Genomic DNA, 144,179 nt, shown 5'->3' on the forward strand with positions numbered 1-144,179 from the left:
ACTCTATAAATAGACGCCAGTTGTTAAAACCAAATGACACTGTCTTGTTTCCAAAAACAACATTAAAACACAGCACTTCGCAGAATGAATAAATAACATAAGGGCCATCCAGAAAAGCAGAAACTATTTCGTCGAAATATTTAAGAAAATAAATTCCAAAAAATATTAACAAAAACGGTTGCAGCATAACGTCCACAGTTTTCTGTGCACCGAATGAAATTAACTCGCACGCGGAGTAAAATTTCTGGAAATATCTGGGTATATCCAGATATTTCCGCCTTACACCGGCCATAGCCGGTTGAAACCGACTCCAGTCGCACCTGAACGAAGCTCTAATTGAATCCGCAGAGAGACCGGGACTATTAAGTTTTCATTTACCGAACAGTTAACTTATATTTTCACTTAGAATATTTCATATCTTGGTTTGATAATAAGCTTCAAAAATTTCTGAAGGACGGAGAATTTTATGGTTTGGTTTTATTTCTCTATGAATACAATATTTTATTTTAACTCAAATATTCTATTTCGTATCCGATGCTTGTGGCAGGAATGTTTTACATGGTCATAAAATATTTTATCTAGTACGGTTGATCGTCAATCCGCGGGGAGCTGTAGTGGTGCCACTGTTTGTTCTTTCTTTGCATAACATACTTAGCCTTAGTAACAGTCCCGAGCTGGTATTCTGATTAAATCATATGTGATATAACAGTAAAATATGACAGTTACCACATACTTATAAGAATTTGTTTCTAATTCACAACAGTTCATCACACTTTTACTATAAATGCAAAAATATGTAAGTGTGTTTATGTGTATGTTTGTTATACCTTCGAGCACAAATCTTTTGACTGATTTCGATGCAATTTGATATAGAGGCAGCTCACACCTTGGATTAACACATAGACTACTATCAGAATTCATTATGGAAAGCTAAAGTTTTTGTAGCGATAACCGATATCCAGTCGGGCGAAACCGCGAGCATTAACTAGTGTTATAGCAAATAGGTTACAACAGACTGGAACAGAAATCGTACAAACAAGTACTAGTGCATAGTGTCCTCATAATCGCTGTAAGTTCTAGAAAATATCTAAGATACGTGATCTCCAGAGCAAACGTTACCAATTCACAAAGAACATGCTTGGAATATTTTGGACGAAGCCGGATGGAAAACGAGAAGTGCTTTCTTTCGATTAGTTCCATTTGATTGCCAATTCAGAATGTAATACGTTGACAGTAAGTGGACCTTGAAGGGTCAATTCGGGGAACGTTCTAAATAAGGTATTTTTATGCTGCTCTTGTGTTTAGGTTTTTAATTAAGAGCAAATTGTGATCAGTTCAATGATTGCCACATCTCTAATTAGGTTATGATACAGTCTCAAACAAAAAGCAAAAATAATAAACGCTTAAAACTAGATCTCATCTGAAATACGATTAAAGTAAGTTCCTCCAAATTAACTTTAAATGAAACGAAAACCTGACCGAAACACCTCCCAATCGTTCCACCAATTTCACTTTCAGAACCGTCCGCAGAATTAGAGGTCAGCAGGCGCACAAACATCACTATCAGGCACAACCTAACAAATTAGTACGTCCCAATCACAAAAGCGTTTAATCTGCTTAAAGACTCCGAACAGGTATTTACATTCATTGATTCAAAGTCGACCGATTGAAACGGTATCCAGCGATTGGATTATTTACCTCCGGATAAATAAGTCTGTAAGACCCCCAGGGTGCAATGTCGTGCTAATTGGATGGGGAGAACAAAATGTGTATTGGAAAATCTTTTTGAAGATAAAAGGGGATTTCTTGCATATTTTTTTGGAAGGAATTTTTGTCCAGTTCTTCTTTCATATGCTTTTTAATTGATGAGCTGTGTTGTTTTGGGTATTGATTTTTTTAATATCCTGCTATTCTTAATAACATATAATTACTGTAGCGTAGGTTTATATTCAATCAAATCACATGCATATGACATGCATTCATGATATAGATCATGAAGGCATCAAAAAAAAGAACAAAAATGTTTGATGCACTTGCAAAAGTTATTCTTATGAAAAGATTTGAGGTCGCAAACACTAAGCCTATAGCGGCCACTATAAACTGATTTTTCTTGCACTATTACAGAGTATGCGAGATTGTTTAATTTACATTTATGTAAAGATGGTCATGACAAACAAGTGCTTACATCATTTTAGTCCAAAGCACTACCTCTCAACATTCTAATATTCTCTTAAATAAAATCTCCGACTTAGATCCATCCACCCAGATGTACTATACCGTATCTTTATCCTTGTTTCAAAGGAAGCCAAACTTCCGACATCGCGATCCCTCGCGACTGGGACCCGATGAGGCATAAAATCATCCACATGGGATGTCGCACCTGAATGCTTACAAAAATGTTTTGCATGCGAACAACTTACTTCTACAATGGAGTAATGTTCCTGTTTTACTTTCCTGGGATCGAAACGTGATTTTTTTGCTAGCGCTGCGGATTTAGGTAAATCGTGTGGAACTTGTAAATGAGGCTTTATGAAAAATAATAAATATGATTTGGCTTTTTCGGATGTTTTATCTTTATTTCCTTTAATATTTTTTGCCTTGCTCTAGAATTTCTTGCAGTTTACGATGCATATTTACTGCGGTGAAACAGAACATTTCAGTGTTGGTTCTTTATTTTTGTGAATTTTATTACTGCTTTTAGGGTGAAGATAAAGGCAGTATTTGGACTGAGCTGTACAAACCTTATTTGACTAGCAATAATAAGTTAAGCAAAATTCCCGCTAAAAAAAAACAACCCATTATTAAAAAAATCTTCTTTTTTCAATCTTAATAACTTTTTCAGAGAATATTAACCTCCCCTTTCACGGTAATAAAAATCAAAACACTAAACTTGAGCCCCAAAAAATCGACGTCGAATTAAAAATTCATCCCCACCACGACGTCACGTGAACTTGACAAAAGATTTCGAAACTTGTTCAAGTCGAATCTCTCACCGCACTTAACGTTGAAACTTCGCACAGATATTTTTCAAGAGTTTGAAATTAAGCCCATTAAACGCAGAGCGGTGTATAATTCAGGGGGTCGGTCTACCGTGAACCTTTGATATGGGGTTTTAAATAAAATATTGGTCTTCCGCAATTGGACACTCGGTTTTCGTGTGTTGGATTTCAATGGTGAATAATGTTTGTCTGTTCGTGTAATGATTGGAATGCGGAGTTATTGTTCATTATGACTTCGTTTTAAAGTACCTTTTGATTGCTTTAATATGAGCAAAGGAATTCCAATCCATAATTTGTGACTTGATTTTCATTTTATGTTCATTAACTTAAAAATCAATGGACAAATAAAATTAATGATTTCCATAGTGGTTTCTTAGGTTTACGCGAATGTTAGACATTGAAATGAAACAACTTTTACGGATTTTATCGCGGTTTAATTTTTGATTTTAAAAGTAGTTTCATTTTAATGATTTCCTTTTATTTTTCCATAATTTCAAAGAGAAAATATTTTTATTAATTGATGTGCAGCCGAGATCAATATATTGGCAGTTTCAAGAAAACATATCCGTGAATGCTTTTTCCTAGTGACATGTTTTATGCAATGTATATGCAGATAATATATTATTGTACCGTTTACTGGAGGCCAGGCAATGTATTGATTCTATAGACTATAGTGAGTGGCAGTGGAGTTCCAGTAGTAATTTACCTGTTAAATTAAATATTAAATACATGGGTACTTCTTGAATTGTTTATTTTAATTTTGAAAAAACAAGTTCAAACATTCTTACGTTCAAACATTATAAATCTGCATAATCTAAAATTCAGTACAAATTACTTACGAATTTTGATTTAAAATCAAATGCATACAACGAGAGTAGCGTTCACGTAACAGCTGAAGTTCTCTTAAACTGTTCAGCCATAAGTACATGATAACAAACTTACCTAACTTAGATACTGAAAACTGTTGTTAAGGAGATAAAGTATTTATAGTTTCGTTAAAATTAAAAGCAGCTTCCTACGGTACTAAAATGCATGTTGAAATTGCTTATTACCTGCATTTTTATTCGAGATGTTTTGAAAAACATTGAATGATGTATTTTGCTTCAGTTTTGTAGCTTAGACTACAGTTATTGGGCATCGGAAAATTTCATTCAGTGATCACACAAAAGGCTTAAACACTACGGCATTTTATTTATTTTATCGCTGTAGAAAATTCCCTAAATCAAAATTCAATTTGTTGCAAAAATTATAACAAAATTACTTAAACCAGTATCTTCATAATTTACACGGAGTTGACAAACGTGTGCAGTGTTTCAACGTAATATACAACCGTAATAAGATTAACAAGACACGGTGTCTGTAAATGGAAAACGGGTACGTGCAAAAGGGTCTGGAGATAAGGACGCGACTCCAAGGCAAGCTCAAATTATGAGATACTTAAGTTTCTTGAGAGAGTTGAGATTTTTGTTTTTCTAATTAATTCTGCTTTAGTAAAAAGTGTTATACATTAAATTTGTTTGGACATTAAATAAAATAACTGTTTGTTTATCACATACTCATAAGATAAATATGGCTTCAAATGTTACCTTGTTGAAACAAAGCTCATTTATTTTTACTTTTTTTTCGTATTACGAGTATGTTGGATTTATAGAGAATGCGTAATTTATTAGAAATATATCAAGTTCATAAACTAAGAAGCAAAACTTTGTGTTCAAAAATATTTACCAATCAGGCACCATGAATGAAAACCAGTAAATCTACAAATAAATAAATAAAAAACATTTTTTTGGAATACCTATCAAATATACGCAAACAACTCTGAAAATATTTTCGATATAATTCCTTTTGCACATCGCTTCGCTACCACCGGACCGCAGACTCTCTCACCAGGGGAAAGATGAAATTTTAAGGTTGGATAATAGCCATGAATGCGTTGAACGAGCAAACTTGCATTGAATATATTTTAGGATTCCTTCATTTTACTACCGAGACTTTTTATAAACGTTTTATTTAAATTTTAAAGGGAAAGCGACTGTAAAACTATGAACTTTAACGACGGTCTGAATCGTTGTTTTAGTTTTCGGGAGTGGGATTTTTTAATGAAATTTGATAACGTTTTTTCAAAATGGGTTATATTATTTTAGGAACTTTATAAAGATAAGCGAATAAAGTGCACCTGATATTCCTCTACAATCATTCAGAACAACTAGATAAGTGGCATTTTACGAACATAGCAAATCGTTCAAATTTATGTACAAGAATGATACGTGATCCATCGGAAATGGTTGTCATTTCCGAATATTTTCATGATTTCCATTAACTATTGCGGTTGTAGAAATCCAATCAAAAAGAAAAATGTGAAATAAAAACCAAGTTCCATATTATGCCTTAATTGTTGAATTCAACGACAAATGAAGTGGTATCTAAATATGTGGTAACGACGAATGAGGGGGTAGCGGTGGGGCCAAATTCAATGGACAGTTACTTAAGTTTTTTTATAGCTACATAAAATGATAAATCGCTATCCCGTGTTTAGATGGTTCCCACGCGGGCCCACAACATCTTTACTTCCCCATCCATTTATTTTTAAAACAAAACAAATCAAACTAACGTACCGGCTAACACTGACAAACATTCAAGCAAGGGCACCGAATAGTTTACGTTCAACGTTACAGAAAACGGTCGGGTTATCCGGATATGAGATCCGGCTGGACATTGAGCGATGCCCGGACACACCCGAACACTACCCACGAGCTTTTCTGATGAAATTCTTATGTTAATATTAAGGGAGCCTTTTCACTTTATGTGTGTAGTGTGGACTTATTGTAAAGGCTTCGTTTCTCAAAGGAAAGAGATGTTATTTAAGACTAATCTCTTTTCAATGGGCCTTAGAATCGAATTTTGTTTGGCTGTAAATAAAGTATGGCTGATAATGTTTTGCCTGATCAGGTGACTGAATACTTTAAGGATAGTACTGCTGTTTGTTTCCAATAAAAGTCGGTTTGAGTATAGCTAGATTGTTTTTCAGAAATTTTAGGATGAACTAAATTCATCTTTGATTATAATTTCAGCCTAATTAAAAGCAATTGCAAAGGTTGTTTTTTTTAAGGTATAATAAAAGTAATATATTAAATACTTTCACAATTTAATCACTTTTTAAGGCTTCACAGAATTTCAGTTAATCGTATTGTAGTCAAAAGTTCAATAGCATTAATAGCAGTAAGCTTGGTATTGAGAGTAATATGAACATTGTTTCATTGTAATTAATGAAGTAATTAACTATTATAATTATTTCGATACATTATTAATACTCAATTATTATGTTCAGAAATACCTATCTTATTATACAGCTATTTAGAAAATAAAAATTGGCCTGTTAATGTTGCTTTTGTATAGTGTTGATTCTGAAAATTTACTTAGTATATTTTTCGGGTTTTGCACCCAAAAAGTAAAAAGGGAACACAGATGATTTACTTCTGTTTTCGCCTTAACAAGAAAATATTTAAAATACATATTATGGAAGTTAAGCAACGTCCGTTATAGGCAGAAACTTGGTCCATGGATAACTATTCTATTCTTGGTTATTGGGTAAAGCATGCAATCAACTTGAGGGTAAGCAGGTACCTACAACACTAGGTACTGTCATATCAACAGTTTAGTAACCGATACAGCCCATTTTAATGACGCAGCCACTTCCACCATCCCGAAATTGATTCCCAAGTAGTAAAGCTAGATAATGTTTTCCTTGCTAATAGAATGACAAACACCCCGCGGAGGGATTGCTCGTCATCTGTCAGAATCCCTTTTCACTCGCCCCAAGCCGGATATGGCGAAAACGAAAATGATATAAGAGAGGTTTTTCTAATTCTGACTTTCTTATTTGGTTAAGATGATGCTTGGAGTGGGAGTTTACTTGTTGGTGACTTGTTTTTTGAGGGTATGTAATTTGTAGTCGTAAATTCGGTTTATGATATTAAAGTTTTAAGACAGGCTCAATTTAAGGCTGGCAGGCTCAAATTTTTTGAGTTCAAACTATTACTATATTAGTCAAATATTTCATAATGCCAACCTATCGGTAATAGCCTAGCAAGGCTTGACCACTGTCTATGATGAGGAAAGTAGAATATCATCGGTTATCCGTGATTTAAAATATTGCTCGATGATTGAAATGAAACTACTTTTACGGGCAGTCTGCCCGTGACCATGATACTTGCAAAGGTTTCGAAACGTCGGGAACTGAAATCTAAAATTAAACCGCGATAAAATCCGTTTCATTTTAATGTCTAACATTCGCGTAAACCTAAGAAACCACTGTAGCTTGATGACTTAAATACTGTAATGATAACTCATTACAGTAAATAAAGGTGCCATAAAAAATCAGTTTCCAGACTTAGACCTCAGACCCTGTAACTATAGTCGCGATGTTTTCCAAACAATTTCTTGCGTCAGATAATGTCGTAATGAATTACGCGATACGGGATGGTTGGGGTTCGATCACGCGGGTAGCCTTTTATCCCCTCCGTCTTGAGGCGATAAGTTCATAATGTTAACGTTGTTTATATCTTATAAATGGATGTAGTTGTGGCCTTGTTTGTGACACGGGCACTGATATTGTGTTTAAAAATGGAGGGGAAAGTGATTTGGTAGGTATCTTTACTATTGGTAAAGTTGATGGAGGAATTAATGAAGTAAAAGTTAGGACAGTTTTGTTGAATGAAGAGTTAAAAAAAGATACTAAAGTAACCGTCCAGGCGATAGGTGAAAAATTAAGTAAAACGTTGATATTGTTATCCTCATTCTGGCATATTTTTATTCCTGTCACAGTCCATGAACAATAAGTTTAATTGGAGCTATGGATCAATAAATTAATAAATAACGTGTAGTAAATAACATTTATTTTTTATTTGTAGTGGCTCCCAGACTAGATACATCAGCTGATTAAAACGAAACAGGTGTACTTAATAAAACAACTATGCAAGTACGTCATCATACATCGCAGAAACCCCCTCAGATTCCTGATAACCAAACAGCAGATAACAACATTTCATAACACCAGTAATTAAATTCTTATTTAATAATTCTTGGTGTTATAATTATCTCGGTGTAAGTTAAAACAAATATTTAACCAACGAATCGTCATGGAAATCTTATCATCATAGCATTAACTTTGAATATTCTATTAATATGCCAAAGCAAATACTACAGGCCTCCGTTTTTGCGTCTATTTTGAGATGATTTGCAACTATGTTGCTACGGTTTCATAAGTTAACGTAGCAACCTACACGAACAGTGATTGTCAATTCAGTAGTTAGAAAAAATCTGAAATCCGACCACAGTGCAATGAAATTAAACGAAATCACCTAAAAAGTATTTTCAATATTATGTGGTTGAGTGTACGCACATAAATGACTGTACTACGCTCTTGATAATCTGATTCAAAAACATCAAAAATCTTAGAAATATGTGTAAATATTATGTCTTCATCGTCCGAATTTGAAATGACATTAAATAAAGAAAAGTTGATTTAATGTTCATTTAATTTAACCACCTATTGAATCTTCCGTCAGAATGATAATTAAACACATTCTTATCTAAAACTGAGTGTGAATAATCAACGATTGCTGAATGAAATGTTTAGGTAGCATCAGTTTGTGATGGTGTTTCAAGAATGGTAGACGTTAGGAACCTTTTCATGATTAATGCAGTGTTTGCACGCGACGTGTGTATTTGGGCTAGCGAACAAATTGACAGTGAAACTACTTGACAGGAGGTAAGTTACCCATTATTCTTATGAGCAACAAGAAATACCTAGCTCAATGTAACTTTTTTTTTGGTTTTGTTAAGGCTTTTCATCAAATTGGTACTATTGAAAGGACTAGTGAATGTTAATTTACTTCCAAAATATGATCTAAACTTACTTAAGATTAAGTTTCTCTTTTTCTTTTTTTTGTCCCAATGCAGGAGCGATTTTACGTTTTATTCAAAAAAATTATTTAATTTTCTTTCGGCCAGCATGATCAGGAAATAGTACCTGCGGTTCCATCTCTTTGTTCTCTTGCATTCAACACTAATTCTACCAGTGTTCCAGTTATCGGTTTTAAATAATATTAATTTACTTACGCTTGACTTGTCATTAAGCAAAATTTTGTATAAAATTTCAGTAAATTATATTATTTAAATAAATGGTACTTTGAATCTTTACTTTACTAATTTGTTTTGCTTAAATTGAAGGCACCAATACGCAGAAGTTTAAACTTGATACTGAAAGACTTTTTAGAACTTTTGATGTTATTTTTCAGTCGAAAGCAGACATGATGGAAAGTGACAAAGTTATATTTTCTAATGATTATTTCGATGAAAGTGAAGTTAATTCGCTGGCAGACGCAGCATTCTTGGAACCAGGCGTATATTATCCTAAACACAGTAAGTATTAATATTACACTCCAGATCGGCTCCTTGTTTAACGTCTTCCTTTTCTTTTATGATGTAAAATACCTATTGATGTTTCTTCTGATGTCAAGTAGTGTTTAAACTTTCTCGAGGGTAACGGGTCAAGTACCAACAACATTTCAACAAGTGCAACTGTTTATGTCCAACAAACTCCTTATCCTAATTATATCAGTTTCATTATCATCATCACTGGCCGCATCTCATCTTTAATAGATGGCTATTACAGCACCTGTAAATTTAATAATTGCAAAGTTTTTGATGACTATATTATATCAGTTTGAATGAACTAATAATGGTCCTGTACCTCCCTTTCATATACATTTGTCGCCATCAGTTTGACGATAGTAGTAGTAACAGTAGTATTTTCAGTATTTCCAGTAGATTTATGCCCCGAAACCTATCAGTTACCGACTCATTTCTTCACATTAATTTTCATCTTAACATTCTTTGAATCAATATTTACCCAATAAATAAGAACGTTATAGTTTTTATCTCTTGCGAGCAATATTTTGTGTCCGCTAATATTTACCTAAGAGTTTTGGAAATAAGTAAAGCAAATATAATTTAAGTTTCTCTGGCCATAGATACTGGTCTTTTCCAGATAATTTGTAATCGTTTTGCAGATGTTCTGATTGTTTTATTGCCTTTCAGAAGCATCTCATCACAAAAGGACTTCTCGGTCGCAAAACAAAAGATTCGTTTTTAAGAATGGAGAATTTAATATCGACAAAGGGCTGTCCAATCACCAGGGATTCTTCTCGCGGTGGTTCGTCACCATGGTCGAAGCACGTTGGAGGTGGACCCTGGTCCATTTCTTCCTCGCCTTTACTGGGGACTGGCTTTTCTTCGGACTTATTTACTGGATGATAGCCTTAACACATGGAGATTTAACTGAAGACCATCTACCTCATAACCAAAATAGCTCAAACTGGACCCCTTGTGTAGAAAACATTTACGGGTTCACCTCAACATTCCTATTCAGTGTCGAAGTTCATACCACCGTTGCTTACGGTAAAAGATCTATAACCTTAGAATGTCCACAGACAATTACTGCTATGTGCTTCCAATGTATTGTGTGTTCATTTTTCCAAGCGTTTATGATTGGGATTTTATTCGCGAAATTGACGAGACCAAAAGGAAGAACGCAAACAATTTTGTTTAGCAAGCGATCAGTGGTCACTTTAAGAGATGGAAAACTTTGTATGATTTTCAGAGTAGGAGATATGAGGAAGTCGAGAATACTGAATATCAAATCAACCGTCTTTGTATTAAAGTTAGGTGAAGATCATAACGAGGATTATGAGCAAAGAGAATTAGAAGTTGAAATGGATGGATGTGAATCTACATTTTTCCTTTGGCCAGTATCTGTGATACATGTAATTGATGAGAAGAGTCCATTCTACAATATTTCTGCTGCTGATTTGTTAGTTGGGAAATTTGAGATTTTGGCAATTTTCGAAGGAGTGATTGAATCTACTGGACAGTCAGTGCAAGCTAGAACAAGTTATACTGAAAATGACATTTTGTGGGGACACCGTTTCGTGAATATGGTGAACAGTGATAATGATAAAAATGTTTATGACGTAGATTTCTCTAAATTGTGTGAAACTGAACGAGTTGATACTCCTTTATGTTCGGCTAGTGAATTCAAATCTATGTTATCTTTATTTGATCTAGATACGTTAATTTAATTGTATGATGATTATTTTGAGAGGTTTTATTTTTAAGTAGGTATGAATTTAATTTACTTTGTTCAATATCATTTTGACATTATCTTTTTCATTTTTATTACGCAGTAGCGCTGGTAAAGAACTTGAAACCTCTGACAGGACTTGTACTAGCTAAGCCTAGGTCAGTGATCTCAGTAGCTTAGTTGGGTAAGTGACTGGCACGTACATCCAAAGTATGCATGATGGTCCTGTCGTAGGTTTGAACGTTTTATTTCTATTTAATTGCAAATTGTCAATGACCTCATCGTCTTTGATTTCTACGGATGGGTTTTCTTATCTTGTACCTACATAATCTTTTTTACATGATGTTGTATATGGTTTCGAATATTTAGTTCTAATTAAGAAGCAATTAGAAAATGTGTACAATATAAATATGCTGAGTATTTTATGAGTCTTGTGATCTATGCTAAATTGAAAAACAATGAAACAGAAATACAAAATACAAACATTTGTTTTCTTTGAACCTAATTGAATAGTCAAATTGTTTTCAGCGTTATTATTAAACTACGATTCAATTACAATATTAATTGTTATCTCTAACATTTGCATCGTTTTGTTCGTAGTTGGATTAAGTTAAACAATTAAGTTTTTCTTGAAATTAAGATTATATATTTCACTTTCATTAATATCATGACTTAGTCTCATTATTTACAGTATAGTACGATATCTATGAAATATTCTTGTTTAGATTGATCAAGCTTATTTTTTTCTGCCTAATTAAAGTAATGAGTAACATAGCGGGCGTGAAAGGGGGATGTCGCTCTACGTCATAATAATATTAATTTAACATGTGGTGGTAGACTCTCTGAGCTCACAGATCCAATATTTTTATAAACTAATAGATTAGTAGTCGAGGGGTCACCACGCCAGACCCACTGTACGCGTCGGGTCCTGTTTTTCATCCCCGCGTAAGACAAGCATTTATGTGATCCACGAATGTTTGTTTTGAGTCTGGGTGTCTTTGTGCACGTGATTTGTACGTTTGTGAAATCCCACGCGACACAAGGATTATAATATTCGTAATTTTTGGAGTCGCTATAAAAAAAAAAACCAAAAAACTCCCTACAGGATAAGAGGCGTGAATTTACATCAATTTCGAAGTTCCGCCTACGAAATAGATGGATAAGCATAACTCTGGTTTCACCTGTTTTAGACTTCACTAACTTCGGGAACTTGGCCTGAACGCTACGCTCTAACAACGCTCAAGATAAAGTACCACTAATTTATTAGGAAAACTTAAACTATGACAGTGTACAGTTGATAATACAGAAGTTTAAATTGTTTGTTTGCGAGTTTATGTTGCGCGGTGACAGATATTAAGTGTGTGAGAACTTTTAGTTCTGGGCGTTGGGTAAAAATTGTGTCTGCTGTGGAATATGCTGGCCTTATCGACGCTGAAGTTTGAATTAGTTTACAAAATCATGATTAAACTTACACAGATTATGTTTTTAATACAATCATCGTTTTAGTTCTCGTCGTTTCGTTAACTTATATTCAATTAGTGGTTGCTGAGTTTTTCATCGTTAAATCTCTGAAATCCAAAATGCCCAAAAGAAAAAATCCTTTTGGTTATAGAGAGTTTTCAAAAACAGTACGTTAGAAACGTTTAATGGTTCGTTAACAATTTTTTCAAAAATACTGTCTATATTACGTGCCCAATTACGTGTCTTCAAATTGATAAACGACATTAAAACTATAACTAGTTTTCATAATACAGATTTTAGACACATGTTTTCAAAAGGCTGTCCCAAATAAAAATTCTGTGTCTCATCTGCCGTCTGTTTAAACTATGTTCAAGGAACTAATTAATTGTTTAATGGAGCCTCAAATCTAAGCTGTGATGAAATTGAAGGCTCTTGTTATGATAGCTAATGAATGTTCCCTACGGTTTGTTTGGGCTGTCTCCACACTAATTATGGCGAGGGTAACGAAGATATTGAAGTATTTTTTAAGGAATTTAATTATGCATCGTTTGATTTTAATTTTGAGAAGTATAATTGTTTTGTGTTTTAAATTTTATGAATCATGAAAAGGTATGTTAAATGGGCATACGTTTTTTTTATGAAATATATTTTTTTTTTTTCTGTTTTGTATTCGCTCTGTCATAAGTGTAAGTATTTGTCTATCTCGTTAATGCTTCAATATAAGGTACTACACTTGCTATTGTTATGATATTTACTTAATATGTCCTAGTGTTGGAAATAATAAGCTTTTTCCACATAGACCATGAACAAATAATGATCACTAAAGTTTTTTGCTCCAAAATTTCATATGAAACCCACAGGATGAAAAACTTATAAAAATATCGTTAACGACAGTTAAAAGTTGAGTATTGGCATCTTGTCGAATATTTTGTTAAGAACTTAAATGACATTCAACAGTTAGGTTATGTAAATGTTATAACATGTATACACAGATTAATATGTGGGTAGGTATCTAAAGAGCAAACAAACAGATTATCATATTATAAAGTAAAGGTCTTGCTCTTTGTTAAGAAAGGCGAATATTAAGTACTCATTTGCATACAGAATTAACACTTTGAAAAATATATTATAAGAAACTACGAGCAATTCGATAATTAGGCTGTGTAATTTTACAATTGGATTTCCATATCCCATTTTCCCCACCACGATATTTATCACCAAGCTAAGAAGCCGCTTCATTAATTCATCAATATTCTATTTCAGCGCCGTTTCGTATGAGTCTCCACTCAAGTATATTTGCACAAATTCAGTTATACTTCCCCGATTTCACCCTCACAACTTATCAAACATAATCAAAGAACACTCGCTTATACCCTTTAAAAAAATGCTTTCGGGAGCTACGATGTGACAGATAGGCAGACTAACACGTGAAACTTATAACAACCCTCTTTTTACGTCAGGGGTTAAAAAAACCTCAAAAGATATTTGATATTTAAAGTTTTATCAATGAATCGCGCCCATCAAACTCAATGTAATTACCGAGCGATTTGATTTCACGAAAGATCATTAAACGCCTTACAAAATTCATTGAGCAAACTTTTAATTATGCAAATTATCGCCTTTAAAGAAGGCGCGTCGTACTCAATCGAAAATTAATTTCCTGATAAATATTACAATATTCAATAAACACAATACCTTTATTAAAATTTGTCTGTATATTAATTATTCACCGAACCCAAAATTATAATAATGTAATCAATTTATCTGCATCAAAGATAATTATTCTTTGTTATGATTATTTAAAAACACAGATTTTCACTGGATAATATTTATGAGAAATACATTTTATTTAACATTCTATTAAATATATTTATATGATAATACAAAACGAACCAGGTTTTAAGTTCACAATAATGCTACTGCATCTGTACAGTAGACTAACGCTTGAATCTTGAAAAATTTTTTGATCAATGCAACCTACACCTATGTTTTAGCCGTGAACTTGATACACACAATTTTAGATCGACGCTTTCAACTCCAAGAACGAAAATAAACTTATCCAACTATATGTAAAAAAAGATCAATAAGATTTATGCATTTAGGTAAATATAAATCAGTACACTTATAACAACCCAGCAACCACTGTCACCCAAATACTATATCCATACAAGTAATCCGCAACCTTTTAGCCACATTAAACTCATCCTCGGATCAGGTGGGATGACGTCACGCCGGCAATATAGTACGTGACTGTACCGCGAGATTTCCTTTGACTTTTATACGGCCCAGCTGTAGGACGCTCGCGTGCTAAAGTGTTTGGTGATTGGTTCAGAAAGGTTTATTATGGTGTTGACTGACGTGCAGTGGTGACAATGCTTTAAGTGTCATTATTATAATAGATTATGAGATGTTTAATTTTTTTAAAAGGTATTGAAAATACAAGGCTAGATACAGCTATCGTACCTACTAGTCTTCCGGTAGTTATGTTGTCTACTTGCAATCAGGAATCTAATCGATTTTGATAATATAAACTTATTAGATTTTTTTTTATTCTAACGATACTAAATCGAAAAGTTACATCATTGAATATAACTTGTTCTTATGGGGCAACTCGTTCCTTAACCAAAGGGTAAAAGCTGTTTATCCGTTTGTCTGTCTGTTACCAGGTTGTAGACTGCTAGTCTGTTTAAATTTTCAAAAATGAAGTATTTATGTTGTTGTTATTACAACAAATACGATCAAAGAATCGAAAGTAAGCACATTTGTGACGGTCGTGAATTTGGTGGTTAGTTCAAATTCGTTTTCTTCAGTCTATTATGGAACTCTATTTTCAGTTTATGTTTCACAAGGCAGTCAGGTTTTGTAATTTTAATCTTATTTAGACAAGTTTTGATAATATCTTGAACAGTTTTATCCGTTTAATACTTCAATTACCTATCATAATCGTGTTATGAGTTATTACTTTATTCGTGTAAATAAAACCTGAAAAGATCACCTTGCAACATTATTACATATTGTTTGTACAATTAAAATAATGCTCGCAACCAGTCTGAAAACTAATTTAATTTTAAATTTATTACACAATTTTGTACTAATTTATCCTGGTATTGTCGCCCCAGGGAAACTAGGATAAACGCGAGTACCCCAGGGAATCACTAATATGGAGTTAATTATTACAGTTGGATATTTAAAATTAAAAAACCTATTTAAAATTTAATTACGTAAACAATTATTTTTTAAGTTTTTAAAAGATCAAATTAACTGCTACTTAATTGCCGTGTTGTAGCGTCGATAATCTTTCACGATTCTCTTTCACTTGCTTGTTGATATTGCCAATACTTCCTTTTCCTTCTGCAGGTCTATGTTCTCCCTTTTAGGTCTTGGGCTTCTGTCTGCCCTTCTTTCCTTTTACACATAATAGATAGCGAATAAGGCGTAACAACTAATCATGATTCTTCCTTTTTCCCACGTTTCCTTACACTCAATTTCTTGTTTGTTGTTCCGGTTTGATTTTTTGCAAGTCAATTCTTAGGCATTTTCCGATAAACTAGCAGGCTGAAATTTTCGGGTTAACTTCAAATACAATGCAACTTATCTAAATAAAATTGGTCATTTAAAAACGTGGGATTTTTTCATATTTATAAAATCTATTTCTATATAATTTACAACCAAAATCCTTACATACCTGTTCCCTAACTTCGTGAAGACTTACAACCAATGATATCCCTTGTAATTCTCTATCTCGTAAACAAATGGCCGTTGTAATTGCAGTAGTATAGTGTTGGGCGTCGTATATAGAATGATCTCGCACACGCTGCGCCAACGTGTCCGCGCCGGATCGTAAACTGGACGCCTAATGCACCCGCCACGGAGGTACGAAGCTATGTGGACAGTATGGATGTGATGGAAGAAAATAGGTAAGTATATTGAAAACTTGTTAGAGTGTAGATGGAAATAATTATAGCATCTTCGTGCAGCCTTCGAAAAAAAAACTCTTTTCAGGTATTTAACGATTTTTTATTTAAAGTTGAGATAGTTAACTAGTTTTTTTATGTAAGTAATGTTTTTTGTCTTAATAAACTTTTTTTTAAATTAAATGTAGATGTTACAACATAGTAAAATTTAAAATACACCGTAACTATTAGAAAATCAACTTAATTATTTATTCATCTATACTTATACTAATATATAAAGCTGAAGAGTTTGTTTGTTTGTTTGAACGCGCTAATCTCAGGAACTACTGGTTCAAATTGAAAAATACCGCGACTTCGTCTGCGTGGGTAGAAGATATAAGTTATGATTTATAACTGCCCTGCTTTTCTTTCAAAGAGTTTGTTCAAACAAACAAACTTATCAGCTTTATATATTAGTATAGAGTATAGATTCTTAAAACTCGAATCTCATGACTGACTAATTTGTGTTTACAATTTTGCAAGGTAAACTCAAAGAGAGTTTATTAACACCTAAAGAAAATTGTAAAGTATAACAAGCATCAAGTAACAGACTACTCCATACATTAGTGGCTCCTCGTGCAGGGCGTTAGGTGGACCACGTAGGCCGTACGCAGCTTTGCACTCTCCCGGCTAAGGAGTACTCTGTTGTGAATTAAAATGCCATTCAGCCCTCAATTTATTTGCTTCTGTACGTTTTCTAACGAGTAGAACGTAAAAAATAGTAAATACTGACACGGAGAGACTAGACAGATTTATATATGAGAGTGTCTCTTGTCTTTCTATCTATGTTTAATTGTACCCCATATTCCTTCACGGTCAAACCAAATACATTTTTGGTGTACAGCGCGAATTAAATAAAGGATATCGGTGACGTATTCACATAACTAACATGAATAACTACATACCTATTAGGTACTAGCTGTTGCCCGCGACTTCGTCCACGTGGTTAGAAATTTCCCCGTTTTTTCCACATTTTCCATTCTATCTTTGCTCCTATTAGTCGCAGCGTGATGTTATATAGCTTATATATAGCCTTCCTTGATAAAAGGCCTATTCAACACACAAAGATTTTTTCAATTCGAACCAGTAGTTCCTGAGATTAGCGCGTTCAAACAAACAAACAAACTTTTCAGCTTTATATATTAGTATAGATATAGATGTGCCTTGTGGAGCTTTTACCGTAATAGGCCTAGTCCATTTTTTTAATATTTAAGTAGAAGACAAAACCTGTCAAATCCCGGGATACCCATGAATTTTTTGGGTCCAATCGAAATTACATATAATTCTGTTATCAAAATTGTTTCTGCCGTTTTAAATATAAGGCAATACAAATAAACATGGATCATATACCACCAAACCACTTAACAATAAACATTCATAAAATTTCAATCAAGCAGAAAAATGGAAGCCGCTAGGATCGTTCAGCAAATGTACCAGTTTACTGGCCCATCTCTTATGTAAGGGCTGGCAGTTACACCCCCGTAATATCTATGTTAGGCACCCCAATGGGCAGATGCTTTTACCTATCCGTGTATTCTCGTCGATATTTCCCCCAATAATTCACAATCGCATCTTCCTTACACAACAATTCCATCTATTGAAGATATATAGAACGTTACGGGATGTTTTGAAATTGAATTTTTTTGATACTTTCCGGAAATGCAGTTGCAGATCAGGTTATAAAATCGTGATTTTATCTTCAATACATGGAACGTCTTTGCACTCCAAAATGAAGGTATTTATAGATATCTTTTAAAATTATTTTTTTAATTAAATTTATGTATTTAAGATTGATTTACGAATAACACGAAAGAGCCAAAGAGGCTATAAAGAGGCCTTATTAACTAGGAGTTCAAAATTTGCTATAAATATTGACGTATTTTGTTGATTTTAGAGAACTTTATTTTACTTAACATTCTCATATTCGACTTTGTATTGACCTTATAAAAAAATCAACCAAAATTACTTGTACTGACCTATAAGCCTTCTATAACCAGCCATTAAAAGCCTTAAACCGTATCAATGAAGAATTCCCATTCAATTTCCCGTACAAAACAAATAGACAATCGCCATTTTCTTTATCGTTAACACTGTAATAGCATACGAATTGGATTAAAAGGCGATTGTATTGAACAGCATCTAGTCGAGCGCCTTCAAGAAATCGTTAATAAGTACGCCCCTTACTTAAACTTTTACGATAGATAAATAGCTGGAACAATTTCGCTTCCCGTTTATCTTGGTAGTTCCTTTGTAGGTTTACCGTAATATTTCCTAGGGAACACGATGAGCTTGGAGTTTTCAAGTCTTTGGATTACTACGGGGTATGAATAAGTGCTGACTATGTAGATTCTAACTTAGACATTTCACTAAATCTGTACAGACTATTAGTCGATTTACTTAAACATGTATGATTAACTTAAATTCTATTGAGTAAACATGTTAGTAGTGGTTCCATAAGACAAAGACCTGAATCTCAATTTATCTGCACAATTTTTTGTTTGGACAACATCACATACGTTGTTCTGAACCCAAAGTAAGTTGCTTAAGCACTTGTGTTTAGGAATTCAGAAACAACGAAGATACCAGTAAGAAAAATCAGAAGTCAAAAATCTCAAAGACATTTTTCAAAATTTTGAATTCAAATAATTCGAACTCCAACCCGGTATTATAACAAAACATCCGATTTCCCAAATCGCCGGCCACATTGTATGTAACTGTTCACATAGCGGTCTTTATTGCGTCTATATTTCAGTCGCTTCACGGTACGTCGCGTCTTCGTATTATTTATGGGTTTCGCTCTATGGAGCCCTAAGGCCGCCCGACAACGTCTTAACGTTTGTGATCGATGATTACCGTGTGTAATTCCTGTAAACAGAATGTAGTTTCGTTTTTGTTTTCTTTCTGGATGTCGATGAGATTTTTCTATCGAACTCTGATGGATTTTGGATGAAATCTATCGGGCGTACACATGGTGCTTTTAAATCTGTTTGGTTATAAGGATGTGGCTGGCTTTGCCTGAAAGTGGTTGTTATCGTTATAACATTACCAAATCACTACTTGTTGCAGATGTCTCGATTTAGTCTTCTGCAGTAATACATTTTAAAAATTTGTTTTCTAATAATAACCAAAGAACCAGTAAATTACCTGCCTTACCCTATGAAATTGCCCGCATTTGCAATTAAATATTTTGTCTAAATAAAACCAAATTTTCCTTCACAAACTAGGATACAATATCAATCTAAGGTAAACAAACCGTCCACCGTCCCAGAGCAAAACATATCTAACCCAACCTCACCCACATGACACACCTCCCCAAATTAATTTCAAATCTCTTTAGGAACAAATGGGGAACTTATAAATGCACGATTTGAAACTTCATTACCTTGCGATAAGCTTGCTTGATACAGTTTTGTAAAGGGTAAAGTTGTCGGTGCTCCACAAAGCAATGTTAATACGGCCTGAAGTGCAGCTTGTTTGAATTGACAGTGCCCAGGGGAGGCTGGCTGGACTCGGTGTAACCCAGATACAAAAGGTTATTACGATTTTTGAAACCTGGTGTTGTGGTAGAAGGGGAAAGTAGAGGAAAGGCGAAGTTAAAGAAATAAGCTAGAGAGTAAGTAGCTGAACATTTTGTCAGTAAAATCTGGTGAATATTTAAGTACGATGTGGAATAATAATATCCCTTTATAGGTAACTGGTCTTGTTAGACTTGTAACAAAAATGATGTCGCTTTAATTGTAAATGATTTTCATTTGTGGAATTAACGTCTGTGTTAGATTTTATTTGGATTGCAAATTCGGAATGTTTTTCGCTGTGGCAGAAATCCTGACTAGCAAGGATAAAATTTGTTCTTAAATACAGATGATGAAGGTGTTTTAGTTACCGGATGTGCTACAGTTTTGTTGAAATGCAGTTTCAGACGAAAATATTAGTAAAATACTCAAGTGGAGTATATTATGGTAGCAAACCATTTTACATATTATATATTTTGGAACCAGATTAACTAACTTCCTTGCGAAAATAATATGGCAAATTTTCTATCATTGAGCAAGCAAAATAAGCAATGCCCAACCTTTGACTTTCGTTATAGCAATTCGCATTTCTTTTGAAGCCAAGATGATACGCATCCACGTTCTTCCATTAACTATATCTTCATCAAATATTGATACAAGCACATAAACATGGCACTTACCGCGTTCGTAATAAAACCCATTTTTGCGTCTAACGACATTTTTGATGTCACCACGTCCTCATAATTTTTCGCTTCACAGAAGTTCCATTTGCCACTGCACCCTTGTTTACCTTAAACGTGATTGGACTTCTATTTATTTATTTTGGACCCCGACTTCGTCCACAAGAAAATTGGGATCCGAACCGCTTGTTTGGACGACATGTTTCGTAATGAATGTTTGTATTTGCCCCATTTCTGTTTTTATTTTGGAAATATTTTCAAATCGACGTATTATTTTTGACTAACTTTTTGGTTTGTTTGTATATTTGAATAGAAAGCTATCACATCTTGAAGTATATTTTAAGCTCATGTCTATTGACTCAAATTAAAACTTTGCCGAAGGCTTTATGTACCCAGTACGAAACAAGATAAATAATTCATGTTTGGAATAAAAAAACACAACACTTTGGATTAATACAACATTTCTGCTGAAAGTAATTTTGACTATTGCTCAAAGGAGCTAAGTTCAAGTGATAGAAGATAGTCCACTTACTACATTTCCTTTGTTAATATTTCATCAAAGCAATATTCAAAACAAGCCCTAAAAAGGACGAACTAGTTAAATAGGAATAATTATAATAAACGGTCCTGTCCAATCCTATCTAGTCTAACGATTGACGAAGGCCAAATAACCGACTCTATGATTAAACATTATTTATTTATCAGCTTATTTACTATTCGGGTAACAGGAAACACCAACAAAGATCCAATCAGTTTGAATCTAAGAGAACGGGTATTTTCTACTAAATTCGCTAGTCCACAATTCGGCTGAGCAAAACGTCAGGCGTCGGCTAACCGCGGTCGAAGCTTGCCCAGACTTGGCTCTGGATGTAAGATGACTTCTAGATGAGGAATCATATTATGATCCTCTTTGACTATTTAGCCGATCAATATATGATTGGTTATATATATACACAGGCGGTTAGATATATTAAAAGTTAATTCAGCAACTCAATATTTGATTATTACCAAAGTAGATACATCGTCGAGTACCAACATCATTATGAAGACAAATGCACAATCCTTCTTGGAGAAAAGAATTTTTTGCCCGGAAACGGGGCAGGAACAGGGTGTTTAATATTATTTTATTTAAGTCATGTCACCCTATATTAAGATACTTATTAAATAGTTTAATTTATCAAATTTGCCTAAGGTTAAATATAAATAAATAAGTAATTTTATAAATTTTAAATTAAATTAGATACGTGTGCAATGACGACGGAAAATACTATTGTAAAATTAATATACCTAGGCCACATCTTGTTTGCTTTGTATTTTATAGTCGTGTCTTCATGTTCATCAGTCTGCTTCAGTCGAAACAGAGCAATCTGTACTTAGATTGTAACTAGATACTGGGTTTTAAGCGGTCATAGCTGACGCCTAATGTTTAGTAGTATTGCAGAATTTACATAAAGCATATCTGGAGATACGAGTTTATGTAACGAGAATGGCATAAGCAATACAATCGTTGTCATCGATAAGACCTACATAGTTGATGTTTTAAAAGGTTTGAGAGATTTAAGACTATGTTTGAGATTGAAAAGATTCGTTACTTGGTTTAAGTTCTAGATTTTGTGATTTTCATAATTCTTAAAATTTCTGGTGTCCAGAAGCTTGTCAATGATTGCACGGACTTTGAATGGATAACTGATCGGTAAAGGTCACCACGCTAGATTCACTTTGCGCGATGTGTTGCAGGTTCTACTTCCGCTTAGGTTGCTTTTGTGCGATCCACGAATGTTTTGTGTAGTTCGAGTGTATTTTTGCATTTTACTTGAATTATTTTGAAATCTTCGTGCAGCAAAAAAATAATTCATAGTAAGGGAGTATTTTAATAAAGATCCCCCCATAATATAAGATTTTATTAAATCAACAAGAAGAACAAAGAAGCTTCTTTTTGTAAATGGTTAAAATTCCAAGAAAAGTGGAAACATTGGTTCAAAAAGCTTGCTTCATCACAAAGCAACATTATTTCTTTGACAAAGTGAATTTTAGCTTTAGAATATCTTGAATGAATTAATGCCCTCGATACCGCAACAAAATAAACATTTCCCTTCAGCCAGAAACATGGTGCAGGCGAATAAAAGCGTTTCACCGAACAGTAATACCATACAAATATTCCGTAAAGGAGTTTGAATAGAAATGGTTCCTCCTTTCTCCAACTAACATTGCCTTTTTGTCTGCGATCCTAGTTCTTTGTGGCCGGCATTATTGAAAATGGAGTACCTCAAGGAAATGCAACTGAAGTTTTAAATGAAATAAATATAGGCCGTGATATTAAATTGTTATTTATGTATATCTGTGTTTTTATAATACTTTTTGGCCAAATCAAATAAAGGTGGGTGAAACTGGGCACTGACCAATGTAACCTGACCTTCAAAAAGTGCTACTTAGTAGCCTAATTTAAATAAATTACTTTTGTTTTTGATTTTGATTTCAAGGACCTTAATAGGCTGAAATTGATTGATTGATATACTTTTTTAATCTACTTTTGTGTGGAAATAACTGAATTTTACGAGATTCATTGAAAATTCTAGGTAGTGACAAATTTTGGTATCACACCGATCTATGTCACCAAACTCTCACAATTTTGAAGTCACAAAGCTCAATGGGTTGTACATTTTAGTGGTTTCATAGTAAAATGAAGCAAGCCTATATTTTCTATTGTATTTGAGGAAAAAAGACAAATCCTACACGTCTATTCACGCATGTACCATAAAAGTAAAATAATACATATATCCCTACCCAGAAATCGAAATATTGACCTCCTGTGTAGGCTTGACTCTTTTAAACCAACTCTATTACATGAATTCTGCGATTTTTTTATATTAGGCTGTGGGAAACCCGTCATAGCAGCTAAGGAAGTAAAGATGATTAAAGAAAGTTTAAGACGAAAAACTTTTTAAGATATTACCTCATCAATATTCCTAAACGTCTAAACTTCTACATAACATTTAGCAAGTAAAACATCTATTACGCTATTAAAATGATATCTCTTTTGGTTCAGCAACGAAGTAATCAAGTGAAATGAGCTTATAAGATGAAATTTGGCTTCCGTCCAACCTTCCGCGGCCGGAGCCTCTCGAGCCCATGTTTTTATTTAACCCCCCTACGCCGTTGTACGTTTTACAGAATTCAGAGTGAATACTCGTAAATTTTGGAATTTGTTTCAATTTTTGTAGAAAGGAATTATTTTAAGTGGAAGTGCAGCGGGATGATAACTTTCGGGAAGGCTTTTGGTTGTGCTGTTATAATGCGGTGAAATATAAATGTACACTCTGTCTAACCTACTGGAGACTGTGAAGAGCTATTGTTTGAAATTCATTCTAACAATTTTTGGCAAACACTCCTCAAAAGTTCTAATACTGCAAAACATCTCATCGAACAAATGACAGAAACTTTAAATATAAGAATTTCTGAAAGTTCTTTAAAAATTATATCAGGACCGACTACTTTAAACAAGTAATCCAATCAATGGACGCACGATCAATTTGTAACGAGTTCCCCAAACAGTTCGCTTCACGTAAAATGATGGCAATGACTACAAACGGCCGACGTGGAACGATGTTAATTCGATATCTTCCTGAAGTACCTTCTTCTCAGCGGATTACCTCCCATTGTTACACGGGGATTAAAAAAGGCGCATTATATAATCCCCAAAAAGGGAGACATCCTAACTCTTATTAACTTTAGATTGCAATAAACTAAAGTGCGCTATACTTTTATAGCAGAATTAAGAGACGTTACGTAGTATCTGGATGCATTCTTAAAACTGAACTTCAAACAAGGAATAATGATCTTTATATCCTGAGGGCTAAGGATGAAGTTGACAGCAGAATATCTATCCGAGACTTCGTGTTTATGGAATGGTTTAGTAGGGAAATATCCCTTTTTTATGAGCTAAGAATGGTGAAGCTTATGTATGCTTATATTAATATTGTTTATTCAACCGTAAGCCCGGTTCCATCTCTGCTAGGGGAATAGTTACTTTGTATGTTAACAGCAAAGCCTATTCTGTGATGGTCTAGACTTGGGCATGATTCTTAAGTTGAAGAAATATTAGTCTAACTGCCGTTCGGGGGAGTTTTGTGGAAGACATAAAATATTAATATTATTTTTGGTCGCTCGTGTTGCCAAAAGAGATCGTAATTAATTTCTTTTGGACTGGAAATGTTGGGTGTAGTTTTTGTTTTATGGTTTTAAGATATTTTGTTCCTTTTTTAAGTGTGTTTGTAGCACGAATGTTCTTCCAATTAGTTAAAAAGCAAATGAGTTGTGTCCGGAATAGCACACTATTTTAATATAATCTTACGGTGTCATAAAGGACTAGAGACAACCTCATGAAATAGCATTCGGTCTCTATCTAAGCGCATAAATGTTTAGTTTACGGCTTGAACTAAGTCGTTCCTTAAATTGTTGCCTTTAGTTTATGGTATGTGTCACTATGCAAATATAACAGAAAGCCAGTAATTCAATACCTATAAAAAACTAACTTATGATATCCAATATTAAAATTTTGAATTTGAACGTCATAGTGTTTTCAGCTGTTCTACTTGAACTGGCATTACTGAAACTGGATTTCGTCGTGTAGAGTATAAAAAAATACGATTTTTCCTAGCAACAGCATGTCCATTGTTTTTCCTAACTATGTGACCCAAGACATAGGCTAAGTTACTCAGACATTGTAAGTACCTGTTGTTATCTAAGATTTTCGTTCAATTGATTTTCTGCCTGTTTTTCTATTGCGACCGGTGTTGTTGTAAAGTTCCCCTGTTACGTGGAAATGTCTGTATTACTTTAAACGCCCGGCTTAATGAGGACAACTGTGTATTAATTTTAGTGGGCTTTTCAGTTTACAGTTTCGAAGGCTGTTTTGAAGGTGGAGAAGTTTACTCGTACATTTTAGAATATTTTTTTTTATAAGAAACAAATAAATACATTAAATATCTTTAAAAGAAAAAATGCCTTGGAACGACTTTTTTCGCAACTCATTACAAGACAGCATTTCAAACCCGAAACAGTTGTGTAACATGTTTTTCTTACCCAATGCTTTTAGGATATGATGTATTTTTTAGTTTCTACTTTTTGGACTACTACTCTAGTGAGAAGAAACATTGTTAACAATGTATTGCCGTAGTCGGTACCAGTTAACCTGTGTTACTGTGAAGCTTTACGCGGTTAGGTACACGGGCATCTAAAGCAAAACTCTTGCCTATGTGAAAAAGGGACAACGCTCTATAAAGAGTATCTCTCCGTCTCGTTTCTACACCCCTTTCACTCGTATTTTAAGAGCTCATGGTACAGGTACGGAACCTCATATTGTGTCTTCGGTTTACGGCTTACGATCCCGCCGCCGTTATTGAAAAGTTTTCTAGTTTAGATCACTAGTATGTAGGTACTTGGGTTAAGATGGCGTCATATTTTGTAACCTTAAAAAAGTTTAGCTCTAATGGTACATGTTGCGGTTTTATGTTGATTTTGATGTTGAGTTGTTTAGTGCACCTAATATTTTGTATGTTTTGTCTAAGCAGCTACACATAACATGCGGTCCGGCTAAGGTATTTTTATTGGTTTACCTGAAGTTAGGAATTATTTTTTAAGAAATTTGATATCGCGTCACTACGTACCAATTTTATTTTTGGATTGCAGAAAATCGCAGAAGAACAATACTTTAGTTCACAATTTCTAGATACGCGTAATTATTAAAGCAACTACCAAAATACCTCATAGCGAAATTAAATCCTAAAAGCAATCAACGCTAAATTGCTAAATAATGTTAGTACTATCACTTAATATGCCCTAATTATCTCTAGTTTTAGTTTATAGCTACCATTATAGTAAACTGCTACGGTCATTTTCATGACACGACAGTAAATCTGGGTAGAATCGTTGCCAAGATCATACTCCGTATGTGTAATACTAGTTGTCACCCGCGACTTCGTTCGCGTTTAAAGGAATGGTGGTCTTGGATTTAAAAGCATTTTTTTTATATTTGGCAATCGTGAGTCAACTATTTGAAGGCAAAACAAAACTATATTCGCTAAAACAAGGAAAACAATTTTTTAAAACGTTTCAGTGACAAATAAGCGTTAAAACTCATTGTTTAGGCCTGATTCGCACTCTCTCTCTCTCTTAAACTCTATTTTAGTTTTTATTTATTTTTTGCTGGCTTGATCATAGACAGATGGATACACTGAGAGTAGTACCTTAATAAAATTGTCTCGTTTTTAGTTTAACGGTACAGAACCGTAAAAAAGGAACCCTATGAGGTTACAAGAAATAAGACAACAGTAAATGAACTTTACATTTCTTTATTTTTGTACAATGTAATACTAAAACGTATACATTTTGTTACTGCATTGGGGGGCCTACCACGAACTCGCAAACAGTATTATGTTAGATATTAGAACGAGATACCGCACTACGAGACGTAAAGATGCATCTCTTTTCAACAATAAATAGTCCTGTAATAACAAGTGGTATGCCCCCTGTAAAGTTGAACTGGATTAAAAATGATTTTCATAAAATAATGAAACTGAAATTATTGGTGCGTATAACCAATAATTTATTGTAATACAAATTTGAAATTTGAAGTATTTTTTACTTTTCCAGTGTAATTATTACGTTTATGTGATAACAAACATTCTTTGCAGATGTTCTTTGGTATTTATTATAAAATGTACTCTTAAAATTACAATTCCATAGTATTTAAAGAGAGCATGTTGAGACATTCATAGCAGTTTAACCATTATTTTCTAACCCTCACTATTATTTCCTCTTACAGTAAGCAGAAAAATAAACCTCTACAATTCAACTAACATCCACCGAATTTTATCCAGCAAATCTAAAACTTTATAAAAAGTTCCGCGTGTCAAACAAGGTTTTATTCTTTTACCTTTGTCACGGTTAAATAGAGCCGGTCAATCCCGTGTCAGTTAACAGGCGCACGGCTACTTTGTTTGCAAGGCAAATTGATACACTGGCAGTCGGTGCGACACTTTGATTCGTGTTTCGTGTTGTTCCCGACTAGCCTATAGCCTGCATGCACAGTACTTGAGTTTCGTGATCGATGGCTTTCTATAAAATGTTTGTGGTATTATTCCTACATATTACATCTGACGCATGGATGATAGGCTAAAGTTTGGACACACATTGGAAGCCAGCAGCTATTGCTATAGCTGGTGTCGTGTCGTGGGACGTAGAGGCTTGATGATTTGAAGGTATATCACGCGGGCTGGTTACTGGTGGTTGGAAAGGAAATAAAAGAAAGAGTCAAGACAAGTTTCACAGGTCACAAGTCAAACGAAAATAAAACTTGACCGATTGGGACAGCGAACAGTCATCGCACGAGTTGGGAGAAAAAAATAAAATATAGCTGCCTTCTAAAGCTATTTATGACAGAGAGGGAGGATTTTTTTGAAGAAATCTTCGCATTAAACACTGCCTTCGAAAATCAGTCTGAGTCATTTGAATCATTCTCATATAATCTAGAAATATGAATAAAAATTCTAGTAGAATAATCAATGAACGATTGCTAATTATATTTATCTCTTCATAAACGACATTTCTTAAGCTCTGAATATCAAAACATGCTCTCAGAAGTTTAACAAGCTGTATTAATATCGGTGAGATGTACCTACTGCTACATTATAATTATATATTTATGGAACAATACTAAGATATCTAAGTCTAAATACCCGTATTATTTAAATATGGCAGATAAATTAATTTAAATAAACATTTTTTTTATTTAATTTTTTGGTAGATCTCCGAACGTTAGCAATTTAATAAATAATGTTAATGTCGAGAGATTTTTTTTATTTGACACTCCCAGTGCATGAAAATTAAATACAAAAAATTAAAATATTTTAAATTAAATTTTATCAAGTGATTCTAAAGAGATTTTATTCGTGTTCCAAAAGAGTGCCAAATAATTTATTATAACTGAAACGTTTCATATTTTAACTTACTTTTTTTCTACAATTACAACAAAAGCAAAACATCATTCATCTTCATCAAATACAAATATTTTATATACACAATTCATACTTAAATATTTAACAGCTAAGAAAATAATACTGAGTCATGCATACACCGCATTAAATAAAAGAAAACTGAAATTTCACTTGAAAATGCAATTTTCATGAAGATTAAATATTTCCAAAGAAAGATTGTTATTTTAATTTTAATCTTCTAAGATTTACGAATCACATCACCTATTTTACGCTTAAATCCCTTTTAAAAGATAACTTTAAACTTTAAATCATTTATCATTCTTTATTATTATATCAAATTCTTTGCTACACTTTATATTAATGAAGAAAAAAATCTTTATGAAATTCAATAAGAGGCTAAAATCGCACTACATTTGTAAGGCTTAGTTCGCACTGATAAATGTAAGCGATTTATTATAGCGTATCTTGTGCGCTCACGTAGTGCAAATTTAGTTGCTGATTCCAAACATTTGGCACATACTTGGTACAGTCAGCAACAAAAGGCAATGAACAGTTCCATATTTACAAGACTCTTTAATACAATTGGATACAGTAATATAGGTATTGAAAAGAAAACAGTAGCATCAACTATATTGAAAAAATTGGTATTTCGTTTGTCGCAGTTTTGCTATCGACTTGTGTCGCTAACCATACTCTTGCTGATCGGCAAACGTTTCTAAGTCACAAAAATATTGCCTTCGTAAAGCATTATAATTTTATTCTATTAAGTAAAATATATGAAGAATATTCTCTAAGCTCCTGAGAAATTGCCATACGTGAGTCCTCATTGCATAATGCAGTAAATTTTATAGTATAATAAATTCCGAGCAATTTATCACAAGTGATATCTCAGTCATTATTTTACCAACTTATCGTGCGTATCTCTTAAATATAATTCGAAACTTTACATTTACATTAAGTCTACATTTTTACCTCATAATGTTCAATCTCTGTTTTTAATAAATTGCCAAAAAGTCTCGCGAATAAAATGAAACATTCATTTATGTAACTTCATGCTTTTATATGGCTCGATCAAGTTTATTTTAAGTTATATATCACTAAGTTTATTCAGCTTTATGATTGAGTAAAGGTTCATATTCTTGGTTTAAACCTAAAATAATATTGTTATTAAGTGTGTGGTTGAACATCGTTGCTCGTTAGTTCAGTTTCTTGGATATCGTCTTCGCTTCGACTTGAATCCGAGTCTGGAAATGTAAGAGCATTTTCATAAATATTACGTAAGTTTTAATAACGTAATTTCATACCGAACAAGATGTTCGGTATTTAAGAATTTTTATTATGTTTTCTGATTTTTGGTTGGTAGAATATTTGCTTCAACCGAAAGCCTCTCATCTATCATCATAATAATTTTATTTTGTTTTACTTCGTAAAGATCTGAAAAATTTGAGGGTGTTTCGCTCGCGACGCTCAGTAGACGAAACATTTCCTTATTACGTACCATGAGGCCTAGTATCCAACGCCAGTACAGCTAGAGGTGTATCATCGAGGACTCCAGACCACCTCGCAGCCAGGACCCTGGACCCTCTGTGACCCCTCACCACCACAGTGGGCACAACATTCGAGGATATAGTCGAACCACCATACATGGACACACCAACGTTACGTCTAAGTATAGTGCTGAAAACATAAAAGCAGTTAAAGCACATATCTTAGAGGTTAATTAAGTAATTATATGTTTAGGCTTTCTCTTTGGTCTAATTTGGGAACCTAAAAAACTACGTTTCAATGCTGATTGTGGAAAAAAAGATTATTTTTTAAATATGGTCAAACTTTCATCGATCTTTCAACAATCAGCTTCAAGATCTTCTATCGATAAAATCTCAATGTTAAAAATCTTTCTAAATTTAATCCTATTTTTCAAATTTAATAGAAATTTTAGTTTCTTCCTCATTTACCTTTGCTCTGGATCTCTAGGCCGGCTCTTCTTTTTACACATGACTATCATGGCTACGCATAACGTAGTCAGTATAGTTACTAAGACTAGAGACAAAGCAGCGCCAACTAGTAGAGCGACACTGTTGTCAGCTGCAGGAGCCTGCGGTGGCGGTGCTGGAGTCATCGTTTGAAGGGAACCTGGGTGCAAAGGAATTTGAGACCTTTCTTTAAAAAATTAGGAGATATTGTTGCTTGCGTCATCATTGTTTCGGTTGTGCATATCTGTTTTGAATATACTTGGATCATCTTTGACAAATTTACGAGTAAACAGATCAAACTTAGTAACAAAGCGATGACACCAAAAAAAACGAATATTTACTTGTGTCATAATAAGTTATCCTTACAATATTCACGTGCAATTTATTATAAGTATTTAAAAGCAGTAACGGACCTGATATTCAAAGCTTTTTTATTAGTGGTACCATAATGCAATCAGAAAATATAAAATTTTACTAACCAGGTCTATCCAAATCATCAGCAGTTCGTATCGAGACGCTGTGCAACGCTGCTGGTCTCTGGGATCTTCCTCGTGGTGTTTCAGCATACACCAGCAATGTATACCTCCCCGGATTCAAAGCATCCAATGCGAACTGAGGCTTGTCATTCCTGACTCTGTATACAGCTTCCGTCAATCCAACGGCCGAGAATCCCTGAGAATCGCAAAAAAGGATTTGGTCTTTCGGAAATATTAGTAAAAAGGTTTAAGTTTGAAATCCTCTCAGGAACATTTCCCTTCATAATTAAATTATTGCGTTACAAAGATGATGTCTGAGACTCTTAAGTATCTTTCCACTTGAACGAGCATTATAATACCAGAGAACAATGCTTCATCGAGGTAAGCACGTCGTTGTCTTGAGTACATAACACATTGTATAATTCCCAACAGTTGTTCATTTTCATTTTAATAGTACAAAATCAGTTATATCAGGTAAATAAATACGAAAGTTAGATACCGAACATGCAAATGATAAAGAAAATTTCATCATGATGAACAGTAAAAGTATTTCGTACTATTTCTGGACAAGCCTAACCGATTTTATATTGTCAATCTGAAGTCAAGATTAAGTCATTACGCCCACAGACAAACTGTGCAAACAGTTTTGTGGGGTTTATACAAAGTAAATAAGTATAATGTAAACAGTATATAAATAAACATTATACTTACGTACATAAATAAATAAATAAAATAAATCACTTAATCTTTATATCATACGAACACCATAAAACAGCTCAGTGGCTTTGGCTTCATAGAGTAAAATGTTTTCAATTTTTTTTGGGTACAAAGCAAATGAAATCACAATGGAATCTGGGAGAAAAGATGGATGGAGAACTATTGTTATACACACAGTTAAAACAAATACCTAGTTTCTTAGATTGGACCAAATAAGGTTCGAATTACAGAAAAAGTTACACAAAAAGAAGAGTTAAACGTTAATACATAAAGAGCCATCTCAGGGCTTAAAGATGATGGTTAGGATGCAAAAAATACCATCAGTATGTTAGCACGGCACCACAGCCACGCCGCGCTCACCTGGTCGTTCATAGTGGAGATTTCATTGTCTTCGTGCGCTGTTTCAGTGCGATGCCGTACCTCCAAGGCTTCGAGTAAGAACCGCTGTGGAAGACCACCGTCATGGCCGGGCTCGCAGTGGAGAAGGTCGTTTTCTATCTCGCAGTTACTGGGCGGTTCAGGGAGCGCTGTGGAAGAGGATTGTATGCATGCAGGTGATGTCGTGATTTTGTTATGTGATGACTGATAAGTTTTAGTTGTTAATACATTGGTCTAATTTAAGAGTATTTGAAACTAAAATAAAATAATTTTGCCATGTCGTTACGATACCACCAAAAGAATATTCGAAGAGTTATTTAAAATAGATAATTTTGTTAACTAATATTTTGTGTCATGTAACAGAATATGACACAATAGATTTTACTGTGGGTAGGCAAGGTGTTATAACATTTTTTTTAAACGTTTGAAATTCCCGATTTATATTTATATACATATAGTAAAGTCTGAGTTGGTTACCTTTTCTCCTAAAACATGCTAATAGCCCACCTACATCATTATATAAGTGTCTCATCTATGGATCCAAATAAACATGGAAGTACCTGCAGGTAATATCCTGAAGAGACACGGCTCCCGTTGATTGCCCACATCATTACTGGCCCAGCATGCTAGCCAGCCCAGATCCTCATCAGCTTCTGTTGGCAGGCCGTGGATCACAGTACTTGTGGAACCCATAACGGTAACGTTAGCTGCTGGTATCTGAGTGAAGAGTAAAAGGCATATCAATCAATCAGACTATAGTAATATGATATTAAAATTACCTAATTGATGAAACAGAAGTCGCGCTATAGATAATTTCGAAATAACTTCTGGAGACACTATCAAGCTACAAAATAGAGAGAGAAATTATAATAATGAAATGAGCTTGATCAATGAACAAATAATACATTATAAAAAAACCGTTTAAATAGGTATATTTTTTTGGAATATCTTACCGGTAGAACATCTTTAGTGCCGTTATAAGTCCAGTAGAACCTCAGCGGACCAGCATCACGACTCGCCGGTGCCGTGACAGAACACCTGGCCCTTACTTCACCACCAGGGGCACCAGCTAGCTGCTGGATAACATTACCAGCTGCACATTCTGGCCGAGCTGTGAGAGACAAAAACTATATCAGAACTTGTCCCCATTTAAAAAAGACAAATGTGCAAGTAGTACCACATCAAGTAGTGTTTATGCTAGCTTTGAAAAATGTCTGTATTTCAAAAACGTAAACCAAATTTAGGCTTTTCGAACTAATAAATCATAAATCCTAGTTTTGTGGAACTCCACAAAAATAGCCCACTATTTATGACAGCATAAAATGGGTCGACATATTCGGCCATCACTTTTGACCTACAAAGCGTAAAATTGCAGAGGTTGGAATGTTATGAATATCAACAGCCTTTAGAACAGCCAGAAATATAAATACTTACACAAGACGTTTAAGGTGAGAGGGTCACTCAATGCACTGCCTTCGGAGTTCCGTGCCCTGCATCTGTACACTGTTGAGTGATGTCTCCTTAGACCTCTGATGACCAACCGATTGCTTTCAATTGAAAGACCTCCTATCGGGTCATCTCTGATTAGGTGGACCTGGTTAAAAAATGTAAGGTAGAGCATCTTTTCCATATAATTTTATTTCATTTAGCGACAAGAAATTTTAGACATTTAGTTCTTAAAAATTGGAACATGATTGCAGTAACTGCCACTATCATACTTAAGTTTTTGCATCAGCTAATTAATGTCCATTAAAGATCTAATCAGCAGCTTAAAATCCAAAAGAAAAACTAATTATGACACCGTGCTACGAGCAGAACATTATTATGAAGTTATTATTTTCCAGTATAACAAATTGAATTTTCATGAAGCAACAATTAAATACTCATTATTGAATCACGCTAACACAGACTTAGGTACTTGAACATGCCAACTTGGTATTTACGGAAAACTTTGTTATTTCTTTATAATTCTAGGGCTTTCATTTTATAAATTCTTAAACGTATGAAGCGGTTGCGGTGTATCGTGAATGAAAATGGGCTAATTACTGGCGCTCGTAGAAAACTGTTGAAGATACAATGTTTTTATTATGATAGGTAATGGTAAATTGCATGTTACGAAAACATCGTGTAGTTTTTCTTTTATGGCAATAGACAAATTTATTGTACCGAAAATGTATTTTTATTATGTGTAACCTGACCAAAATCGCAAATGAATTGCTTTTAATTTCTTATTTAAAAGAATTTTTTGTTTGTATTCCACCCAAATTTGAGACAATAACCGTAATTGATTTTTACCCAGCTACAACAACAATTTACATAAATGTTCTTCAATAGATTAACACTCAACTTACCTCTGGCCCTTTATAAAAAGTGAAGTTGACGGCCGGCGGCGAGGCATCGGCGGAACACAGTAGAACAGCATTTTCGTCTTCTCGGAGAAGACGAGGCTCCTTCGGTTCTATTAGGGATATCTGGGTCACTGGTGGATCTGTAAACAATATAAAATATTAGCCATACAAAAGGTAATGTTGTTTTGTGTAGAAGATAATATTTTTAATTTGGTTATGACGTCAGTTTCTACCAAAGCCTTTGATTTTCCTTATTTTAATAGTTTGTATTGGTCTACTTCTTTTTCTTCACGTAATTCTTCAATTCTGTATATTGCTCGTCAGATTTGTTTTACTAAATCATGAAAGTCAATTTTTTTTTTGCCCAACACCACATGCATTGTTTTGAACACAAGTAAGTTGCTAAAGCACTTGTGTTATGGAATTCAGACACAACGAATTTGAACCACAAACACCCAGACCCGAGACAATGTAGAAATGTGATTTTTTACAATGTCCCGACCGGGGACAAAAGTTATGCATAATTTCTCGCTATTGCCTAGGTATTTCCTTAATATCTTTTTTCAATACGTTTTTTTGCCACCTTCCTTTATACGAGCAATTTACTAAACCTTATTGTAGTCATATCAGCCCACACGGAGAACATGTTTGATCATATAATGCGTCAATTCTTTAAGGTATTGTTTTATACTGACAGGTGTAAGCCGAAAACCTTTATAGACTAAGTTGTGTAGGCGGTAATGTGCGGTATTGCCCACGTGAATAACGTGAATATCATGTCGTTTTCAATTTGAGCTTGAATATACAAACAGAATGTGGAAGTAAATTCTAAAACAATTGTTTTACCGTAACGGTGTTCTCAAGTGTATTTATTGGGATCGTCCTACTACATTTGGACTTTGCCGAAGTGCTTGAACTGATAATAGTAGTTGGTCGCCCCGATACATACGTTGCTTTAAATAATAATTAATCCGCCTTACCAAGGTTTTACACCCAAAGAAATATTACGTTAAAAACAACTTAGAAAAACATTAGAGAGATAGGTAATTAAGCAGAGCTTTTCCGCCGAAAGGTAAAGAAGACTACAAGCTAACCTTTATGGAGAGTCTCTGCTAGAAGAATATTGAGCTACAAACTGTGTTCGATCTTATTTTTAATAACCTCTTTTGAATCTCTGCAAAGACAGAGACTGGTGTTAGAAAGGTAATGTGAAATGAGAAGCTTTTGTATACAAAATGCATAGTATAACTGGAGCTAGAAGTAAATAGAGAGCTATAACTACTTAGTAGTCGCAATATCGAGTGATGCTGACACAACAGACTATTGTTAGCAGCTAGGAGCTCTGCTGCCACGCTTAGTACAAAGAGCGTGAAGATAAGTGAATATTTCTATTGGGGCAGACAACGACAGAATTGTTTATTCAGAGCACGGATGCTCTGACAAAGTCGGACCTACATAATGCTTGGGCAAAGATTAGTTTATAGAGGGTGCATAATTATAAAATGTAGAGTCATTATTGTTTTAAATTCAAGCAGTTTAATTACTATGGATTCTAAAACTATCCTTGCTGCAATTTATTGCTATAAAATTGATAATTTTGCCGAAAGCAATAGTCTTTTTAAGGTCAATCGCGCAGTCATCAGTCAAGTAGATATGTACTTACAAACTATACTTCAGGCCTTATTATAATTGTAAATAATAGCAGCTTATCTTATTCATAATATATACCTCCACGGCTGGACCATCAACAGGCCTCTTCCCGTATGGGGGCGGTTTGAGCATTAATCACCACGCTGGCTCACTGCGGGTTGACTACTTCAGATTGTACTTTTTGGAATCCAGATTTCTTCACAGTGTTTTCCTAAACCGTTTGTCAGTGGTCTCTTAGAATATTAAGAAAGTACAGATCGGTTCGGATCGTATGCACGGGATTGAACCTACACCTCGTGCATTCAAATTTATGCAAAAGAAACGTGAGGCCACCACCGCACAAGACCTTATAGCATGTTATTGTTTTTCACACTGTGACCTATCTGCCCCAGTACACTCTTTGGCCCACTTTGAACCTGGGGAACGGGCAACAGTACAATTATTACGTTGTTTGTTTGTTTTGCAACTCGTATTACTGCATTTCGTACGTGCATAAAATAAGTTTTGAAAATAACGAATTTTATTTGTAATTTCCCGCGTGCAGTATAAAAACTTGTTTTTAGCGTTCCCCTGTTATGTTACGGAAATGCGGGACTGTTATAACAACAAAAAATACGGAACATCATATTTGAGTATAATTTTGTAACTAGATAAAATTATTGCTGTACACTTTTGACGTGTCAAAGGCTTTTTATAAATGCGTTGATAACAATTTTTTTCGAGCTTTTAATTATAAAAATTGTTACGATTGTAACATACTGTCTGTACACCAATATGATGTAAATAAGAACAGCAAATGAATATAAGTATATATTTTCATTTATTCCGAAAAATTACGCAACTAATGCACTAAAAACCATTTCAAAAATAATATTTTTAATAGACGCCTACCCCAATATTTTAAATTAGATAAAATTCTTTAACGACTCTATAAATTACTCAAAAAAATCTTAAACGTTATCTAAACTCAACACTTGACCAACTCTAAGTAGCTCTGCATCAAACTCAACCCTTGCACAAAGTGGCAAAGATAAAATTCTCCCCCGTATTCCGTCATTGTCAAAGTTAATCCGTCGTGTCGTCCCCGGGGTTCACACTCAACTGTTTATATCATAACCAAATTATTTAACATCCCCTACGCATGTAAGTTTACTAACAACTTCAAAAAGTTAAATAAGCTCGTTCTACGTGTTTGCGTGTTGGCGGCAAATGTTGGTGGGGTGAAAAGGTAAGAGGAATTTGTTAATCGTTTTCTTGAAATAAATTATGGTTTGACATAGAGGTTTAAAAGGATAAATTGAAACTGAAATATATGAAAAAAATTGACGAAAGAGTTGGAAAATTTACTTCACGTACATACAAATAGCATGGACATAAAAGTAATATCACAAGTAATTATAAAACTGTCTATAAAAGAACCTTAAACTTTTAAAATATTCAACTGAAATCCATAAAAACAGCTAAACAAATAATTTCGCAAAACAAAATGGCATCAACCAACGTTGCCCCAACATTGGCGCCAACATCACAGCTTAACACACGAGGCCACAAATACTAACCCACTCCTTGACAATAAGCGATAATGTTTTAACTTGACGAGATAAACTTGGCAGCGAAAGTTAGCCTGGCTTACGTTTTTGAAGTAATCGCGTTTACGCGTTCATGTTTAACTTAATGTCACGACTTTACGTTGTCACACTATTTCTGTTTAAATATAATGTGGGAGAAAGTTTGTTTTGCCTAACAGCAACGAATTTTGTTCACGTAGTTTTTGGTTTGTCATGATAGTTTGAAACTCGGTTCGCAGAATTTAACATGTACGGACATACAAATTGTTTTTCTGCCTGCGAATAGAATTTAGTGCTAGGCATTTAAAAAAAATATATTTTTATATAGAACGGAATTTCATTCTTTTTTTTATTAAAACCTTAAAAATATTTTTGGCCTAAATTCTTTGATAAAAACATAAACTCGATTAGAGCACGAATTTCCACTATAGAACTACAAAAAAACCGCTGAACCAATAAGGTCCTACTCCACTAAGACCAGAATATATTTCAATACCTACTCAAACCAGTTCTCCAAATCAAACTCAGTCTGACGTGAAGAAATCCGATTACACATCTATTGTGTCAATGCATCAATTATTAGCATCTAGCGGACGCTACACACTGACGTATCGTAGTGTGTGGAGAGCGTGCATTAGAGACTCGCAGCGAACGGTGCCAATTCACAGAGGACCGCTTAGTGCTTCATTTACCTCATTAGGCTTGAGTAAATTAGGTGTGTCAGCGTAATGAATGTAATAGCCGCAATATTAATGCATATTACACATAGGCCACGCTTCAGAAAGCTCTGTTTATTCCAAACCGCTAGTTATACTGCAAGGAGGTGATTGAAACGGCCACCCTCTGGCCTACATCTAGCAATTATAAAGCAATAACTTCAGAAATAGGTTGAGGCGGGTGGTTGAGGATCACATAATAACTAATAATACTGGACGTAATAGTTTTCATTTTTGATACGATCGCTAACTTGGAAGAACAGATGGAATGTAGTCGTATTGTGGGCACAAACGAGTATAATCGCTTGAAAATTGTGAGCTGCAAATCATCGTTATCATTTTTAAGCCAACAGAAATAGGCTACCTAAGTCGCAATTAGTTATTAAATGCAAACTAACTACTTCCACTATCTAATTTATGCTAACACCGAGCCATATTTCAGTTCCAACTGGCTATGTTTATAAACAATAGCGTAAATACTTCATAATAAACCCGTATTGCGACACTCCGTGTATCACGGCAGAACACGAACCCTCCAGCCCGCGATAATATTTAAACTTGGGGACAAAGTTGTTGGCACACGACTCGGGCCGCCGGCAAACACCGCCGGAACTCTACCGCTCCCGTATCTAGTGTGTGGTGTGCATTTGATATATCGTCCGTGGGTTTTCACTTGTTTTTGTTACTGGGTCAATTATTTTGTCCGCGGTTGTATTGTGTTTGTAAATCGAGTGTACAGGTTTGACTGTTATGGAATTTATGGTGTTTTGATGTTTGAGTGTAAATTTCGTTTTTGAAAAATATATAGTTGTAAACATTGATTTTTATTTTTCTAGACCGAGTACTTATAGCTATTTTTACATATCAGATAACATCTAGTACCATAAAACTAATTATATTACAGCAGTTAACCAATGCTTTATACCACTACGCAACCGGAAAAAAATTCCGTCTAGGAAATAACGTTATAAATTAAGTTCAGTTTACAACTGCAAATTCCATTATTTTCTGATATACTTCTAACTATATAAGAAAATAATGGAAAAAAACATCGTATTTTTTCTTTTAAGCCAATTCGAAGCATCACACATCACCAAAAATAGTTTAGTTTAGCTAATACATAATTATTTTGAGTAATTACAGAAAAGTTCACGAACTCACACATAACGTCCAAAGTGACGGAGTCTTCAAGCGTGTGCGCCGGGAACCACGGGTTGGACACGCGACACGACAGCTGTCTCCCGCTGTCCTCCCGACGCACGTGCCACGTCAGCACGCTTTTTGTTACTTCGCCGTCAACTTCCACCTAGGAAAATAATAATTTAAAATTATAGTAATTCACAATTACTGTTTTAAAGTTGATAAATTACATTCTGATCGGGAGTTTTAAGTGGTTATGGTCAAGCTGATGGACAAAAATCGTCAACCACTGAGGTCGTCCGCAGCGAAGGTGGTATAATGATCCTATGTATGACGATACAGGGCCTAGGAATCGATCGGCGTAATCCAGAATCGAATCAATTATTATTTTTCTATTTGTGCTATTATTTCACCAATATCAAAATAAAATTTATACGGAAAGATGTTATTTTAAGCATAAATAGCATATATATTTTATTATTTTTAGATATTCCTAAAATAAAAAATACCTGAGTCAATGTGGAGTCAACTAGTTGCGAATTGATGAACCACTCGATGTTGGGCGCCGGCTTCGACCCCCGCGTTGTGCACACGAACGACTTGTCCATACTGGCTCGCGTTGCGCCGTTACCGGTCACTCGAATGTATTGAGGTTTTACTGAGAAAAATAATAAAATTACAGAAAACAATTTGATAATAAGTGGTAAAGGAATAAACAGGCTACATAAGAAATAATTATAAGAATTATGGTGGTGGAAAAAGATGTACGCATCTAGCAATTACAAGATATTTGCTGAAACAGTTAGAATATAAAAGACATGGATAATTTGTTTTTAATAATATGATACAATATTAAAATATCTAGCAACCAAGTCACAACTTCTAAGTCAGCCTGGTAACTTCACCACTGCCCTATTTGAGCACTCTTTGCTTTTAAACATTATAAGCTCTAATAGGGTCATAAAATGAAACTATCCTTTCTAGCATTCTCTGAGATAAATGATAATCATTAACAAGATACTTATCTTCGCATTTATTTCCCCTGACGGCTTGGGCAGAAGTCCAAGAGCAAGCGTCGGATGCGTCGGACAAAATCTAAGTTACGCCGCAGTAAAGGGTTGAGTTTGTATTGAATTTATACTCATTGGGACAAGGGGCGGCAAGGGCAGAAAAAGAAGACTAACGCTGATAGATTTTGAGTTGTTATTCATGTGTGTAGCCATTTCCCAATCATGTCAGGGTTGAATTTCTATGTAGCCAAATGATACTTAGAGAACAAGTGTTTTCATGGACCAACTTCCAATTAATTTTCGCAATCCAGTAATCTGAGCAACACGATTCCCTTGGTTAGGACGATCGTCAGAATTGCTCGCTTCTAAGTACCCCTGTTCTTTTGGTTAGGCAGGGGAATCCGCATGGACACCCACCTCCTTGGTGAGTAGTGTCAGACTCTTACTGATTAAACATTGGCATTGTGTAGTAATTCATCACGCACCGCACGCATTCAGCTTAAAAAGGTAGCTGACACCCATATTATTATTTAAGCAAACTTTTTAAAACACATTCGTACTCACAATATAATCTAATAGTAACTTCTCGGAACTGTGGCTCTAACAGCGGAGGCTCGACTCTGCACTGCAACTTGGTACCAGTCATCTCCCGGGACAAGTTAGGTAGATGCAACTGGCAGACAGAGCCTTCTTTGGTGAATGCAAGACGCTCATCGCCCTTGTACCATGACACGTCTGGGGCTGGTTTACCTGGATAGATAAAAAAAGGTTAATTTTATTAACCTTTCTTTTTTAATCACTCGTTAAACACTCATAAGCCTATGTAAAATAGTTTGATAAAAATAATGTAATTCTCTAGTAATTTTATCTTACACAGTAATCTTTTACTAATATTTTTAAAGGGTTAAAATTTCGACTACTACTAAACTGTTTGAAGACGTTGCTTATGAGAATCAGGTAAAATTATTATTATTTTTCTAATAGATCAAACAAAAATCTTAAATCCTGATGTAGGTGTACAAAAATAAGGAACCCACGTAGCTTTCAATACCGGTTGTTAAAAGCACTTTGCTTTGTCATCTTAAAATTAATTATACAAATCAATATCTCACCTCCAGCGGCTTGGCAGGAGAGGAGGATATTTTGTCCCTCTCTGAAGGGCCCTGCGATAGACCCCAGGATTTCTGTTCCCTCGTAGTCGTATATCCGAGGGGCTTCTGGGGGTACTGTAATAGAAGTAATTTATTTAGGAGCAAATCAAGTTACTGTAAGAAATTCATAGATTTTATTGGCAGAATTATATTTATGTATGAATGTAGAGGGAGAAATTTCGTGGCGCAAGAAATTAAATCTTTGTTGACACATTGACTTTAAGCATTTGGATTTGACATACTCGTATTATACGTATGTTACATACATATATTAATACCACTGTTTTAAATTATCTTTGAAGTATTTACTTTTAAGGCTTGGAAATAATACCATCACTTTTATACGGCTTACATACCTATTACTGTTAAATTAACTCTATAATTTCTAGTCGGTGCATCGACGTAGTCTATCCGACATCTGTAGACCCCCTCATCCTGACGAGCCACCTTCTCCACGACAAGGTGAGCTGACGAAGGATCAGACTCGTTGAGGACAAAGTGTGTTCGGGTTCCAAACTCCCCCGCCACTGCCCAGTGAACTGGTGGCCCGTTTCTGAAGTCCACACTGCGAAGAAAAAGATATTTGTTAAATATAAAAAAAGAATGAAAAAAAGAATTTTTTAGAAAAGAGCCTTATTACATCGTATGTCCTTTACAATTTTATATCGCATTAGCAGATTGACAATTAGAAAGCTTTAAATCTATTGAATTGATAGTCAACGGTCGCATCTATGGAATTTTACCTTTAAAGCGATTATTACATCAACGTTGAATGCGTCATTCGTTCCAGTTCGAAACGATATTTAGAACAAAATAAATCTATTTTCATTACAAAAACGTGAGAACTTTAGGAGCAACACAATACAGCCTCATTTCCCATTCCCAGTCGATACTCTCCGTCTGCCAAATAGTAGCATTTTAAACGAGTGACCACGTCATAGGAAGGAAGCAATACAGTGGAAGAATCCGTCCGGCTTCCGCGTTGGAAGACTTCCAGCTTCGGGCGAATCAATGGGAAATATTTGTTAAGGGAACCCTCACACGGGGCGAGACTCTTCATGATCAATAACTTAAGAATGGAATATTATGTATCGTGTAATACGAATTGCCTAATTATACCTTTGAAACAAATATTTTTATGGGATGTATTTTTTTATAGTAGATTTATGTATTTCAAATTTCTTTAAACGATACAAACTCTATCTTCTGTTGAGTTATTTACGGCAACAATTAATTGACCGAGTTGAGAAACTAAAATTTGTCGGTTGAACTACTGGCCACAATGCACATTCATCTTGTCTGGGATTAAACTCGATGCAGACAGCCAAACAGTTCATACAATGATAATTAGAAAACATCAAACGATTTTATGAAATGCAATTACCCTGAGCTTCTTTTCTTGCTAAAACTACGGATCCATCCAATGGCTGTCTGGACGAAATTGCTTTTAGCGATAGTACCGCAAAATGTATCTGGATTCTTACGTTATCTGTATCGCTAAGTATTTATGTACAGAGAACAATGCTTTATCCCCACACTGTTATATCCACGCCTTTATATCTGCTACATAAAGACGTAAGCACTCTTATATTAAGGGAAATATTTGCTTAGATCTGGCAAGCACCGAGTGCTTCCCTCAAAGCAGAATAAATAGCTTGGCCGTATTCTTTCAGGGGAGTCTATATTAGGGGGTTGTTATTAAGAATCTTTGTTTTTCCCGGAGTGTGTTTTTGTGATACTAAGTGGATCTTTTTGTTATAGATCTTCCTTGTATTTGTCGGCTTGATTGAATTGAGGTTTTGTTCTGAGAATAATACGTCTAATGGTGATCATGATTTGGAGGTTCTCTTTAGTGTCATGGCAATGTGGTAGCGATATTAGTATTAAAGGGAGTGTCTTTGGGTTTGGGTAAAGCGTGATAAATATTGGAGGTACATCAAAATTTTTCTTTATCTATCTTCTTATTGACATTCTTACTTAAACTCTATGACCAAATAACTTGTCTTGCATTTTTATTAAGTTCTTAAAAAAAAAAATGGTCGTCAAAAGTAATTTCCTTCATTGAAACTTTTAAGCTTAATTTCACGCTTTCTCAACACTATAATAACCTAAAACGCAGTATCGGCTAATACCTTGACCGCTCGAGACAACTTGGACATTGGCCAAGTAAATGTACACATTGCGAGCGAGACAAACGAAGCTACTAAGATTTAGACATGCATAAAATACATTTTAAATTAGATACAACAAACATATTCGGTCTAGACACTATGAAAGTCTAGACTGAACGTGTTTACCTATGAATTTTTATGGCTGGTTATGATTTTATGTTTTGATTCGAGATTGAAGTGGTTTTGAACAGTTTAACGATTGTAAATCGTATTTACTGAGTGCTGTTTTAGGGATCGTCAGGATTAGATTGAAATCTAATGTTGAGAAAAGTGATCTGACATGGATTATAAAGTTGGCCAAATCAGTTGTTATTTTAAACTCAGCTTAATATTTGTCTTTAGACGCTTGTATAAAGAGGCGTAAAATAAAAAGAAAGTAAATTTATTCTACTACTTAAAAAAAGTAGAAAAAATATATTTCCGAAGCTAAAACCTTCCTGATCCGTTGCAACATGGTGTGTGGCAAGATTTGGCTGGCTGCCAGCGCTAGTGCCTAGGTTCGATGCCAGTTCAGTGCTCGGTAATGACCACCTGATCTTGTAAGTCAGCAGCCAAATTTGTTTTGAGATTCTCCGCAGCAATGTACTGGTTTCGTTAAAAATGTTTCAAACGAGAAAAATAAAGGTAATAAAACAATACGATTTTTGTTTTATCTAACCTATGGTAGGTATATTGTGATATAGAATACTTAATGGGATTGTAAATAACATTTAAAGAAACATTCTTTGATTTTGTTTAGGGATATTCAACTGGTCAAATCATCAATGTTTCCACAAAAATTAAACAACAGTTGATTTTGATTTTGATAAAACCATTAACTAAAAACAAACAAATTAAATCAAATTCTGAAAAGTTTTGACTAACTAGCTTCGATAATACCTTGTAAAATAAAACTATGTCACACAATGACGGCTTGTCATATTGCAACTTGATGTCAGCTTTGAAAATATAACCAAAAATGCAACGCAATTGTATAAATCGTATGATATTCAATTCAATGAGTGTTTTATTTCAGATACTACTCTAGTTTATTCTACGTGATAATTGGATCACTGGAAAAGCGTATACTGCTTTATCTGAACATCACACATATTGTGTTGTATTTATTATATTTTATTTGTTAATCAATTGATTTAATTACACATTTATTTTAATAAATCTAATAATAAAAATCTAATATTTTTGAAATCTGTGGGACTAAACAGTTTTTTTTTGTTAAATTCCCTGCTCTAATAACAAAATTCGCTGAAGGCGAATCACACAGATACCCTATGCATATGCCATACCTATGCCTATGCCCTACAATATGTAAACAATGTGCGCACTACAAAAATAACAAATATTGTCAACGTGAATATACACAAAAAGAAAAAAAAAGACCCGTCATATAAACGATTCTTAATACACAGCGCCAACCACCCAGAATCTTATAGAATCACAATTCACTAACGGCATCTCAGCATCTAATAAGTCAAGCAAATTGCAATTAAGTGCTCCCACGTTCAGTCTGTGTCAAAATTTAATTTAGAGCTCCCCCCTCCCCCCTTACCTCAGACCCCACCTCTGCGGGAGACGCGGAATGATGCTGCGATTAATTCAAAATTTCAAATTGAGTTATCCGTATAATGTAGATTTAGTTCAGCCAGAGTTGGCTGGTCGAGTGGCCCTACTTGAAACGAATTTTGACGACGACTTTTGAGTTCGAATGGAGTCTGTAGCAAAAAGCGTTTCGCGATTCTAATAGCGATGTAACCCCTATGTAGATCCATCATATCAAGGGGTACAATCTGCGGCGTCGATCAAAAACCAATCCGAAACCCGGATTTCATTGCATGTAGGCACTGGATGAAACTGTAAATAAACAAACCACTATCAAGATGAAATCCAAACGTATGTTTCGTCAAAACTCAATCACTTCTACGAGTGCCGTATATAACAAATTTCTCGACAGCCTAAAGTCCTAAATAAACTCAAGATTCTCGAACAATATCAACCAACATAAATTGACCTGTTACAATAACGCCAGCTTTCAAGTCAGTTACTACAGTTCTAATTATCAAAACTTAATAAATTATATAAGAAATATCAGTTAGGGTTATGTCATCTACTTGCACTCCTTACGTATTCTATATATTTGATCCAACACCTTTCGTGTGAATTTTCATCAGATTTACCTAAAGTACATCGATTTTTCAAGTCTTTTGCTGTATGTAATATAATAATAATAATTTTATTTATTAGAATATTGTTGTTACAAGGTCGTATACAATAAACATAGTGTCCATGAAACAGTAATTAATTTATTTGAAAGAAAACTATAGCAGTACTGTATCATTTGTATTCTCCAAAATACCTATAATTCGCCAAAATACCTATAATTCGCCAAAATCTAATATAGCGAACTTGAAGTTCATTTCTAACCCCAACTACCAAATTCAGTAAACATTTTATTCCACAAAAAATAACATTAAACGTTTTTTTATTAAAACCAATATTAAAATAAAACTAGGACAGAAGTTCTCAATAGAACACGACCGCTGATTGAAATAATATCGCCTGCAAGATCGTAAAGCGCTTTTGATCTAGGTAATACCAGTGCAGTAAACTTCGGGCTCCAGTTGATTGTGAAGATACTAAATAAATATCTAAAGGAAGAATATTAAGTGTTGAGGAAGTAGTAAAGACTATTCTTTGAAGAAAATGTTTTTCTTGTGATATAGGCAGGCTGGGATAATTATTGTCCATCCGGTTTACCAGACAAAACATTAGATGCATTCGATTTTATTTCTGTTCTCTTTTTAGAAACAAACTACCAATTTTTTACTCTAATTTGTTTTTTTTTGAAGAAAACTATATTTTTTTATTTAAACAAATAATATTCCAAACCTTGATTTTGTCAGTATATAAGTACCAATCAAAGTTACCAAAATATCAATTTCTAACCTTTGATAAACTAATTCAAACGAATCTCCTTTTAAGTGACCTCTATTTTGGTTTCTATTCAAACGCAGTTATAAAAGGTGTAGTTCAAGATGCACTGGTTTCACAGTTAGGATTCCTTCAGGTAAGTCTGAAGTAAAATACTGTTAGATGGAGATTTAAATCTAATGAGCAGTAACCACTTTTATTGGATCATATTACTTGTATTGTGCTTTCAGATCTAAAGGTGATTGGAAAAAGCTATTGGTTGTGTATCTACGTGAAGACGTAGTTTAGTTTACGTTTCTACTTAAACAATCATTTTCTACTAGCTGTTAACCGCGGGCCCGCCCGCTACAAATGCTTTTTTATTACCATTTCTGATGGTATGCATCCAGTTCGGTCCATCATCACCATCGAAAAAATACTTGGTTATAAAGTCTATGTAAACAAAGACTACAAATACATGCACAAAACTAATTTAAAACAACACCAATCCTATGAATCTAAAATCTCTATCTGAATCACAGAGCATCCTGCTTAATAATGTTTCCTTTAAACAAATAAAACAACGTAATACATTGCTGGCTGTGTATGCAGTGAGCTTGTAATTACTCAGTCAGTAGCGTCCACTAATGCGGTGTAACTTGTGAAATCCTTCAAACGTACGTTGCCATCGGCTAGACTATGTATTATGTATTTCTTGAATTCTACTGTGTCCTGGCCTTTTCTGGGCTTAATGCCAATTCCATTTTGCTTGGAAAAACATTTTAAAGTAACAAGGCGATGAGTTTTTTCTTCTTTTGGTGAGAGATGGTCAGTTATGGTGTCTGCAGGAGTATCATTGCACGGTGTTTAAAGTGTTTCTTTTGTCTTTTTTGCTCAGCTCATACGTGATAATAATAAAGGATACAAATACAAAGGTTAGATTAGTTTAAGTTATAATTTTTACAAGATATATTCATGAAAAACATTTATGTCTTATATGATTTTGCGTAATCGACTCGCGACCCCGCCGCGTTAGTTCATGATTAAGGACTCCGGTTGTTTCCGATACTAGTCGGACAATCCCGATAAATACACGTGAGTAAAGCGCTACATCATTTAATCATTTTGCATAATGATTATTATGCTGAATTTTGTTATGCCTATGACATTCTACGAATGTACCTGCTTAATGAAAAGCATAAAACATACTAGAAAACTTGGTAAACATGATAGTTGATGTGGAACTCCCCTGATACTTTAAAAACAACGAATACACTTTTTAGAAACAAAAATCTAAATCGGTTCATCCGTTCTAGAGGTACGATAGTGCAGACAAATCCAGAGACACATCAATCTTATAACAACTCCGTCGTTTTAGCACGGGGGTTTGATAAATATCACTAACTTTTGATTCTTCCCACTTATCCTTCACGCCAAATATTATGAGAGTACAACGACATAATTCTGCAAAACTTATAAACCATCATTAGTCAAGATTTACGCGTTTTTCAAACGAGTTCCCTTAGTTATGGGATCTAAACTGATTGGTGGCGGGGTTCGTTGGACCCCGGCCAAGTTTCCTTCTGCTACCCGTTACATAAATGTTAAAGAGTACTTGTCGGGTCCCGTAGAAAGGTTCAACGATTTGAGAACCATATTTCATATCGTTTTAAGTTGTAATCTTGTTGCGAGGAGACTGCGATCCTCTTTCTGTCACAAATCGTATTTGTTACGAACTTCTTACTTTTATTTTATCGCTCTACTAGAAAGAATTGAGAATTCTTCAGATCTATCCAATATATGAAAATTGACACATGTTTAGTATTCGATTCTGCTTATTCTGTGTTTTGAGAAGCACGTTAAAACTTTAATCTATGTCATTATAAACTCCACAAAAACATGAATCGAAATAGTAAGAAATAAATAACCACAACAGCTATGAACATCAACTTATATTGCGCTGCGGTTGGCTCGAGTGCGAACTGTCACAAGTTCAAACCCCGGCTTATGTTAAAGTGTTTTAACACGCAAGAGCTTCTTTAATGATGTTATTCTGTGAAGGGTCTGTCACCCTTTTTCACACTTACCCCTTTCTTTCAGCCTTTACCTCGTGACGAGTGATGTGATTTTCTTCAGATTTAATATAATCAAAGGGTAAAATGCTGCTTTAATGTTTTAGTTCACGTTTAAAAGAAAATCAGTTATGAGCTATATGAAATTTTGATTGCGATGGACTTCTTGAGAAAAAAAAAACGTTTTTTTTAACTCTCATGTTGATTATGATATCACTGTTTGAGCGAGATTTGATACACCAACACAGCAATCCATTACGACTTCGGTTATTTTTCGATGCCCTCCCAAATTTCTTTCCAAAATAAGAAACTTATGTTCCGTTTATATTAAATTTCCACCTGTAATAAAGCTCCGAAAAGGCCAGGCAATGTAAAATATTGCTTAAAGGTAATATTACTTCATTCGTAACGTCTGGGAAACGCATTAATGATAATGCGGGACCCCTTTATAACCCTTTACGTTTCGGGAAGAGAGCGTATTATTCAGGGCAAAATAGCCGCCTTACTCAATCAGAAATGTAATTTATAAGTTGGAATCCATCATATTCCCAACTTGTACAAATGAATTTTCATAGCAACCACTTTAATCTGTTCTTATACCATTAATAATTAACTCTGCGCTCACTCAAAACATTAATATTGGGCTAGCGAGTAAATGGGTCGCAAAATGCTTGTCTGTGCTTCCTCTGCCTAGAATAATTTGTTAGTGTCTTGAGCTACTATTGTATGTTAGATTAATTTGTTTTTGTGTCTAAAGCTATTGTTCTATGACTTTTTTACAGTAACGTGATTTTATAATGTTTGGCGAGTTCTATCAAGAAACGATGTTTGAGACTTTTGTAAATTTGAATATTTGATTTAGAACAAATGTTTGGATAAGTCCGTTACAAAATACTTTTTAAAGCAACAACCAAAGCAATTACTTTCCATATTCGGAATTCAAAAAATTATCTCACGAATTCTGATATAGATTTGGAGCATAAATCTTTTTCTCAAACCAACACCCCTCAGAATATTCTTTTCGGAGAATGACGTTTCAAGAATGTTGTATTTTCATATTTTTTTTTAACATCCACAACATACAAGCTAAATCAATGCAAAGAGTATCAACACAACTTAATCCAGACCATACTGCAACGATGAGTCCACATCGCAAAACCGAACGATTTTGTTCAACATTCTTCCACAAGACTGCCAATGTATTTTTAGTTCGTTCTCCCAAACACTTTACAAAACTTCCCTTATAATCCAGCACTTAGTAGATTAACAAACACTCTCGATGTATCGATGAATCTGAAATTCGGTTCACTTTGTTTCAGTTTTATTTTGCAGTTTACATGCTTTGCTCGGATTATGGTAGGGTTAGATTAGATTAGGGTTTTGCCCTGATTTAATGGCATCGGTATATCTAATGTTATAACCTCTTCATTTCGTTACCGTTTTATTAAATAATTTTCTTCTCTTATATTCTATGCAATTGAGGAGGCCTTTGTCCAGCAGTGGACGAATATGGGCTGATGATGATCTTTAAGTTTTTAGACAATTTATCCAATGACCTAGTCAAATCTCAGGAGAACTATTGGGTCTTATATCTATCACATCTTCTTAATGAATATTCGCCTGTAACTATACCTCCTGTTGAGAGGTCCAAATCGATAAAAAACTGGGAAATATTCTTTTTAAAATAGTTCATTACATACTTTTTTTTTGTAAGTATAATATATTTAATATATGTATAAATATAAACAGGTCTGCTATTCCAAAACATCGGGCTCTATCCACCAGGCGTTTTTTGTACCCCAATATGGATTTAAACCACAACATAGTTGATTAAGACTATTAACAAGATGATAATGATACACTGAATACATAGAAATGTTCATTTGCTAATAATTATGGATATGCATGGGAATCTGTGTATTAATATGAACAATTATTTCGTATCGAATAACCAATATAAGGTAATATGGATGATATAGTTAAGATAAATTGGGTTGTGTACTCAACCAGTTTATGATTGAACCGATTTCAATCGAATTTAGTATACACGTGGTACCTAGCTTTAATTAGAATTAATATAATTTAATTATTAATAGAATTAGTTCAACAGGTTGGTCTAGTGGGTAGTGGCCTAGACTGCTTTACTGGAGGCTGTAGGTTCGAATCCACCCAGGACATAATGTTTGTGTAATGAGCAAGTTCATTTGTTTTGTCATTTTACTACGCATTGAGAAATATAAGTATTTTTATTAGTGGTCTAGTACTCACAATACAAGCTTTGCTTAGTTTTAGACTAGTTGGCGTTGTGCAATATTACAATTATAGAATAAAAAAATACGATCCATATTTTTAAATACAATATACGAGTTAAGGGTTCAGAATGACTTTCTAAGATCACGATTACATTGAAGATTACATGAAAAATTTTCCTTTATTTTTTTTCTTTTTTTATTATTTTTCATATAATACGCGTTTCATATAATATTGCTCTTTGTCCTTCACCATGCTAGGGTAAAACATTATTACTGTGACTACAACACCTGTAATACAACATTAAAAAAAATATCCAAGCAATCGCCAACACACACATTCAAACCCACCCTACATTTCCTTATTCATCAAATACAAGATGTTAACAAAATCCCTATTAGCAACACACTGTCCATTTCTAACGATGTTTTCTCACTTAAGGAAGTTGATCCAGGATAATCTGGCCCTTAGGGATCTATCTGGAAGCAATAAGGTAGAAAACTTTTCGCTGCCCGTACTGGCCTTTGACATAATTAATTGGATGGGCCGTGTTGCCTGACACCTGGTTCTTTTTGTTTGTTCTTACTCATATGGTTGTATACTTTACCTTGAAATTAAGGTTTTTCGCTTGTAATTTAGTATTGTTGTATTCGGAAAACTAGTCAAGTGCGTTTTTGAACCAAAGGTTTCATGCATAAAGCCTCGAGATAAATGAATTTTGAAAAGAAAGTTGTCATGTATCTATTTTTGGACTTTTGGAATTTCAATTGACTGACTGCAGGTACCCGAGTGGTCGAGGTTACCACGCCACCACCATTGGGCGCGTTATATCGCGAATTCGATCGCCGCGTAGGACAAGTATTTTTGAGATCCACGAATGCTTGTTCTGAGTCAGGGCGTCATTGTGCAAGTGATTTGGATGTTAATGAAAATACGCCACACAAGGAATTAATTACTTAGTGCGGGAGTCGTTTTAAAGAAAAAAAAAATATACATCATCATTCATGAGATAGCCTGGTGTCAGCCTATTTTGTTTTTAACCTTCGTTTACGGAACCTAAAATAGGATCCTTAGTATTTCTGTTTGAATCTGAATTTAACATGTGTGTGGTGCAATTGAATACTTTCCGTTTACTAGAACTAGAGCGTAAATGAGGTTTCGATTGCAAATATTGATATTATTTTAGATTTACAAGATTTGTGTCAGTGAACTCGAGTTGCAAGGAAAAGTGTGTCTTATGAAGTAATAACTTGTTATTACAAAACTTTACTCCATTCGTACTGATAATATTGAAGTTTTATATCATTCGTCGCAATTCAACGTTAAATATAGTATCTGATAATCTTCTACAATAAATAAGTATCAAAACTAAAAATATTTCTTCAATTGCAAAAAAGTGGTTTTGTGTCCGTTTTGAAATAATTAGTTTGAAAGTGTGAAAAAAAAACGAAACTCGCGACCCTAAGAGTGGCGCGACACTTAACTATTAAAGTTCATAAGATTCAACCTAGTGATTGACAGACGGGCAGAGGACGAAGCCCTAGTAATAAGGTTTATGAGTGTAGAGTATCAGGTATTAACTTTTGATTACGAATCCCATCAAACCAAAAAACCCCAAACGTAATATGAAAACACAATAGTTCAAAACAAAACAAACACGAAAACCGACCAATACAGAAACAATTGTGTAACCATTCAATTAAAGAAGAAAACCCTATCATTTGGGATCGTAATAGAATGTTCGTCCACCATTTCCCAACGCTCGTTGTGTTATAAAAATTGCAATGTGTTCGTGTACGTGAGGCGAATGATAAGAACACCTCGTATTTGCTGATAACGATCCATGATGTGGGGTCTTCCCGTAAATTAGCTGGTTTGACAAATTCGCGGACTTCAGGACTTTTTATCAACGATTTGATTTTGTCTGTATAATAGTTTCTATTTATTTGGTGGTCATTAATGTGGGAAACGCTTAACATAAGACGGATATTTGCTTGAAGTTTTGAGTAATTGTGAACATAAGCTTGCTCCTATCAAGACAACAGTAATTTAAGGCAACCAAAATCTGGATTCCGATTATGTTTACTTTCATAAGGTTTCTGGGTTCTAAGATGATGGGATTATCAAATAGTATCAATAATGAAAAATCAATACTCAGTTATAGCAAATAAGAAACACTTGAGTTATTTTTTAGGATTTATTTAACTTCAGAATGTTTTTTTACTATCATAACACATTTTTGTATTTACTAGGAAAGTTTATTAAATCTATTTATAATAGCAGAAATATTTACGTGTAATTAAATATGCTTTAATGAGGAAACGTTGCCATGGCAACAATTATAATCTGTATATCGATCCCTCTGTTGTTCAGTCAATCATTGTGGCGGATATCGGCCCTAATTAACAAATAAAACGTGACGTCACTCCTAAAACTACCCTCTGTGTCGGGGTGAATACTAATCCCCGTTCGTAAGATAGGTTGAAATGGGAACAGCTGATGGAGATGAAACGGGTTGTAAAAATACTTCGGATCTCATTCGTTTTCTTAATGGTGATGTGGAAGTATTGGGATTGTATAGTCAGCAACGAAAAACCATGGATACTATCGGATTGAAGGACCTGTGATTGAAATTAAATACGATATCTAGCAGTTGGACTAGGAAACAAAGTAGTTTTATCATTATAATCCTGATAACAACGTACAGATAAAAATAATTGTTAAATATTTGTTATCATTTTTTGCACTTCGTTTGCCGATCGGATCACCCGTTTATAAGGTATAGTGCAACAGACAGACACACACATGTCATATGGTATGTAGATTGGGATCGATATAAAAAGATCTTTTTGATCACACCCATATTTGAATTAATAGCTTAACATTCTTATCTACCATCAAATCCAGATCTAACAATCTGTACACACTCGATTCACAGTTCAATTTAATTCAAAGCAATCGTTATAAAACGATTAAGATCGCTCGTAATCCATCAAAACAGCTCACGACACTGCTGACACGAGAGCCGTCAGAGCCCTTTAAACAAATGACTGCGTTTGACTCCGATGTCAAGTCATTGCAATGTCGATACATCATGACGTCATATCGGGGTTGGGGTGACAATGAGGTTTTGAGATCTCGTTCAGTGGGTACGATTGGATTTGATTTTTAGTCAGATTGAAGAAAATCAGTGCTAAAGATTTTTTTTTGTGTACATATTTGTGTTATAAACTCTTGTTTAACAGGTGCAGCATTGCCGAGCATAGCACATATTTTACAAATCTTTTCGTCACTATATCAGCCTTAAATTGCCCATAGTTGGGTGTATACCTCACTTTCACTCAATTTCCAGAAGACTAAGGTATACATGGTGATTTTTTTGTCGTCTTATAAAAGCAGCCCAGTTCATGTATCCGTCGTAAAATACCGATAGGCGCGATTATTATTTTTTTATCATCAACTAAGATAATAAGTAGGAAGAAAAATTAAACAAGAGAAATCTGAAATATACTCTTAAAAATGATAAAGACCCCGCCGCCCGCGCCCCTCGCCATTGTTACAAGGCTCGGACCGCGCTCGCAACAGAGCTGTGTTTCTAAAACTACGAAATTGCATCATATTGAATAAAAATTGCCTTTTTTTTCAAATCTCTTAAATACCTATTTTTTTATCATGAACGTGTTCTAGTCATTGGATACATGAACTGGACTGCTTTTGTAACACGACTAAAAAATCACGGTGTATAATAAAAAAAATCTTTACTTTTTAGTGGATTCATATACATACGTGAAAAACTATTTTCGAACAATACAATACACTTTTACTTATTTCTTCGAACCTCATATCTTCGGCTTCTGACTATTGTACATAGTTATCGCGGCCTCTGACATCAGTCTATACAGAACTGTCAAACACATACCGATGTTTTAATCAATCAAACAGATTTTAACTGTCAAACCAGTTTATCGTTGTTTTGTTTTAAATGATTAATATATTGCCTTAGTTCCTGTTTGTTAAAATTTAGCTGTGACTGATGTTGGTTTTTTAGGCGTTGGATTAATAGCGCAGAATGTGTATTGTCTAAAGGCATTAAGAGTATTTTGATTTATACAGTGTGTTATTTGAGGTCCTTAAATTGCAAAACAATATTACACTATTTTTTTTTATTTTATTTATGTTTATGAGTTAGTTAGATCTGCAAGCGTTGTGCGAAGTCAATAGCTTTCAGTTGGATTAAAAAAAAGAAACCGTCTTTTTGAATGTTGTGTATTCATAAAAGTTTTTTTTTTTTAATTTTGTCACATTTTTGTTTAAGGAGAGTCGGTCCTTAATAAATTACAAAAATAGATTTCTAAATAAAACAGCCACAGTTTTTGACCTTTACTAAAAATAGATGACAACTTGTTGATACTCCGATAATTGAACTCAAAAAGTATCAGAATTACACTTTTTCTTACATTTCATATTTTTAAATACGTTTTTGGGAATAATTACTTTGATCTGAAGTTCTGAAAAATGTGTGTGGGTGTCATTAATTTAGTGAATTTCTTCATGACATTCTTTTGATATCTTTCATAAATAATTTCGTAATTATAAATAAATGTTGTTTTTAATATGCGGCAGAAAGAAATATGCCTAACATTTTGATTTAAGATATTTTGCTGTATTCCTTCACATACGTTTAGAAGTAAAATAGAATATTTATCACTTGACACGACTTCATTTAGAACACCATAACTAACTGTTCAACATTTTGAGAAATGTCTTAAAATAATTAAGAAAGTACATTTATCTTTGATAAAGACACATTGGTATTGACTTGAGTTTGGATCGAACTTACAACCTTTTACCTTAAAATTTCAGAACTAAAATGACTAAGAAACATGCCATTAGGGAGTTTTTACGCCTTTTCATCTCCACATCCAGAAAACTAGGTCATAAGTCATAAGTCAAAGTGTAGTAATTAATAAAATTGATTGACATTCACAAAAATAACACATTTAATAACTATTCTATTTCAAACCGTTTAAACCTTTATCGTCCAATAACTCAATTAAAAAGATCGACAACAAAAATTAACCTTAAACGTCACTCCAACAATATCACTCCACATTACACAAATACAAATACCATACAAAATATACACCGACATCATCATTACCATATCGATATCTGTATAATAAAGAAATTTCATACATATATCAGGAAGTAATAGCAATTTGGGTGTATAATTGTTCTCTGCTGATGAATGGTTCACTGTCGGCGTCGATAATTGCCAGCACATTAATATTCATTGCGAGTAAATCAGTTTATGAGTATAATGCGGTTTGTATATTTATATTCGAGTATTTTGAGCAGGGAGTTTTTGTTTAAGCTGTCTTTGCAGGCTTGAATTGTAGGGTATGCAACGTGATTTGTTTGATCGAAACCTGGATACTAAATCTAATATACTTAATTTTCGTACCTGCAATGAACTCCTCCGAAACGGCTTGATCGATTCTCATGAAATTTGGTGTCCATATTGGGTAGGTTTGAAAATCAGGCAATATCTATTTTTCATGCAGAAATGTTTTTTTATTCCCTTGATCTATATTGTATAGCGAAATAACATTTGAATTTGCTCATTAAGTGAGATATACATTTCTTTACTATAGCCAGTCATTGTAAGCAGTTATTACAATTCTAAGTACATAATCAGCCTATTTAAAGTACTATCTGATAGTACCTAACTATAAGATATTGCTACCTAGCAAAAAGCTTTGCCTAGTTAGCGGTAGGTATAAAGATAACTTGGAGAAAGTCTAGATATATTACTTTTGGGAATTTTTGAACAAAAATTTTTATAGGGCACTTAAATTGTTTAAGTTAATATAAAAATTAAGAATATTCTTTACCGAAGTTACCACCTAAAATACTTTTAAAGAAAGTTTTTCATTTCTCCGAACAACTCCACTTTATATTCCAGTAATAAAAACGTCATATTAAAATTAATATTTCAGTCACCACCCCCTTTTCCGCAGTCGGTTAACACGTAGGGGATAACATTATGAAATAACGACGTGTGACGCTGGCCCGCCGTCCATCGTAAAACCTCCCTAACTCCCGATTTTTACGACTTCCCACGAAGATAAGGTTTTTTTCTTTTATTTTAAGATCAGTACCGGAATGTGCTTTTAATAGTATATGACGGTGCGACCCTTATGCGGTTACTTAGGGGTATATATTAAGGTATATTGTCCGGTCAAGATTATTCGGGAAGCGAGATGTAATTTACTATGTGGCACTATGCTTGAATTTTCCTTGAATTTTCTATAATATGTGTGATCTTTTGATTTTCATCTTTATAGTAATCCATTACTTTCCTGCAAGGCAATGTAGTCTTAAGCTGAGCAAAGCTTGTATTGCGAGTACTAGACAACTCGTAAACATAGCTACTTATTGTTTTTAAAACATACCTAAGAAATGTAGACAAATTACACCCAGACAAAATAACATGATTGTTGTCATCACACACACATGGGTGAGAATCAAACTCAGGACTACTGGTATTCTAGTCTGGACCATTTACCACTGCTACTCTTTTTTCGACGATAGATATAAGTTTTTCAAGACGTTATAAAACAAGCTCTGTAAAACATTTCGACATCCCAGAACTCACAGCAAAAATTCAAGTGTCAAACAAACAAACATACAAGACCGAAAACATTTTTAAAAACAAATATTTCATTCCCACAAAAAGGCAACTTTATTCACCGCAGTTTTTTTAAAAATACCAACCACTATTCGCGCCAAACATGCTCGTAACAAAACTAACAAAAAAAAAAACATGCGCGCTACATACAAAAAGTGCATAGGCAGAGAACTCCAATCAACGTGCAGGCTTTATTCCATTAGACAAATGAAGCGCTACGGAAAACAAACGAGACGAAATGCCATGGGATTATGGTGTGCTGAAACATAATGGAATTATCTTTGTATTTATATTATGTTTAGTTTCTTTGAATTTGGAGTTAAATTAGGTTTATGGTTGTAATTTTGGGGTCGTGTCGCTAGGAAAATCTTTAAAATGTGTTTCCGAACAAGTATAAATTTTATAGATTTTTTTATTCGATCCCTTTAAAAGGTTTTAAGTTCTCATTCGGTAACGTAAACTCATAACGCACATATATTTCTCTGGTTATTGAAAATCCATTCACACGACCTACTAAAAATCGAATTAAAAGTCAAAACACTTGATCCACAAAACACCGATCTAAACAGACATAATGACCTCTGCAGACCAATCAATTCCAAAAGCTAATTAACACAAAATCAAGTCACTATCAGCCTTACACCAAAACACATGAATTAACATGTTGTAGTCTTGGATGACGTTATTTAATAAGCCTATTGTGGCCGATCTGAATGGTTTAATCAGTTGTCGACAATACCCGATAGGCTATATACAGCTAAGTCTAACACTAATGCGATCAAGACGCCAGATACACGAGATGGGCATCGTTCAATAGTTTAGGATCGTATCACTGAATTTACTTGGATATTGGTAATTAACTAATTAATGACGGACCTGTAGGTAAGTATATTGCTAATTAAGAGTCACTGAAACGCTTGGAGGACGTAATTAATCTGATTATTTTGAATAACAGGTATCGTGATTTTAAGATAATCAAATGAATGCTGACTTTTAGAGTATTTCTGTTGGCACTTCAAATGAAACCGGAATCGAGAGTTAAACAACGAAGTCGATGTCGATGAGCAAAAGTCACTAATTTATTGAGTTACCTTTACCTAATTGAAAATTGTTATTTTCTAGAAAACTGTATGAATCTCACAAACCTAACTAGCCTGCTACTCCTACTTTTCTATAAAAAAACCCTGCATCACGGGTCAAAAAAATCTACCATATTTTCATCACTTTCATAACATCCTTTCATCCCAATTTACCACTATTAGTTCTACGAAGGACCTAACACAAATACCTCCACTATTCCCAATGTCAAGCCAATCACTCGAAACCCTAACATCCACATAAAATCACAGGTACGAATAAAAGAAAGAAATCCGATTCATCTTTAAAAGAAAGTACCGAGTTATCTCGTCAACATCTAAGAGCCCGGGGTCTTGTCACATAGCGTCACATCGTTAAAACTTTGACCCATTCGTACTTGTAACGGAACTTCCGAACCTAATTTTAATGATACAAACTTCACAAGACTGATAACGCGAACTATTTCAGCGGAATTAATGATAATAAATTGCGGTCTTTGCTTAATTTTTTTTGGATTTTCTTTTCTGTTTTTGTGGCATCGATAGTTTTGTGTAGGTGGGTTCGGTTTTGGAAAGGAACTAGGTATAGTATCGTTTTGTTTTTAACACTTGGGAAAGATTTACTGTTATTGATTGGATTTGAAATCAGATTCAAACTTGAAGATATTGAAGTTGGTCACTCTCATGAATTTATTCCGTTCGTAAGTTTGTTTCGTTTACTTAGAACATTGGCTCTTATTGCTTTCTACTCGAATGGCTGTCTAACTCGAATGCTAATAATATAATTTTCTCGGCCACTTCAAGCCTTTTTATCCCGGCTATAAATCTGGCTTTTCCTTTTAAAGACAAGTCCGGGCAACACTTATTGATAACGAAATAACTATATTGTCATGACTCCAAAAGAGGTGATGACCACTGAGTTTTTCTCTTCTTAGCTAGTTATTAAATATCGACTTGACATGTTCAGGTGATAGCAGAATAAACTATTTCATTGCATTTCTAAATAACAAGACTCACGTGTATATAGGCATTCTATCTCCCTCTTTGAACCAGAACATGAGAGCCACCTCGCTGACGGGCGCAGCCAGGTCGCACGGCAGCCGCGTCATGCTGCCTGGAGCTGACCACACTTGGATTACATCTGAAACAAATTGAAAATTCAATTAATCTGGATGCCTTGTGCCCAGGTGTGTATCTGTATTTTTTTTCGAAAGAAAGAAACGAAGTAATCACAACAGCCTAAAAAATAATTATGAAGAAAGAATTGATTTCATCTGCAATGAATAGAAATACTCTTTTTAATATTATCTACCAACAAAGTCAGTCAAAAAGAAACTAAATTATTTCAGTTAGAATCAGACCAGACGTGCTATTATCACTTCAATCGCCGATATCATTATAAAATACATAAAAATATTTATTCAAAACACCCAAAAAATTGACCGTCCTTATTTACTTTTATATTTTAATCGTATTGCCGTATCAAGCGGCACATCTTAATAAAACTCAAACGATCGTCGTCTCAAACGGAGCCCTCATTATATTCGAAATCACATTCAAAAGATAAAAGATTTTTTCTAAAGGAAATCATCGGGAAACAGAAACGAGGGGTGGGGTTTGGAGGGGGGCACGGTTCGGTATTGTCCGTCACATTAGTACAGGAAAAGCTCGTGTTTAATGATGGTTCTGGCGCTTTTGTGTATCCTCCTACTCTTCGTCCCATAGGGGGGATGAGGATCTCCCGCCACTAACTCGATTCACACGTTTTGGGGCCTTTGATCTCCATTCTCTTTCAGTGTACGATGTCCATGTATTATCTTTTTGTCGGATGTTGTTTCATATTAGGGGCTATTATTTTAATGAGAATTGTTGACTGTCTTTCTTTCTTTGTAAACACAATGCAAGCTCATGTTTCAGGAAGGTATCAGTATCACTAGCTTCAGTTAAAACACCGTATCCTCTTTGAGTAGAATTTTTATATTATATTTTTTCTTTTTTTAAGTTTGACGGTAAAAAAGTAATAATTTATAATCATATGCACTAAATACTCAATCAATATTGCTTGTTGAAGTCCACTGATGGTCCTAGGTCTCCCCGAAGTTGTGCCACTACACCCTCTTTTCAGAATTCATGAAATATCCTTAGGCCCAATTTAGATTTCAGTTTTAATTGTTTAAATCATGGATACCATACGTCACGTAACTGTAACTTCAAAATTTCGTTGCTGCGTCATCATTCAGTTCTGCTAAGACTGCATAAGCGATTTTCACCAAAAATAATTCACATTAGAATTTCTTATACGGTAACCACTTATGAGAATTTAAATTCCTGCACATCTAAAACTCTAATAGAACCTCTTTTAATACTTATACCTCTAATATAACTAGGACTTTGCCAAAAAGTTATCGTTAAGTATTACTTGCCGATTTTTCCCACCCCATATCCTATTTTGTTATAATTGAAAATTCCTTTAGATTTTGATTCAAGGCCTCTGAAGGCAATTTTTGTCGTCCTTCGATTGTTTTTTTCGGATTGCTTTATTTCCCTCGGTATTTTCTTTTCTTTCAGTGGGGCTATTTTGATGGATTCAATTAAACAAAGGAAGTTTATTAGTTGATTCGATTGTAATGGTTTTTGTTGGTTTCTGGTTTGTAACTGCTAGGTACCGATGTTTCGATATTTCATTGTATCTTATGTAAGTGGTATTGCTGTTCAGTGAAATGCGTATTTCGTTCGATACATTGTGAGAATGAGATAATGTAATTCAGATTCTATACATCCCAAAATGTTTAGGTTCTTAATTTATCTATAGAAGAGCTTATTAAGAAATTCGGTATCTTGCCTACAGTTACGTAGACCTTAGCTATACACAACAGTACATCTCACACGCCACTTATCCTTACTATGTTCATCATACATTTTGAGCAAATGACTCGCATAAATATTTTTAAGATAAAAGGGAGCAATATACCGTTGAAGATGAAAAACGACGACGTTCCAGTAAATAGTGGAGTACAGCTGACGTAGAGTTTTTCGCTTGTCTCCACACATTAATAAGCCCTAACACAAATTGGGGTAGGCAGCGGTGGAGGGGAAAGTGGTGCAAGTTATACGCTTTTGTATTTTGGATCTGTTGTTAAATTTATATCATCTTAATATATATTAAATTCTTGTGCCACAGCCTTACTACAAAATGGCTTTCCGGATCCTATAAATTTTAGATGAATTTGCAATAGGTCTCGGAATCGGGTACTATCGATTTTTTTAAAACCAGAATGCTTTCTTCCATACCTGAAATAGTGCAAAAATGGTTTTCCGGGCCAGCTAGTTTTTATAAAGTTATTATTATTTTTGGATAAATGTTGTTTTTATTGAGTGAGTATAGTATTCATCGTAATATAATATTGTTTTGGTGAAAAGTGAAAAAATTGTTATAGGTAAATCGCATGTTTGGACTTTCATGACCAGTGCCTGACCGAAAAAAAGAACACAGTTTAAAATTATCAGTAATTTCTCCAAATTAAAAATGCTTATAGAATTGAGTGTTACAATTTACAGAACACAAATCCACATTGTTAAACACATCGATACGACTTTCAATAAAGGAAATGATAACACTAAAACACTCAAGGCCTAACCGTCAAACGTTTCCACTTCCAATAACCCTCTTTAATTCCACTTTACCTTAGCAACCATTAGACCCAAAACGATACTAAATCCTAAACCTAAGTCCGCGTTATCCGCTGTAAGCCTATACACTAAAACATTATCACTAATAGGTAATAATGTTTACCACCGCTCCTGCCCACCCCTACGTCTGTACATACGGCATTACACTCGTTTGACCGATCTACGGCCTATTATGCTAGTGTTATGGCCACTTTAGCCAAACTTGACAACGAATAAGGATTCCCAACTTTACCCCTTTACGATAGAGTTTAAATTCCTCGTCTAAGGGTATTGCTTTGTTATCTATGAAGTCATCAATATATTATGTCTTGGGGTGTCTGGATGTGTTTGCATCAGGCTAGTCAATTCTTGGACCAGATGTGACTTTGATGTTATGAAAAAGATGGACTTGAAGAAGATGAGTTTCTTACGTCTTTCAATTCATAGCGGTATAAGGTCATGGTTTTGGAGGCTTGTGAAGGGTAAAAGATTGACGTAGTCCAGACATGGTCAAAAAAAAAATACTTCTTTAAATCATAAAGTTTAATACTATTTGAGATACAAATAAAAGCTCTTTAGAAGCATGTCGAAAGTGGAATAAAAATAAAATAAATTCCACCTACGAATCATACAAAGTAATTAAAACCTTAGAGAGTATAATTATTACTTCCTAGAATAAACTCCTTTTGATGTTGATCGCGTCAGACAGAAGCAATATAATGTCGATTTCAAGACGATTTATTTAAGTTCTCGATATTCGATTGATCGATTCAGCGATCTGTTTAATTACATTAATTTTTTGAGCTCATTGCTAAAGAAAGAGCTTCTGAGAAGTAGCTTTTTAAAGATTAAATGCTAAATTATAATAATTCGTATCTTATTTTTATTTCATTTGCTTTATGGACGTATTTGTTTTTCTAAATACCGATAATGTTATTAGAGACATTCAATTTAGCAAAACAAGAGATATATTCAAATTTTGCCTAATATTGTTTTTATTTCGTAAAATTAAAAAACAAAACACAAAACCTTAGAAATTTACCACAAACCAAGTTTTCACGAGCAAAGAATTCCTCAATTACAAAACACATTCAAAGCACATTACTGAAGCCAAAAATATATTCAAATTTGAGAACAGCCTCAACAATCAGCTCATTCGTTTCGCAATCAGCAACGCACTGTCGCGTCAAAGTAAGAGCAATTAAATCTTAATCGAGCAGATCGTTAGCAACTGGAATGTAATGACAGTAATATAGACACGCTGATTCATGAAGGAAAAATTTTACATATGCGCATAACAGTTGACTTCTTGCCCTGTTGGGCTGGTACTTGGTACGCGAATGTGTTTTGTTTTATTGTTGCGGTACTCAATGCCATGAGTTGGTCGGTATTTAGGTCGGATTCAAGATCATATTAGCTTCTGTTGGTAATATAGAATATTTCGTTATTGTCATTGTAATAGGTTTTCTCAAAATCGGGATGTGTGTTTTAGCTGGAGGATTTTTAAATTTTAAGTCACTGAATTTTTTATTTCAGAGTTAATACTTCGTTCTAACTAAATCTATTGTTTAATATGTGAATGTTACGACTGAACACAAATTTAATTTGAAATAAAACCCTTCAGAAGTCAATGCTTTCCATGAAAATTAAACTTTTCCATTCTGGTTCCATTTGTCCGGCACTGGATGGATCAAACGGGCTTCGTCCCGCACATTTATTGTGTCCGGAATCCGGGAACGATTTACATACGACCTGGGCGAGTAATCCCGGGAACCAGGGAATCGTTTCGAGAGAAATCAAAGTTTAGGATTTTCAAAGGGTACGATATTACGGATTAATTCTGATAGGGTATCTGGCTTCAGGTGTTTACAGAATTAATTTCAGATGGATGTTATTTTACTTAAAAATTTGAATTTCATATTTGAATCATGTATATATTAGGGTCGATGGGATATACCCTTTTATTATTTATTGTTTTGGTAACAATATTCAAATACCTATTGTTCTTCTTCAATACCTGATATTATAACTTCAAATCTAACCAAATTATTAAACAAAGTATACAATCTACTCTCAGTATCTTCCTAATTCACTTACCTCACTCTAATATTCAGTGACTGCCCCAGCCACGCGACATAAGCGTCATTTTTGACATTTCGGTCACAAAGATGAGGGGCCACAACATTTCGGGATTTACGCACGGTAACATTCGTGAGTATATGAAGTCTCATAATCCTTTAGTTGCCTTACCTACGAGAAACCTCGTGGGCGTCATAAGATATGGTGACGAGCAACAATGTGACGTGACCTTGTGACAAACATAACTCCAACACAACACAACCCTTAAACATCTTCGTTACGTAAACTAAACATATTCTATTAAACACTATTACAGTTTTAAGTGAAACTATAACCTTGTTTTACGATGTCAAATGAAAATTTCTAGTCGTAAAACAAAGTTACGATGGTTAGTTATTGATGATTCTATCGGCGTTAAACCTGACCCTTATTATCCCTTCAAAACATAAGCAGAGGCATTAGGCAATTGTAATGCTGAGGTGACCGTTTATGTTTTAACTTTTGGAACTTTTAATCACGTTTGCTTGGACGGTTGTCGTAAATGTGAAGGATTATAGCGGTAAGCTGTAAAGATGTATCTTTATTAGTATTGTTTTGGGATTTTATTAGCAGCCTTCCTTAATCACCTTTACCTTTCTACGCTTTCAATAGTTCAGGGATCTACTACAATTGCCTCTGACAGCACATTGTTAAAAACTTCAAATATACGAATCACAGCCATAATTATCGCCCTAAATATTATGGTGTTTAATCTTATTACCAAGCTCTGTTGACTTTGTCTCCCTATGAATTCTATAAATCTTTCCTTTCTCCACTTTGGTTCCTCAGCACGTTTTCAATTTCCTCATTCGATTCAGAATATTTTTATCCCACAATATTTCAACTGCCCATAAATGGACGCAAAAAAGACGCTCAAAACACTTCATTCAACCTAAAATATTCTGACCGTGATGTTACCTATTCAAATCAGTGCTCCTCACAAAAACCGTCGTACAGATTGCGAAATATAATTGACGGTTCGGTCCGGTTCAAAACTATGGAGCGAGCTAATTGTGTCCGTGAGATGAATATGCATGAGCTCCATCGATCCACGCCGACTAACGAATATGGGAGCTTTCTGAATCATATCAGCCGGATATCAAAATATTTGAGGTGTGGATTCTTGGTGTATTGTCACTTTAATACCTTTGGGTTTGATTGCCACCTTTTTCATGTAGTTTATTCGGGCGTGTTTGTGTTACACAATGGTACAAAAGGTGGATTATCGTGTTTTGGATTTAAGCTTTATTATTTTGAGGAATGAAGCGGGTATTGTGTTGGAAAAATACGGTTGTATTTAAAAGCGTGCTGTCGTTAGTCACTATTACGAGAGTTTGTTTTAATGAAATTTAGAAGTATATATCATAAATTCATCGAAACTCCCGCATGTAAAAGTAACAACTTGGTATTTCAAGCTTAAATTGGTACTTCCGCGTCCCGTATTTTTTTCGTTAATTTCATGTTCCCATTTTTTCATTGCTATGGGACAGGGTTTCAAAAAGAAAACTAAGTGATATTCAATTTGGTAATCCAACCAAAAATATTCATCGACCGATACGATATTAGGCATTGAATCTATACCCAAATTATTTAGTACTTTGAGAACCGAAAACCATTATATTTTTAAACACGAAAAATAACACAACCACTAATGACTGTTTCCCGTCCACTTTTAATTAGCGACAGCTATTTACAATATTCGTGGAATTTGGCTATCCTCGCCCAAGTGACTGCCTCAAGCAGCAATTACCTGCGGCTAATGATACTATCTCAGTGGAAATCTCATTGACCAGAACAAAGCATATGGTGTACTCATGTTTGGGAGTGTGATAGGGCTGTCGAAATGTTTTAAGATGGCTTTAAATTAATATTTAATAATAAATACACGAAACAAAAATAATAATTGAAAATGATGAAATGAAATGTGAAATAATGATAACTGTGTTCTAGGTATTTTTTTTTTGTGATATTACTATTATAAGATTATCAATTCGCCTAATTTTAACAGCTATGAAAGTACTCACATAATAGAGTATTTTGATTAGAATTTATTTAATTTCGGATTATGTCTCTACTTTCGCAGTATTGAGCGTTTTACGTTTACTCAACGAGTTGTCTTAGCCACCTATAAGCCTCTTTTTTGGAAGCCAATTTAAAGATTGTTTGTACCAACAACATTAATATTCGCTTTACATATTTAGGCTATTTGTATCACTTACTTACCAAAGTCAAAAAGCTGTATGAATAACTATTTACAATTTGAAACAAAATTATGTGGTATATTGATTTAATTATTCTCAGTCAATCAGTGGTCAACCCTAACTACTCAAGCACACGACCGCCCCAACATTGTCAGGCATGCAAAATTAATACATCACCGCTCCGTGTGTCTGTGTGCTTTATCTCATTAACTGTCTAGTTAGTCCATTAGATGATTGAGTATCTGGTTACACATTGCTGTACCAAGATGACGCACTTGCAGCAAATGCAACAAGAAAGGAAATAGGGGCAATTAATTACGATTGAGGTTGTAAAGAAAGTGTAGAGTCCGTTAAACAACTAAATGTTTGTTGGGTATTTGAATTTTGAGGTTTCAGTTAAAAACAAAAACTACGTATGTCATGGCTGGTGCAAGAAATCAGATAAACTAGTAAGAAAAGACTGACTGTTCTTAAAATTGACTGTTATTCAAATTAAAATTTGAATGTTTAGATACTTGTCTCCTTTATAGTAAGTGTTGTGTTAAAACCTATGTTGTGTTAAAACTCCTTTTTATGTATATAACCTGCATGGTGTCATTATAATATTAAATATAAATTCTTAAATGTCAGTAGTAAGTCAGTAGCAAATAAAACAGTATTGAGAAATCACGTCTTTCTATTACCATCTAACTCCCACAAGCAAATCTGAACTTTAAAATCTAAAACATATGGTCCAAACGAGCCGGATATCTTCGTGCGACTTACGACGTTCAAGCACCGAACGCAAAACAAGAGGCAATCGAACGTCGAACAATTTTCGAAAAAAAAGAATTTAGTGAAAAAATACAATTTAAATTAAATAAATATAAAATTGGTGTAATAAGTTTTAAAACGTTCTGCTTTTAACGAAAAGAAGGCGTATTGCAACAAATATGGCAAATTCAGTGGAACAATTGTTAAATGTGTTAGAAGATACGGCTATGTTATTAGCAAAAACCCAATTAAATCTCAAGAAATGTCCGAAACAACGCTTAACAAAGGGATACATCGAAGCTCGTATTAAGAACATTGAAGAATATTGGTCTACGTATAAAAGCGCACATGTGGAACTAGTGAAATGTGTTCCTAAACCAAAACGACAGGACATTCCATACTTTGTTAATGAAGAATACTTTGTGCAGGAAGACTTATATACATGTTTACTAGCCGATCTGAATGACTTATTGAGTGGTTTATCAAACACCACGTCGTTGCCCGTTTCTATGCAAGCTGCCCGTAACAACAGTGTTTCTATGGATATACAAGTCAAATTATCGAGAATTCAACTACCAACTTTCTCAGGTATTTACGATGAGTGGCCCGCTTATCAGGATCTTTATACATCATTAGTTCATGACAATCCAACATTGAGTAAAGTACAAAAGTTACATTATTTGAAAAGTAGTCTAACGGGAGAAGCCCTGTCGCTATTGAAGCACGTGCAAGTTACCGAGGATAACTACAACGACGCATTTGCTATGCTAAAGGCACGTTTTGGTAACAAACGCATTATTGCCAACTCAATATTGAAACGATTGTTTACACAAAAGAAGATAACCTCGCAAACGGCTAGTAACATCAAAGCGATATTGGATACGACGACTGAATGTCTGAACGCACTGACAAACCTAAAACTGTCAACCAGCTCACTGGATCCACTCGCACACTCTCTCATTGTATTTTTAGTCGTTCATAAATTGGATCCAGAGACGCATCGTGAATGGGAAGAAGTTGCGTATGATGCCACTAACGACGAGTTACCTAAATGGGACGCATTGAGCAAGTTTCTACAGTCAAAGTTCCGCACGCTCGAGCTTATTACATCTGCAAGTAAAGAAAAGCCTTCATCTAGAGGAAAAGAATACGCTGTGCACGTGTCTACGTCAAGTACATCAAAACCGAGATGCTGCGTTATGTGTGAAAAGGATCACACGTTATGCCATTGTGAGGAGTTCATAAAACTGAGTCCAGCAGAGAGATGTGAGTACCTAAAACAAAACAAACTATGCTACAATTGTCTGGCCCCAGGACATTCCGCATACAAATGTCGCCTGCGGATGTTCTGCCGAAAATGTCACAAACGTCATCACACGCTCACGCATCAATCAATACCAATGACGTCACCAAATCAACCAGACAACATGAATCAACAAGACAAGTTTGAAACCCATCAAGATTCTGCAAAACCAAATGAAACCAACGTTACCATTTCATCGCATGTCGCTGCTAATTTGTCTACTGCATTGCTGGCCACAGCTCTTGTACCAGTACGAAAACCTGAGACGGGACAAGTGACAGTGCTTTGTGCTTTGATTGACCACGGCTCCCAAGCAACGTTCATGAGCGAAAGAGCGGCCCAGCTGTTAAGAGTGAGAAGAACGCCTATCAACGGCACCATCACTGGCGTCGGCTCAACCAAAACAAATGTCAAACATGCTGCAGAAATCGAACTACTATCCAGACACGACGCTTGTTTCAACCTCAAAGTAAAAACATACATTATGTCGACGAGACTCACTACTGAATTGCCGTCACAAACCATCTCCATCAACACCTGGCCGCATCTGCAGGGACTTGCACTCGCCGATCCAAGTTTCAATAAATCAGGGCGAGTAGATTTATTACTGGGTGTTGACGTATGTGCCCAAATCATGAAGGGTGAAGTTATCAAGGGCCCCCCAGGAACACCATGTGCTCAAAACACTACTCTGGGTTGGATCCTATTTGGGAACGTAGAGTACAACCTACCAGAAAGAGAGATTATCGTTATGCACCTCAACATTGATCTAAATGATATGCTGAAACGAATGTGGGAACAAGACCCATATGACCAAAGACAACCCACTGCTGAGGAACGAAGGTGCGAAGAGATCTATGCGATCACAACCACGAGAAATAAAGACGGAAGGTACATAGTAACCTTACCAAAGAAATCCAACGTGCTATTATCTAAAGATGGAAATACAAGAGCAATAGCCTTAAAGAGATTATACCAATTAGAACAAAGATTCAAGAATAACCCAAAACTTAAAAGTGACTATGTTACAGTCATGAAAGAATACCAAGCAAATTACATGGAAACAGTACCAGAAGAAGAAATCACCAATCCGTCGGTATACTTACCTCATCACGCCGTGATTAAAGAAGGAAGGGAGACAACCAAATTAAGAACTGTTTTTAACGCATCTCAAAAAGGAACAAATAATACATCCCTCAATGACGAACTGATGGTTGGACCACAGTTACAAGATGACATGAGAAGTCTGATCATGCGATGGCGCATGAAGAAGGTTTGTTTCGTAGCTGATATACAAAAAATGTACCTGCAGATCCTTGTCAAGAAAGAAGACCGAGATCTGCAACGAATTCTGTGGAGGAACGATGATCAAGAACCTGTCAGGGACTACCGTCTTACCAGAGTCACCTTTGGAACTGCTTCTGCTCCATACCTGGCAGTAAAGACTTTGCATCAAATAGCCAAAGATGAAGGACAGAAGTACCCTGAAGCTTCGGAAATAATAAGACGCGACTATTACATGGATGACATGATGTCAGGAAAAGACAATGTACAAGACGCATTGAAGGTGGCCAAGGAAATAGACACCATACTCAAGAAAGGCGGGTTCCAATTAAAAAAATGGTGTTCGAATGATATTAATTTTCTTAAAGAGTTCGAAGAATCCGAAAGAAGCTCTCATGTGAAGCTAGACTTAAGCTTAGATGGTATAACACGAGCTCTGGGATTACAATGGAACATGGGTAATGACCGTTTTCAGTACAGCCTCAACTTACCTGGTACGTCAAACATTACTACAAAGAGAACAATTCTAGCCGATCTACAAAGATTATTTGATCCACTAGGCTGGCTGGCTCCATCTATTTTGCCAGCAAAACTCCTAATTCAAAGATTATGGCTTCAAGGAATATCATGGGATGAAGAAGTAGAGGAAACCATAGCCACGGAATGGAATAATTTACGAGAATCATTTCGTCTATACTTACCTTGTATCGAGATAGATAGATGGCTACACACTACTGAAACTAACAACAATAACATCAGTATTCACGGCTTCTGTGATGCGTCCACGAAAGCTTATGCTGCAGTAGCCTATCTAAGAGTACGGACACCCACGGGTAGCGTAAAGACCTCAATAATCGCTGCTAAAACCAAAGTAGCACCGACTAAATCACAATCCTTACCTCGTCTAGAACTGAGTGGTGCTGTACTGCTTGCCGGACTCTTAAAGCGCATAAAGGAAGCTATGAATATACCAACCTGTCAGATATTCGCTTGGACCGACTCCACTATTGTACTTTCCTGGTTATTCGGTGACCCTGCTAGATGGAATACGTATGTTAGAAACAGAGTAATTGAAATACTAGACAACATCGGAAATCACAATTGGTATCACGTCAAATCATCAGAAAATCCAGCTGATGCCGCTTCTCGAGGAACATCTCTGTCAGATCTAAAGAGTGACGAACTATGGTGGAGAGGCCCAGTCTGGCTAAGAGAAGGGGAAATACAATACAGCAGACCAAATATGATGATGACAGATCTGGAAAAAAGGGAAATAATATTAGTAAACCTAACTTTGGACACTGGAAAAAGTATAATTAGAAAATTTGAAGATTGTGATACATTACAAGAGCTACTCACGGTAGTAGTGTACTGCAAAAGATTCTTAAAAGGAAGGAAATTAGAAATCAAAGACTTACCTTTAAACACGGAAGAACTAGATGATGCGTTGAAAACTTGTTTAAGAATAGCACAGAAGAATGACTTTGAAGACGAAATACAAAATCTGAAATCAAAAACACAAATTAAAGGAAAAAGTAAATTAACCAATTTAAATCCTTACCTTGATGATGTTGGCCTCCTCAGGGTGGGCGGAAGACTGCGTCACTCTGATCTAAGTGAAGATAGTAAACATCCGATTATTCTTGATCGCCATAATGGTCTTACCAATCTCCTCGTCACCGATGCTCACCGTCAAACGCTGCACGGCGGAGTGCAAATAATGCTCTGCTTCTTAAGAACTAAATACTGGATTCTGAAAGCAAAGACATTAGTTAAAGCAAAGATCAGAAAATGTCTAATTTGTGCTAAACTGAACGCCACAGCAAAGTCACAGCAAATGGGAGATTTACCTAGAGTTCGGGTAACACCGGCGAAGCCTTTCTGGAATACCGGCGTTGACTTTGCAGGCCCATATCCAGTCTTGATGTCGAGAGGCAGGGGAGCAAAAACACACAAGGCGTACATCGCTGTCTTTGTCTGTATGTCGACAAAGGCGATTCATCTCGAATTGGTGGGAGATCTCACATCAGATACCTTCATCGCAGCTTTCCGAAGATTTGTAGCAAGACGGGGAAGATGCGCTCAGATATGGAGCGACCAAGGCCGCAATTTCGTCGGAGCAAACAGGCAGCTGGTCGCAGATTGGACTGAAGCCAAGTTACAATTCGAAGGTTCAATCGCTGAGACGCTAGCTAAAGATGGCACAAAGTGGCACTTTATCCCAGCCTATAGTCCTCACATGGGCGGACTATGGGAGGCTGGTGTGAAAGCGATGAAACATCATCTAAAACGAATCATGACCCACAATATGACCTACGAAGAGATGAGCACGTTGTTGTGTCAGATTGAGGCGTGTCTCAACTCACGACCGTTAACTATGATAGATGATACAGACAAGGATCGCCTGCAACCACTAACACCTGGTCACTTCCTTGTCGGTGAAACACCAATAACTGTACCGACACCAAACCTCCGAGATGTCCCGATGAGTCATTTATCAAGATGGCAGCATCAACAAAGATTATTAACTGACTTCTGGCACAGATGGCAACAAGAATATCTGACAACATTGCAACAACGTTCCAAATGGCACCATAAAGTCAAGGAGCTGGACTTAGGACACATTGTTCTAATAAGGTCAGATAATCTACCTCCGGGTAAATGGATGATGGGCCGTATTGTTGAGAAACACCCGGGTGCTGACGGTGTCACTCGGGTATACTCAATAAAAAGTGGTGATAGTGTAGTGCAGAGGTCATTTAATAAGTTGTGTTACTTACCAATAGACACGGAATGTTGATTTAATTTTGTATTTAATAACTATTCATAGTATTAAGTTTTAATTTCTTTTATATCTGAAATAGGAACATTTTTGAAAGGGCTATATACCCTTTGGTGGGCGGTATGTTGTGTTAAAACCTATGTTGTGTTAAAACTCCTTTTTATGTATATAACCTGCATGGTGTCATTATAATATTAAATATAAATTCTTAAATGTCAGTAGTAAGTCAGTAGCAAATAAAACAGTATTGAGAAATCACGTCTTTCTATTACCATCTAACTCCCACAAGCAAATCTGAACTTTAAAATCTAAAACAGTAAGTTATCATTATGTAAAATAGTTGCTAGAATTTAAATGAAAATATGATATACAAGCATCTTAAGGATTCAAACTAACTTAGAACTGTATCCCAATCTCTCATACAAATAATAAAAAGAAAAAATTTGCTACATCATTCCCCAAAAAAATAACCAAATCACAAATCCCAGATGAAATAAATACAAAAGCAACACTTGATTCTAAATCTACACGTTCTCTGTGAAACTTAGAAGCCACGGGTTCAGAAATATCAAAGTTCAAATATATAATAATAAGTCAAGACAATAACTAATTCAAAACGGCGCCAAACAATACATATTTGTGAATGAGAATGTTCATTTACTGAGATAGCATTCAAAGTTAGTAGACAGCCGATATCTTTGTTTCCGATGTGATGTAGACCTATTGCTTCATAGATGAGACACTATATTTTTTTTTAGAGAAATTATACTAAGGAATATTTATGGTTTTATGATGAATTATATGGAGTATTTCAGGTATTATGACTATTTTGAAGTAAACGTATAAAGTTTAAAAATAAAATTCATATACTATTTATAAAGTGTCTAAAACATAATTTGTATTGTATTGAGGTTTTATAATTATGGATCTGTCAGAATGGGAAGGTTTTATACTCGTAAGAGAGTAGTTTGAGCGAAAAAGTTTCTTTTCAGCTATAAAACGAATATTCATTTGAATATAACCCCTGAAAAGAAAACAATATTTTAAACATATTTTTTCATTCAAATTTTGAAATCAACTGCAAAAATAAGCATTTTATAAAACCAAAATTAAATTTCTAAGTTATCTCCCAGTTTCCTGAAATCGTACGAAGCAGGATAATAAACTCCCAGAACTCAAACATTAGTTTCGTCAGGGGATCAAACACCGATCTTTAGTAAGATAGTTAGCGGGAACCCACTGTGCCAAAGCGTTCAACTGGCACATCTCCAAATGTGGACTTTTGCTGGCTGTTGTGTATATTTTACAGAGAATAAGCAAATAGATGGGACGAGGCAGGCCATATTACTCTGAAAATCAACACGGTAGGAGCTAGCTTAATTTGAAGCCTCGCTAAAACAATTTGCAAGTCAGAGCCGACATTATAGATGGCGTTAGTGCCTGAACGCGTGTCAAGTGATAATCCACATTGCGGATAGTCGGACATACCATGACGCACGGCCCGCACGTATGGGCTAAAAGCCCGGATGCGGCCGTCGGATTGGTTGGTGCGCATGGCCGAGCCTGGCTTCTGCTAAACAGATTGAGGATTAATGTTCAAATTAATAATTACATGATTAATTATGTGGTTGTTTTTACATCTAAAGGTCACGTTCAATATTTATAAAACCGCAGTCAATATATTTGCTATTTACTGTATTATATTAAAACTTGAATAGTTATTAATGAAATGGACGAAATTATATATTTTTAAACAATACCACTCATGCATCGGTAGATCGCTACAACGAACTGTATACTAGACTATAGACTAGATTTTATAGGATTATTTTCCCCTCAATTCAAAAATAAACATTTTTATATCAGGAAAATAAGGTTAAAAAAAGCTCTGGTATACATTACCAAATGGAATCTCATTTCGGAACCAATCCCCGTCTATTTTTCCCTCAGTCTGCAGACCAGGCGTCCGATACGATTGTTCGGAGCACTTCCAAGTTGCGCATTCAATTTGCATCCAACTGTGTTGCAGCAACGTTCATTTTTACTCACAACTGGAACGACTGAAAGAAACTGGCTGCATTGTTTGGCCCCTGTTTGCCGCTAAACATCGTCGGCATAATGTTTTTTGTCTCTGAACTAATTGTATGTGATATTTAGTACTGAAAAGCGAGTATGAATACCTATAGACATTGTAGAACAAAAGAACATCTTAGTGCTCCCATTTTAGGATAAACATGCACTAGACATTAGCTGTTTTGAAGAAGATAATACGGTACAATGACTTACATGGCAGAGTTATTATAGCAGCTCATAAGGATTTCTGGCTACTTAGAGACAGACTTCAAAATAAATACACTTTGACCCTATATTTTTGGTTTTGATAACAGTTTATATAAGCTTACCTAATAATTCGTTATGAACGTTTCTCGAAACTTGTAAATTATTTATTAACACCAATAGTGAACACAAGTTAATCGTTCACAAGCACTTTCGACTTGTTAAGACCAACTGCCAATGAGCAATTTGAAATGCCAAATGCCATTCCGATGAAGTAGAACGAGCACGAAACTTAGCCTTAAGGTACTTTGATGTTACAAAAATTAAATAATCTTGGATTTTTTTAATTTCATGTAGTATTTCGATCAAAAACAAAATTCTGGCTTTAAGGGAAAAAAGTACATACAAAAAAATAGGACAGTATCCAATGGCCTTGAATAAGCTTAAATAGATTTTGAATAATAAGAACACTACATGACTTAGAAGTTCAGTTCCAATGAAGATCTCTTCAAAAATTACTTTGTTAATAAAAAAATAAGTTGTCAGTTGGGTCGAACTAAAAAATACTTACACCACAGAGTATTAACTTACGTAGCAGCTTTACACTTCAGTAAATCAAATAGGTACACAAAACCATTTACAACAATTTCAATGCATTTATAAATTCACGGAATAACCATATCAAAACAATTATATCTCTCCGAGACTAAAGCCAACGAGTGCTCATCCACCCATATTTAAGGAAACGCTTAATAAAATAAACTCGAAGCGTGAAACAGAAGACGACGGAAATTGCTTGAACGTCACTATTCTGTTGAATGTATAATCCTGTACCGGATTATATAAGTTAACTGTACTTAGTTACTGTTCGGTTATCACGTCAATTGTTCTGGGTGAGGAATGAGCGGTATTATGGGCTGAAATTAAATAGTCAATGCTGGTGATTGCAGCATTAATAATGACTTATGAGTTAGATTAGGTGTTCCTTGATAGGAATCATTCTGGGAGTACTAACGAGTTAAAATAAGACACAATTAAAAAAATCCAGAAGTAAAATCTTTCTGACTTTTAATACAAAATAAATTAAATTGGAATCGCTCAATCCGTTAGGGAGTTATGATGCAACAGACAGAAAGATACGTCAAACTTAAAACACCCCGATTTTTGCGTCGGGGGTTAAAAATGGAATAATAACAATTTTTATAAAAAAAAAATCGTTCTTTAGAATTTAGAACCTAACATTAATCATAAAACACTTAGAACGAGAACCTTTGTTCCAGAATCCAGATTCAAAGAAGCCAACAAACAAAACGCTCTGAATAGTTATAAAAACTGGTGCTGTCACCCCCAAACAATTTCTCGAGCACGAACAACGTAAATAAGGCCCGCTTAACATTTCTAGCCAAAATAAATACGATAACTATGTAGGAGTGGGTGCGTCGCAGCTGTGCTTCCCTCCGTCGAGACGGAAATTACGAAACAAGTGCATTCTACACCTACACCTCTTACTAAACTCCAGCACTTTATAACGTATTTTGTTAAGTCTGATCTACATCTGTTGAAACTTGTATGCAAAGATATATATGAGCTTTTACGTTTGAAGTGCTTACTTAATTTGAAAGTAGAGCGAAATGTTTGGAAATTTCTTGACATTTTTTAGAAGTCTGAAGTAAAGGTTTTCGTTTGAAATGTGAAAAATCTGGCTTTAAAGTTGATGCTGAAATCTGGTCAAAAAATCAAAGTAATTTTTGAGTTGAAGTTTCCTAAGACAACTTTTTGAGAATTTCTGCTGTCGTTACATTTGAGTTGGACAGGGCGAGTGTATCTCAATTATTCCACATGGCAAAATAAAGAAATTGATTTCCATAGCTAGCAGCTAACCTTTATAAATTAGAGAGGCATTTATACGATGTATGAAGATAACATAATCAACAATAGTTCGTATCAAAAATAAAACCATAATCTATTTTCTTTACGAGCTGGATCTCTGACGGAGATCAGTTAGATCAAAAACTCGTCGCGACGTCTCGAACAATATACTTGTAAAATCCATCCTTAAATAATTATGATACTGCCATAAGAAAGTTGCTATCAATTGAGGCAATCTCTTTCACAACAACTTTAAGAGCTGTAGCAAAAAATAATAGTAACATTAAGTAGAAATATTTCTTACATGCATTCTGTATGTACAATACAGAGCCAACGGTTACTTTCTCATAAAAGTCGAAGTGCATTTCAAATTTAATCTTGCCATTAAAGGATGGAGTCCCGATGCAGCTGTCAACGGGACGATAAAACGGAGCGGGACATTGATAATGCATCTCAACGCGGTATTGCATAAATGACGTTCTGAGTTGAGTTTAATTTGTTTGAGTTATGGCTAAATAAGGGTTTCGTAGTTTGCATATGAGAAATACTGAAACAGATCGTTTTGATGATTTTATTTAAATAAAGAAATACTGGAACAGATCATTTTGATTATTTTATTTTTGAATAGCTTGTCCTCGGGTCCGCTCGCTACAAATCGAAAATGATGCCAGGAAAACATAAAATCCGGATGAAAAATACCAAGTTTCATCTAAATCCGTTCAATGGTTTTTGTGTGAAAGAGTAACAAACATCCATACAGACAAACTTAAACGTTAATATTAGTATGATTTTTAATTCTTGAACAAGTGATAATTTTACAAAGGTGACCGTGGATCGAAGCTCCAAAATGAATGGAAATACCATCTGATTATAAGAGTCATATTTACAAAAATCCTTGATTTTAAATCTGTACTCACATTTTATTTCTCTCAGATTCCTTACAACCCTGAAGAGTCATCTGTTTTAATTCAATTATCTTTGAAGATATGCGGCCCCACCCAGAAGCTGTCAACATTGTCAACGATAAAACGAGATACAACTAGCATAACTAGCGTTGTTATTGAATATTTGTCTCAACTGATTTTGTTTTTATCTAAGTTTATGCAAGTGCGCAAGTGCAAGAGCAAGTTGCAAGCCACGATTTTTGCGAGTTCAATTAGATACTTATAACCCCAAAAATATCAACCTATGGAGTGAACATGTGTCATCTTATATTGTGTAAAAGACGTCTTTTTATCATTTTAGTTTTTAGACAAAAATACACCCGACCATTGTTGTAAACGAACAGGGATATAATTCCCATAATTCCATAAATTCAGTTATTGCGATAATAATAGTCATTTTTTTTCTGCAATTTGACACTAATATTTCTCTCTTTCCTTAACCTTTTGACAACTCAATTTCGGTCCACTGGTATAATATCTTCTTCATATATTCGCTATTAACTTAGATGCAAAACAAATAGAATAAAACAATTCAGTGTCTATCAGTCCAGCACCTGTCAAGTTCAACGCTTCAGCCATTAGTGCACATTAAAGTCAAATATACCTCACCATGATTGACATTCAATTACTAGGGCCGCACGCAACTGACACTTAATTATACAAGGAACCGATAAAAACTTTACTTTGTTGTAAGTTTTCGTTCAGTTTTGTTTTTTTAGTAAAGGAATGGGAACTTAGTGACTAAAGTTAACAAACTCTTTTTGAGAAAAGTAGGTGTTATGTATTTCGAAAATAGAATTTTATGTATTTTTGACCTAATATTATCTATCTAAATTGTGAGACTTATTTAAGAGGTAATATAAAAATTTGACAAAAAAAGAGGTTTATAGTTTTCTTAAAAAAATGTGATTTCCTTGCGAACACCTAAAGATTAAAAATACTATTAATTATACTGAAAAAAAACTGAGTCGCAATAAAGTAAAGTAGTTTTTATATGAAACTGGTAGTCAAATCATTTTCATATATACACGTCTTCCTCGTCGTTTCAGTTTTGTGTTATTCTCAAACTACATCGATATCAAAATACCGACATAACATAACACTACACAAAAAAACTACGCATGAACAAACAGACACATTACGCACCCATTTTTTCTATCGAAAAATATCAATTTCCTTGCGTAGTAACACAACACGGGTCCAACTTAATGTACCATTTACATTACAGTAAACGCGACAAGAAACAACAAAGTGTAACTTCATATTTTATAGGTCGTCTCAAAGGGAGGGAAAATTGAAAAGTGTTTATAGAAAACTGTTGCTAACGGACGTGTGATGTATGTATAACATGCGCTGTTCTTTTGGGAATATAGAACATGTTGTTCTGTTGTTTCGTTTAAGAAAATATCTATTGATAAGGATTGAGAAGACATTTGCTCAGATGCAGTTGATACAGTAAATTTATATCAGTTGAGTATCTATTGTCTACGAGCCATCTAAATAAGGTCATACATAACTACTACATCTATTTCTATTTATATTTTGCAGGTGAAGAATTTGTTCGTTTGTTTGAAACCGATAATCTTAGGAACTTAGTATACGTCCGATTTGGAAAATTAATTTTAGTGTTTGATAGCTTCAATAAATGAAATAGATAGCTTCAAAAGGTTCAATCTAGATTTTCAATATAAGCTCTCGAGCTAAGACTTTCATATCATTCAACTAAAACACTAAAAAAACTCATCACCTTATAATTTAACGCAAACGGCATACGTCGCAGCGAGTTCATAAAATAAGACATTTGACACAGGCACCGTCATCTGCGCAGAAGGAAATTGCGACACTATGAGTGGATGAGCACCGGCCGCCATACTGCGCCGCCATTTTCCATTCCAATTTCGTGATTCCCACTTGAATAACGAGATGTTATTGGAACTATAAAAATCTAGGAATTGTGGATATTGCTACAGTTCTAGTGAGCTGTTGTGAACTGTGAATTGGCTCGTGGAGTGGTTTTCAGATTTACAGGATGCGAAGACAACAAAAATTAATTATTGTTAAATATTTTTTTAACCGACCAATAAAAGGGAGATTCTCAATTTGTCTGTATTTTTACCTTATAATTTCGGACTGGTTGAATCGATTTTGCAGATTTTATTTACATATAACCATAGCGGTAATTTTGTCTCAGACAAATTTCAGTAATTTTTATTTTAAGTTTTTGACCATTTGTTTTTAAAATAATACTATTTACTTTACGTCCATGCTGAGTAATTAGAAAATGCACAAGAAATAATGATAGCGCGCAATAATTTTAATAATACCTTTATTGGTATAAGTACAAAACGTTCCTACAACCAATTAAAGGACCAATACGATCTAAAAACAACCTTAGGATAAAAATACCAACAAATTACGTAACGTCAATTCAAACCGATAGTTCCCATGAAAGATTAAACAAACAGAACAGCCCAATTACAGAGCTGATGATGACCTAATACAAAATATGTAAAGTCATCCATAAGGCCGGTCAAGTGGGAGTTAATCCCAGTTTCGGGTATAAAGACTCTTGTTGTGTATCAGCGAGATACTTACGCTTTAGAATCAGCGGGTAAATACCATGGTTTCTAAGGTTTGGGTATTTAAAAGTGATATTTATCATTCATTTTAGATAAAGTTTTAGAAAAGAACACATAAAGAAATTTGGTACATATATCCAACATTATCAGTCAAACAGCGCTGTCATCTAACTAGCTAAAAATTTTAGACAAAACATAAAATATTAAAATATAACATACTTGGAAAATCCACCTTTTCCCAACCAGCAGCGATGCAATAAGTAACTTACTTGCTTAACGATTCATTGCGAAACAGGTACTTTTATGCATGTTTTAACATATATTATTATAAATGATTTTTGACAGTTGTATTACTGTGGCGCTTTTAGCTAGTAGCAATGTTTAATTTCCTAGAACTCTTTATTTTGCTGTTTGTGAGTCACTTATACGTACCTACCAATTTTTCGTTCATTTGATTATGAGTAATTAACTATACTGCTAAAAATGACTAATCAAGTTTTATCAAGTGCTAAATAGATTTCTTGGTAATGTAACTATAATCAACACAAGCAATATTTTTTACAGTAGATTTTATCCTACAAAGAGAACTACTTGCTTTGGCTAAACTGTTAAAAAGTAATCCATAAACAAGAATTCAAATAATTTATTCTTAAAATTAAATTACGATTATGTCTCCTTTATTTCTATAATAATTTCTTCAATCTTTCATGAGCTTAACCTTTAGCTCTTAAATCATAAAATAACTTTCGTTTTATTATTTTCGTATGTCAATACATCCAAGAAAACCAACCAGAAATCCATAACACATATTATAGAGCAACAGCAACAACGTACTACGCCATCAAGGCTCCAATAAAGCCCTATTCCCGTAGCTGGCGACTTATCAATTAATTAGTTCACAGCATTTGCCAATACAAGCCCAGTGTGCCACCAATTATCTCTATAACATAACAGCATAACAATTTAAATAACAACATAACAATTAATCAAGCATTTAGCCCTAATTCATCCGTCTGTGTCTATGTTTGTGTAATGAGGCACTTCGGCTTCATGATCAATGCTTAGGGTGTGGACGCACTGGGATTTTTTTTTCATTCGTGTCGTTTTTGTTTCTATAATTTTAATTTAAAAATCAGTGTTTTATATAATAAAAAAACATAATATAAATACAAAGAAAATGTTATTCTTAATCTAAGTAATTAACAAGCAAAGAAATCTAGTTTTAGAAATAATACAGAAAGGTCTTGCAATGTTTTCACTTAGAAATATTTTTGTAAAAAAGCTTTTATAAAATTAATTTGTTATTGATTACGCGTGAGAGAATCTGTTATTAAAATTATTTAAGTTTAAAAATGTATATATTTTATTTTTTAATAAGATTAAGTTACAAGACTAATTCTCAACTAAAGTCTATCATGAATTAAAACACAGCATCAACTTTTCACGACTTTGATTCTATAGATTCATCTATTCATCAAATTCATTAGTCATGCGTCGATAGTGTGCCCGAGTCCTTAGGGGATCCGCTCATTACGTGCTATGAAGATTGATGTACTGTTGATGATCGCGGCTCATGTCTGAAGTGGCGACCTTAGCGGAAACAAAATATATTCATTGGCTTACTTATATTTTAAATGTAAAACGTAACGACAAACCTGTGACACATCGCGCACTGTGGCTTTGGCGTGGTGATCTCAACCATTTGGCTATCCATTGATATATACATATATATACATATATATACACCGTGATTTTTTAGTAGTCTTACAAAAGCAGCCCAGTTCATGTATCCAATGACTAGAACACATTCTGATAAAAAAATCGGTATTTATGAGATTTGAATAAATTTAATATGCAAATTTTATTCAATACTAGCTGTTGCCCGCGACTTCGTCCACGTGGTTAGAATTTTCCCCGTTTTTTCCACATTTTCCATTGCATCTTCGCTCCTATTAGTCGCAACGTGATGTTATATAGCCTATAGCCTTCCTTGATATATGGTCTATTTAACCAAAAAGAATTTTTCAAATCGAACCAGTAGTTCCTGAGATTAGCGCGTTCAAACAAACAAACAAACAAACAAACTCTTCAGCTTTATATATTAGTATAGATATAGATAGAAGTATAGATATAGAAGTATAGATATAGATTATAATGCAAAGAATATCTCAGATTTCTCTTGTTTAATTTTTCTTCGTACTTATTATCTTTGTTGATGATAAAAAAATAATAATCGCGCTTAGGGGTATTTTACGTCGGATACATGAACTGGGCTACTTTTGTAAGACGACTAAAAATCACCGTGTATATATACATATTTGCTAGTTAAAAGCATAGTTAAGCATAGCTTTTAACTAGCAAATGATGTTATTAGCCTTACTACCAAACTGTGCTTTTAATCGTCCTTACTTTTTAATGTTGTGATAAAAAATACGTATTCAATATATTTTTTAAATCTGTCTGACGTACTAATCAAATTTATATTAATAGAGTCAAATACTCTATTTGTAAGCGAAACGTTAAATACAACCAGATCTTTCCCAATACTGCAGAAACCAAATTTACTGAAACGTCATCCTCTACTAATACTATGTAACAAAATACCAAATAACAAAAGTTGTTTTTGTCACTGTACCAACACACTTTTTATTATAGTCGTTTTGTTAAAATATAATTTTGACCACATGTCGTTCAATCTTTCGACGTTAATGGTGGGTGTAATTTTTATTTACTTTAAATATCTCTGTGTTGTTTTACCGACGGTATAATTATTAATGACAGCACATGTGTACTACACATTTTTGTTCAGGATTCATGCAGCTTGTTTGTTTAAATCTAGATTAGAAGGTAACATGTTATGCATTAGAGCTTCAGCTATGCGTTAGCTTAGAAGAAGCATGACAATTTAGTCGCACCAACATTTAAAAAAAATCCGGTCAATGGTCCCGTACAAATAGGCCAAGTTTGGTTTGGTTAACCATCTTAGTTGCTTAGCCATGAACTATACTAACAGTATTTGTTGTTATTTTTTCCTTTGGGAAATGCAGCAGAGCATCAGTAAGTGAGTTTCGTTTTTAATCTTTGCGTGCGTAACCCTAAAAAGAAGCAACTTTTTATGTTTGCCGTTAGTTCTTTACATTTTAAAGGTTAGAATATTTTTTACTGATTACTCTTTACATGAAGTTAATGCCAGATATTGATTTATTAATATTTGTTTTTGCTTGTAACAGGAGCACTCAGTTTTTTTTCATACCAAAAAAGAAAAAGATATTATAAAGTAAAAAAAAGACTCAAAATCTCAGAATAGGATTAGATGCACGTTGGCTCTTAAATATGTTTTTTTATTTCATTACTTTTATAGTCAAACGCTGTCTTCTTTCTTCCTTTCTATGTACCTAATAAGATATAGTTAGCGGAAGGAACATCAATGGGCGTGTAATGGCCGCGCGTGAAAGACAACGCTACGTCAAAAGAGAACACTACAAATTGAGTTAGTGAGTTTGTATCCATTGTTATACTTACTTTTTTGTATTCTGGCTTAAAAAATGCGATAAAAATTTTGAAAACATATTTTGATTGAACCCGCGACATGTCGCTCACACTAGGTTTGTCTTGGTGAGATCAACCACTCAGCTATCCGTGCAGAGTTTGAAAACCATTTGATTGTTAAAATGAGAACGAGCTTTCAATCATCACTTGTTTTTGCTAAACATTCATTAAGGAAACATCGTTTTTGTCTAAAACATGTCATACTACAAAAAATCTACCTTTAGTGTCACCCTATCTTTTCACTCTTGAATTAAGATGATATATTATAGTGACAAGGAGACACAGCAACGACATACTAAGTGGCGCTACAATAGTGGTATATCATCATCAATCATTGGCCTAGCCTTTTCCCAACTATATTGGGGTCGGCTACCAGTCCAACCGGTTTCAGCTAAGTACCAGTGTTTTACAAGGAGCGACTGCCTATCTGACCTCCTTAACCCAGTTACCTGGGCAACACGATACCCCTTGGTTAGACTAGCTGTCAGACTTTTTCAAGCTTCTGACTACCTGTAACGACTGTCAAAGATGTAGGAATAACAGCCGGGACCCACAATTTAACGTGCCTTCCGAAACACGGAGGGTATATCATCATCAATGTACATCATTAATGTCACCTTTGTAACGCCACACAGTATAATTAAAATGGTATTCATCATAGTATTATAAAGTTATCGTATGCAACAATGGAACCCCACCACACTACGCACCACGTAATGATGTGATCGCATCGCGGCTGCTCTGATCTAATAAGATCATAGCTCGCGACGCGGCGTAGGGCCCCCATGTTTTATGTATGCGATACCATAGCTATTACACGAGCCCGACTTCGTCTGAAGATGCGAATTGTTGGAACTGTAAGCGAGAATTTTAGTTTTAGGGAGATACGCACAATTATTATTATGGTTTTAATAAAAGATTAAAGGAGAGTTACAGGAAGAAAAAAAATGAAAGCTGTGTAAAATGTTGTTTTAGTCAAAAATAATACACGGCAACACAATTTATACATATACTTAGTAAAGGAGATATAAAATTTAAAGGAAAAGTCAACCCAGGTAGCAGAATAAATTGCAAGAAAATGAAAAACATACATACCTATCTGTGTTTCCTATGTATTAAGAAATATATAATGTTGTAAGTATAATACAAGCTTTGCTTAGTTAGAGACTAGAGGGCTTTGTATGATAGTTTTCGAATATTATTTTACTTATATGTTTTTCAATTTCATAGATTTGTTTCGTAATTATCATACAAATTAAAGACGACTCTATCCACAGCTCACTTGAATTTCAAGTTAAAAATAAAATTTATCTCTACATCTCGGTAACATAAAATGCATGCCACGTCTCCCAAGTTAGAAGCACGCATAAACTCGAACAATGAGATCTCATACAGCTGATATTCACGTCTTCATACAGCCGCCATCTTGAACACATCCAACATAGAATTAACTTGTTTGACTTGTATAAATATTGTCGCCTGCATTACATATGCATTTCACTATGAATTTACATGAGCAAGATATTGTGGAGAAATGGTTTCTCTTGAAGACTGAGGAGTGGAGAGTCAACGCTGAAATTTATTATAACGCTGTTTGGTTTGTAAGTGAATGTTTCTTAGTTTAGGAAAATTGTTGTATCCAAAATCAAAAATGAAAAAATGCTTGTTGCAAACATTTAAAACTAAAAAAAATATGTTTTTTTTTTGGATTTATTAAAACTGAAGCATTATTTACATGTATTAAATGATATGTTACACTGTTTTAATGTCGTAAACCAGACAGCTTATTAATTACTGTAAACGAATAAATCCCTCAATCTACTTACAATTTACACGAAGGTTTTCAGGAAGTCAAAGAAAATCCGTACCATGTACCAAGCTAAAATCTACTATCAACATTAGGAGGATCTTTACATAAGAAGAGGTTCTCAAAACTGGCGGATTCTGAGATCCTCTTAAAATAAAGGACATCACAATGTTGGTCACGTACGTCAAGGAGGTGCTAATCACTATGACGATACTTGTATGACGCCATTTTAAATAGTTCCGGATAAAACTTTTCTACCTTTGACTATACTATTAATGGTACTAGAAAAAAACTTGCTTAGAATCACATTAATTTTCAACAACATATATTTGAAGCTTTAAAAATGCATTATAATATTATCAAAAATACAAATGACAAAAGTTTTCAGTGCGTACGTTTTATTTGCAATTTTCGTATTTCATAATCAGAATCTGCATCTAAATCTTGTTCTTGTTGAAAAAAATAACAGTCGTACAAACGTTCCAAAATTTCTTTAAAACACCCTCATTACTAACATTATTTTAACTACTTCCAACAATTTGAGATTACACGTTACCCTAAAACTCTACATTTCTCTTCATCTAAAATCATAAAATATTTAATAGTCGAAAATGTATCACAATCTATTTTTATCTGGCTCCTCCATAACAGTATATAAATACAGAATTGCATGGCGACATAGCGTATTTAGGGATCGGCATGGTTTGGCACGGAGCCAAAGATCAACCAGATTTAGCCTCTGCCCTAAGCGCCACGCACCAAAAAAGATGCACGAAACTTATTTTTCCGACTGCCAACATTGTAGAGTTAGAATTTATGAGAGTTTACTACTGTGAAAAGAGTTCTAAGTGGTGTCAATTAGTTTGTGGTTGTACAAAAAATCTAATTTTATGGAGTAAATATTTTTTTAATTTAAAGATAGAGAACCTACTGTTCCCAATATATCGATAGAAAACTTTAAGAGTCGAAAATATATTATTATACTTATTCAAATTCTCTTCACACTTCGAACGTTTTTATTCCAAATATTATTAAAATAGCTCTTACAGTGATAGCTTAGTTATATCTCAAATTCAGTAATAGTTAAACGATATTCGTTGTAGATCAAACAAAAAAAATGTACTAAGCGATGCAAATGAGAGGATAATCGTGATAACAGCAATACTCAACATCATTTTAATTTTTTCTTTTATGTTACATTAAACGTCTTTGTAATAATAATTGTAGCTCGCAAACACTCATTTGGAAGGCATATTGTATAAACATTCATCAAAAAACTAGCTTCTATACCAAACTTGAAACTTTAACTGAATCTAATACCCCAATAGCAAACGCAATCAAAGTATCAAAACTGCGTAATCCGACTACAAATCGCTTTATCTAAGCTCCAAGGAACAACTTATCAAAATACGATCGTTCCAAAGGACAAAGAGTTAATCCCAGCTATTAAGTACGTTTTATGATTGTGAAGAAATCGTAAACGTCTTATAATCTCTACTCCTGTGTTACTACAATAGAATTATGTGAATTGTTAGCCATAAATATTATTTATTTAGGTTTTTTGATACGTTTGTGGTTGGCTGTAAATAAAATTTTGTGGCGGGATCGGGATTTATTTGTTTATCTTGTCGTTAAGATGATTGTTAACTGAAAATAGGCAAACGGCAAACAGACAATTTGTACTTTTATAGTTTTATGGTATTTACTAGAACGTTAATCTTTTGTTTTAGTTCGAATACAGTAACAGAATTTAGCAAAAGAAATTAGACGAACTATTATTCATTTGTGCTTCATATTAATCTCTATAAATATTTAATTATAATCACCAAAATATTTATTATTAGATATCATTCAAATCAATACCAGAAAAAAATCCTTAAATATTTGTTTTTACGTGAATACTCTCCAAGTATCTCTCTTACCTTAAAAGTACGCTACGACAAGTATACGCTAGGAACATTGTCACTAGCGACGAAAAAAAGATCAAAATATAGAGATCCTCCTAAACGTTGACTAACTCTTCTTATTCAACACAAATAAGAAATCATAATTAAAAGTCAACGACATACCTCAGTTAAAACTGTCCCCATACAGAAGGAAGATCTTAGAACATTGGCAGAGAGCCAAAACGAATATAGACGATCGTAACCACGTGGAAAATAAGCTTTTGTTATTGTTTGGGAAATATTTGACAACCATCAGCTGTGGGCAATCCCTAGAAACTGATATTTTAAGGATATGAATCATTCGCAAGTAATTCATAATTTAAAATATCTGGTCCAACTTGTGAATGACTTGTATGAATTAGAAATAGAACATTTAGAAAGTACAAATTGTGTTACTCCCAAATCGCTTAATGTGATCTTCCTATACAGGACTGTTGCCCTTGTGAGAGCGAGATGCCGCTTTGGTATAACTATACTTTGTCTCTTTTCTAGCCTATTGTCAAAGTAAAGTTTCTCAGTCATGGCAGTCGACCTTGCTACAATATACCTATAAGCTAGTAACTGAGTATTTTTTGGAAATCATTTCCGTGCGATGTTACGCTAAGAAATTTCCGTTTTCATCGCCCGACACAAAATAGGGGTGTTATGAGTTTTACGTGTCTGTTTCTTTGTAGCATCATAGGTTCCTGGACTTGTTGATGCTGAATGTTTCTTGTTAACCAGTTCCTAATTCCTATTTTCATAATCACACTTATTTTATTTTAAATACAACATATAATATAACAAAGTGAAACATATTCTTACAAGAAGTGTCGACATCCTAAGCCTAAAACTAACAAACAGGCGTCTGCGTCAAAATCTTTTGAAATACTTCATTTGCACGGTTTCATGTACACGCACTAGATTTTTATCTTTCATCTTGATTTATAGATCTGGACTAAAAACCTGTCCAGATTTTTTATCGCCTAAACATAAATAGAAAAGCGTATTCCTGGAGCGATCGTCTAAATCTAATGTCGCAAAAAAAGAATTTGAAATTAGTTTTACTATTTTTTGACATCCGGTATGTTTTGCTGATTCGAATTTCTTTTGGCTTCTTTTGCGACTTTTTGCGATAAGTGTTTCTATTGACACAAATCTATTTTTTATGTGATAATTTTGTCGGTTCAGCTTTACAAAAGTCTTTAAACCGGAAAGCAATTGTTTCTTAAAGCATTATTGCCCTCTAAGCCTTAACATAATTGTTTCTTTATTTAACCATATTACAGAAGATGACTTACCCTCCGTCACAATGCAAGGGCTAACGATTAGATCTATCGAAGAACATATGATGCAGCAAGTCCCGAATAGAGGTATTCCAATCCCCACCCTATGTAAGTTAATGTAATTTTCTACCTTACTGATTACCGACTTATTTTGGTTATACCTTAGTTTTCGAACACGAGTTTTATTGGTAAAGGTATTTTTCTCAAAATTACGACTTTCTTAGCTTACATACGTCATGAAAACTGTCTTGGACTTAGTCCATGTATTTCTTCACAACACTAAACAATATTTCAGTACATTCCATTTCAAATCAGGCCTGTAGTTGACAAATTATCTATTGGCAATGCGTGCACTCCGCAATTACCAGGGGTTTTGAACTCAGCTAAACGAGACTACGATATATTTAGACATTCTGACACCTGTTCTCATGTGTCAAAATAGATCTAGTTTCTACCAAGGAGTTATTATATGCTAGGCTATTTTGGAACTGAACGGGTTTAGCTTTACTGGTGTGTTAAGTGTTGGAGAATCATGTGTAGGAAGTACGAGATTACTTTTGATCTTTTTTGACTTCTCTGAAGATAGTTCTGTGTTCACTGGGATTCGTTTGCTTTTTTTTCGGGTGATACTGTTTTTAGCAGAACTTTGTTTTACTTTTTTGGTGTCCTGCAAATTTCTGTTTGTGATTCTGCTTATGAAATGAGACGGTATATTCAGTATAATGTCATGAATTAAAAGATAATGAATATTGAAAACCGAATAATACAAAAACCATTTATACAAATTTGAATACTCCAGAAAATATACATCCGAAATCCACAAACGTTTGTACCGAACAAAAAATCAATTTGGAATACTCGAACCCAATAACACTTACATAATTCAGACTAAAGCTAGCTGGCTAGTGGCTAGTCTAATAAACGTATTCAGTGGCTAAGTGTCTATAAAGTATTTTAATGTTTGAGATAAAGTCGGGTGTGTGCATAATCCGGCAAGTGATATACAACGCCCGGCTTACTGCGGCCCGATTGCACTACGTCTATGTTCCTATAGCTATTTGTTAAAGCGATATTTAAGGGTTAATTGAGATTACGACTATTGCATTATTGTTCTTGAAAACTTCACTTTTTGGGTTTATTAGAATTTGGTGCATTTTTTTAGCGGTTCTGTTTAAAACAATATTGGATGTTCTATTGTTTCAGAGTGCCCTTCCTTGATAATATTTGCCAGATAATAAATTTTGTGTGTTTTGAACTATTATGCAATTATATAAGAAGGAATGAATGAATTGTTGTCTTTAATTTGTTAGTAATGTCTTTCTATTCAATAAAAGTTCACGCATAAAATACGATACTTTAAATGTTATCAGCTCGAAGTGGAAAAATATATCAAAGCATTTCTAGGGTGGCACTAATTGCTAAAACCAACTGACCTTTTTAACCTAACTGTTAATTCCACACTCCTTCGACGAAGGGACAGTTAATCTGCACTGCGAGTTATTCTATTGGAGTCAATTAGGTATGCAAATGTACACCACACAACATACCTAGATGTGTGGCATTACTATGCGCTGTCTGGGACTAACTGATGGACAAACAAATGACGTTAACCAAGTCAATAAAGGGAATGAAACTTGAGTTAGGAGACTTCGAAAGGACAAGCTTGGTGAAGTTTATAGGGAATTTAAAAAATAACTCCAGTATTATCCTGTGACCTCCATTAGAAACCAGTTTTGGACAATGCTTGATCATTTTCTCGCTTTATATCCGAGTCAAAGAAGTATCTTTGAACGGGAATTAATTGCTTAATTTTATTGTGAGAGTATGATAAATCTTTTTTGGACACTTGAATTTTGAAATATTCTGCAAATCTGGTTTACTTTCTGGCGCTACTTTTTTTATTTTGAACCTAAACTATGTCTGGATATCTTAAGTGTGGATACAGCAAAAATGTGATGAATGTATTTTTTTGTATCCACGCATACTTAATCAGCAGACAATCTTTTGCTTTAATTTCTCGTATCCGTCCATTTTATTCTTCCACTTTCTTATCATGACGTAATCTTTTCATATCACTATCACCAAAAAAATCTAAAATTCAAAACACATTGACAAACCCCGGTCGGGTATGACAAAATCGCTGGTGCAACAACATATTGCCAGAGTTTGGATGCGAGCCAGAATTAAGAGAATCGGGTCGACATCGACTCTTTCTGTGCCCACACTGAAATAGACGTTGAAAAGTTCAATGCGTGTTTACTATGCTAATAATAAGATCAACAACATTATGTGAAGAGATTCACGGGTGCTTTCGACGGTGCCATACGCCTTTGTGCCCTTCAATTGTTTTTTTTTGCTTAGCCCAATTCTTAACTTCGCTGAACAACATTGGCATTATTTTGGAGTTCCACTTGACGTTTGTCTCCTTGTGTTTCTTCTTCTTAGTGATTAGAGATAGACAGATTTTTTACCTAAAATGCGGTGTTTATCGTTGTACAAGAATAAAGACAGTGGTTGTGATCGTATGACTGTTGGAAGTTCCCTTTTCTTTATTTGAGTTTCTATTAGTACGAATACAACAAAAACATCATATTTTAATAAAATATTTCACTTTTTGATCATATTATTATTGTATCTGCTATCAGGATAATTGCTAGAAGAAGGTAGTCAATGTTTGTGAAGGAACCGCGACATGAGTAGGTAATAAATTCCTCAGTGCAAGAGTCGTGTTAAATCACTACAAGAAAAATAAAAGATGCGAAATATCCATGATTTGTTTTATAATCACAACAATTGATATGATTCAAGATTTTTCCATAAAAGCTTTCTGCTCACTGAACCTTCTGTATAATCTCTTCTAATGTACTTATTTATTTGTTCGCCGAGTGTTGCACTAATAATATTAGTTGACCTTTAAATTGAAATATAATGTTTATAACTTGACGGATTTAGTGTCGCTGACGCATAGTGCTTCCTAGATGACTGTCGACACATAATAGTGCTAAGATTGCTTCAGAGAAATTCTTATGTATAGTAGTATTAAAGTATTGTTTGTATCTGTTCATCTATTGAGAAAGGTAGACGGTATATTGTCATGTGAATGCCAGTATTCTAACGTAAATAATGACGAGTGAAGGGTATCGTCCAGATCCTATACACGTTGTCGTTGTTTGTATAAAATACAAATGTCTACTAACTAATCTTTTTGGCATCCTTTTTTACCTTTTGGTTACACCAACCATATTAGTCAGGCTCCGATGCTGGTCGATCTGTCCGCTGGTATGTCTCCAGGCTGTCTAATGATAATGATACGTACGGTCATAAATATTATGATGACTGAGCAATTTTTTTGTAGCCTAAAAATCTGAACAAAATGAGTTAACAGTCGAATTGGTTTAATGTGATTTCTTAGTGTCATAATACATAAGCGTTTTCTTTATTTTTAGAACTAGGACGTTAACACAGAGTTGTTTAGAATATCTGAAAGTGAAGATGTTTGTAGATACAAGAAATATTTGCGAAAGTCGTGGGAGCAACGTACTGAATATCAAAACACGGCTTAGCATCGCTTAAATACATCATAATAAAATATTACTAAAAACATTTTGCTATTCTAGAATAGCAAATAAATTAAAATTCTTTTCGTAAATCTATTTGCGAAATGGAATAAATAAAAAGTTATTAGTCTTCAAGGGCGCTAAAATAAAAATTATCATAATAATGTCTACCATCACTTGTTATTACTAAAACATTTTATGGCTTGCAAAATAAACATTAACGTTGAAACGCCGCGGAAATGAATGATTTAATATACTATAAATAACAATATCACTCGGGTGAAAAATAACACTAGTTTTAATATTACTACAAGACTCTTACCATGATCTCGTCAAGCAAGAGAACAGTTGAAGAAGCGAGATGCCGCTACGCAGAATGTATCGTCCCGTCTCGCTTCCATAGCTCAAACACTGTTGTCGTGGGATCTCATAGTAGAGGGCCAGAAATAATTTAATGAAACATTCCTAAAATATTTACTTGCGTAAAATGTTCTATTTGTGTAAAGTAAATAATCTTTGCTACAAATTCTACGCTATACTAGTTGATGTTTTCTTGAGATTACTACGATTTACGTGTGTTTGTGGTTTAATTTATATATTTTAACGAATAGCATTGGAACATTACTAAAAATTTCCGGAATTCGCATGGTGTTTACACTGAAACCGTATATTTAGAATGTATAAGCGAAGTCACCTATGCTTTCTCAGTTAGACAAACAACCTTAAAACTGGACTATCGCCATCGTGAAAGTTAGTCCAACACATAGTGAAAAAGTGGCTAAATTTGATAAGAGCTAATTTTACTTTCACCAAATATTGATTATTTTATCGACTATGCAGTATTGGTTACCTTTGCTCCTGCCTGCCTGTTATCGCAAAAGTTTTCATCGCATTCCCGTGGTCTCAGGCACAAGGAAAGAATAAAGCACTTCAGCGTTTTTAGCCGATAAGAGTCAAAAAGCAGAAAAAGCAGATTGCATTAAAAAAAACGAAATGGTAAAGAGTTCGATACAAAAACTCATAAAACACTATTTTTTTACTTAAATATTGTTATAGCAAATACTGATCGATAGCAGACAATAGTTTTCCTATATCCCTTTGTCCCGATACTTTTATTATTCAGGATACAACACATCGAGCGCATATTTTTCCACTCATCTAAACATTCATCTCGAATGTATTTGATTAACAACTGGATACAAACAAATACGAAATCCATTTTGAATTGGACCTAATGGTGGAAATCCATCAGCAAGAGTACATCCGGAGGAAACGTAAATATAGAACGAACGAATATTTTAAGTGAAGTTCAAATATAAGCTGTTACATTCAGAAACTATTTGAACATTTAGGTATAAAGCTAGTATTATAGTACTGACATGTCTGAGTATGACAAGGTTACAATAGACTATGTCGTTTGGATGATTTGGATGCAGATAATATGTATGCTGTTTTCCACTTTGTTCATTTAGATGATGTCACGCAGAGATGAAGTTACATTCGTTCCTTTAATTTTTGGAATGAATACAAAATGCAGAAGCCTGAAAGTTAAGGTGAGTTTGAAAGATCAGAAATCCAAGAGGTTAGAGAACAGATAAAACAGAACACGGAATATCGGATGGCATAACTCTTAAACTTAGATTAAGTAAAGATTGCCACACTTGTAAAATATCAATAATAATTCTTTAAGACATACCCCCGCGTTCAGAACTCTTCCTTAATACGATAGAAATGTAAGACGTAATAAAAAAAAATACTCACGTGAATCTATAATCTCCAAGCTCGTGTCTATCATCGTCTGCAACACAATCACCATCACCAGCACACACAAGTTCATATCCTTCGCCATGATCACCCGGCGTCCGTATCACCACTTTATCACCAAAAGTGATCAAACTATCAAACCGACACATTGATGTCACTGTATCAAGTATATAACTTTTATTTCACACAATTCTATCGACCGCCATCTTTTAATCCGTTTCTTAAGCTGGGCTTTTCGTTTTTCCTTCCGGAATCGAACCTGTAACAAATTATGTTATTGTGTAAGTAGAACTGCAAAATATTGTTTTAGCTTATTCTGTTATTTGGATGGATGGATACATATTATTAAAATTGTTTTATGTCGGTTTGATCAAGTATTTCGTAAAATATGTATAAATGCGGACAACATCCCATACATTGTTCTGAACCCAAAGTAAGTTGCTGAAGCACTTGTGTTATGGAATTCAGATACAGCGAAGGTACCACAAACACCCAGACCCGAGACAATGTAGAAATGTTAATTTTTACTAAGACCCGACCGGGGATCGAACCCGGGACCTCAGAGCTAGCGACACCTTGAAACCGGTGCGTACGCCACTCGACCACCAATTTCAATGACAGTCAAATCTATGGAATAATTGAGGTTAATTTTCTGGTCGAAAATATTGAGGTTTTTAAGGCAAACACTGTTAAATTCCGCGGATTGAACTATGTATGACTAGTTCAGCTAGTTATTAAAATGAACATTTTAATTCATATTTATACAAAGAATTGCCTATTAATAGAGTTTATTTAAGTAGTGAGCTAACATGTGCAGGTTTGGCGTTCCCAATGGGAATCAGGTGAGCTTTATAATCTTCTTGTATTATGTAATATTTTAATGAGAGTAAAGCCCATTTATATTTCTGGAAATAAAGTGTTGTGTGAATGGGATTCTGGGTATCAATAGTGGCCTGTATTAATCTGAAATTTTAATGTTTGTCATCGAAGAGAATTACTGTTGCTAATGATATTTTAATATCCTCCATTTTTTTCAGTAGAATTGTTGGTTCATCATAAATTTAATCAATATATAATTATGAGAAACATAATTAAATAGTTCGAATTGGCTCAAAAAACAGTCCATTAGCGTCCAGCGATATCTCATGATTAAAGATTCCTACTATTTTCGAAACTAGTCGGACAGACCCAAAAATACACTAGACAATTATGTATACTTAAGTACTTATTTTCATCGTATCATCATCGTCCTAGCCTTTTTCCAATTATGTGGGCGTCTAACCGGATTCAGCTAATATCAGTGTTTAAGAAGAAAGCATATAATATGTAGCTAAATAATTATTATGTTTTGTATTTAACACACTTTCGCGTGAATATCTTATTTTATCAATAAGCATTAGATACTTTTGTGCATTAAATTGTAATGACCTAAATAATAATAATTATGTCTTTAAGTTTCTAACGTTTTAATTCTTGATCTTCAAGTTAATAATTTGGTGTAAATTATTTCCTATCAGCATGTCCTCAAAATTTCATACGAATTATTTATTGGTTAGAGCCACAAGTATTTCGCTCAACATTAAAGGGTCAACAATGTGAGTAATTTGCTAGTCACCAATTTGTGAAGACCCCTCGTACGCTAATCTGTGCTCCTATATTGACTTCGCGATTGACAGTGCTACGGGTTGTTTTTATTATTGAATAAGTTTGGCATAGGCAAAAAGTTAGGTAAGTATATGACACTAGCTGTTGCCCACGACTTCGTCCACGTGGTTAGAATTTTCCCCGTTTTTTTTCCACATTTCCATTGTATCTTCGCTCCTATTAGTCGCAGCGTGATGTTATATAGACTATAGCCTTCCTTGATAAATGGTCTATTCAACACATTTTTTTTCAATTTGTACTAGTAGTTCCTGAGATTAGCGCGTTCAAACAAACTCTTCAGCTTTATATATTAGTATATTTGATACTAATATATAAAGCTATTTATTTTGTGTCTGACAAAGTGTACAAAATTATTTATAAAATCAAAAACATTAAAATATTTACGTATATTCAAACTGCTAGTACATACTATTTGCTTACTCCATGACTCAGATACTCTTTTCTAGCCGACTGTACAACCATAAAATTCTATTCAAAATAAAACCGCTCCTGTATAATGTTCCGAGTCATCAACAAACCACACTATTTCCACATCACGGTCTAACCCGACACGAAACAGTCAACCGGGATGACGTCACAATCCTTCTCGGAACACCAACTGAAAATCTTGCATTACTATGTATTAATGCAAACTATGAACTTGATGCATTTCAAGTTTAGCCAGAAATGGTAAACATTTCATGTTTGCGCATTTTTGATCTCCTTAAAGCATGAAAGAGAAGATTTTGAATAAATCCCTAGTTTATGTAGACGCAATTTACATGCCTTCTCTCATTACTGTTTGAAGAAATAAAAAGACTCTGATTTTGTGAAGTACAATCAAAAAGTTTAAAAAATGCTCCATATTCAAAACTGCGTTATAACAAAACTTTTTTAAATTTCGTCAAAATTTGACAAACAGTAGCAAGTTTTAATTTTTAATTAATATTTTAGAGTACTAATTAAAATAGTTGATGGAAACTCGGTACAAAAATGTCACATTGTCCCCACCGTTGCGGGACCAAGTTATATTGGTCGACCGCGTCACTTCCGCCGGTGCCTAATAATAATTCCCCCCACTGTCGCCCGCTGCGGATACCACGCTTCCTTTACCTTGAAATATTATGTAGTTAATTAACAGATTCAATTAGTGTACTCACTATGTGTCAGTCAGTTTTGGATGACGTTGCAGCAATTACGTGTCATAGTTGAAAGTTGCGCTTTGAAAACTGACGATGGTAATTTAAGATTTTATTTTTGGAAGATCATAATGATTACCTTAAGTTCCAGTTGATGTATAGATAGATATATCCATAGATGTATTTAATAGGTGCGAATTCAAAATTACGAAAAGTATTCATTTAAAAGATTTACAATTATTGATCAATTATTTAAGTAATTAAAATTACGTTTATAGTATTCGTTTATAGTTTTTAGTATTTTTTATTTTTTAATAAAAAAAAATACAATCAGTTTGTTTTTACTTACTGCACGTGCAGGAGTTAAGCTCAATTTATTAGAATAAAAAATAGTTGAATAAAAAAATACATAATTATGTAAATCTGAACAAAATCATTATATTTGCTATTTTTTTTATTGTTGACTTTTAATTTCACTGTTAGTAGTAAACTAAATTCAAATTTAAAACTACAATATAAACCAAAACAAAATACATTAACCCATTTCCAGCACATCTAACATGGTCTCTAAATTAAACATTCAAAGTAATTCGCACACCTAATTTACCGTCGGACCAACAATTGTTTGCCTGCCCTTACAGGACAATATAATTACAACGGCTAACGTCATTGGGGTAGGCAGTGAACATGCATATGCTGAGGTCCACGTTTATTGACATAGCTGGCCCGTTGTAGCTAATTCGCTATGTAATGGCCTGAACTGGGAAATAAGTTTATTTGATCACTTAATTCATGTTGCGTTGGAGTTTTCCTGATTTGCTTGGGTAATAGGATAAAGTCTAGTTCTGTAAAATTCATTATCTTGCGGGTTTGTAGGGCAATTGTCAGTAAACTAAATTTGAATGATAGTGAATAAAAGTTATGTAACGAATTATCAGAAATCAATGAAGATACTTTGATTTAGAAGAGGTGTCCCATAAGCTTTTTTTAATCCTTTGGTTTGCCAAAATACAAATTTGTCTGTATGTATTTGTTTTCTTTTGAATCCTGCTACAAAATTTCTAACTTAACATTCTCTTACACGAAACGCGAGGAATCAAGAAATCAAGAATATCCATAACATAGAAACACAGACATTAAAACGTAAAGTGTACTAGAAAAGTTCTGCGAGTCGAGTGACCTTACAAAAATATGGCACTAGCATTTGAACGCTCTTTGTTTTTACAAAAAACAATACTTCGCCCGAGTATAAATACTCGCGAATAAAATGGCTTAGAATTTTGTCCATTTGTACGATTCAGAATTTTTCCCAAAGCTCTTTTTTTTAAGTATATTATGGACTGATTTATTGGTGCCGTTTAGTCTACAGTGTTTTTAGATACATTGATTTAAAAGTAGTATGAATTCGGTATTCGGCTATAAAAATGGAATTTGTCAGTCTTATAGATTTCCAAAATATATCGGGTAAGAATATTTTTTTAAGTGTGCAAACAAAAAATTTTGATGTAATCAGGTAGGTAAGTTAAAATATCCCGTGACGTCACTTATCAGTATACTTTTACCGACAACTGGTGTATGAGCCCCTAGTTTCAAAACTTTTGGTGCTTTTCTTATCCTCGTTGTCGTTATAATATAGTAATATACCTATTATAACGGCAACAAACATACATAATCTGTGGAAATTGCTACTGTCTATCTATCACGATTTGTGCGATATAGTCTGGCGATAGACAGACAAAAAGATAAAGACACGCGCAAACCAATTTAACTATTTCAGTAATATATATAAAAAAACAGGTATCTCTCTATCTATAGAACAAAACCCCTCATTGTAAAGGTCAATAAATTTAAAACAACTATCCACGTCAACTACAGAAGCGAAATAATCTCAATGATGATTCAATAGCAACAAATTGTTCCCGTCAAGGTACCCTCATGATGTTATCAGAGCGACGACATCGCGTGACAGGGGCGTTTTGTAACCATTGCCGATAAGATTGTGGGGATCAGACACTAAATGCGGATGTAGCCGTTAATGCTCATTTATTTTTACATTTGTGGTTTGATTGTCGTTAAGATTAACACTTTTAAGTTCCTGGTAGTTTCATTTAGTGGGTAAGTACGAAGCAAGTATTTCAGATGTCTCGTGTTCGCCATAACGCTGAAGTATAATTTGACATTATCGTATCAACTTATGATGAATTAAAAAAAACGATGTCTACACCAAAATTAGAATCCAGTAAGTTATTATCATTCATGTCATTTTCAAAATAAACATCCCAAGTTCAATGTCAATCAAATTTTATGAAACATTAAATTTAAATGTTGCGTCTTCAATATTTTCAAACACAAATATTTATTTAAGGCATGACGTACATATCGAAACAAACAAGCTAAATAAAGACTCCATTAATTTAGAACGGTACTTACACGAAATGAATAAATATAAAAAAACGAAAATGAAACGGATGCATTAAAAGTACTTTAATGTGCTGTCAATTTATTTTCTGAATACCGACCCACTTAAACGAGAATAGCAGACATAAATACAAGGCTAGACATAACATTATCAACAGTTATCTCACATAGCGAATGTTGTCTCAACAAACTGGGCTAATGATGATCTAAACGTTGTGATAACCCTTGCCAATCAATTCAGTGTTCTGCTGAAACACAAAAGAAAATCTTGAAATGATTTGTACGCTGGTTTGCTAAAAGTGTTCGACATTTGTCAGTGATGCGATGGAAAGTTTTTTTTGCAATTCTTGTATTCTTAAAAATAGTTATCCCAATCCCAATTAAAATCAGTTCCAATTTAAGCATCAAAATAATTAGCGTTCTGGATCGTGATTCAGTCATTTGGATCTTTACAAATAAAGAAGGCACATTGTTGGCTGCATTTGTGAAAGATTAATTCCAAGCCCCATATCATTTCATAACCCAAATATCTTAGACAAAGTATTTCTACAACCCATACTTTTAGCTGCGTTTAATTTGTAATGAAAACTCAAAGGAACAGACTTATTAAAGTACAAAGTGACTTCCATGATTCACATAGCTGATACTAATTGCTGTGGCGCCAACGAGACAGAAATTTATTTAAATCTAACCGCGGACAATTCCAAGAACCTCAATAGATGTTCAAAATGACATTGTATAAATAACTGAAAGTGTACCCCTTTGAAAGCTGACGGTTTCAGATAAATAGGGCGCTGATGGAATAAATGTGGTTGAATTAAGTTGAAGAGGGAAAAAGTATTTTTAATAGTATCGTATTTCAACTTTATTTAGATCCTAATGAAGCTGTATTCCATCCTATATCAAATAAATATTTACATGTAACTGCTATGAATCTAAAGGTACGAGGGGTTTGTGTTTCGTCTGTTCAAGAAGATTTATGATTTGGAGTTAATATTGCTAGCTTTACTTCCCTATACCATTACAGAGAATATGAACCAAGATAATATACAAACATATTTCAGTCTAATCTTAAAATATGCGTGGGAAAGCTAAAGCATTACCCTCTATATTTACTTTCGTTTGAAGATCCACATTATTTGCTCAGAAAATATTGCATATCAGTGTTGACCCGATTCCATCGACTCTTTAGAAAATATTCAGAAACTTAACGAGATTTAGAAAATCAGATGCCCCTTGCTTTAAATGAGAAATGTATGGAGACGGTGCTTAAAAATTGTCGTCTTTAATTAATGCTTGTACAACTGCATGACGTTAATTAAATTAATGGGTGGTTTTTGTTTAATAAAGTTTGATATTTATATCCTGCTGTCAGTGTACATCAGTTTATGAGGGACAGACTTGAAGACTACCCGTATGTATCGTATTAGTTGTATTTTGTATGGGGGTCATTATTTAAGTTACTGGTCGAATATAAATTTGTTAATTATTTTTTTGGTATTTGGGTTCATTTTTGTGAATTTATGTTAGCTTGTAGCATGATTAAGTGCATCAATGTTACATTACACATTTATTTCCTTTTGAACTTAATGGTGATATTTTAAAAACATCAGAACGTTCTTAAGAGCTGTTAGCAATTTATTGTGCTTCATTTTATTAACATGAATCATGATGTTTTAAGAAAATCTGACTCTTTTCTGACTCTCTGACTGAATCGAAAAACATTTTTGTTTACATCTAGTCACTATGGGATAATCATCACTAGATTTTAGTGCACCCAGCACCAAAGCGTCTACAAAATAGTTCTTCACTCTGACGCCACCCCATTTATCATTACCAAAATTTATATAAATAGCGACGTCAATCATAACCACATTTTTGTGCTCCCCCTCGAAAGTAACATTCCCTTGTCTTTCCTCACTACATTAATCTTTTTGACTTAAAGTTTCTATAATTAGTAGAATATTTCTAACAATGCGTACGACATCATCTTAAACCGCAGAAAGTGCTCCCGCTCGTCTCAAATCATCTACAGTTTACAAAATGTCATTTAGATCAAAGAACTTTACATCAAACGTTAGGGTAATGAGTAGTTAATATTTATCTTCAACGAAATAGCACCTTGTTACTTGGTAATAAAGCATATTTTCACTCGCGGCAGACGTTGAATCCTAAAAGAATACAGGTTGCCGAGATTTATTGGTGATCTTTTTTTAACTTGACGACAAAGTTGGATGCGATGCTAAATATATTCTTTAATTATTGCTTGTTTATAATACGTTTGACGTACATTTTATGGGTTCGTCTATTTTTTTTCTTTTAGTTTATTTTAGTGAGATTCCGTGCGAGATTTGTTTGGATAACTACCCTCTGTAGATGGAACTGTAAAGGTTAAGAAATTCGAATTGATATGTTTCTATGTTTGCTTTGGGGATTAACTGGGAAGATTTGTTCATATTTGAAGGGAAGAAAGAAGTTAAGTTTGTTAATTATTTATTAGTTTTTCTATGAGGTATGGCTGATGAATGACATGTTTTTTTTTCATCTTTTGTTTTAATGATTCAATACATAGATATGGATTCACTTCGTCTACCAACAGTTAAGCTTCTTTTGTTTTTATATTCTTCTAGGGTAAATTAAAAATCCGTGACGTCATCAACAAAACAAAACCATGTGCAGCAAGATCGCGTAATTCATGACTCTTAGTAACTTATTGCTCTATAAATAATTTAATTACGCCCCATCCCATTGATTCATAAAATTTAATGTGTAAACATAATTTACGAGTTACTTAATGAAAAAGTCATAAAGTATTAATATTTTCAAGGTTGTTTGAGCCTTTATGGATATGATCTCTTTGTTATAATTAGAATTGTGTCATATTCTTGAAAAAAGTGACTGTTAAGTATTGTGGAATATTTATTCGGTCAATTAATTATTCTATGCGATTAAAACCCTATAGTTATGGATTATTTGTAATTTTAGCCATTGATTTTGTGATGTTTTTTATTATTACTTAATGTGAGTTTGTAGTGACGTATTATTTGAAAAAGTAAAATTATGAGCACTGTAAAACATTTGTTTCTATTCAGATACTTATTACAAAAAAACAGATTTAAGTAACAAAAGATTGATAATTCTTAAATAGACAATAGACAAGAATTCGTTTTCATAAGTAAATCGAAAACAAAGCAACAACACACAACCACAAAAAGAATAGGGTTAATTCTAACCTTTCATATCAATTGGAAGAAAGTTTGACGTGTATTTGAATATTTTACGCGGCAACCGCCATTCTTGTCAACTATGACAGTGAATAGACATCTCAGGTATTGGGCAATGTCCAACAAAACAATTGTACCATTCCCTTCAAATACTTTGGGAGTGATTGACAGACAGAAAACTTATATAAATGTAGATACATCAGGCTCGTTCCACTTCAAAATGGAAGTGTTACACTAAAGAATTCTTTTATAATGTAAATAGTTACCCAGTTAACGATTGTAGTTGGAAATAGGTCAAGCGCGAACCGCTCCGCTGTGGGATGGTAATCGCGTTTAAACATAGCATTCTATTGTTGTTATTCTTTAGAAATATTGTGTATGGACTTTTAAAGTATGTGTTTTGAAAAAACATTGAGCGCAACGTTTTTGAAGATGCGAACGGTAGCCGTGTATTGTTCTGCCTTTTTTAGCTGACGGCTTTACTGAGGAGGCGAATGAACCATGTACAATTTAAAACGGAAGTTAGGTCAAAATTATGAATCGAACATTCTCATGTCTCGTTGTGCTAAACCTTTTTGATTATGTTTTTGAATCTAATAAGACTTCCATAATATCAAAATTTGCAAAATATACAATTATTTTTTCAGCTTAGACATTTCTCGTTCTGGTCAATTTAGGAACAGATGCTAATTAACCCGGTTCAATTACAAACCGCATTTAACATAGAATATCGTACTCACTTTTTTTCACTGTCGACGTGATTTGCCAAGGTCCTTTCTACCTAATTATTTTTTCAGCAGTATTTAGAAGAAATCCTCAGCCCAACAAACGGTAAGCAACAAAAAGTAACTCACACAGTACATTTTCTTTGACGAACATTCGTGACCAGATGAGGATCCCATCTTTGTTCAGTTCCGAGCATTCACGAAACAAACAGATATGGCCTTCAATTAGCCGCAGTTCGCTCACGCGATGCAGTTATGCATTCAGTGTCAATTACATTAGTTGAGCTGATCATGAGAATGGAATGAACAACTCTTCGCAATTCTAGATATGAGGAAATGTGGCTTTAGACGTTCCTAGAGATTAAATTGATTGGTACTATCTGAGCTGAGAGAGAAGACGATTACACGTTTTGGCAAAGGAATCAATGAATTAAGCACCAATGTATTACAAGGAGCGACTGCCTATCTGAACTCCCTCAACTCAGTTACCTGGGCAACACGGGTTGTCAGATTTTCTCGTTTGTAACTGCCTACCTAAATAACAGTGGCTACTCCCAATTGATCAGTGTTTTTCGAAACACGGAGGAACTCATTATAACTTAGATGGTCACTCACTCATGGACCGACCGTATCAAACGTAGCTTAACTTGTGACCCATCAACTTGTGCAGCTTAGCTACCAGATCCTCCTATTTTTACCATATAAAAAGAGGGTGTCCTTATGTAACATTTTTTCTGTATAAATAATAATTTACTATTTTTCCCCTTGTCCTGTTCGTGTCGACTAATTTTGCCACATCTCCTCAACTAACAAACCAATATCCTTAAAAATATTCAAAAACTTAAACAAATTACTTTAATTAAAGTAACAGCTTCTGAAAACACTAACGTTTTTAAACTATTTTTATTACTTGTCGTAAAGTAAATCAGCACCCTAATGGTAATTTGGTACTTTAAGTGTCGACTTGTTTCTATTTACGTAAGTTGATATTTTTGTTTCAAGACTGTTAGTATGTGTCATTTATTAATTGGTTCCGAAGCTTTTTAAGAGATTATAATATGTAAGAAGGAAAACATGAACAGAATTATAAATTAATTTAAAAAATAATAATATGATAATAATAATAAATACAAACAGAACTTATTTAGCGGTAACCCCTAAACGACCTGAACAATTATTCAATAACGGTGAATTTATAAATAAACAAAGAATGGACATTTTCTGATTTAAAACCTGCTACAAAATATTGAATCAGGTACAAATGGCAAGTATTATAAACTCAAAAAATAATACCAAAGCTTTCCAAACTTTATTGCTATCTTATCGAAACACAAAATCATTTTTGTAACACTATTAACAGTCTTCTCAGCACCCTATTCAAGCTGTACCTAGTTCCCGCACTCGTTGATTACCCATCACTTAGCTATTCAGACTGTCATTTGTTTGTTTACAAGTATGGCATGTGACTGCACTCGTATTAATTGCAGTTAATAGCTGTAACTGGTCGAAGATTATCTAACACCTCATCAGGGCGATACGAGATATGTCTGTCTATCCTTCACGCCTTTTTTTTTTTTTTTTTTTTTTGTTTAGGCGGGGGAATCCTCATGGACACCCACTCCCTCGGGGGAGGAAATGGGTAGTGTCAGACTTTTACTGACTAAACCTGAACCGCCGTGCTACGTCATCCGCGTTTTTGTGTCGGTGTATGGCAATGCGTTGCAATCCTTCATACACCGACCGCGGGCTTCCACCGGCCAGTAGTGTGGGCCGGTAGGTCACTTTCTTGTGTTGTGTGGAGGCCGAAGTGTAAAGAGCGTCGGCCTCCTCGCCTCATATTGGGACCTCATCCATAGCACCGAATGTGGCCCCCCGCCGTGGGTAATATACTCGGACGACAGACACCCCCGTGCCGTCGCCCAGAACCCTAGTTAGGGCGGGAGAGCGCGCTCATGCGCGGCTCTGCGCCGCCCCACTCGACGTCGGCGTATGGCGGGCGCGCTGGGGTCAGTTTCCCGAACGCGCTCCGCCGCCTCCTTCTGTGACATCACTGTTTCACAGAAGGAGGCCAATGCATCCCACGCCGCCCGGCTGCCGATCGCTGCAGCGATGACAGCCGACAACTCGGCGACGTCCACTCCACCCAGCGCAGACACAAGTTCGGCGCGAGGCTCCGCAAAGACCGGACATGCGGCCAGTGTGTGAAGTGCGGTGTCATCCGCGTCACCGCACTGATGACACACTGTGGTGACCTCCCTTCGGGCCACCCGAAACAGGTAGTGCCCGAAGGCACCGTGTCCGGTCAGCATCTGCGTGAGGCGGTACGTCAAAACACCGTACCGCCTCTCCACCCACTGTTGGAGATGTGGGCGGATTGCCTCCACCGTAGCCCGCCCCGCCGTCGGATTGGCGAGCCTTAGTTCCCAATTTCGGAATACGACGAGGCGGGCTTGTCTGCGCCAGGTCTCACGCTGCCCCGGCGAGGGTTCGATGCCCCGAGACCGGAGCGCAGTGCAGCGGGTGTATAGGTCCGCTAGCACACTCGCATCCAAATCCCAGGGCGGGATTCCCGCCAAGGCGCACGATGCCTCTCGTCCGACGGTGCGGTAGGCCCGGACGATCCTGTTGGTAACCACCCGCTGTGCACCAAGCAGAACCGCCCTGTTCCTAGGCATTAAACTACCGCACCATATGGGTGCGCCGTACAGGGCCATCGACCTAATGACCCCTGCGTAAAGCCGGCGACACCCAACGTCTGATCCTTCACGCCTAGTTATCGTGTGTTGACAGCAGTAGTAGCGGTGTTTTATTTATTAGCGCTGTTTTGATTGGTTGGACGGTGTGTGAGATTATGCTTTTGTAACTAAACATTTATTTTGTTTTTTTTTTTTACGGTTTCAGAAAGGGATAATTGATATTTGAGAATTGATAACTTAAATTTGAAAAACATTGCTTTTGATTCGAACAACCAACGATAGGCGCTCGAATTCTGCGACGAAAAAATGTTGTGCCTGGTAAACGGGACTATAAAAGCTTGTGATAATGCGTATCTTCTAAAGCGTCGGCTAATATTCTCGATACCGGCTTATATACTATATGTCGTTCTTATTAAAACATTAAGACTTAACTGTCACGTCGTCGATCACTTTAAAATGACCGTTAAGTTTTAATTGCCAAGTTGGCCACTTTGCCCGCACCTTAGAATTAATTTATACTATTATTCAGAGAACAAGAACTACATACATACATTAAGGTTTCAAAAACGAAATATAGCTGAGTGTTGTTAGAATGTGACCATAAAAACAGCAAGAAACTTAAATGCTGTTAAGCAATTCTAAAACAAAACACTGCAGGAAAAACACTAGATATCATGAAATAATGACGTCATATACCTCAACGAATAAAAGTCGGCGGACAGAGTAATAGAAGACGATTAATAACAATAAGCTGGTTCTAACGGAAGGGTCGCTTGCAATGATTAATGTCCTCCCGATAGCCGGCCGAGTGTCCTGCTGCTCGCCAGATATGGATGCGCTAATTGTTCTGATGGTGTTTGATTGAGATGTTTTTGTTTTGTGTTAAGACTGTTTATTTTTCGAAAAATAAATTTTCTAAAAGTGCGTAATGGAAAATTTTGTGACCAATCTTAATGTTGTCGTAGAAAATCAAAATTTTATAACACCGCGGAGTTTAAAAATTTCAGTGGTCCAATCTTGATACAATCTTAGTCCAGCAAAGCATAGAACTGCATTATGGACACTCCTTCACAAGCACATGATAACAAATATTTCAAACAGACAAAATCAAATTAAAAACAGAATTTTCTTAATACTTTGTCAAAAAGGACACCTCCACAAATATAGAAATATATCATGAGATGGTGTATCCATCCAGGATTTCAAAATTTGCAACATCAAGATTCAAGCAAAGAAACTTCAAACGTCAAAACTTTTTAATTATTACACTGTACATTACGCAGTCATAGCCATTACCTAACACAATACCTACACATTCATTTCCTACAAAATTTTCTCTGCCCCCTACAAAATTCGTGACGCATACAATCGAATACTGTCAAACTAGAAGTCGCTCTTAAATGCAATCTTTACCTACCGCACTGATTACTTTCAGTCACCGAACATATAAAGTGTCGCAAACGCTGTAATCGACGCCCACGCGTACGGCACGCACGACTTACTCGATACCTTTCATCAATGTAATCGATTAATTGTGGTACTTGTGTTTTATCGAGTAATTATTTATTGTTGATTGCTGTTATGGCCCTTGAGGTTTCATGAATAGTTTATTGTGTACAGGTGTCAATCGATAGAAGTACAATACGCTTTTTTTGGTATAGGAAAATAAAATAAAAATATAATATTGTGAGGATTTTAAATCTCTAAAACTGTAGGATTATAGAAATCTTTTTTGTATTTTTATTTATAACAAAAAATAGCTTTAGTCTAATACTATATTAATCAAAATTAGAACCACTTCAAGGATAGAGCAAAGTATAGAAGAAAAATCAAGAAAGCTGACACACCACCATGTGGTATAGATGGAAAGAGAGAGAGAGACGATAAAAGATGATAAAGAATACTATACTATAAAAGCAATAAAAAGAAAACAATCCGCTCAAACTCTGCATTTACAGCATCTCAATTTATTTACAACGAATATGAAAGCTAGGGAGGTACAAACCTATTTTTACCATTTTGGCTTATCATAAAACTGTTATGTTTATACAACTATTTGAATACAGGAAACCAACATCAATTATTCCAATTGAAAATTATGGTTTCCGGTAAAATTATATTATTATTTACAACTGTCACTGGCGTGGTTTTGGGCGGACGTGGACTGACGAATGTCGAAATGTATGGCAACTAGTAATTACATCAGTATGGGCGATATACGTACTGGTCCTTTGGTACATAAGAGCGACCTTGAAGAGTTTTAAGTAAGATGTGTTGGTTTTTTAAAAAGCGACTTTCACCTTAAGTTATTTAAGTCTTATTTTGCAGGGAGTCTCACAATCATTATATAAGTAATAATAATGATCATTTCACACAAATGCTTACCTTACGCGGGGATAGAATACGTGACACGTCGTGCACGTGAGTTTGGCCTGGTGACCTAGACCACTCGGTTATATATGCAGTAGCATTGATTGCTAATAGTAAATGATCAATTTATTATAAATAATGCTCGCAAAACGAAACAATTTAAAAGAGATGGTTTAGTTCAGTGTCTCAAAAAATAATCATAATAATATAAGAACGCAGAGTAGATTATCATTTCAGACGACAGAAATTCATCTGTGATAATTTGAACTTTCCAGCTATCGTGGTTCATGAGAATCATGAGATTCAGCCTAGTGAAAAAAAGAACGGACGACAGACAGTCGGACGGAGAAGAAGACAGAAAAAATACAGATTATTATATCCCATTAAATCTTTCTTTACCCGTTATTAACTATATTCATTAACTCTTTTGAGTATAGGTCCCTATAAAATGGTTAAGAAGGATATTCAACTTCAATTCTCTAAAATTATGCTCGACGAAACATGTAAACAAACTAATTATTTACACTAATTAACGATACACTTTGAGTGCAGCTTGCAGTAAAATATACTTTAAATACTTGTAATATATTAGTAACTAAATAGTTACTAATATTCTCCAAAAGTTCAATATTCTGTACTGCTAATAAGTAATATTAAAAAAAAGGTTAATTTACAAAGAAAATAAATTAACTTAAATACCTTCTTCCTTTTTAAACTTCTACGGTCTTAGAGGATTCTCTGAATGAACCATTTGTATTATTACTATTAATAATACATAATACAGCATTAACCTCTTTTAAAAAAAGGACTTCTAAATATACTACAGTTAAACAAACTGCATAAATTATTATTCAGTAAATTAATTAGATGCATAAATCTCTAAAGCAATTCAGTCATTAAATTTCCGCAAAAACATACATAAATCGACTAAACGAACCATATTCACACAAAGGACCAAACGTTGAACAAGTGCGGCTCAAAAGACCAAAAAATAAACCCCAATCACAACCAGATTCCGTCCGTCAGGACGTTTCAAACTTAATGTAACGTCATGAAACATTTTCGCCTGAATTTCAGACGATTAAATTCCTTCCATTAGAGGGTGCTAAGAAAACAGTCGCTCTGCGTTTTAGATTTGTCTTAAACGTGACAAATCCATCTGCGGACAGTGTTCAGAATTAAAATGCCTGTGTACTAACATTAAAATATAAGTGGCATTAATATACTCTTCTCCATTATAACATTTTTTACGGCTTTATCTAAGTGTATTTTGACAACAGTTTTAGCTAAAAGATTTGAGACAATTACAAATTTTAATGTTAATGTGCCGACATTAATTCTTTGCTGCTGGTAATTTTTGGTCCTTATTCATTTTCATTGCTTTTCTTATCGCCTTGCTTAAAAATGTTTTGTAAAAATTGTCTAATTTTTATTTCAATGCTTATTGTACGAGTATATGTGCATTATGCTATAAAGTTCTAAGTAAGTTGTTAATGTATATTAAAGTATGTCGATGCGATACATGTGAACGTCATAACACGTTAACTTTATGACAGCATTTGTTCGTAATTAGTGACACGTTGTCAGTCAACGCATAAGACCACCGGGAGTTTTAATGTAACAGATTTTTTATTTTTTTCTATGATATTTATTAATAACGTTTCTTAATACTTTTAAATGGACAATAATAACAAATAATAAATATTTTATAGTCACTTTCGTGAGAATTATTCATTATTAAATGACGCAACGGTTTAGAGACAAATTGAACTAGGTATTTATATAAGAAAACAAGAGGGCAAGAGTTTTACCGTTACAAAAAACCTGGTACTCATTAAAAGTTCATACAATATGATAGATGACCTTTTTCCATCAAAATCCTGTTTATCTACAGAATATTTGTACGAAACTCAACGTAGGTAGTTTGAGTCAGCCTAGCACTTGCCTGGTTAACTCGTCTCCAGACTGTACTGTAGGTGTATGGACATCAACTCCAGCTTACAATTCCACCATCACAGACTAGGTTGAAAAGCCATCCATTCGGCCCATACATTCAGGGCACGATCAATTTGCGTGTGCGATTTGCCAGTAATAGGCCGTCGGCTCACACGACTACCATAGGGGACTCACCTGTTCAATTTGATACATCCTCTTTTATATACTCAGCATGTTTGAGAGTAAAGTATAGATTTTAGTATAATATTGGAGAAGATTTATAAGAGAGTAATGTGATACCAGTAGTTTCAGTACGATTGGTTTTTGGTAATTAAAAAAATCACGAAATTTTGTAAATGTTTCGTGAAATTCGCCTTAGTACAAAGAGAGACTGAAGTTTCCCGAGTAAATCAAAATATTTAATTTTAATTTTTTTATCTAAGTTCTGTTTTAAGTGAAGTCGTTGGAAGGATTTAAAGAACTCAGCAAAAATATTGTTGATTCATGTTATATCAATGCCAAGTCAAGATAAAAATGTTTTTCTCCAGTAATAGACACCCACTCACTAGAAAAAGACCTTGAATTTCTAAAAATCTTCAAACTGAATATTCAGAAGCTAGAAAATTAAAAATATTGTTTCTATTAGCAAACATTGTAATTAACCGTATAAAATTGATTAACCGACGTTCATAACTTTAACGCTTTGTAATTATTATTTTTATTATAACGTCGTAAAATATTTACATAACTTAAATTTAACGAAGTGACATCAATTGACATAAAATGGGGAACAATATCAGCGTACTAACTCGGATTATCACTTTAAATCAATAGAGCCTGAACTTTGTTAAGAAAAATTGCAGCTTTAATAGTAACAAGTTATTTTTTAACCTGCCTGTAAATGAATGAATAAATACAACTATATTTACAAACCACATAGAGGATAGCCCAAAAAAATAATTAAATATTGTGTGCAAAACATCGTTGAAAAGTAAAGTCAATGCTGAGATGATGAACACATAGTAGGGATGATAGGGACAACAGTCGCATATTCCGTACCCTTTTTATATCGGTAATCGAAAGCAACTCATGCCCCAACCCCTATTCAAAAATACGGTGTAAATTATTAAAGAAAACTAACTTAGAAATAATCTTCCAGTATTATACTCGTAAAAAGAAAAACTATCACAAGTGTAATATTACGAATCGTTCTAAACCACACCGCTTAACAATTGACTCGTTGTAGCTCTAATGTTTTACATAATTTTCCAGACCTACGAATAATGACTTGTTCAACTGAAATATTAATTAACTAAACATTGCTTGAATATTTTGACAGCAAAGTTATTTAAAGCATGCGTAATTTGACAGTAGAGCGTAGAATAACAATTAGATATTTAGATACATTTGTGAGTGATTTGTTTTATTTAAATATAATCATTATCATAGTAAGGCATATAAATGTATTTTTTTTCTCTTTTGTAAATAACTAAGTTAACTTTTGATCAAGCAACATACTTATCCATCAAAATTTTATTGTTACTTTTTAATTTGACTGCAAATTTCCTATTATTGATTATTAAATAATTCTATTTCGTTTTTTTTTTCAACTAAAACGTTAAACTTCTAAGAGAGAGAAATCAAGGGGAATATCAAAATTGATTTCAAAAGATAGAAGAAAAAAGAAAATTAAGGACCAGTTACCTCAAAAACGTAAATCCACTGCACAACAACACAACACGAGCACAGATTAAAACCTCACGAAAATAGAACGATTAAATTTCGAACCTCGAGTCAAATAACAACTGAAATCAACGGAAAACCAATTCGCATTTTGAAAATCGATGAACGGAATCCGATTCATATTTCGACTGTTCTTTTTTGAATATGGCGAGACGCGCGCGCGCCCGCGCTGCCAAAGATACACTAATTTACGATGGCGCGTGAGTCGCTCAGCACTATTAATACATCGCTCGGCGATTTCCAGCTGTGACTGTGACCATTGCCGATTATTAGGGGTATTCGTTTTTAATCCCTTGAATGGGCGGTTTCAGTAATAACTGCTAGGCATGGTAGAAGTTGCGATGTGTGTGGAATAAAGTAGGGTTAAGTTGTAAAGGTTACAAATACACGTAAATATGCTTATTCCAAAATGGTTCGATACCTAAAACCCTAAAAAGTCTGTCTGTCTGTCGTTGGCATCGTAGCTACCGAACGGATTAAGCGATTTTCATCTAGTTTCATTTTGTATGGCAGGTGAATCATGTTTGAGTGCTATTAGACATGTTTGATAAAAATCGTTCGTATCCGTTTAAAAGTTGTGGGGTGAAATAAGGGAAGGTTAAGCGAATGTCTGCAAATATACTCATGTGACAAACTCAAATGAAAGCACACTGAAATATAATGTTGACGACCTAAATAAATGGGTTATTAGCTTCGTTTAATGATACAGTTGGTGGTGAGAAAATGGGAGATGAAAACTTAGGTGTCATTAAATGATGAACCGCAACCCGCCGCGTCAGCTCATGATTAAGGACTCCTCTTGGGTCCGAAACTAGTCGGGAACTCCCGATAAATACGAGTGAGCAAACCGTTCCATATTTAATAACGAATCAGTCTCACGATAGTTATTATAAAAACTTAGGTATTGTCAAGTGAGAGTATCAATTTCTACATCAGAGGCTTAGTAATTCTGTTAAAAATGAGTTGATATAAGAAATAAACTTTTACCTAAAGTTTATATATCACACATATTTATCTTTAGCCTATTTGAAGGGAACTCAAATGTTGCGTTTTGTATAATGGTGCTTGCTAGTCTATTATTACGTAGCATATAGTTGCATTTTTACAATGTTGTAAATTGTTGTTCGAACAACTTTTTAATTACAACTAACATGAACAGTCAAAACCTACACTAATTCTATTCGTTAAAGTTGGTTCTTGGTTTTCTAGAATTGAGTCTAAAACTTATGTAGAGCTGTAAGCTATTGCATCAAAACTCCTTTCTCATCTATACTTCTATACTAATATATAAAGCTGAAGAGTTTGTTTGTTTGTTTGTTTGTTTGAACGCGCTAATCTCGGGAACCACTGGTTCGATTTGAAAAATTCTTTTTGTGTTGAATAGACCATTTATCGAGGAAGGCTATAGGCTATATAACATCACGCTGCGACTAATATGAGCGAAGATACAATGGAAAATGTGAAAAAAACAGGGCAGGTATAAATCATAACTTATATCTTCTACCCACGGCGACGAAGTCGCGGGCAACAGCTAGTATCAAAATAATATCGTTCTCGCTATTATATAGAAACTTATTTTGATTGAGGTTTATTTAAGCAATTAGCTGATTTTATTAATTAAAAAACGTTGCAGGTATAAACACAATAGTATCATTCTATTAAAGTAGTTTTCATAGTAGCTTTCTAGAAGATTATACTTATAATGTAATTGAAATTAAAAATGATGGTGTTACGAAAATTGTGATATTTATTTAAATTAATAATTTTTATCTTATTTTTATTTCAGGCTCAAAGCAGGTGTTAAAGCTTAACACCGCTTAAAATAGAACCACGTTAAAAATATTACTAAAACAGTGAAAATTTTAATATACGTTAGCACATTGAATACTTTCCTAAAAATAAGTGTCAGAAATATTCACTTAATAAATTTAATATAACACGTTCGCCACACATAATATATTTGAAATGCTTAGACAAATATACATAACATATATAATCCTCAAGAATAAAATGAAAAGTAATCCCTCAAGGCGGTTTGTAATTCTAATTTCATAGAATTTTGTGAATATTAGACTTTTGCAGAGATCTCAAGAGACACCACTAAAGTTCGCACGTACATCAAGTTTAAATTCTTATTTCGAAAGGGCTGTGTGGAATAATTCAATTTTTACTTTTTTATCGTGGCAGAATAGTGCTGCTAAATATAAATATTTGATTAAAGATAAGATTAAATTGAATATTTTTTATGTTCAATTAGATCCCAAAATAACGATTAGATAAGTTATTTATAAAAAATTTAAGCAACAGTTTCATATCCACGATGGGTTGATTTGAACTTCTTAACTCTTTAAAAATATCATTTATCACAGCAATATTCCAGAGTCCTACATTCTAAACAGCTATTACGAAATACACAACTGAAAAATAAACAACTTTAGGAGGTGTTCAAAACATTCAATTCACATTAACAAAAATGCTTAATCTCACGACAAGCATTTGTGAATCACACATATACTGGTGTTATGTGGAAATAGAACAGCACGTCATATACAGTGGACTTAGCATCCGTGCAGTCAAACAACCTTCTTTAACAATTTACTTTCCGATCTATTCTGTAGTTACAGTGTAGTCAGTCCCAAACCACCTTAGCACTCAGCTCATACCTACATATATAATGTAATATATGAGAAGACATACAAAATCCCCTACTCAGCCGAAGATATAAAGATTACGGGCGTCGTTTATGACGTTTACTGGTTTTATTACCCTCCACATACACTTAGGGTTTACGATGAGACTGGCGATTTTTTTGTGAAGCAGGCTGCGATTTAATTGTTGCGCAACTGTGTGATCAACTACCTGCAATGGGGCCTAGAATCTAGGATAATTTTGCTTCAGTTCTGATCGAACCTCTCAATTGTATGGAATCGTCAACTTACTAATTTTAATTATTCGTTTCTAATAAGTTATTAACGACAGTAACCTAAAGACTAAAGTCAGATACCCAATGTTTGCGCTGTCTTCTATAGCAAGGCTTTTTATAATATAGGTTCCATCACTATACAAGGGGTTTTAACGTTCTAACAAAGAAAGGGCATGAAAGTAAAGAGTACTGTTGAAACATAATACAGTCCATTATTGATAAACGGCAAATGATCTTTCTTTAAACAATAATAGTACTGGCTAGGGACATTCAGGCAACAGATAAACAATAAAATTGACTGACCCATAACCTTCTATAGACGTTATAACATGTTCCCGTTAACTTGTCTATGGTATACCATAAATAATTCTTTTAACGGTGTCATTCGCACGCGTCAAATTTTACATGGACGGCAAATGGTTCGCATTTTCGAGATCGCGTCGCTCTGATGTGCGTCAAAAAGCGTATGTATTTTTTTATATTTACGCAATAATACCTACCATTTGCTCATTGATTCATCTGTATCTGTATTTTGAAAATACGCATGTTTTTTTCGTGAACATGATGATTTTATAAATGAAAACGGTTTAATGTTTTTTTTTTACACCACTCCCTCACTAAGGATTAAATAATCTTTTTGTCGCGGGAGTTTCACAAACATACAATTCACATGCACAAAGACACCTAGACTCAGAACAAGCATTCGTGGATCACTCAAACGCTTGTCCTACGCGGCGACCGAACCCACGACACGTTGCACTCAGTGGGTTTAATTTATACATTACTGAATTTTAGCCGTTATAGTAGATTCAGTTGACTCAAAATTATTAAATGTGAACATTAAATTTTCGCTATTGATGTCACGTTTTGTGATACGTAGAGTCGACTCTACGTATCACACATATATAAAAAGGAAACTGAATAAGATTTTTTATCACTTTCAGAGAACGAATTATACCAAAAATATTCAGAACTAAGTACTTAGTACAACACAAAGTTTAACATTTAACAATAACTCAAACTGGAATACTAACATTTTAATAATAGAGTATCTCGAAAAGATTCCACCAAAAGAAACTCCTTTGCATTATTTTTTCAGTTACAACATTAAAACTGAATAATAATGGATGTCTGGTACTTAAACTAGGCCATTCTGAATTTCAGTAACGTCTGTTTTACATAATAAAACAGTATTTTGCGACAACAATCTTTTTCTTCTGTTTTTTTTTTTCTGGGTCTCTAAATAATTCTTACGTTTCTGTTGTGTGGAAATAGGTTTCATTTTAATCTTATTAAAATACCTCAACGCTATCTTGTTGCTTTTTAAATTAAATAAGACGGATCGCTAGAATGGAAAATTAATATTAAATTATTTGAAAAAAGTTTCCTATAAGGAAATAAACCAAATCTTTGGTTTATTTCAGGTGTCGGTAGATTTTTTTTATATTCTATCCTATTTGTCTTCTTCTGTCAAGTTTAAGATCTGCACTGTTTTGTGGTCGGCTTCTCGTTACATATTTTACAACCTGAAACCATTGCCTATTTTAAATAAATAAAAAAACATATTTTTCGAAGCGTCCAAACAAAATATCCTTCCTACTCACTACATAAAGAAAAAAAGAGAACGCCAGTTAAAACCTCTCATATAAAACTGAAGGAATCATTAAACGAGCAGACGGCACCGGGTCACACTTACTCTTTATTAGGATGACCATAAATGCTGCGTCAGCGGGACAGACCCGTTCGCAGAAATACGCAATCCGCCTAATGGCAAACGATTCATAATAAAACAATGTCCCCACTTTACGACGGAGACGGGACAGTATTCACGATGCCATATGTTAGGTTTTTGTGGACACTGTGATGATATGTTCGCCATTCGTAAGGTCGTTATTTTTATTTGCTGTATTTTTTATAGTTCTTGAATCTAAGTGGTATGATACTTATTGCATAATTTTAAAGGTTATTAATGATAATGGATCTGTAGATTGGTCAAGCTATGTGGATGGTACAGGGTGAAACAGATTTAATAATGAGTCGAGATTTTGATACTTGCCAAAAAGTCTTGATTCATTGATCCGCAGAAAATAACTAGTGAACTTATAGTTTTAATTTCCCTACCTTATTTGTTCCCGACAGATAAGACAAAAATATTCCAACGTATTCCAAAAAATACACTTTTTTTAACATTACATCCTCCTACCATGTTGTGTACCAGAATAAAAAACAGCGGAGGAGGAAGTCCAAATAAAATGCAAATGCCACTCGAAATGATAGACGAATGGCCCAATAATACAGGCCTAAAGAGTATTTAAAACCAACAAGATTCACAGCTGGTGTCGCAGTTAACTGGAAAACCCCGTTGAGTGAGACTTAGCCCGTGTATAAAAGATTCTGTACCATATTCTAACTGCAAAAAATTGGTTTCGTTATGAGAGCTCTCTTAAAAATATGTTTTATTCTGTTCGTTATTTGTGAGTATTTAACTCCCTATCACGTCTGTTGGCAGATGGATAGATAAATATGGATAGATGGAGGAGGAGTGTTAGTGGAGTCTTATGTTTATGTAACCCTAAAAAAAAAACGAACGAAGTTGAAAAGTACGAGTAAAATATTTTTTACAAAAAATAGTCCTGAAATAATTTAGTCGAATATTTTAGCATACTGAAAGGATAAAAATGTATGTCTTTTGGCCTAGTATATTTAGGATCCGCATTAATTTCTGTACAGTTTAGGCTACACAAAAAAACACATCAGAGTGGCATTTTTCAGCAAAAAACTGGATAAAATTCCTTAATTTTTCGAGTGTTATTTAAATCAAGAATTCAATGCTTTTAATCCAAATCTTCTAACATATAAAATTCCCGTGTCACGATGTTAGTTACCGTACTCCTCCGAAACGGTTCGACCGATTTTTATGAAATTTTGTATACATATTGGGTAAGTCTGAGAATAGAACAACATCTATTTTTCATACCCCTAAGTGATAAGGGTTGCTCACAATAAAATATATCTTTTATTTTTTGGACTAAATTGTTTGTTTTAATTTTTTTTTATAATGTGGCATTAAATAAAATCGACAAAACAACGTTTGCTGGGTCAGCTAGTTATAAATATAAAATTTAAAAGAACATTTCACAAACAACTATCCAACTTCACACATTCTTTGCTTTATAAAACACAAAAAAAGGAAATATACAAAGTGTTTATTTAGCTTTATCAATTCCGTAGTCTGCGCGCAATTGTCTCCCGGTGGAGCGTAGGTGGTAGCACATTAATCTCAGGTCCTTGTTTCAGATTATCATAGTGCGGAGACATACGGGAGAAAAAATTGTAGAACAAAATTGTTGGCTGAGTTTTTTTTTCAGTGTATTAGTGGAGTAAAATTTGTGGAATTTAATTCTGAATATGAATCTTGTTGTTTCATAAATGTGCCATGGACATTGGGATAAGGAGAGGTTAAACTGAAGCAGTAGTTTTTAGTTTATTTCAAACGCGTTTGGTTCTAGCAGCTGATTTTAAAGAGTTGTCAAATATTGCCTTGTTTATGCTTCTTTTGTGTTAAATTTAATTTCTTTGAAAATACAATTGATAGAGAGTGCAAAATTTAGATAAACTTAATGTTTTAGTCAACCGAAAAACCATATATCATTAATGTGAGTATTTAAATCCATCATCCTGTATTTTCAGTAGTGGAATAAACCCAAGTAACACTCTAGATATGTCGCGAGTCATGATTCTTACCAACGAGTTATTATCATACACAGACCATACATTAACACACATAATTAATTCAAAGAAAACGGCCAAGTGAGGAATTGTCTCGAGAAAACCCGAAATTGTATACACCACGTCTTGAGTGTCATATTAATTATATTTAAGAAGGTGAGTGATGCCGTTTAGTAGAGTGTCTACTCTTTGGGCTGTTTCGGTAGGACAGTTGCCTTTGTGGAAGGTAGATAGAGCAATATACCGCGCGTAGCGGCGTCTTGCTTTCACAGGGGCCACAGTCTTTAAAAGCGCTCAGTGTGTAGGCACTAATGTGTCTAGACTGAATAAAAGGATTTAATATGTTGAGGAAAAAAACTACATATTAACTAAAGCTAGATTTTACCGTGTAGTAGTTATGTACGAGAAGACGAAAAAAATGAAAACTTAAGAAGTGTCTAATTTGTCATTATTTTTTTCACTGTAGAAATATTTGATTACTCCATTATGTTTATGAACAACAAAACTACAGGCTACGAAAAATAAAGACTAGGTCAGGTATAGGCTAGGTTTTTCCATCATTAGTATAATAAGACGAGGTGGTCGTTAATTTTTTATTCCACTCCCATTTCGCCGGCCATACTCAAGTACACAATTCGTCACACGGCCTTTTGTTTTCAACCTATTGTTTCGATTTTTGCGGTTTTCTTTTGTAATTTCCAGCAAAATCTCTTTATTTTCCGTCACTGAAGCTTTTTCTTGACGCAACAAACTTATATTTGCGGCTGTTAATTCTTCGCCTCCCTTTACCTCGAACTAATATTAAATTATCCAACCGCAGCGTGAAATTGGTTTTGCTTTAATCATGATTCATTTCCTGCTTCGTCGTATATAGTCTTTATTGCTAGAGCAATAAGTTTGAATTTCCAATGAAGCGTTGCGCAGTTTTCTAATGATATAATGCCATATTGTTTTTGTTAAATACTAGTGGTTTTTATGAAGTTTCCGTAGAGCTGCGCACAATACTTGTGTCACGATGCTTTTGATGTTGAATTATGTTTTTCTGATATCAGTTTGTGCAATATTTTAGAATGTCGACATAATATCTATGGTATATTATTGTAAAGCGACTGCAATATGTATTTAGACTTAAAGTTCACAACTATAATAGCCGAGTGGTATGATCATGGAATTCCTAAGTTAAAAGTCGTGGGTCCACATCCCACCAAAATGGTACACACCTATATCTTTTCAATTAATGCATGTAATAAAAATAATTATCAAAAAAAAACTTGAGAAGCAATCACGATTACACCAACACACCTGATTTTTGAATGTGTTAAGTTAGGGCTTTTCGAAGGCCTATTCACCGTTAAAAACATTGACACCAGGTTGTACATCATAAGCAAAGAAGAAGAGCTAACTGAAAAAATTACTATAAAAGCTCCACATGATTTAATCAAGTTGTAAGCTGCACCGTCGCCAGCTTCAAAAAGACAAGTTTCTACAGAACTCTGATTAGACTTTAAAGCAAAAACTTTTATTAAACAGAACAACTTATCCCCTGAATCATGTTACGTAAGTCTTCAGCTACACAAGTACCAAAGAGAATGTACCAAAAAGTTCAAGAACCGAAATTCCGATGCCCAATATCAATTGGAATTCCGATCCAAAATTAGTAACAACCAAACATTTAATATCCTGTATCTAACAAAGAACATTCGGTATCAAAGGTGCCGATCTGTTCCCGTGATTTGACCAGCATAAATCAAGAGCTTGAGAACAATCGAGCGCGTACAAAGCCCTAAACATGAACTTTATTTCTATGAGTATAAGGTTGGTTTTCGTGCTTCATTTTCGCTACAGACGTGTGGTCTACTGTACATGACGGCTGCGTGGTCTGAACGTTACGTTTCTATGAATCAGCGGTTCAGGTATGGCTCTGTTTATTATTACCAGTGTTTCAGGTGTGTGCGGAAAATTTGAGGAACATTGCATCGCTTATTGAGCTACTCCGCTGAAAATGATTTTCCGAATGCCAAGTTAAGCGGAATTAGTCTACAATCGGCTCGTTTATCGACGGAATAACTCACAGGTGCAAACTGATTTGGTTTAATCGAAAACTGAAAGGAGTGTTTTCTTTGTTTTTCTTGTCACTCAAGTTTCTAAGTTCTATATTATTGTTTCGTACACTAAGGGACAAAACGGAAGCGGACGCGGAAGCGGACGCGGAAGCGGACCCTCAGTAGTGGACTGAGGGTCCGCTGTGTTTCTGTCACTTCGTTCGTCACCACTCTGTATCTCATGAACCATGATAGCTAGACTGGTGTATATTCTGGTCCTGTTCATTTTGTCCAAGTGCTTAAAGTGTATCACTCCAGATATTACTGTCAAGTGAAGAAATCTTGATGACTAAACGAATCGCAACATCAAGTCCACCATTCCTTTGACGTAAAATTAAAACTATTATGACGTATAAAATGATGATTTAGATTTACACCATCCTTAGACCACCAGCATACAAACATCCGGATCTAACAAAACACATAAATCATAAAGAAGTGCATAACCAGCATAACCCAGTTATGAAACCTGTTGGAATATTTTCTTTTCCTTTCTGGATTAGATTTTCAATGTAAATTAGTTATAGAATTAGGTTAGCGGTACATTGGTAATTGTTGGCGTGTGGCTTGCATTGGAAATTTGTTTCACTCTTATGCTGTTAAAAGTGATTAAGATTTGTTTTTATTGTAACAACACAATGGGTTAATGGTATGACTTAACTAAGGCACCGCGGCCTGTTCGTTTGTCACCAAGAACCGTAAACCTTTGATTTTTTTTAAGAAAATATATTGCCAGGCTAAAAAATAAATAAAAAGCCAGATTAAGTAATGATGGCTATTTTGTTTCTATAGCCTATTTATAGAGAATCCTTAATGTCGCGAAGCTGACTCGCACTTGACAGGTTTTATGATTTTTCATTTGTACAATTAATTGTGTATTTCATTAATTTATTTTTTCTTTGATAAGCACTCAGATGTACATGTTTTTGACTTTTGTCAAGGTGATGCTTAAGTTAAGCAACTCTAAAAGCTTAACTAAAAAAATGAGATCCCAAAAGTGTATTAACTAATTAAAATTTGAAAGAACGCCCACTGTACAAAAATATAAAAAAAAACCTATTCTAATTAAACTAAACTTTCTACTTTAGAACATATTAAAAAGTTATGAAGAATAATGAGCATACTTAAACAACTAATATAATACGCTATGTTTGAACATAATAACTGCATTAATTATGAAAAGATAACAGCTATGTTAATTTTAAATTTTCTTAAAGAAATACCTTCTTTTATACAATAGATACTAGTATACTAGTAGATCAAAGAAAATAGATAGAGAAACCTTAGTTTAATGGCTAAAAAAGTAGGTACTACAAGTAACGAAAGCATGATAAAAATAGTTTATCAAAATGTAACATGTACCAAGCTTTGCTTCACTTAAATGTTCATTTTGTTATTAAAAAAGATTTTCATTTTTACTGTATAGGTGCAACAGAAATTCATCTTTTATGAGTCTTTTCACTATTTAGGTAACACGATTCATAAAATACAGCCTGTTCACTGACTTACTACCTGATGGATAGATAGATAGACAGTAGAGCCTCAGTAATAGGGTTCAGTTTTTCCCCTGGGTATAGAATTCTAAAAAAATAGCTAGACTTTAAGAAATAGTAAACGAATATAAAAAGCTGATCTCAAATTTTTAGTTAAACTAATTTTCATTACCAGAGGTAACCTTAGTAAGTCTTCGATAAGAATTTTGACAGCAGTCCTTAAACTAGCTAAGCATAATCTTGGTAGTAAAACGCCTTAGTTTAAAAGTCTTAATAATATCTTAATTACAATGGAGTTATGGAAACTGTTTCGTCAGCGTTATATTAAACTGTAGCCGTAGCGTCTGCTGAAATAGTAAGCACCGGCTTTATTTAACTTAGAAACTAAACTATACATTAATGAGGTCTAGGAGAATTTAATCTTGAAACAAATTTTGCTGTCTATATAGTAGCTTTAATTTCTTCCAGTGGATGAAATAAACTGTCATACAACATAAAAGAAAGTAAAATTTCTGATAGTTCATGTAACATGAATCACGTTTCCAACTCAGCCTCATTTCCACGGTACGATGCTCAAAAACGGCCGAAAACTTTAGAAAAAACACCGGAAACGGGCAATAAGCCCGCGGAACGGTCAGGAGCGGCCAGAAAAAGCCGGGCCAACACGTGCGACGCCTTTGACAACTAGTTAGTCGTGATTCGAGGGAACATGTCCTGTGAATGGAAGAGAAATTGTCTTTTGAAAACCTTTTTTCTGCTTCGTCTTTTTACTATCCCGAATGGCATAGTGCTAGTAAGGTAGAATTTTATGATTATATCCGTATACACGGTTTCTATAGACATGAATGTGATGGAAAATACTTGACGCGTGCTTCGGTATTTTGTGAATTCTTAACCAGTTTTAGTCACGAGTAAGTATGAAAAATGCGTTCCAATGACTCTTTGTCCAGAATTCTAAGATCAGTTACACCGCAACTCTTGAGATTAATGCGCTTAAATTAAAATGTCGTAACATTTATTAGAGCGAATGGGTGCAGTAAAACATGATATCCATCACTAATTGTGCTGCAAGCGATATTAATGAAGATGTAAGTGAAGCTTGGGATATTAGCACGAAATTGATTTGGTTGTGTTAGATTGCTACAATGGGGATCATGTTGAAATGGGCATATCCCAAAATTCCTGATATTATTTTGGTATACTCATTTTTCGAATCCATTGGAAGATATAATTTTTTTCCTTTTTTAATTTGGTAACTGTAAAACCTGAGCTCATAGTTTAAAACACCCATAAGTTTAGTACATGGGTTATAACACCATCGAAAAATTCTCTGTTGTGGATGGATAGATTAGATGGTCCCATACACAAATATTTTATTAGTTTACAATCTGTCTACTAAAATGACACCTTTTCCATACATAGTTCATCACGATTCTGCAAGTGAACATCCCACAACAGCCCCAGTAGTCAAAGTATTCTTAGACAAATTCACAACCAAACATTGTATCAACAAAATCTCGGTAGCCATAAGCAAATAAAATTTCTCACAGCGAAGGCAACTAATGTATGCGGATCAAACAAACCATACATTCATTGCTAAATCGATGTGAGTAATACCCAAATAAACTGATAGCTAATGAAACAACACATGGCCAACATAAAACTGCTAGAAACGTGTGTAGATGCTATAAACGAACGTGTCAATAAAGGGTGCCTGTTTACGGGATGGATCGACAATATGGATGTACAGGGGAAGCGGTATTTGTGCAAATAAGGATTATAAGTTTCAATCGTAATGGGAAAATACTTTTTTCATGGTTGGGAAACAAGTATTTTACATTTAGGAGACAATTTTAATTATGTTACTCGACACCAAGTTTGACACGTTTATTCCAAAAAAAAAACTAAAAGAGAAATGAAAATTCAAGAGGTAAAATGAACCTAAAAGTAACATCTGAACTCTGGAATTACTTAAAATCAATGAGCCTGATTGATTGTCGTTAATGTATTTTCATTAAACTTATCGTGTGTACCATTACAACACACTGGTCACCCCCGTTTGATTCTTGTTCTGGTCTAACTTCTCTGGTTTACAATCTGTTAATACATAAAAAAAATATATAGGAGGAAATATAGTTTTATAATCACCCTGTATAAGATCAAGCCTAATTTTGCATGACCTTGTTCCGTGTATCCGAGTAAAAAGTACATTTACAAATTTGGGTGATTTGATGAGGAAGGTCATGTTACATTAATGTGTAAATCTCTAAACGTAGAGGACATATATCGTGGAAAGAAGACAAGAAGTTTTTGTCGAAATCATAATTGTTAGGGCCAATACTATCCTTACAAATATGAAAAAATGCGCCATTAGTTGAAAAAGGGAAAGATCTAAAAGAAGAACTAAATCCTCAATCAAAATGTAAAATGAAAATTCTTTCAGGATTTTTGCGGCTATTGCAGTCAAATCATATGCCCTACCAATCTTCTTATTGACGAACATTTGAAAAGGATTACCCAAACAATAAAACCTCATTAATTTATAATTGGTAAAAAGGTAACCATGGTGGACTTTGCCCAGCTTTGGGCTTTCTATGCGGGTCAACAGCTTCACTAATTACGTTCTCCTGACCCGAATTTTTAAAGGGTGAAGACACGACTTCGTAATGAATTTCGACAGGCCGAGTCTTATAACCGCTGTAATTCACTTAATAATTATGTTTCGAAATAAACGCCGAACGAGGATTAGGCCACGTCCACATTTGTCGGCATGCGATACGCTCGTTTGCTAGCCGCCTAAGCAACGTAATTGATTCAATCCCTTTATTGAAGCCACGGCGGTATTACTGCCATTATATTAACTGTGTTGTACGAATTACGCTGGAGTTTGTTACAAAAATGTAGCGAACCCTTGTTTGTTGCTTCATTATCTTCTTTTTACCGTATTTGGTAAATTGCAATGAATTGCATTTTGCTTTATGGGTTGTCATAAAATCGTTCGAAGCCATTATAAAAGTTTGCGAAGTTTCGTACCAGCTATTCGATCCATTCCAGTCACATTTGGTGCAATACTGCTGAAGCGATGAAGCTAGTTGCCTTTCGAAATTACCTAACAAACCCGAGGCTAGAGTAATAAGGACTGATATGCCTACTAAATGAATTTTACTGGACTATAAAGTCCCCTGTAAAATATTACAGCTAACACTTAATCCTTTATGAGGAAAGTTTTGAATGTTATTAATACTTAAATAAAGTTGGAACACTCCAAGCGCAACTGTAAAAAGTAAGTGTTATACACTGTGAAGTGTATTTTGAGACCAAAAGTTTTTTAAGATCTAAATGACGCTGTAGAAGCTGTTTCTATTGCTTTGGATGCTGAAATTCCATTTGGAGTCTCTTCCTATGTAATTATTTTGATTAAATTAATATTTCATAAAGAGAAAAATTCCAAGGTTGTTTCATAACTCCATTGTGGACCCAAAGGGTATTCAGGATATAAGTATGGTCGTAAACCTACGTCATGTTGCCGAAGATGATAATATTTGGACCCATATAAAATGGGCCAAGCCTTTTATCACGCATGGAGAAATTTTGCCTAAAGTCTCCTAAAATTTTCAAGTACGAAAAATAATTCGAATATTTGCATAGAATTCATGTAAATCGTGTCTGGGGATCAGAGAGGCAACAACATTTTTGGTTTGATACTAAAACCCGAAACATTTCACAAAATCGACAGGGTCAATGTTTGGCATTCACAAGATCATTGCCAGACAGGATCGAAAATACCTAGAAACGAATACAATTAAGTAATAAATCAATTGAACTGCACCACATTCCAACCACCACAGAAGCTACAATTATACACCATAACAGTTAGTTCTAACGAAAACGAATACAATTCAAACGTAAATAAAACATCTAATCGTTGCCTTGACTGTAAACACATCTGAAACAGAAATAACTATATAAATAACGGTTAAAAGGCATTTCTTTGTCGATACAAGGAGACTGATTTGTGAACGGTTGGGTCGCGGCAAAGATTATGTTACAGATGCAATGTTATTCAGATAGGACGCTGGTTGTTATTTAAATAAAATGTCGCTTTATTTATTTGGTATCTTAGATTTTGAGTAAAAAAGGTTTCTAATTTAATTAAGAATCCGATTGGAGAATTTTAAATACTGACAATAATTTCTCTGTTCGGCATAGATTAACGAAATATCGCAAATCTACAACTGTTTACGGTCATGGGCTAAACAAGTCTAATAATTAATCATACAAAAGTAGATCACTGCAGAACATAATTTAATCATTTTGCACATCGCAGTTCATATCTGGACATAGCCTTGCCTTCTTACAAAATGGCGTCCCGTATTATATTGCCTATTCGGATATGACTCATCTGTACTCCAATCTTAGTAAAAATATTCTTAGTTTATAAATAGCAAGAATGTTGGGAAACGTGCGACAGTCGGCATTATTGTTAGCTCTTTGTCGCGTGTCACTAAATGTGACCTTGGATGTAGTGCTTAGGCTTGCATCTGTTGCCTTTGTTATCTCAGACGATGTATTGATTGCGAGATTCTAGATATTTTTATGTTCAAAGCATTCCTTTCTCGGTATTCTTTGGTCTGTTTTTGGGATTTCAAATAAAACGCGATCGGAATTCCGAAATTCTTAAGTACTTTTAGATGTATAAAGTAAAATATTTCTGTCAAGCCCTGTTTTTTCGAAACTGGGGATTAGATCTGGATATATTTCAAAACTCTGAATAAATATTTCTTTACTCATTCTTCAATCGAAAGTAAGGGGTATGTTTACAAAAACACAGTTGAATTTTACGCGACTCCAAACAAAAACGGAACTTAGATCATTCTCCATATTCCGTCTTTGATATTTAATATACTAGGCACCATGCGTTGACTATTGAAATACAGTACTCAAAACATATCAGTAATCACACTTCCCTAATTAATATAGCATTAGCGGAATGAGCTCTAATCTTAAATTCAACCCAGAACGTTAATTAGGTCCCATTTATAATCAATCGTGATACCTACTGAATGTGGGAGCAATGAGAATAAAATGAATCACATCGACTAAGGAATTTTAAATAAGTTATTATAAATAGTGTGTACTTTTTTCTTATGTATTTTTAATGGTAATAATTTGATTGTTTTGGTATTGAAAAGAATGAAAGAGACTTCACAGAAGAAGATAAGGTCAGTTAAACCCACGGCTGGGAAAAGTTCGACACAACTCTAACATGGGCCACTTGCGACCAGCCCAAGTGGTATGTGCTAGATTTATGTGTACGTGTTAATTATATTTAACTGATAGCAACATAGGTACTCGTAAAGACGCAATTTCGAAATAGCACAACTCCTACACCTATCCCTTAATAAATTAATGTTATTTATTTAACTACAACCATAAATAAATAGGTATGTTTAAACAAATCATATTTATAGTAGCTAATGTTTAAACAAGATCCCAAAAATAATTTGACCAGTCCCCAAAACTCAGTAGCTGTTGATAAATTTTATGTTAATTGACAATTCGCTAACATGTTTGTGCTTGTCATTAATTTTGCATTGGTTTTGGCATGTTTGGCAAACATTGGACTAAAGTTATTGGCGTTGGTCTTCGGTTATGAGAGGTTGCACCTGGAGGGCTCGTCGAGATGACGTCTTTCGCAAGGAAGGGTATTTGAGGAGATGTCGGGATATATTTGGTGGAGTATTTACAAAGTTATTACATAATAATGATGCCAGCTGTATATAGTACATATATATGTGTGTGTGAAATCCTGTCCGACCTGAACAATATTGAAGTGTACAATTTGAAATAAGCGACTGGCCAGACGTGCAAAAAAAAAAACCTGGATTTCCACAACGACAATATTACTCTGAATTTAAGGCAATGTCTCCAAATGCACAAATTACCAACCGTTGCTGAAGCTCGATTTTATTTTTACATTATTTTTAGTTATATTTGAGTCGTAACTTAAGCCTGTTAGAATATCGGCTGTTTAGTTATCACGGTTCAAAAGGTACAGCCTTAGTAAAATTGTTCTGTTTTACGCTTTTCGTAAAGATTCCTAGAAGAGACGAAAACTTGATCTAAAAGGACAATCGAAACAAACTCCAATAAATCCATCGAATTAAAACAATAATGAATCATCTGAATTTAATAAAACAATGATATATCATGTCTAAAGCATTCACATCTCGCAGCTAGAAACTTTCAATTACCAAGTTAGACCTCTGTACCTGGATTCTTGCCAGCGAGAATGCCATATGAAATTTGGGAACTACTATAAATTCAATTATTCAATTCTATTTGCAACTGAGACATTCGGATGTCAAAGTTTTTCTTTTCATATCCTTGAATGGAAGTTCTGCAATGCTGATCTTGGTAGCATTTGGGTGCTCCGCGTCACTGGTCATAAAATTTTAAGTATAAATCTTGGTAAGTTTTGAAATATGTATTCGTTTGCAATAGATATGATATTTAAAATTGAATCATTTCAATTTTTTGCCGCACCTCCCATCCTGCGTCATGATTGTTTGTCGCGTATCCTCCCTTAAAGATTAAACTTTTCTTTGATGCTCGTTCGCCAGTTATTCCTACATGGGAATAGAAATACAATACAATCTAGTAGAAATAGGTTACGTATCATGTAATCATAGAAAAAAAAAAACAAATAATGATGCTGTCAATGATAAAATTAACAAATAATTGATCTGAAGTTAATAATCAGTTTTCTAACCGTTGGGGTAATTGCACAAAAACTACAAAGAAATTGGCGTAACGGCTACAAAAACTATGAGAAGATTCCATTGTAATATTGAGTAACAGTTTATTATATACGATCAAAGTAAGTTTTAGAGAACACTAAGTATACAAAGTCAACTGTAATATCATCACGACTTCTCTTTTTTTCCTTTTAGTTTTCTCCGGAGGTTCTCTTTGTCTGCATTTTTTGTATGTTTTTTACCTTAAAATTTCGGACTGATGAACCGATTTTATTGATTACTTTTCTATTTAACGTGAAATAGCTTTCATATGGTCCTATGCAAATTTATCGAATGTAGCGCAGTCTTATTTATTTTCAAAATAGCTGTATGTTTTTGCTGTCAAAAAATATTATTGTATGGAGAGATTCTAATGTTTCCCGATGGTATTATTGTGTAAATAGTAGCACAACTAAACAGGTAGTAATTAATCCCAGCTGTCAGTGTATAACCTGATCGGCGATTCGTATTTAATTACATCGATACATGTAAATCGGAAGATGAAAATTGATCGCCGACCGCACCCCACTCATGAATATTAAGCCATAGCTCGCACGGGGCAAATTTCATGTTGTTCTATTGATGTGGATAGGCCAGCATCCGCTAGATAAAATATTTAAACAACATTTTAATACAACTCTTTTTTAATTGTTTCATTATAGGCAAGCTGTATTTTTAGGACTTTTTTTATTCAGACGCTTAAATAATTGAACAGTCTTTACCTTATTCTTTTTGCGAATCATTAAAAAAGCCTTGGAATTTTGATTAATTGCTGAATAATGTCATTGATTTTTTTTTAACTTATTTTCACATTTAGGTTTGTTATTAAATTGAGGGAGTATTCTATCCTCGTGGATGCGCTATTAGTGACTAGATATATTACAATGAAGCTCTTCTAGGCTTCATTAAAATTTGCCCTTTGATCTTTTATAGACTCACACATAGCTGTTAATACACATGCTGCCTATTATCCAGTCATTTTTGTCGTAATTTAACTAAAAAAATAAGTTTATATAATTATGTTTACTGTCAACTGAGCTGACAGCTTTCCAATCGAATATAAAATAACACTGCGTATATATTGAGAATAAATTATTATATTAATGATCCAAAGTAGTTCTGTGAAACTGTAACAAATAATTTCGAATGAAATGTACTCTATCATGAATCAATCGCGATGAGTTCTTCGAAAACCAAATCCCTATTTTATCCTTAAAAACCTCATTCCACCGAATTAATTTTAATTATGAAACCTCGTGATAGATTACAACTATTTATTTGTGTTTTAAATTGATTGTTTATATTCCTACTTAATATTATAAATGCGAAAGTAACTCTATCTGTCTGTCTGACTGTCTGTTACGCTTTCACGTCTAAACCAGTGAACTCATTTAAATGAAATTTGGTACAGAGATAGAGTTGACCTTGTGAAAGAACATAGGATAGTTTTTATCCCGGACTTTTGAAGAGTTCTCTGGGAAACGCGATATAACCGACCTCGACGCGGGCGAAAAGTTAGTCAATATATAACGATATATTTAAATTGCGTACCATATACATCTGTATCACTTACTAGACGAACACCAAAAAATGCTATAAAAAACATAATTGAAAGTAATTTCCCAAAACAATAAAAATCCTGAATAAAAAAATCTACTTCCTATAAAAGCTTAACATTTTTATAATAATAGTATCGTGAACTAGTATTTGAATGAGATAATATAAGGTGGATAAACGGTACGGAACGAGTCGCGTCTACAATCGCTCGATGACACGTCAAACGTGCCGTGACGCGTACAGGAGACCGAGACCATAGGAAGCATTTCATCTTATTTTAAGATAAACAGCCTTATTGTATGTCCAGCCTTTCTCGCCAAATGATATTTTGACAATCGTTAACGTCATACATTTAGGAATTATTAATTGACATAGTGTAAATTCCACTGTCTTAGAAAGGTTGGTGTATCAATAATAGAGTATGACGTGTATTTATGTAAGTAACAGTTATTATAAATTCTACGATCTCAGATCGAATAATTTATTTTTAATAGATAAATACAACTTTTCGGAGATTAATAAAAATTTGTCAGCGGGAAGAGATTTTTAACAGTGTAAATATAGCTCAACACTTATATTCAGTTGATGTTTTTGCCTAGGATATAATATTTCCTTCGATTTTATTATAAAAAAATGTTATTAAAGATATTAAAACAATTATAATAAAATTCACACATCAAACAAAAAAAAACATAATAACCAAAATTCGAACCTTAACAAATTAAAAATTTAATTCTAAACCTAATCCGGGGTTACGAAATCCGTTTAAAAAACCTATCATGTCGGGGCAAATTGGAAACCGGTCTAAACAAATTGTTTTATACAAGTCACGATCAGATTACACGTGCGAGCTGTGAAGGCAACAGGAGGATTACTGGCGATCGGTGGAACCGTGAAAAACGTTGGTCTCGCTCAAATGTGTACTGCAAAGCCTGCTTAAATTGCGTGTGGATCGGTGTTAACTTAGTTTCTGTTTTTGTTGGGTCTCGTTTACAGGTTTGTTTGAATTGATGGCTGTATGCGATGCTAAGTCGGGGTTGTGCTTGTGTTAGTGTAGATCATACTGTGTTGAAATGAGTGGAAGACTGAAGTGAAAATACTACCATGCCCTATATTTCCAGTATAAAAACATAGCTTTAATCATTATCCTGATCGCTATGCAACCTTCCCGCTGAAATAAACGAATAAAAAATACTGATGGTATTTTTAATCAGACTTTTTACAAATTAAATTCTTTACTGGAGTCGTTTTATAAAAAAATAACATTGAATTTCAGTACATTTGTACTGTATACGTGCTCAAAATCCCAAAAATATCTATCAAAGACAATTAAAGTACACAGTAAACCTGATTAAAAATATCACAAACAACACCTACCTTAATCCACTCCATTTCCATACACGCGCTTTCAATAAAACAGCAACAGTTCTCTACTATAACTTTTACGATAAAGACATCTCGGTGTTCATATTCGCCGGGCTCCCGGACTATAATCGCACACCCCAGGTGTCGCGATGCACTTGTCTGCGAATGGGTTCCCATTGAGCCTCCCTCCTACATATGTACCTGTGTACTGCGCTCAACACTACATGAGCTGTGTGATTTTATACTTGAGTTGGGAAATTGATATTTGATGGTATGTATACATGGTGGTTTTGACGCGCGATTTAGATTTATCAATATGTAGAGTGCTTTTGTGAGATATGGTCACATTTTGAATGCCACTTCGGTCTTTAGAAACAAGTAGGTATATCATTATTCAATGATGTAACGGTTTACTCACGCGTATTTATCGGGGTAGCCCGACTAGTTTCGGACCCAACCGGAGTCCTTAATCATGAGCAGACGCGGCGGGATCGCGAGTCGAACATCATTTAATAATGAATCAGTCTCACGATAGTTATTATAAAAAAAGTAGGTATATCAGTATTTGAAAAGAAAAACTATAAATTTTCCATGCAAATTTTTGACTCGAAGATTGTCGGTGCGCAGAAGCCGTGTTAACTAATCTTGAGCCTATGTCTACTGACATAACACTGGCATTCAATTGAATCTTGTAAAGTTGCAAGCCCAATATTGATTATAGGATTGATAAACACATGGAGATTTCATGTTGAACTTTAATTAGGTTTTCAAAACGATGTCTCAAATAAAACAAAAATAAATCAAACAAAACAAACACAATGACAACATAATCATAGCATTTCGTAATCTCATAGTCAAAATGAAATTCTTTCCCACTCTTAGTGGCAAAAAGGACAAAATTTTCAATGGCCATAAAAGACATATGGCAGCATCATGTCTGAGATTCATTCGTGCATTCTAGGAAGCACAGTCAAAACTTTATTAACCGTCCAGTCGTTACTCTTAAAAAGAGAATTTCCCATAATGTTTTGTTATGGTTCAAATTTAAATGACGTGACGGATTCTTGGTTGTTTTTCTTCGTTTTTGTTAATTTATTTAAAAGTATAATTATTTTGAACGACATATTGTATTTTCAATTTCGATAGAATGGGGTTAGACTGATTGTCAATTTTATTAAAAAGATAAAATTTAACAACAAAAAGCTTCCTGCCAGCATGTTACAAAATATGAAAAGCGAAATTTTGTAACGTTCTCCATGAAATAACATTATAAAATAACGTTCTGTCGATCCCCAAAATGTTCAATTAAGTCGTAAGCGGCTCCCTAACACTATGATTCACGCAATCAACGCACGGGAAATGAAACAGATAGACAATCGAGCCTCCCTCCCTTCCCCTGTCTCTCCACCCCCTTAGGTAATAGCTGCGATAATTTTCGAGTTGTACGAAAAATTTCCAATTTTCGCCGAACCTTGCGGTGCCTTCTAAACTCAGTAGACATACTCGTATACTTGGTTTTCAGCTCCTTTTATTTTGCCATCTATTTTTATGAGCAGCTCAGCTATGCTAAGGAAATCACCCGCATAATATACTATTATTGAAAGTATTACTTTGAATGGAATGCATGAAAATTCCTTCGTCTAATATCTGCTTTCGTTAGTTGAGGGGTCTAGAGTTGTGGGAAAATTGATAGTTTGAAAGTAAGAGAATTAAATTTTTGATTTAAGTACTTCGATATAATATTTTTCTGACAAGGTTTTTATAGTACTGAAGCCATTTTTGGACCAATTTTATATTACAGTTAGGTTTGCGATCGAAAGTGGAAAACACATTCAAATAAGATTGGAACAAAAACCAAATATCGTGAGCTATTAATCTGATGCATGAAATACTCAGAATATTAAATTTTCCCGCTTCCGCCAATGAACAAAGGTTAATCAAACGATACTGGAACCTGAATACCTCACTGCAATACCTGGCAATTGAAGAATTTTTAGTTACGTCGGATCAAATTTTTTCATCACATTGAAATCAAGTTTTGGAACTGCCTTTAAACTAAGATATCTACAAAATCATATTTATGTACAAAATCTGGTAAAATTATGTAATACTAGCTTTTCGCCCGCGGCTTCGCCCGCGTCGAGTTCGGTTATATCGCGTTTCCAAGAGAACTCTTCAAAAGTCCGGGATAAAAACTATCCTATGTTCTTTCTCAAGGTCACCTCTACCTCTGTATCAAATTTCATTAAAATCGGTTCAGTGGTTTACACGTGAAAGCGCAATAGACAGACAGACAGACGGACAGACAGAGTTACTTTCGCATTTATAATATTAGTAAGGATTTTCAATCGACTTCATCAAAATTTCATCAAGTTCGGATAAATCGTTTTTATTTAGTAGCTTGCATGTTTTTTTTTGTTAGAAAAATATTATTGTTACATTACAGATAGCTTAAAAATAATTAACAACTAACATTTTACCCCATAGGTCTATGATCCCCCATAAGTCACATCAATCAATTTTATCGATGTATTATCAATTGATGTAGACCACGTTGTAACAGCTGAATGCATTGATGTCATTTGATATAAAGCTAGAACGTCTGTTTTGTTGCTATTGACGCAGTGTATTAGCACTTACCCCCTGACTAATGGATGCGGTTCAGATTACTATGCAGCACAAATATTAGCAAATACGAAATTAGTTGTATGTTTACGCTTGTCCAAATAATGATTTAATTGTAAAACGAAGTAATCATTCTCATATTTTTTTGTCAGGAAGACTCTCGCTCTTAGGAATTAAACCCTTCTTAGGTTTCCAGATCATTTGAGTCACACATTCGCAACGACGCAAAGACAAACATTGTCTTATCGCTGGGATCGAACGCACACCACGTCGCGCACAGGCAATCGAATTCTGTCTCTTTCAGACATAAATTCGTTTCAATAGCAAACAGCCCAAAAACCCCGTTGTTCACAGCTGGACATAGTTCCTTCTCGACTTAAAATAAAAACTATATTCGTAATTAACTAAAATCCAAGCAAAGTCACTATACTGTGTATTTGCAATATTGATTGAATGCCAGTATTTGCCTTGTTTTAATTAAAATAGGGAGATGCTACACGTGGGTGTATCCTGTTTGCCTGCAGCCTGCAAATGTAATAGATGGAAAAACTCATCATATATCGAACCGGGGGAATCTAGGGGATGAGATTTTTTTAATTGTTTTTTTTTATCCGGTTTAAATGTGGAGTGTGAAATCGTTCACTAAGTGAATGACATTTTGTGACAACAAAGATCTGAGAGTAGATATTAGTTTTCGGCAGAAGCAGCTGGATAATTACGTAAGGAGAAATAATAAAGCCAATGGCAATCAGACTATTCTTGAGAGTTATCTTATATCAATTCAGCCTATGGAGGTCCACTGCTGGACATACGCCTCTCCCAAGCTACGCCACAACACCCGGGCCTCCGCCTTCTGCATCCAGTTCTAGTCGGCTGCCTTCTTCATCGGTCATCTTATAGAGAAAGACAAACAAAACCAAAACCTGATCAAAATCTCTAAAAAATCCTTTTCAGCGAAAATCTGCCGACAAGCAAGGCTCGGGAGTTACAGAATGTACAAAAAGTCTCCTAACCCCGTATAGCTGGTATCCCTACTGCAAGCGCGGGCGCACATGCGCAGCGAGTTATTACCAACACTGCGCTCGGACTTAGTTCCAGTACTTTATTGTGAACCGTTAAATTTTACAGCCATGCATAAGCTGAACGTTTGTTACAAAGATTAGGGAGTCTAAGATCTGTGTTTTTTGTGTTTTCTGCCTACATCTTTTTGGTTTCTGTGAAGAAAATGACACGATAAAGTAATACACAATAATGAGTACACATACAATAATGGAGGTTTATGTATTTTTACAACATTTATATCAACTTATTTTTTTTTAGTTTGAGTCTTGTAATTTATTGAGTATCTGTATAATTTGATTGAAATGATTATCATGATTATTTTAAATTAATTCTACTGTTATCATTAGGATGATCACAGGCTTAATATTATTATTTATATGATTAGGTTTTCTAGCAGAAGTAGTGCCGTAGTGAAGATACTGCTACGTTCACTGCAGTGCCTTGCGTGGAGAGGCACACGTAGGGTCTTGCTTTAGGTTTCTAAGTATGGCTATAATATAAGCAAATACTTTTCTACCTATTCCCACCTCTGTACCAACAAATTCTTTACCGCTGACCATCAGTTCGAGTTTTACGTTACTGTCCGCGCCACACTTTTTTTAACAAACTTTTTGTCTCGCAAAGTTGCTAGCACTGGCCAGTTGAGCGCCACATGCCACGTTCGCACTACCAACTGTGTCATGTATGAAGTTAAAATTAAATGTCCTTTTAACAGCGCTTACTTATTGTTCAGTGATCTAATAAGGCTTTCAACAAAGTTGCCTTCTGTTAGCTGTACGTCATTTCTAAATTGTCTGTTGTTTTTCGGAAGATCTAGACTAGTTCCTTTTCATATATTTTTTAAGTATTTTCTCTATGTTTTTGTTTCATTAGCAGTCCATTCTTCATTGTGCCTAATATTTCTTAATATTTTATATACATTTGTGTAAAACTCTAAAAAAATATTTTAATATCTATCATAATAATATATGGTAAAAACCATGATTCAAATTAAGAAAGTTCTTCACACTTTTGTTTATTGTAATTTAAGCTGACTGTTGCTATGCTGACACGTCAATTTGCTTTCTGAGGTCACTTAATGAAACATCTTACGTAATAAACAGCCTTAATTTAACACGATTAAGCAAAAGCGACATTTACTTACCTATAAATAATTATATGTAGGTATACCAACGTAACAATCTTAATCTATTAGATTAGTTCAAATTTACGACGAAGGATTTATTTAATTCCCTTATAAAATAAGACGAGCCTGTACTCATGGTGGTTACTTGGTTTATATGGGTATTTTTCATGTAGGCCCACTTTCACAGCCCACAAATGGGCTTTAATAGGGTTCCAGTCATCCACCTTCAAGTTTAATATGGATGAAGTTTGAGATATCTGAAATGTACAGTCCTGACTCTGTTAAATATTTTTAAGCAACGAATATATTTTATCTCACTATTAAACGCATTCAGGAGTGTTTGTGCAAACTTTTTTGATTTAAACTTTTCATTTTTTAACTGTACCTAGGCAGACTATTGGGTAAAATATAATGTGTGACAACAATTATAATGCTGATGTATAACAACACACCATAATTTTGATATTTATTCAGTCGAGCTTCAACTATGTTAACGTTTTAGAATTCTTTCAAATTAGGTGCGTCAAAGGTCAAACCAAGACTTTCTGTATGAGTAAAGCATGTTTTGATCTTCTCAGGGACTCTTAAAGTTTTTTTCATCTTGTATTTCTTCAAGTAAACACAACTGAGAGATGCGACAAGCAAATTAACAAATTAAAAGTTTTCAGACGTACTTAAAAAAGTTTGTTTCTGTTTTTCAAGTAATATTCGTTTTCAAAACTGAAATAACTAATCATGTTTTGATGCTAGCCAGTATTATGAGTTGAATTTTTTTTTTGCCTTTTGGCAGTAGAAGAAATGAAACAGATGAAATCAAATTTGAAAGTTAAATTCAACTTAATACCCAAATTCACCCCAAGCCGTAGGCCGTATACTATCCTCCGGGTATATCGTAATCCGAGAAAATCATTCTTCGAAGACCAACAACGGGGAAACAACTGTCTGGGAAGAAAATTAAACAGGAAAAGCATGACACACGCATATATATTTTTTTAACTTCTCCCGCACTAACAAATCAAATTGTCCCATGCGGGGATCAAACTCGCAACACGTCCTAAACGGCTACCTACATGGCTTCCGTGCCGTCAAATACATTTTACATAAAATAATATAATATAAAATCAGTATTTATTTGTCACTAAAATATACGGGTAATACAATAATAGGTTTGTCAGAGTTACATCATCCATTTTATAATTCAGTTCTAATGATATGAAAACACATTTTAAGATATAGTTTCTATCAATAAATTGCACTATTTCAAATAAATTAGAATAATTTCCAAAAAAAAAGACATTTAACTTAAATATACTCAGCGTTCACAATAGAATATGATCACGACTTTGAGAGCATCAGACCACCCGGAAGAGTCATAACATAGCCGATAATTTAGAAAGCATCATTAACTCCAGCTGAAAGCAATTTTTTTATCACAACGACTCCATTCCTCGCAGACCATTGCATACGACCATCAAGCTGCATTAATAAGGTCATAACTTTTAATTCCTTTGGCTTCAAAACTGGTGCAGCTTGTGGTCACAGCACTTACAGCCTAAGTCCTCTACCACTTCATCTTAAAGTAGTATAATTGGAAAGGTGAAAGCGTGACAGCTCTATTCACGGCGTATAACGGCATCTCCCTTCCACATAGGCAGTTATATTACATTAAAGATTAGTGGTAGGCCTCCGATCATATCGGGTGGGTCCAGCTAAGTAATTTATACAAAACATAGCGACCTCCAGAATTCACAGGGTTATAACCGTAACATTACTATTTAAGCATGCGAGAGACGCCGACCCGGTTAATGGCACAGTTGCCATATGTAAAATCGCTGATCCCGGACAGAGGATTTTAGGGTTGAATTCCGGGGTTTTTGGTTTCTGATGCTTATCTCGTAGTTTGGTTTTAAATTTTATTTTTTAAATATTTGTTTATCGATACTTTATTTTATCTTGATTGTTATGCCACTTAAATGTTTGAGAAGCAAATTGCAGGAGCAAGCACAGAAGACGTTTTAGATAAGAAAGGATTAATTTGTTTTATTGAGTTGCCAAAATATTTACAAACCATGATAAGATCAAACCAAAATGTGTGTATAAATATTTCTGAACAAATAAGTAAAAACCTCAAAATAAAAAATATATGAAATAATTACCCAATCAAACATAAGCCACGTAACTTTGAACAAACAGAAGCATCCAATCAAAAATGGAACCACCAAAATTTATAAAAACCAGCAAGAATTGTTGAAATCCAACAAAAAGACAACTCAATTCAGTCCTAATGGTTCCAACAAAATCCCAGTGTTAACTAAAGGATGGAGACTTTAGCTAATCGCGGTCATGCCTTACCCGGCTGCCATTAAAGACATCTGACGATGGTTAAATAATAATTAGGTCGCGCACGTGTGTCTAACCACGTATGATATTATGAGGACTATGAAATGTAATCGCTACGCTGTGATTCTGTACATCACGGTTAATGGAGGTCAGATTATGTAGCGAATGAGTTTTTTTATCAAAACTCTGCTGTTTAATGAAAGGAAATTCCGAAAGAGTTAAAGTCGTTTGAGTTCATTTTGTTTCAAGTTTGGATCTTATTTCTGTGTGAAATAAGGTGTAAAATAAGTAAATAAATAAAAAAGCTGTTTTTTAGGGTTCCGTACCTCAAAAGGAAAAAACGGAACCCTTATAGGATCACTTTGTTGTCTACCTACTACTACCTATTTCCTCATAAACGCGTAGAGGTATTAAATTGAAATTCATACCAAATACTCAGGTCTATAATACCTTTAAGCTGTAACAAAATCAAACTTCTATGTCAACGCAATCAAAAGAAACAGCAATTTAAGCTGCATATTTTGAAACGCGCGAGTACTCGCAAGGGAATCAAAACCTAAAGGGTACTTCCAGTCGACCTAGAATCTTGAAATTTGGCATGAAGCAACGTTTTACAATCGAGTCATATATATTTATATGACTCGATTGTCGTAATGAACGAACTTTGTAAACCTTGCAGGTTTGTACGGAACCCTCGGTGCGCGAGTCCGACTCGCACTTGGCCGGTTTTTTTTCTTTTTTCCTGAATGTTCTTGCAGTAAAGCATAGCCGATATGTAAACCTAGTACATTTTCAGTCACAAACATATGTAATCAGCAAACCGTTAAAATAAAGTTTATCTTTTTAGTCTCTTTCCCAGAATTTTTGGTTGGTAAAATGTTTTCCGCGCATAAATTTGCATTTTTAACCCTTCATAACTATACCGCAATTAAATTCACGTTATGCAAAGAAATAATGGCCATCTAAGGCGTTTGAAAAACGATTAATATGGTGAAATTGGTTTAAGTGTATTCCGCTAAATCATTATTTGACAAAAATTTGTGAAATGTCCTTGTAGCCAAATATAGCGTTCCACTGATTTAACCTATAAGACCTGTTAATATATACCTATACCTTCCTATGTTAACAAATGAAAAATATTCGATTTGACTCAAATGTACTAAAGGGAGAAGAGCATATAATTACATTTTGATTCAAAATGCACTTGCTCTTACATAAATGTGGGGTCTGAATGTGGCGCAGAGCTCGCATACGTCATTCTCATATTGTTGTTGTATCTAAAAGCAACATACCGCGTCTTTTGATCTATAAAATTAAAGTTGTGCTTTTTCGTTGGGCGTAATATGTAAACTTGAAGCGGTTCGTTTAACAATATAACTTTCAATTAGGAGGATGGTCATATTTGAGGATTCCTTTTAATTTATCTTACTACTGTCATACAAAATTTAACATTAAATCTATAACATACCAATAGAGTTATGTCTCTGATTTAAATGGCAAATAAATTGGCGCTTACATAAAACCAGCTAAGGTATAAAATTTGCTATTTAAATCTTCATCAAATTCATTTGCTGAAGTAACATCTAACCATGATACAAAAAAAAACTTTTGTAAATAAACATAAAATGTTAAGTGAGACAAACAAAAACAAGCACTTATCAAATCACGTATCTCCTTTTCATGCAATTTAAATGACTTATGATTTACAAAATAAACTGCTCTCACATTAAGTTTAGCCCACAGCATAAAGACGTCACACAAAAATAGAATTTTCTCACACCACGCGGAGGGAACCGAGTGGCTTTGTGATGTTGCACTTTTGTCTGGCACGCTACTCACACATGAAAACGTTGGTATTACTTATTGTGATACCTCTGGGTCCATTGACTTTACTCACTTGAACTTTAGATGGTTTGCTTCTGCGAGCCCTGCAGGGACGGAGAGTGCATTGGGGTTGTCACGATATACAATCTCGACTGACAAATACATGTGACATTGGTAAGGTCTACTGAAATCCTTAATAGGACGAGTTTTTGATATAAATAAAGCATAATCTGTAACGTGTCTTTAATAATTTTAAGTCATAAATAGTAATTTTACTTCCTTAGTAGTGCGGTAATTCTGTTAATTTCTGTAATTTGACTTCTTTGACGGGAGGAATGTCGTATTTTATGAAAACAATGAACTTTAAGAAATAAATAAAGTTTTCGAACTTTGCTTTTAACCATTAATAACGACTATATTCAAAATAAATCGTAACAAGATCGAATTCAAATTACCAGTTGAAGTAAATATTACAAGTTAAGCTAAGTGAACAATTTCTACCTACACATAGCTGCTTTATACCACACATTCAGCTCAAGTAAAACCGAGTATCTGAACACATCTTAGAGGAAAACCAAGCATGGCTTTCTGAGAAATCCTCCGTCACTTACTTAGTCAAGTCATCCGTAATTAGTGCTGCATAGCTCTGGTCAAATGCAGGATGGAAAGTAAGACACTTCCTTTGAACATGCAGTTTAGCATACCATTCAAATTCAGTACTAGCTTCGGCAATATTTTGTAATACAGGGAAATTGCCAGGAAACAAAGTAAGTAGTTCTTAAATATATGTCTTTACAACTCTGAGTCCTGTATAAAATGGTCAACGTGGTAAAAAAAAAATGTTTATATAACAAGTGACTGACTTCTTTTTTGCAACACATCCTAAAATATTTTTTTTAGTATTGAATAAAGAATTCTAAAGGGTAATGACCACACTATAAAAGAATTAACCACAATATGCATCCCACAAAAAGTGGCCTAAAACTAAACACCAAAATCCTAATAAAACCTTATTCTAGGTTCACCTATCTCAAAGCCTAACTTACACCTACCTGCCAACTCTACATGCTCTACTAAGATATCGGAAATTACTTAACCTGTTACCATCTGGTTTGAACGGCGGTAAGTTGCCACATTGTATGCAATTTAGGCGAGCTTAGTACCTGCCGAAACTAGCCGTCAGTTATTGAGATGCTTCTAGAAGATTCTATTGGATCTGGAATGATCTTGAATGAAGTGGGTGAGCGTACTCGTGTTAGCTTTGTGGATCCGATTGGATTAAATCTAGATGTTCTCAATTTCTGGAGAGGAGGGATGTGGTACACTTATTGCGTACTCTCAAATTGAGAATAGTGTAGGCAGATGTCTGCGTGGGTATGACTTTCAGTTGATAAAGTTTTATTTTTATTTACTTCGACCCACAACCTTCACTCTGATAACTCGTTTTGTGTAAAATTAACTTTGGAATATAATTTGTTTTATTTTTATATCATGTGAAACTAATAAACGACTGCTTTTCAAGAATTTCACATAAAAATATTATAAAAGAGAGGAAACTTGCATGTTTATTTCTGAACATTAAATATATCATTAGATTTTCATAAAAATATTTGAAGGCTTCTAAATCTCAACCAAAACCAAAAATCTGGCGATAACTTCCCTTTTAAAGACCACCGCTCCCTATTTTCGAGGCAGCATCAATAATTAATTTTAATTCCATTCCGTCTTGCCATGTTCCGGGGAGAAATTAATAATACATAACACAGATGCGTCGAACGCTTAAATTTCGCCGATATTAACTGCGTCTGTCCGAAAATATAAAAGTTTTCCCACACATCGGCTAAAATATCCCACCCTGGCCCGACCGTAAAATTTTACAGCTTAAAACCGTCGGAAACTGTAAAATTTTGAAACGGAATATTACATAAGGATGTGTGTTAGGGGCTTAGTATTCATGTTATCTGCACTTTTCATTGGTAGGGAATATCGGTGTTTTAGTACTGTGTTTTACAGTACCTGGGCCAAATGGTTATGAAGCGATTTTATCTTCGTATTGCATAAAAGTATTTGAGCTGGAAGGACGATTGTTTTGGAACTGTCTAGAACATTTTATTTTTGTGTCTTTGCATTTCGTACTAAGTTTTGTTTGTTTTACAAAATTCGGTCATGTTTACATTGGCTTAAAGCCGTAATAATTTTATGATGTGAAATAACTTTGTATGCTCCGTTCTGTAATTTGAAACTTTGAGAAGGAAATAGGCTGGTTTTTAACTCAGGAAAGGCTTGAATGCTTTTCGTAATGAAGTCATTTTGTTCTTTTTCTAAGAATATTTTTGTACCTTTGAACAATGGCCTCACAGGGCTCTCACTTTTGCGGTTTTTTTTTCTCAAAATTTATTACTTTCTTAGGATAATTATTACATTTAATTACCTTAACTGAAGCCAAAATGAAGGCAATGAACTTGTGATGTTAAAAATCCTTGTTGCCATATCACAAGTTTTCAATAACTACTAACATGGTAAAACCCAGTTTGAAGAAATACTAGATACCAGTCACTTGGCTGCAGTATCACCAAAGACCACTCCATTCCCTTAACCCTCTCACCCAGCCTTGTTACTCTAAAGTCAACATTTGCCAT

The 144,179-nt window shown here is 34.4% G+C and overlaps 3 protein-coding genes across 4 annotated transcripts; 1 reads left to right on the forward strand and 2 right to left on the reverse strand.

Annotated features, from left to right (window-relative positions):
• The first annotated feature begins 8,633 nt into the window (after nt 1–8,633).
• Nucleotides 8,634–11,625, forward strand: LOC113492456 (G protein-activated inward rectifier potassium channel 1-like). Of its 2 annotated transcripts, none has more exons than XM_026869905.1 (3): nt 8,634–8,769; nt 9,299–9,422; nt 10,104–11,625. In XM_026869905.1, the coding sequence occupies exons 2-3, from the start codon at nt 9,311–9,313 to the stop codon at nt 11,138–11,140; spliced, it is 1,149 nt and encodes a 382-aa protein (XP_026725706.1). In that variant the 5' UTR covers nt 8,634–8,769; nt 9,299–9,310; the 3' UTR covers nt 11,141–11,625. The 2 variants fall into 2 exon arrangements, with proteins under 2 accessions (XP_026725706.1, XP_026725705.1); XM_026869904.1 differs by having other exon boundaries at nt 8,636–8,769; nt 10,101–11,625.
• Nucleotides 11,626–29,781: 18,156 nt separating this feature from the next.
• Nucleotides 29,782–112,789, reverse strand: LOC113492457 (nephrin-like). Its single transcript, XM_026869906.1, has 17 exons — nt 112,559–112,789; nt 94,701–94,962; nt 60,054–60,177; nt 42,226–42,434; nt 41,831–41,944; nt 41,283–41,468; nt 40,218–40,366; nt 39,730–39,874; nt 34,638–34,774; nt 33,721–33,880; nt 33,240–33,397; nt 32,847–33,003; nt 32,269–32,435; nt 31,195–31,387; nt 30,698–30,875; nt 30,241–30,419; nt 29,782–29,986 (listed from the first exon to the last, which is right to left on the reverse strand). Exons 2-17 carry the CDS (start codon nt 94,786–94,788, stop codon nt 29,910–29,912), a joined length of 2,421 nt encoding a protein of 806 aa, XP_026725707.1. The 5' UTR covers nt 94,789–94,962; nt 112,559–112,789; the 3' UTR covers nt 29,782–29,909.
• LOC113492997 lies at nt 94,896–106,567 on the reverse strand. The gene is made up of 2 exons (XM_026870759.1): nt 105,975–106,567; nt 94,896–94,962 (listed from the first exon to the last, which is right to left on the reverse strand). Exons 1-2 carry the CDS (start codon nt 106,565–106,567, stop codon nt 94,896–94,898), a joined length of 660 nt encoding a protein of 219 aa, XP_026726560.1.
• Nucleotides 112,790–144,179: the final 31,390 nt, after the last annotated feature.

The sequence above is a fragment of the Trichoplusia ni genome, chromosome 4, assembly GCF_003590095.1.
Source record: "Trichoplusia ni isolate ovarian cell line Hi5 chromosome 4, tn1, whole genome shotgun sequence".
Taxonomy (NCBI): Eukaryota; Metazoa; Arthropoda; class Insecta; order Lepidoptera; family Noctuidae; genus Trichoplusia; species Trichoplusia ni.

Excerpts from the sequence above, each read along its gene's own strand:
- LOC113492456 (XM_026869904.1), top strand. The coding sequence starts at position 9,311 with ATGATGGAAAGTGACAAAGTTATATTTTCTAATGATTATTTCGATGAA. Across the intron at positions 9,423-10,100 it reads CGTATATTATCCTAAACACA|AAGCATCTCATCACAAAAGG; the intron begins GTAAGTATTAAT and ends ATTGCCTTTCAG.
- LOC113492997 (XM_026870759.1), bottom strand. The coding sequence starts at position 106,567 with ATGGCCCTGTACGGCGCACCCATATGGTGCGGTAGTTTAATGCCTAGG. Across the intron at positions 94,963-105,974 it reads GGAGTGGACGTCGCCGAGTT|GTTCGATTCCGGAAGGAAAA; the intron begins GTCGGCTGTCAT and ends AATTTGTTACAG.
- LOC113492457 (XM_026869906.1), bottom strand. The coding sequence starts at position 94,788 with ATGGCGAAGGATATGAACTTGTGTGTGCTGGTGATGGTGATTGTGTTG. Across the intron at positions 31,388-32,268 it reads TCTCCACTATGAACGACCAG|GGATTCTCGGCCGTTGGATT; the intron begins GTGAGCGCGGCG and ends TGCGATTCTCAG. Across the intron at positions 30,420-30,697 it reads CCTAGAGATCCAGAGCAAAG|CACTATACTTAGACGTAACG; the intron begins GTAAATGAGGAA and ends TTATGTTTTCAG.